Below are 143,754 nucleotides of genomic sequence, written 5' to 3'. Positions count from 1 at the left end.
TTTGAGGTGGCACAGCCAGCGAGACCAGCTGGAGCAGGGATTATTAGCACAATGCCATGTCCTTCAGCCCCGTGCCTTGCTGCTGTAGACCGCTCCAGCCATGTCAGCACCACATCCATCAGAGGCAGGATCCAAATGAGCCCCTATCAAGTGCCTACATTAGTAACAGAACCCTTGGAAGCCCAGAGAGGCCAAATCAAGCAAAGAAAGGAAAGAGCAGAATTCAAACCAGTGTCCATGACCTGCTATGATCATCATGAACCACCAGGGGGCACACGGCCTACTCTAGACCACAGTAGACAGGATTTGCCTGGGCGTGTGCCTTTCGATGTTGGCTCTCAGATTGCAAGGTTTTGTTTGTTTGTTTGTCTGGTTGGTTGGTTGGTTGGATGGTTGGTTTGGGTTGGTTTTCTTGCTTTCTAGTGTTAGCAGGAATATCATCCAACGGGAGCTAAATTCTAGGAGGAGCCATTCTGTCGTATGTCCCCAAATCTATGCAGGACATGCATTACGTCTATAAACGCCTGTTAAAATGTGTGAAGAGCTCCTCATTAGGTTATTTTTTCATTATCTATTATTCATGCCTGTAGGAGTGTCCATTTCTTAGGCCAAGTCAACAAACAGGCAACCAATCAGCTCACCCAACTTTTCTTAGTGGGCCTCCTTTTGCAAAATGGGAAAATCTCATGAGGGAAAAGGTTGCCTCACCCAAGGGTTTGGCTTTGCAGATCATCATCCCGAAACCAGAAACAGTGTCCTCTGCGGGGATCCCAGGGCCTGGAGGCAATTCCTCTGACGCATGCGGAATTAAATCCAACCCACAGAGGTGCTGGCTGAGCTGGGAAGATCTATTGCTACATCAAAGAACAACTTTTCTTCTTTCATGTCGTTTACAAACTTTATCCTCAGCCGCCGCCATCGTCTGGAAATGTGATGCTTTCTGGAACATGGTTGAGAGATTTTTAAACAAAAGCATCTAACCACAATGGCCGACAGAGGGCGGCAAACCTCTCTCTCTCTCTCTCTCTCTCCCTCTCTCTCTCTCTCTCTCTCTCTCTCTCTCTCTCTCTCTCTCTCTCTCTCTCTTCAGCCGAGGCTACTGGAAACTCCAGGTTAGGAGTCGGTTGCGTGGTTATTCCCGATGATTTCAGGCAGCAGATGGGTTCAAGTCCTTCTAAAACTACAAAAACCTACGTGGCAACGGTCAGAGAGAACAGTCTAAAGGCCGGGGACCGGAGCTGGTGCAAGCACGTGACTAGTTCTCCTGTTATTTATGCTTCTGCTGGCAAGAGGGAAGCTGCTGGCCAAAGCTGCAGCTGTCTGCATTCCTGCAGTGTCGCGGTGACACGTGCAGGTGGCCTCCTTCCCTTCCTCCCTCCCTCCCTTTCTTCCTCCCACGCCTCTGCCCTGGGCAGCCACCGTCCACACCCTGCAGGGCAAGTAGGAGCAGGACAGTCACCCACTGTACCAGAGCCTGCCCTGTGTGTCAGGTGCTGAGTGACTCTATCCCAGCCAAGGCTCCGGAGTGGACACTGGCAGGTGCATTGTCTACAGTCTGCCAGAAATGAAAGCTTCACCTCCTGGCTGTTGTGAAGAAGGCTTGGCACTCCAAATTCTTGAAAAGGTGATAAGGCTAGAAGGTTTAGAGAAGAGTTTCACGTTTGGGTCATTCGAAATTGGGTCTAGTGCTGAGAGCAAAGCCCTGGCGGCATACCTTTGTAGAGGGGGTGCTCTTAATATTGCTTTCTCTACAGTGTGACCAAACAGCTAGTTATTTAAGAAATGATGTGGGGGAAGGGCTTCCTAAGCCTGGCCCCTTAAATTGCTCTTTTCTAGTTTAAAAAAAAATGATAAGGGCTGGAGAGATGGCTCAGCGGTTAAGAGCATTGCCTGCTCTTCCAAAGGTCCTGAGTTCAATTCCCAGCAACCACATGGTGGCCCACAACCATCTGTAATGAGGTCTGGTGCCCTCTTCTGGCTAACTGTATACATAATAAATAAATATATAAAAAATGATAAAAAAGAGAAATTTCATTGCTGACTAATTCCACATTTTCCCTCCACTATTCTGAAATTTAAGCTTCAGCAATTAAAAAGAAAGTACGGTAAAAAATAAATAAATAAATAAATACTCTTGCTGGGGTGCTTAATAACTGCAAACATTCTAATTTTTAAAGATTTTATTTTCAAATGTGTGTGCGTGCATGTATGTGTGAGTGTGTATGTTAATGTAGGTGCTCACAGAGGCTAGAAGATGGTATTGGATCCCCTGAAGTTAAAAGTGGGCTGCTCTCCATGGGTGCCGGGAACCCAGCTTGGGTCCTCTGCAAGAGCAGCACATGCTCTTAACTGCTGCGCACCTCTCCAGCCCCACAGAATAATCTGATTAAAACTTTGTTAATCTGACCCATATGACCCATATGGGCATGCTTGTAAAATTACTTTTCTTTCATATGAGAAAGGAATATCATATTATATTTTGTACTGTGTATTGTTGCGTATCATTAAGACTTTTTAAAGATTTATCTATTCATTTTATGTATATGACAGCTCTCTTGACTCTATGCCAGGAGAGGACATCAGATCCCACTATAGATGGCTGTGAGCCACTGTGTGGTTGCTGGGAATTGAACTTGGGACCTCTGGAAGAGCAGTCAGTGCTTTTAACCATTGAGCTATCTCTCCAGCCCTCATTAAGACATTTTGAAAATAAATATCTCTATGTATTTAATCATCTGACACGACATTATGCTATACGTTAGGAGGGCTACTGCAGTGAGCTAAGTCGGCCTATGCATTGTCTCACGTTGTTGCCCATTTTCCTCATGGTAAAATTCTGTCTGATCCCTTAACGAACTGCCATTTTTTGTGTTGTATATTGGATCCTCTCACGTGTTCAAGATGTCTATTAATTTAAGAAATGGCCTCAGAAAACCTGGGAAATAACCAGCAAAAACCAACACAGTAAAATCTAGTCAAGCAGCAAGTTTCTCTTATCAGTAAACATTCTAGCCTACTGTTGAGAGAATTTGGGCCCTGAGGGGAGAGGGACTAGGCAATGTCAAGCCTTCTCTGTAGCCTTCCCCCACACTTCTAAGGTCCCGGTGACAAACCTGACTTTGATTTCTCAAAGTTATCCCTAGGGAAACAATAAGTTTAACAGACTTTGTCACGGAGCACGGGTGACTCCAAGGCAGCCACAATGGAAGTCTACGCCCAGCAAGATGGTGGCTTCTACACAGCTGTACAGATGAAGCCCCTGTGCCCTGCCTCCCTAGCCCATCCCCCTCCCAAAGACCCTGAGGCACGTGCAGTTAGTGAGGAATTGCATAAAACTGGATGGGAGGATTGGTTGCGTAGGCAGGTGAGGGTCCCGTGACTTCCCATCCCCCTCCCACTGTGAGAAAGCCCAGTGCTAAACTCTGATGGTGGCGGTTAGGCTTGAAGGATGGCCCGTGTGGCATTCACTAAGCGCTAGCACACTGGAAAGGGCTGGTCTGATGTGCCCTTTGGTCCAGATCACTGTTGTTAGTTTTTCTCCAGAAGAGGAGAGCGGGCATACAGCATCTGATGTAGCCAAGCAGAAATTCTTTGCAGCTGTTGTGGTCCGTTCAAAGACAGCCACCACCACCACCACGAGCAGCAGCTTCCGTCCTTTTGGGGCAGGCCTCTTTTCTCCTTCCAGATGACAGTCCTTCAGTATCTGCTGTCAGGTCCTAAAGGTTACCTCAGTCCAAGCAGGGTCTCAAACGTGGAGTTTTCCTGTCTTGGCCTTCAGAGTGAGGACCACGACAGCAGGCTTGGTTACACATTTTCCATTGCTCTTTAACTCAGTTGTTGTTAAGGAGCATGTTAGTTTTAGCCATTAGGCTTCTGAGAGTTTTCTTGATTTCTTAACTCCCACGGATCTCCAGCTCCATTCCCTCGTCGTTAGAAAAGATTCCTGGGATGGTTGGATTTGTCGAGGCTTCTTTTGTGAGCCACTGTGCTGGTCTGCCCTGGGCAAAGTGCCACGGACATTTGAGAATCAGGGATGTACTTCAGCGTCGGGTGAAATATTCATTTGCTCGTCTCTTAGGTCCGTTGGCCCACAGGGTTGTTGTGTGTGCTATTTTCCTACTGATTTGCTGTCTAGGTGATGTAGCTGTATGGAGAGTGGCGGGTTAGTTTTCTACGGTGACCGTATAGCCTGTTCCTCCCTTCAGACCTGTCCAGTGTTCTATGATCAGGGGCTCTACTATTAGATGCATATAAGTTACTATTTACTGCATTTTTAATAACGACACTTTAATTACAGGATAGCCTTTGGCTTTTAGTTTCTTCTTCATTATATATACATATACACACAAAAACTTACACAATTCATAGATAAAAACACGTCAACTCAGTAAAACAGATAAATTTTGACATTTTGTCTCATAAAATAATCTGAACTTATTTTACATAACCACAATACCTTGTAATGTGCTTTCTAAAAGTTAAAAATAATTCATGTCTGAGGCTGGAGGGTTGGCTTAGCAATTAAGAGAACTTGTTACTCCTACAGAGGACCCCGGTTCAGTTCCTGGCATCCACGTGGCAGCTCACAACTGTCCATTTCAGGGGATTCAATGCCCTTCTGAATCATCTGTGGGCACCAGGCACACACATGGTGAACACACATGCAGGCAGACCAAATACTCATATACATAAAAATAAACATTTTTATAATAATAATAATAACAATAATAAAAATCTGGGGCCAGAGACAAGACTGGATGGCTAAAAGGACTTACTCATCTTCCAGAGGACATGGCTTCCATTCCCAGCGCACACACTGGGTGGCTCCTATAACTCCAGCCTGCGTGATTAGACACCCTCTTCTGGCCTTTGCAGCTACCTGAACACACACACACACACACACACACACACACACATGCATACCACACGAATTTTAAAAATAAAACAAATATTTTTAAAAAAGAGAGAGAGAAAGAAATCCTTAATAGCAAATATTGTCCTGGCTATATGTTAATATCCATAACTGGCCTCCTAATGCCTCCTATAGTTATTACTATTATTTCTTTAGCCAGGATCCAATAGAGACTGACGTTGTACTTAAAGACCGTGCCTCTCAAGTCCCTCATCATCTGGAACCGTCCTATGCCATGCATTTTCCACTCGCTGTTGTTTGCATTATATTTTCTGAGTCATCAGAGATTTTCCTTTATCTGCCAGCTTTCTCCACAGTCGTGTGTTGTGAACGTTCATGCTCTGACCAGCTTTTCAAAAAATGCTCTATCCCTCCCCTGCCGTGCTCATCTCCCAAGTCACCGATGTGAGGACTAAGTGGAACCAAGCCTAAAGGACATTGCACCCATGGAGGAATTGCTCCTGCAATCCCGCAGTTTCACCCTCTCTGCAGGAACATCTCTCTGCGATGCTGTGGTGGCATGCCAGTTTGCAGTGTCCCTTCTGACTTCTCAGACTCAAATGGAAACAGCGGGTGCCGCCGATTGCGCAGCTAAAGAATACCGCGCCTTTCCACACAAGGTGTCTAATGCCTGCAACATTCACTGAGCACAGCCTGCCTACCACGATTTCAGAGAAAGGTAGAAAGAAGCCAAGAGAGCAGAAGGGGCAAATTTCAGGGGCAGTCTTCTCTGCTTCTGAGCATCTGTCTGTCTACTATAGCTAGGATGCACTGTCCTAGCCCGTGGGCAGCTGGAAATAGCACGAACCCACAATGCACTTGCTCACCTCACCTCGGCATCCTCACTGAGGACCGCAGCAGAGTACTGACAGTTTGCCCTCAGGTCCCAGTGTCTAGGCGGGATGTGTGGCCCATTGATACTGCCTGGCACGTGAGAAAGTGTGGTGGTGCCACATGTCATTGGCCTGGGAGGTGATCGTGATTCAAAAGGCAGTTTCTACTGAATGAGTATCAGTTTCATACCATCATAAAGCTGAAAAATTGAAAGTGGAGCAATTATGGTCGGGGAGTGCCCAGTGCCTGCCCTTCTCCCTGCTTTTCACATCCGCCTGCCCTGACTGTTAACTAAGCAAGCGTGCTCAGCAGATCATCCAATAGCCAAGTCTATTTGATGGTTCTTACAAACCGAATGATCAGTGCAACTGATGAATGGCTTCCACTGAGCTAAACTTAGGGAAATTCTGTCTTCATGGGCTCCAGCTGCAGCCCGTGGACCCAAGGAACAATCAGAAAGAATAAGGCAGCCTTGGGCTGGGGAGATGACTCAACACTTAGAGCATTTGCTGCACAAGCAAGAGGCCCAGAGTTCAGATCTAGGAGCCGTGTAAATGACAGGTGGGCATGGTGAGTCATTTCCAATTCCGGCCTCAGGAGTCAGAGACAGGAGACCGTGGAGGCAAGATGGCTAGCCAGACTAGCTTTAACAGCAAGCTGTGGGTTTGAGGGAGAGACCTTGATCAACGAATAAGGTAGAGAGCAATTGAAGAGATTCCCATCATTAACCTTGGGCCTCCACACGTGTGCATTGCTTACATACGCATGTGCCCCACCCACGTGCAGCAAGTCCACACATAAACACAGATGCACATTGAAGAGTATAAAAAGTGCAGAAGCCTCCATAGTTCTGTCTGAAGGAAGTAACCGGGGTAGGTAGTGACTTCTCTCCTGCAATCTCTTCTTGGGACATCATGTGTTAAGGTAGATCTTTTCATTGATCCAATTACAGGAGGAATGAGTTGGATATGTTGAATGAATGAATATATAAGCTTCCAACATTTTCAAAGAACATTCATTAACTTTGGGAACTATTTATCCAGAATTCTCGGCTCCGCCCTTTTTCCTGTGTCTTCTCCGGCAGAGCATCTGAGATGGGTTCCTTTCCATCAGCAACCACAGCCTGGACGTCCAGTCTGTCTCCACCAACTCTGAGCTTCTTTCTCTCAGTCTTTCCCCGTGAAGGACTCTGTATCTCCACTGCCCGTGTGTGGGCTTTCTATAGAGAGAGCCAGGGGTGTGACTAATCAGACTTGCTGGGGAAAAAATTCCACAAGGCCGTGATGAGTACAGGGATCTGGTCATGAATGCTATTATTTCAATAACTTGCTTTGTTAAAGATATTTTAAGTCTGAAGGCCGAGGTATTTTACAGGCTTTTCTACCCACAGTTCTAGATGTGGTGAAGCATGGTAGAAACCACTGGCATATTTTTTTAATCTCAAAAAAGAAAATGAGTTTTCTGAGTGCTGACGTTTGTATGAGAAAATCTTCATTCATTGTGGAGGGCAAGCGAGCCTGCTCACTGTTAGACCTGACTTTCTAACTCTGCCTTCCTTTAATGACGCACAAAAGCCTTCCTGTGAACATGGACACATTTACCACTCTTGTGGCTTCAACAAACCTGTGTCCAACGTCTCCCATTCTTCTTGTGCTGGCTAAATTTTTATCAGCTCAACACCAACTGGAATCATTTGGGAAGAGGGACTCGTAACTGAGAAAATGCCTTGGCCTATAACTAAGTCAATTGAACATTTTCTTGATTAATGTGGGAAGGCTCAGCCTACCATGGGTGCTGTCAACACTGGTCTTGAGTTAGCTAAGAAAGCTGGATGGGCAAACCATGAGGAGCAAGCCAGCAAGCAGCACTCCTCCATGGCCTCTGCATCAGCTCCTGCCTGACTTCCCTGAATGATGGACAACAATTATAATCTGTAAGCTGAAACAAACCCTTTCCTCCCCAAGTTGCTTTTGGTCATGATGCTTTATCATAACAGTAGAAACCCTAGAAGTAAACACTTCCACTCAGGCCGTAGCAGCAGCTGCATCTTCTTAGCTATCCGGCTCTCAAGTACGCCATGGCCCCCACCTAGTGCCCTTTACTGTGTACTTAGGCATCAACGCCTTTTTACAGTCAGGACTCTCCTCACTCCTTGCCTACTGTCTCCCCAGCTCAACTCCACTGAGTCTAGCCCCAAGGCACCTCCCTCCAGAGGTAACCACCACCATGCTTCCCACTTCGTGCTTGTATCATTTCAACATCCTCTTGCCCATGCAAATCTAACATGCCATTCCTTGATGTTTTGTAAAGACCTACGTGAATGGATCTTGGCTGACCTTCTACCCTCATTAATTCTGACAATGGTTTTATTGTGGTCATTATTGCTGTGTGGTGTGGGACAATAGTTTGTATTCTGTCAATTATATTTTAACTAAATGCTGATTGGCCAGTTGTCAGGCAGGAAGTATAGGTGGGACAACCAGACAGGAAGTAGAGGCAGGTCAATGAGAACAGGAGAATTCTGGGAAGGAGGAAACCCATTCTTCTGCAGTTCTGACCCGACCACAGAAGAAGCAAGGTGTAACTGCCCCACTGAATAAGGTACTGAGCCACATGGCTAACACAGATAAGAACAATGGGCTAATAATGGGCTATATAAGTTATAAGAGTTAATAAGAAGCCTGAGCTAATGGGCCAATCAGTTTATAACTAATGTAGACCTCTGTGTTATTTCTTTGGGACTTAACTATTACAGGAACAAGGCAGGACAGAAAACTCAGACAACAGCTGTGTTTATCTTCCTTTCATATGACTGCCTGTGAGTTCTGGGTCTTTGCTAAGGGTGTACAGCCTACTTAGATGGTCTTCATGCCCTCAATCCATCACCTCTAGCTCAGTCTTCCTTCAGATCTCAGTCTACAAACAACACGGGAAGTCTCCCAATAACACTGCTCTCACTGAAGCTTCCATACTTCTTATGACTATCCTACATCCCTTTTCATCTTCTAGTGCTTCCTGATGTAGCTCTTCACCAACACAACTCTTTAATTTTTAATTAAGAGGTTATGCTTGTGGATTCACTGGTAGAATGTTTGCCTAGGATGCATGGAGCATTGGATTATGAGCCTAGCACCACATAAACAAATTGCAAGATGGTGCAGTATGTAATCTAAGCACCCAGGAGGAAGAGACAGGAGAGTTAGAAGTTCAACCTTGGTTCCACAGTAAGCTGGATGCCAGTCAAAGCTCCTTGACTCTCCTGCTGGGATAAAAAATGGCCAAAGCTCTGGGGACCGTTGGTTAAAAATAAAACTTGTCTCCTGGAGAAAGTCTTACAACCTGTCAAATGACTTTGCAGGGGAGACTTGGAGCTGAGACAGTGAAGGGCAGGGGACCACACCAGGCTGGCCTCTTCAGTTCTGCATAAATTGTCCCTCCTAGTGTGGCACACTGAATAAATCTCCCATCTATTGCTCATTATTTAAAAAAAATGAGAAGATATAACAAATTATGTTCTTTTTCTTTCCCAATTCTTAGAAAGTCAGCCCATTTGTTTTAAAATGGCTTATGAGCAATTTCTTTCATCCTTCCCTTGGCTCTGGTCACCTATTCTTTTGCAGTGGCCGATGGGACTGTTCTCACTTGGCCTTTTTATCCCCATATTCAGCTTCACCCTACTGCTTCTATGGTGGCTTCCAACAGTCACTCAGGAGATTTTCTTTGAACACGTGCACAGCACAGGCTCCTGCCTCTTTGTAGACTTTTTATTTTCTTTTTGCTCCACCCCCCCTTAAAACGAAAGGGTGAGTTTCAATAATAAATACAAAGGCACTCTAAGGTACTTAGCAGCAGGCTGCTTGGCTTTCTGTCTTTCAGAGGAAAATCGAGGACAGTAAATTCTCTGGAGAAGACTAGAGAACACCACTGAGAGCTGTTTTATGTAGTTTTGATAAAAACAATGTGGGGCTCCTTGCCATAAACTATTTTAGCGGGCCACTTTGCACTTGGGTGGGTGGGAGATGTAACTGAAGTCTCTTTTGGATAGCAGAATTATCTGCACTCTTGCAAGTGCATTTGCACAACTATGAACGCTCTATACAATCTATCAGCTTTCTTACAAATGCATTTCTCAAAGCAAAAGAATATTATTTGACTAGACTATGTTCAGACTATGGTATCTTACAAGCACCTACTTCGTGACCAAGTACTCGAAGGCCAGAAGGAAGGTAGAAAATATTGTGAATTTTTTTAATTTTAATTCATATTTTAATAAAACACTTCCCCCTGCATCCTCTAGTTATAAAAAAAAGTGGAAAGGGAGACCCAACGTCATATGTGGGAACTGTGTGAGCTTCCCTTCTCTTACTGAGTCTTCAGAATCTGGCACTTTAACATGTCAGGATATCCCTAGTTTTTGCCTTAATGAACTCAATACTGATTGGCTAATAATTACAGTATACATAAATACAGTTTTTATTTGCATGCTTATGAGGCTGGGAAATAATTGGCTAAATCCAGGCAATGCTTGTCACAGTTGGTTTTCTTCAGCTATCTGGACAATCAATTATCAGGAAGTGAGATCTTAGCTCAGAAACAAGTCTAAGCTGGGGAGAACTGTTCGTGCGTTCCAACTCTTCCTTTTGCGAGATATACGAGGAGACTGGCTTAGTGACTCACCTAGTTGGTGCAACAAAATCCCCCACAAAAGTGACGTCAGGGAGAGACGTGATAAGAAAAGGGCAGCTCCGCTGGCACAAGAAATCCAATTGGGTCTAATCAAACCAAATCAAAATGCCCATTGTTTTATTAAGAATGACATTCTCGGGTGGCTGAGCGTACGGTGGGAAGAAACAAATGCAGGGAGCCCATGCAGACCTGAAAACCAATTGTTTCTCCTGTGGAAGCCCACTTAAATACCCTGGTGGGAGTGTCAGGACCTGGCATGCTGGGATTTGGAGTCCAGAGCAATGCAACTTCCAGGCCAGGTTGGCTGGGATGGAGGCTACACTCCCAACAGGACCCTTATGGTTGGGGAGGGCACAGCAGCAGCAGCTAGAGGCAGCTGGTCTCATAGCACCCACGGTCAGGAAGGCTTCTCATCAGCTTGCTTTCTGCCTTTAATTCTGTCCTGAATCAAAAGGAGCGGTGCCACCCACATCTAGAGTGGGTCTTCCTGTCTCCTTCAGTATGATCTGGAAACTTCCTCAGTGACCTGCGCAGAGGTGTGTCTCCACCGCGATCCTTGACCCTGCCAACTTGATCATCGATTTAAAGTACCACAGAATTTAGGCTTACCCTGCCATTAGATATATGGTGGCATATTCATAAACCTTCTGTGAATGATTATTTTTTTGTCTATTAGCTACTTTTGTGTTTTGCTGGGAAGAAAAACACTAGCAAGTCATGTAAAGGATTTATTTTTGTAACGTAAAGTAACTAGCAAATCCATTGGCGCTAAAAAGCACCGGAAGTGCCTCTTCACAAGGTGACACTTTATGCTTACCTCAGCTTATTCTCCCATGCTTTTCTTCAAGCCAAAAGATCGTGTCCCACAAAATAAACCATTGTCTCGGCAGAAACCGAACAAGGCCTAACCTGGGACTCTCATTAACACTGCACAGTGAGCAGTCATGGAAAGGAACAGGCTTTATGCACATTCTTGTTATCGTTTTCTCTTGGTTTTTGAGACAGGGAGGATCTCCTGCAGCTCAGGCTGGCCTCTAACTCACTCATAACGAAGACAGCCTTGAACTTTTGATTCTCCTGCCTTCACCCGCTGAGTGATAGTGTTGCAGGCTTGTTTCACCATGCCTAGGGTTTTTGGTTTTGGATTTTTGAGACAGGGTTTCTCTGCATAGTCCTGGCTGGCCTCAAACTCGCTCTGTAGAGCAGACTGGTCTCAAACTCTCAGAGATGGCCTGCCTCTGCCTCCCCAGTGCTGGGATTAAAGGCATGTACCACTACCGTCCAATTTCTTTTTCTTTTTTTCTTTTCACCATGCCTGTTTTATGTGATACTGGGTAGGCAACCCAGGGCTTCATGCATGCTAGGCCAGCATTCACCAACCAAGCCACATATAATTGCATGTATTTGTGGAGCATGATGTGACATTTCAAAACACTGTCAAAGCAGCAGCTCCAGATAGCTGGTTATCTATTACACAGACATACACCATTTCTTGGTGTCAGGAACTTTGAGAACCCTCTTTGTTAGCTATATGGTAATACTCTATTAATTTTTCTCAACTACTTAGTCTACTGGATTTTACAAAAACATTTTTAAATGCTTCTATTTCAGATATAAAAGGCTCTCATCGTTTTTCAAGGTATTTTCTATGCTTTTTAGAAGTTTGGCATTTGTGAATCAAAGTCATTTTTCCCTCTACAGATGACTTTCTAGAACGCACTCAAATAAGAATTTAAGTTTTAACCGTTGGTTATGAAGAATTTTTGCCAGGGGGCAGCAAAGATGGCTCAGTAGATAAAGAGGCTTGCAGTCAGCCTGAGGACCTGAGTTCTATCCTGGTGGCCCACATAAAGGTGGAAGAAGAGAACCAACTCCCCAAAGTTGCTTTCTCACATCCACAGTGTGTGCAGTGTGGAACATGAGCTTGTGTGAGCATGCACACACGCACACGCACACACACGCACACACACACACACACACACACACACTGATAATGGTGGCAAATTAAAACATAAATAATACAAAAAACTTCAGCAAAGGCCTTATTCCAGATCTTCGTGTGAACTAGTAGTGTTTCCCAGAAGTGTGGTATAGCACAGGGCCCTGACGGGTGTGTGTGCATACAGCCTCAGTGTTCACCAAATACCTATTTTTAGATGTGTTCTGTGCCGAACTATACTGTTGCCCTTTTTTAAATTAACAGCAATATTTCATCTTAAGATGTTTCTAAAACTGTTTTGGAGACTTGGGGAAAATCCAGCTGTTTTGCGGAAGCCTCTCTTCTTTCAAGGTTAAGGAGGTACAAAGACTTGATTCAATTTGTTACATAGACGACTTGCTGAAGGGAGAAGGGAGCTGCTTCTGCTTACGGAGTAGCCAGCTCTTTGCAGGCTCAGTGACAATTTATCACAATGTGACAAGATGTACTTTTCAAAGTTGAGGCAGAGCAGAAACATGGAATTAGTTTGGGGCAGAGAAGAAAGGCTCCTATGGAAGTAGCCAGGAGGTTGTATTTTGCCCCATACCCACAAAGGTTATAAATAAACACAACTGAAGTATGCCGGTGATCCTGATGGGCACTAGGCTAATCTTAAAGCGTATAGCTATGAAGAGGAGTAGCTCGTGTCGTATTTTCTGCCACCGGATTTCTTTCTCCCTACTAAAATATTTAAAAAATAAAAGTCTTTATGAGTTTCATAGCAATCACACAGTTCACAAATCCAGGCTATGCTATTCTATGAGGTTAGATGGGGCCTCTGTTTGCCTTTGCAGACTGTGGATTGTTTATAGGCAGCTGGCTATCTCTGGTAATCATTTTCAAAGCTTGCTTGCTGCTGCTCTCCCGCTGGGCATTTCCTGGGCTTTCAATGCTTCCATGCTCTCTCCGTCGTGTTTGCAGAATATGGTTTGCTTCTGAAGCTGAGAAGAGCTGTGCTTAGAGAGAAAGGAGCATGTGGCCATGGCATCTGGAGGTAAATGCGTGTCCCTTGGTTGATCTTGCTGTAAATCCTTTGACTGATGATGACATAACCAGGTAATGTCTCACTCACAGAGCCAGCCCAGGTGCCGTCCCTACCTGGTTTGTTTACCTCAGACTATTCTAGAAACGAGTTAAGGGATGACTCACAGCCAGGGCTGTGCTGTTCGCTCAGCTCTTAAAATAATTTAGCAATGTACGTGCTAATTTCACATTTCTTTGGTAAGGAGGCAGGGAGAGCCATTGTATTTTGAAAATGCAGACAACTTTAGGTCTCATCAGATATCAGTCACAATAAGCACTTTCAGGGAATTAAATAATTCCCATTCAGGAAACCCAGATCCTGTATTTGACTTGCTCATGTACCATTATCATGTCCAGTTGTTGCTATGAGAATTATTACATTTTATATTATTGTCAGTCTTCCACGAAATAAATGTGATCTGATAGCCTTTGATATGAAGACTTGCTAGACTTGCAAGGTCAAGGTCATCTTAGTCTTCTATACGGTCAAAAGTCGAGAGAGGGGAAACTGAGTCATAGGAAAATTATCAAAATTGCCAGGCGGTGGTGGCATACACCTTTAATCTGAGTACTCAGGAAGCAGAGACAAGTGGATCTTTGTGAGTTCAAGGCCAGCCTGATCTACAAGAGCTAGTTCTAGGACAGCCAGGGCTGTTACACAGAGAAACCCTGTCTCGAAAAACAAAAAAACAAACAAACAAAAAAGACAGGCAGGGTAAGGGGTTTCAAAAGTTACAAGGACGGATGTAACTAAATGCTGTGTACCTGCCGGATGCCATGCTCTTCACCATGGACAGGGGACCCCGTGGCCTGAGCAGCATTTCAGAACAGCTGGAACTGAAGAGATCAAGAGCCAAAAGATGGAGATGGTGAGCTGTAAAGCAGCAGAGCATGGTTTAGCACGAGAGGCCAGGGAGTGAGGAAGCATGATGCCAGCGCCCTAGTGCAGCAGGCCGTGGAGATAGGAAGATGAAGAGGAAGGAGTGGGGTCTAAGCGATGGTGACAGTGAGGGCTTCTCTGTACCTGCCACCAAATGCACACACTCCTGTCACATGCCATACTACCTGGGGCTTTAGTGCATTGCTTAATTGTCCGTCTTCTCTACCAGGTGGTGTTTACTTTCTGTATGATGAGCTTCCAGGCTAGCAGGCACCCTGGCGCTCTGTAGGCATACACAATCACAAATGAAAGGCATGAGCTCAGATTTCAGAGCATAAGTAAGAATCAGATATACATTTTCAATTTGGTTGTATGCATGTGAATGTGTGCATGTGTGTGCATGAGTGCATGCATGTGTGTGCATGCATGTGTGTGTGTGTAATGACAGCTGAAGTTACTTAATAGACTAGAGCTCTACGGGTCAAGGAGTCCGAGTTTACCGCTGTCCTTGCCAGACTTATGACCTTGAGCAAGGATCTTATCATCCTTGTGCTCAGAGCACAGTTAGAGCTTTGGATGGCTGTGACCACTGAGGCCTTGCTCAGCCCTAACATTTTATGAGAAGAGAACGTGCTGTACAGGACTAGCCAAGAAGAGATAAACAGTAGCCTGTTGCCACTGCTATTGACTATTCCAAGAAAAAACAAAAAGCCCAGAACCTGCATAACCCTGCTGTGAAGCTGCTTTGTGACTGCTTGGGTGTGGGTAGACCCACTCCATCAAAGGGAATCCACGGTATTTGCTGTGCACGGTCTGTGCACCATCGTCCCTGCCCTGCAGTCCTAACAGTTCCACAGAGGGAAGGATAAGAAACAGGCTCTGACATTCATGGTACACTTGGTGTCCCCTGAGTCCACCCCCACCCGACAGCACAGTGGGCACTGCCAATTCCCTCTTGCCACCAAGGCTTGTCCGTCCCTAAGAAGCCCCGCACTGACTCAGCTCTTAAATGTTTCCTCTCTTTGCAAAAAACATCATTATACCCCAGAGGAAAGAATGTGAGCTCAGACTCGCCTTTGTCTCAAAGGATGTTGAAGACAAATTCTTTGCACTCTTGGGACATTCTGCACACAGTAGTCCCTTTTCTCTTGGAGGCCTGAGCTTCAGTCGGAAGTATTTTTCCCATGGTCCCATCTATTGTGACTTCCTAGGGATGTTTCACTCTTAACAACCGAACTAGAGAAGAAAGTATGTGTTGTGGTCTCTAGGCTTAAAAGAAGCTTGAGAAACTCTTGTTTACAGTGTTGGCTTACGACTCTAGCTGCAACTATGGTGGTTGTAACTCCATTACTAATGCGCTTGTGTTCCAGGCAATCAGTGTGGATCCGAGCAGGAAAACCAGTAAGTGTCTAAGAGATGCTGTTGTCAGGACAGGAGGGCAGGTCATGGAGACCATGGCTCACTCTGATGATGCCAACATAAACCAAGTAAACTTATATCCTGGCTGTCCCAGTGACCTGAGACATCTAAGACAATAATACATAAGCAAATAGACACACAGTGCTCATGCCCTGTATCCCCTTAGAAGACCTTGGTTCCCCTTGCTTGGCCTTAGTATGAGGCTGCAACAGTAGTGGCTCCACAGACCCGGACTCAGTCATGGGACATTTCCTTCTGCATACCAGCAGAACTCACTTCACATTTATGGGTGCTTTAGATGGTTCATGTCTTGTCCTTGTGTCATGGCCTCTCTGATGTCCTATAACAAGCAAGACAACTGAAAACATTCTCAGTCCAGGCTCCAGGGAATCTGCTTTGACTTCAAGTATCTTGGACTCCAGGAGAGCATTCGTTTTGCTGCTGGGAGCCTTTGCTATTCACGTGACAAGTCCTGGAAGGCTTATGGCAGGCCTGGTTCTAGGCAATGCCTGTGTCCTCATGGAACAGACACCATCGGAGCAGGACTGCAGACAAGAAGCCAACACCCAAAAACGAAGCAGGGTGAGGGGCCACGGACATGGTGGGGTCATTCTGTGACACGGGGAATTTAGGTAAAGCCTTGCTGACACTGTGACATGCAGCAAGAGACTGAAGAAAGTGTTGCAATGGGCATAGCAAAGGCCCTGAAGCAGGACCGCGTCTGGCTATCTGAACACAACACGGAGGCCACGGTGGAGTAAGTAGGTGAGAGTGTGGGCAGGTGGTTAGAGAACACTGGCCGTACATCTCTCCCAGCTCCCTGGGCTGCCAGGGGCCTTTGATTTTACCCAAGCAGGAGGAGCAGACTAGGAGGAGAGAAATGGTGGTTCATAGCTGCTCTTATCAGACTCATCAGGCCAAGGTGTGAACAGCCCAGAGGGAGGACTGGAGAGTTGGGTCAGTGGCCTCTCTCTGCATGAGGTATCCCTGGAATGATCCGGAATGATCCAGGTAACTGAGCCAAGGCTAGGGCAGTGAGGTAGCTGAGAAGAACTCCCACCACAGCTGTGTTACTAGGTGAAGGTTTCTTCCTGGCACGTGTCTTCTGAAGGGAAGCAGTAAACAGAGAGACCCAGTTTGAGCAGTCACTCAGCAAAGCAAAGTGGATAGACAGTGCGTTCCAAAGGGAGAGACAGGAGCAGACCAACCTGGGTAGCAGCTTACTGGGTCCTATGTTGTGAGTTTTCAAGATGTTTATGGATATTTATGAAGCAGTGGAATTCATGAAATAAGATGACCCTCTTTTCCCCTTCCAAATCGTATCATCTCCAATCATCTCCTTTAGAATATTTCTTCCCATGATTCTCTCAAAAAGCTTACAAAGAAAAGGGATGGGGGGGGGACACAAAATAAATTATTCTAATGAGGCTGGGATCTTTTGAGGATGCAGGCCCTTCAATAGCAAGGATGAGTTGTGGCTCAGAAAGCACCTGGTGCCTTCATTTCTGATGTGGCAACAATTACCCGACTGCAACTCATGAGGGGGCATTGGGACATGAGGAGCCACACCCAGCACGATGCAGCAGCTGCTGCTTTCCTTAGTTCCCTCAGGTCAAACTTCTTGCCTACTCAGTCTTAAACATATCTTGTGGGTAGGGGTGGCAGATTGTGATCAAAGAGGGCTTCAGAGTTTGAGATCCAGATGTTGACAGTCTCTAAGTTTGGGGCTGGAGTAACTGGAAGAAGGCAGTCTCTACTAAAACAAAAGAGGCTGCAGGCAGAGCGCGTTTATTGACTCTCAGGGTGTGGTGTGACATTGGGAGCATAGTCAGTGACATTTATGAGGCATCATAAAGGTACCATCTCAGGCATGTGGGGAGCTTTTTGGTAAGAGCTGGATCTGGGCTGGGAGGACATAGGTGCTCAGAAGGCATCAGTGGGCAAAGACCGTTAAACTCACCAAAGCCAGGGAAACTATCTCAAAAGTAGGGTAAACAGGGAAGCAACCGAGGGCAGAGACCTGCAGCATTCCACTAAGTGTCAGTCATGGAAAGGAGCCAGCGCAGGGGCCTATGGGAAGGGGTGACTGTGACCATGGGACATTCAAGGAGACACGGTGGTCTGGATGAGGTATATGTACCGTACGCGCTCCCAGATATTTGACTATTTGGTCCCCAATTAGTGCTGTTTGGGAGATGTTGTGTGTCACTGTGTTGGCAGGCTGGGAGGTCTCTTTTGTTCATGTTTCCTTCAGTGTGACAGTCACTCAACTTCCTGTTGCCTGCATGATGTAGAAGTCTCAGCTATGCCTCCGGCACCTCAGCCTGTGTGTTACCATGCCCGGCTCCATGGTCATAAAGGACTGAGTCTCTGAAACTGTAAACCATTCCAGTTAAATGCTTTACTTTATAAGAGTTGTCGTGGTCATGCTCTCTCTCCACAGCAAGAAAAATCCTAAGATACTAGGAAAATGGCACCACTGTGATTGAGTGTTTGATGCAGAGAGAGGGAGAAAAAAAGGACTTCATAAAGTCCCGCTCTCTACATCCTCCAATGGTTTTTAAAACAGCAACACAAGTGCCTTCCTTAAACCAAACAACTTTGCTTCCTTACCATCCTCCCCTAGAGAGGCGATGACCACCAGGTGCCCTAGGAGTGTCCACTGGGCCAGTCTTCCTGGGTTCACCTAACAAGAAAGTTAGACTTGTTGGCTCTCAAGAATGGTTATAGAGTAATAACGTCAACTCTTATCTTGCTCCATTTTCTATGCCTTGCTTTCGGGAGAATCTATTCCAAGTGCTGCATAGACGTACTTGTACTTTGTGATCTGCGGTAAGTGCTGTGTTAAAAACCATGTGGGAGGGCTCATGATATGGCTTAGTGGGTAAAGATGCTTCCTGCCAAGCTGGAATGACCTGAGTTCGATTCCTGGGACCCACACGGTGGAAGCAGAAAACTGACTCCTAAAACTGGTCCTCTGAGCTCCTTGTGGACCCTGTGGCATGTGTAGGTCCCCCACAAATAAAATGTTAAAAAAGATCTGTGTGGTAGCCAGTTATGATATGTATATTAAATCCCCTGTCTTCACCATATTGTGCATTTTTTTTTTTTGTTTTTTGTGTTTTAACATGTTGCAGTCCTCAGGTTAGAACTGTGGGTCTCAGTTGGAGAAAACTGTTAAGTACACAGTCAGTTTGGCAACGGCGTAGCTGCTAGCTGGGCCTCCTGCTAGTTGGGCAGCAAATTGCAGGAGGAAGAAGGCAAAAGCTCTGCCTTCAAGGTTCGAACACTGGAAGCTGATGAAACAGAAAGTGGAAACAGCTTCTTCAGCCGTCAAGCCAAAGCTCAGACCTGCCCTTTAACCCGAGCATTTCCAAGCATGTGAGGACCCACCCAGCTCTCCCGACGCTCCATTATCGTGACTGAATACCACTTCTGTTTGCAAAGTCGTCCCAGTGCCACGAAGCCTCCTAATGCCAGTCAAATGAGACTCGGGCTGAGCTGCAGCTCATTAGCCGTCTACCTCAGCTCCTACAAACTGTAGCTCAAAGCCCTACAGTTCCACATGCTGCCCCGGGGCTATTTTCAAACAGTGTTTCCAAAGTGATTTTTTTCACATTCCTAGTAATGTGAGTAGGCCTAGCAATTAACTAATTTCCAGCAAAGGCTGAAATATCAAAGGTTAGTCCCCAGAGATGACAGCCAGCGAAAGAATGGGCGCTCTTATCTGAAAATTCAGCTGTGTTGATTCTGCAACCCAAGGCTGGAAAATGGCCAGCGGACTTATTAACCTTTTCAGTCTTCTCTAAGATTCCTCTCGTGTCTAGGATGCCACTTAGGCCCAAGAATCCCGGCGTCTGCTGCTCCTGTGGGGAGGCTGCCGCTGGGTCTAGAGTGTACTGCCACAGGCAGGGGCTTGGGGTCAATGGAGTCCAAGGCTAAGTTTTTAACCAAAGTCTAGCTGTCCGTCTCACTCGGCATCTTGGTCAAGTTCAGGACCACTTAGGGCATAGCGAAGGCCCACAGCAAAGGAGGATGTCCCAACAAGTCTCTACTGGGGGCTTCATCCTGTCCTGACTGCAGCTTGATTTACAGCCCATTTCTCTCTATCTTGTCTTTGCTTTCTGTAACAGTAACCTCTGACTTTCTGATCTTTCAAGTGTAGTTCTGTTGTTTTGAGTGAGAGTTCCACGTAGCTCGGGCTAGCCTCAGACTGCATGGAGAGACCTTAAACTTCTGACCCTCATGTTTCCACCTCCCAGGTGCCGGGGTCATAGGTGTGCCTAACCATGCTCAGTCACCATGCTCGGTGTGTGTAGCACTGGAGATCAAGCCCGGGGCTTCATGGATGCTGAGAAAGCATTCTACCAACTGACCTCTGCCCAATGTAGCTCTGCTTTTCTGCTTCTCATTTTTATCTTTTTTTTTTTCCTATTCTCAATCCCTAATACATTCCCCGGAGGTCTGCCCCAGCTCTAAGGCTGAGGTCTGCAGAGCTGTGGATCTCAGGTCTAAGATAGCTACTTTCACCAGTGAGGAACACCGCCGAAAATACATACAGAAAATGCAGTGTTTATAGTGTGGTTTAACCAGTTTGAATATACATCAAGAAATGCAGCATGTATTAATTCAAGTACAAAAAACGGAATTTATTCAGCAATAGGTAAGTCAGCAAGCTTTTACAGGCGAATTCTCATCACATGAATATGGCAATAGAGTTTTGCAATGGCAGTGGCTCCCACTCCGTGGTGATAAGCCTGGATCTCAAATCCACGGGAGCCTCAATGAAACACAACATACAAACCTGTAAGTTGGGAAAGAATGGCTTATTACATCCTTTCTGCTAAGGGGGTGGTAGCTGTGTATTCATTTCTCTTTCAGCATTAATTCTGGTAAAGATTGGATTCATGTCATCAGAATTAAAATTTTATGATCTGAGTACCTTCTATAAAAGCCAGCTATCAAATGTTTGAAATATCTGAAATACTGGTATAATCAAAACCCACTTTGGCAATGGCTAAGTGCCTGTGCCCTCCCTTGACATCCAGTATGCAGTCATAAACTACACTTGGATGCAGATTCTAGACACGACAGGAAGTAGGCATGGTGGGGCGCTCCTGTCATCCTAGCCCTTGGGGGGCGTGGACTCATAGAGAATCAGTTCAAGGTTGCCCTTTCCTCTGCTACAGAACTCAAAGCAACCTGGGCTATGTGAGAGCCTGTCTCAGAAACCCCAAAACAGTCATGGAGGACAGCAGCAACCACCACAAAATACTGCAGGAAAAGATCAATTCTGCACTTCCCCAGATTCATGGCTTATTATATAAAGAAATAACTACACACATGGCCTTTTAACAATGATCAGAACACAGTATCAGATTGACAGTTTTAGGTTTTTGTTTTGTTTTGCTTTGTTTTTAAATGAGTGCAAAGCTCTTGTTCTGAAAAGTCCCAAGTAACCTGGGTAGCTATTGCCCACCTCGATGCAATGGTGCACACACCCTCCTTCTTTCCAGAGAGCTCACGTCAGAAGAGGGTTACTTTACAGTGGATCAGCTTGACAAACTGTGAGGGCAGATAGCCAAGGTGAATGCCAGCAAGCTTGCTGCCCTTTATGGGAGAGGACGAGGACACTTCCACTCTTGTTCCTTTCCCTATGATCCTAATAGAAACAGGAGAAAAATATCCGGCAAACTTCAGGTGCTGTTTGACTTTCTACAGAATCCTTGATCACTATTCCTTCAAACTGTAAAAAAAAAAAAAAAAAAAAAAAAAAACAGAAACAGGGAAGGTCTGAGACATAGCATAAATCTGGGATGGGATCCCAGAATAGAAAAAAAAGAATGTTAGGAATCTGGACAAGGGATATGGTTCCGTTACTAATGAGGCATCCATGCTGGCGGAGTGAACAAAGACATTTTCGGGAGAGGGAAGGCTGACTGCGGGGAGGCGGGAGCTCTCTCTGCTAGTTTTACAACAGTTCTGTGAATCCAAACCGATGCTAAGTTTGCATGAAGAGTGGGTCCAATATGGCTTCTTCCACCACCTGCATGTCTGTCAGCATCCAGCAGATTTCTGTTGCTGCTATGCTCTGACTCAGACCCAGTGACCATCTCTAGACCTTTTCAAAGACAAATACTCATCTGGCAGCATCTTCTAAGTGACCCTACACACCTGGAACTAGGGATAAGGTCACAAGAATTGGATGAACGAGATCGCAGCCCCATGGCTGTGATGGAAGACATTTGCCCTTGGCTACTTGCTGAGACCCTGACCTTCCTGTGTTCTGAGTCTCCACGTAGCTTCCTAATACAGGAGTCAAAAATGCAAGACACCAGCCCCAAGACTATCTTCTGCCACACAGTTGTACATACATGGGTCAGAATTAGAATCAGTGGGTGTTGCTGTGCTGAGGATGGAGGCACTGTGTGTGACAGTGAGAGGGGCCTGTGAACCACGGTGACTATTGATGGATAGCAGATGATTCCTCAAAGGACATCCTTGTGGTCGTTGCTCTATTTGGAAGCCCCAGGCTCACTTTTACATGAAAAAAACAACAACAACACAGCACTCGTTTTCAAAAGAATGTTTTTGAGAATTTCATATATAAATGCTATATTTCCAGCATTCCCTCCTCCAACTTCTCCCTACTCCCTCTCTTTGTTATTGTTACACATATCTATATACATATACAACAACCTGCTGGATCTATTTAGTGTTGCTTATATGTATATTTTTTTATACTGTTGGGCATCTAATGAGATTGGGCATGTTCAGGGTGTTATGGTCATACACGCAGGGTCCATTTGATATTGAATAATCCATTATGGGTCTCATCCCTGGGGAAGACTAATTCTCCCATTCTCGTGAGTCATAAGTTGCCTACAGTTTCTCATCTGGGGTTGTGAGATTTCCTCATCCATGTTGACACATTGGCTGTTGTTGTCATTCAGGTCTTATCTAGGCAGCCAGCCATATTGTTGAGATTTCATGGGTGTAGTTTCCCTGCCCACCTGGTACTCTTTATATTAAATGTAACATACATTCATAAGACTGTACAAATTGTAAGAATGTAGCTAGACCAGTCTTCACAAAAGTAACAAGTCCTTATGACATCAAAAAACAAGACCCTCTTCAAGCCCAGAGTCAGTCTTGTTCCACACGGCCCAAAACTAATGTCTGCTCTTGCTTCTCAGAAGCCCTCTCAGAGCTGATTTCTGTTTACATCTTGAGATTTAAACCATGGAAGGATGAGCCAGGGGTCTTGACTGTTAAGGTTCTTTGACTTAGCATTTGTAGGAAGGACCCTCCTTGTGCATGTTGTTCTGCATGCTCCACTCGCCTTGAGATGTAGCCACACACAGATGAGCATCCACCCCAGGAGTCACCTGTCCCTCTATCACGGTCATTTGGTTTGGGTTCAGGTGTGGCTCTTCTGCACAGTGATGCCATCAGCACTCCTGTGCATATCTGGTGCCCCCGCGTTTGCACACACGCACACACACACACACACACACACACACACACACACTCCATTTTAACTAAGTCAGTCAGGTTAGCTTTTGTGATTTTAACCAAGAACTCTGTCTGAGCCGGGCGGTGGTGGCGCACGCCTTTAATCCCAGCACTCGGGAGGCAGAGACAGGCGGATCTCTGAGTTCGAGGCCAGCCTGGTCTACAAGAGCTAGTTCCAGGACAGGCTCTAGAAACTACAGGGAAACCCTGTCTCGAAAAACCAAAAAAAAAAAAAAAAAAAAAAAAAAGAACTCTGTCTGAAACCCAAGTCATTAGCACTGGTAGCACCTCAGTTTGAGACGAAAACAGCTGAAGTCCAAAGGTGCCTTGAAGGGTGAAGGAGGACTCCCAGGAAGACAGGAAGGTATGATGATGGCACTCCTCAGGGTGACAACTGTGTTCTTGGACGTAGCCTCAGAGACTGATATTTATTTTCACGTGGCCTCTGTGTGTGCAGTTTCCTTGTTAATTTTGCAAAGATATTTGGCCATCAGTGATATGTTTTTACTTCAACTTGATAACGTTACTTTTTAATAAGATGAAAAAATGATGGGCAGTTATGTCTCTTCCTATCACAACTCAAGAAGTAGGACTTCCTCCTATTACATTCAGCGAGCACCAGCAGGTGGACACTGGACTTCTTATTACATTTTTTTAACCTGCTCTTCTGGATCTTTTTTCTTTATAATAAAAAAATTATCATTTTTAATTTATATTTGTTAATGCCATATATTCATTGTACATTATTCTGGTTTTCAAAGAAACAATTTCTTCCAAGTATTTAATGTACTTTGACTGTACTCACCCTACACACGCTTTCTCTTTCTCTCCTCTCTAGTCTCCCTATTTCCTCCATCTTCCTCCTTTCTCCCATATCATATGTAAAAATAGTTTATGATCTATCTAAAAATCTAAGACTGGGGGCTGGAGAGATGGCTCAGCGGTTAAGAGCACTGACTGCTCTTCCAGAGGACCAGGTTCGATTCCCAGCACCCACATGGCAGCTCACAACTGTCTGTGACTCCAATTCCATGGATCCAACACCCTCACACAGACATATATGAAGGCAAAAACACCAATGTGTATAAAATAAATAAATTTAAAAAAATCTAAGACTGTAGATGGATACTGTACTTTCATTTCCCAACTGCCCAGACCCAAAAAAATCACACAGAAACTATATAAATTACAACACTATTTGGCCAGTGGCTTAGGCATTATTCCTAGCTAGTTCTTACAACTTAAATTGACCCATTTCTATTGATCTGTGTATTGCCACAAGGCTGTGGTTAATGGTAAGATTCTGGTGTCCTGTCTTATTCAACAGCTACATGGTATCTCCTTGACTCCACCTATTCTCTCTCTTTATCTTTATTCAGATTTCCTGCCTTACTTTACTCTGTGAAGCCATTGGCCAAAACAGCTTTATTCATTAATCAATAAAAGCAGCACATAGACAGAAGCACATCCCACATCCTAAGACTCACAAGTGAGTGAAAATGTGGTATTTCTCTTTTAAGCATAACTTATTTCTCTTGATGTGATGGTCTCTTATACCCATTTCCCACCAAAATGACAGTTCATTCTTCTTATGAAAAAGAAAACGCCACATTACATATATGCCACATTTTCTTCATCCCTTCATCCCTTCATGTATTGCAGGACTTGGAGCTAATCCCACAGCTTGGCTACATCTGAGATCTTTAAAGGTTAAGTCTCAGTGTCCCTTCCTGCAGTGTTCAGTATGGTGTTTTACTAACGTCATCCATTAAATATTATGATGATATAAACTCTGGAAGTACTCTTGAAAGAAAGTGTGATTGGGTCAGCATGTGCATATTTCCTTAAGCTCAAGGTGAAAGACATCAGGGATGAGAGTTACAGTAACAAGCTGGTTCGGTTGGTTGCTGGGCTAACTTGTACTTGTGCTAAAATAATCCATTTCTATGACAAGCTAAGACTTTGAGAGCTTGGTCTTTTTCCAAGGAGCAAGTATGCACATTGTTACAATCCAGTGACTTATGTTAATGATTTTACAACAGTCCCAATGTCACCTCTTGGTTTTTATTCATGCATGTTACTCTGGGCAAAGTCCAGCTATAGTCAGAGGTGTGCAGGAAACTAAATCTATGTTATCATTTCCGAGCACGCAGATTGGAGTGATGCCAATATTTATTCTCCTGATTTTTCATGGTTTACAGTGGAAAAGTGCAGAGAGTGGAGTCAAGTGCAATGAGTTTGCATCTTGACTCCACCATTCATTGGCTCTGTGACCTTGGGCCATACAGGATTGCAGGAAATATCCTAAAACCTTAGTGGCTATAAATAAAACTGGGGCAATGGCACTTGCAGAAATTTGGAACTGGAAGACTTAGACAAAACTGTGCATATTAAGTGCTGACATGGTGGTTAGTGCAGTGTATTTAATACCTGTGAATTTTTTTCCTGCTGGATTTATTTTCTTTTTCAGTTCCAGACATGGCATCTGCTTTCTAGATGTTTTTTGTTGATTTTTCATGCCATGGGGTTTTACTTCTGTCCCTGTGCAGTGCAGCGCAAGCCTTCAGTATCAGGAATTTAAGAATAATTGCCCTCAGCAGAGGAAAGGGTACCTGAACTGGCCTTGTCCTATAGCCACACTGATGATTATCTTGCATATCACCATAGAACCTTCATCTGGTGATGGATGGAGATAGAGACAGAGACCCACAATGGAGCACTGGACTGAGCTCCCAAGGTCCTAATGAGGAGCAGAAGGAGGGAGAACATGAGCAAGGAAATCAGGACCGCGAGGGGTGCGTTCACCCACTGAGATGGTGGGACAGATCTAATGGGAGATCACAAGGCCAGTTGGAATGGGACTGATGGAGCATGTGATCAAACCGGACTCTTTGAATGTGGCTGACGGTGGAGGCTGACTGAGAAGCCAAGGACAATGGCACTGGGCTTTGATTCTACTGCATGGACGGGCTCTGTGGGAGCCTTGTCAGTTTGGATGCTCACCTTCCTGGACCTTGGGGGAGCTGGGAGGACCTTGGACTTCCCATGGTGTAGGGAACCCTGACTGCTCTTTGGTCTGGAGAAGGAGGGAGTGAGGGTGTGGGTGGAAGGGAGGGGAGGGAAGTGGGAGGAGAGGAGGAGATGGAAATTTTTAATGAAAAATAAAATAAAATAAAAAAAGAATAATTGCCCTCTCAGCCTCCCCTTTGGGTAGGAAGACATGTATGGTACATCACTCCCCCTCCACCAGTCCTCAAGCTATCCCCAGTTGATCAGAATTGTGCATCTGCCCCAGAGGAAACAGATCTGAAGTCTGGCAGGGGATATAGGATGTTAAAAGTGCAGCTGGACCCAGTGAGTGGACTCTGTCGGGCATGGGGATTAGCAGCTGAATAGGTGCCACAAGTTAGAGTCAAGGGCATTCAGTTTGACCCACTGCAGGGTAGAGGCTGGAGACCTGCCTTCCAGATTGGGTTGCATTTCTATCTGATTTGGGCCCTACAAGGAGCCCTCTTTTCCTGGGATGTAGGAGCATGCCTTCACCCACTGAAACCAAAGAGCACGGGTAGAAAGACATCACCACCAAGATACAGAAAACACACGCTTCTCCAGGAAAACCAACTCTCCTGTCCAAATCTCTTGGAAATGTACACTTTTCAGATCTTTGGCTTTAGAGGGAGGATGAGGAACACAATTGTATGGCAGATGAGATGTCATTCAAAGGTTAGGCTTCAGGCTGTGGTATTTATAGAGCTGGATCTAATACCGCATGGAGACTCGAGACCTGGTGAACCAACAAGCAGCACTCGACCAAGTTCAGATGGATGGGCCTTTGCTGGTCATTTCCCTATCCTCTTGTTTGTTTCTCCCATGGCCATAGGAAGGTAGCATTACCAGTCTGGGGTTAAAGATGTTGTATGAGTAAAAACATAATGATCATGCAGGCAACATTTTAATTTGCTGTCAAAGTCAGCCACGCTCAGATGCTGGGAAGAAAACCGAAATGTCAGCATCTTTTGCTCGTGCATTTGCTAGGAACACAAGCATGTCCAGTCTGATGGCACACATTTGTAAGCCCCTGGCAGACATTAAAATGGTCACCTTTGAATTCTCTTTCATGAACTAGGACAATTTAGTAAATGGAACTGAGGCCAGTTTGTACTGAGACAGTGAGGTTGTCTTCTCTCAAGGCATTTTGCCATCGGCACAGCGGATGGGAATACAGACAGACATTTTAGAGACGTGCTCCCATTAGAGAGTGAAGCATTCCAGTGGCAGGGAACGTCAGCCAGTTTGCCTGCACGCTCAGAATTTTGATTGTGCTGCTTTAGTTTTCCTAGTTACACTATGAGATACATTTATTTGAAATGATTTGTTTCGCACCTGCAGCACACAGTCTCGTAATTTACAAGTTACATGAGCTATGTTTTTCTGTTTCTTCCCCTGTGAGCTCCCAAAGCTCAGAAGTTTTGTCTTTTCTGCCCGTCTCTTCTCAGCCTTGGAGGCAGTGGCTAGCTCACAAAGAGAGTTAAGAGCACAGTGAGTGAATTTGTAACATTGTAACATGTTAATCTCCAAAGGGGATTTCATCTTTTAAAGCTGATTGAAACACAGTGAGCAGAGTTGAGAGTGGGTTTAGCAGCTGAGTCCACATGTCAGCTCTGGGGTCACTATCTACACTTGATTAAACAACACAACCTCCGAGCCCAGCCCTGACCTGAGCAGTGGGAGTGATATCACTGCATTGCAGGTGTCCTCTGAGGCTGACCAGATGGAGAGGAGGTGAAGCTCCTGAGACAAAGCCGTCCCCAGGGTCTTCAGAAGTCTTAGAAGGCAGGCGTGGCTGGGAGCCAGGGCTGTGGAATCTGACCGGGGCTCTAGCCGTCTAAGTTCTGGTCTTTATGTGAGATACACAGAAATCACACCGCACTGTGCCTGGCACAAAGTAAATGATGGACAGCTCACTATTGCCAGCAGAAGTCAACTACTGCTAGAATTCTCTTTCTAAAAGGGAAAAATGATATTCACATCTACTTAGGAGGGAGAGCAAGAAATTTTGAAGAAACTCAGGATGAGAAATTTTCTGTAATTGAACACCAAATCTAGGCGTGTGTTTCCTGGTAACCAGGGCAATAAAAATAACCACAATGCTTTACATAATTATCAATTTCAGTCATAACTAGTCAGCTACAGCTGTGATGTCCAGTGTGGGAATCAGTGCACATTTGAAATGGGGCAGACCAGAACCAAAGTGTTCTAAAATAAAAATTAAAATAGTCTAGTTTTTAAAGGCAGTTTAAAATCAAAATGTCATTAATAGCTTTCCATATTGATTGCACACTGAATTTGTGTTATTTTTAGTGACCTTGATGAAACAAAAGATATTGACAATTCATTTCACCTATTTTTACTTATTAGTATAGTTCCTAGGGTGAAAAGTTTAATTCTAGAAAAATATTTTTAAATTATTGTGTTATGCTGGGTGTAGTGGTATATAACTTTAATACCAGAACTTTGGAGACAGAGGCAGGCTGATCGCTGTGAGTTCAAGGACAGCCTGGTTTACATAGTGAGTTCCAGGACAGCCAACACTACAAAATTGTTATTTTACTATTTAAAATTTTATTTATTTGTTTTAGTGTGTATATGCCTGTGTGTGTGTGTGTGTGTGTGTGTGTGTGTGAGAGAGAGAGAGAGAGAGAGAGAGAGAGAGAGAGAGAGAGAGAGAGAGAGGGGTGAATGTGGATGGTTGTGTGCCACTGTTCACGCTTGGAGTTCAGAGGACAGCTGGGAGCTGGTTCTGCCCTTCCACCTTGCTGAGTGAAGGTCTCTTATTTCTACCCTGCTGTATAATAAGAGCCAGCTGGTCCATGCACTTCCTGCTGATCCTCCTGTCTCCAGCTCCCATCTTGACAGGCCCAAGAGGCAAGCACCTCCACCCATTGTGCCATTTTACTGGTCTAACAGTTTTTAATTGTCCATGTGGGGGCTAGAGAGACGGCTCCGCAGTTAAAGAGAATGGCTTGCTCTTCTAGAGAACTTGGGATCCGTTCTCAGCACCCATGCGGTGGCTCTTAACCCTCTGTAATTCCAGGAGTTCCAACACCTCTTCTGGCCTCCTGGACATCAGGAACACAGGTGAAATGCTTACATACATACACATAAAATAAATAGGTCTATATTTTCAAAGTCCATGTAGCTCACATGTTTAGGTTACATCATATGTTTATTATCTAACACTGAAAGAAGTTTTTTCTCATTGAATGAATTTGTCATTTAGTTTTTGTATCAAATTATGCATGGCATAATGATAACTATACAATAATATAACAGAAATTACTAAGCTGACATAAATAATAGAACTGTATTGAAGTATAATAAAATGTTAGTGTAAATATCAGATGTTACAGATAAATATATATTATTCTATGTGTTACTTACAAAAATGCATTGGATGACCAACATTTTCACCAAAATATGCAGGGAATTTTGATAAATATCTGGGTGAGAGAGAAGCAGTAATAACAATAGATGCCACTTCTTGGATGCTTGCTATTGTCATCATAATAACCATCGACCGCTGAATGCTGTCTGGCGTACCAGACATAATACTGATTTTTTAAATTTATATCCTGCCTTGTGTGATTGTTCATACATTGAACCAGAAACTCTAACTACCAGATGCTAAGATATAAAAACATCTGTCTTCCCCTCCACCACACTGTTGGTGGTACCTGCAGCTTCTAGTGAGAGTCCAGCCAACAAGACGGAAGACTGAAGAAGTGTTGACCTGGGAATGTGTCTTGTGCCTTCACTCCCTTGTTGCTCAGCTGTCCCGTGCTTCTCTTCTGTCTTGACAGTGCCCAAGCATTTAAAAGACTGCACTTTGTCACCTGCAGGCAGAAGATAATTTGCAGCTTGAGGCAGGACACAGCAGGTGTGCTGGAGAGAGCCGTGTGCAACCATTGTCTCACCTGGCTTTCCTGGGACATGCTGAGCCGAGGAAAGCTGAACTAAAATAACTAAAGATACAGCTTTTGCTGCCGCTAAAAGATGGCTTTGGAATATTTAAGAGCTGTGCAGACACACATTACATCTTGTCTTGGACCTGATTATATTTTTTAAAGGTTATAAAGAATGAAAGTTTTTTATAAGCTATAAATGTGCAAAATGGAGTAAAGAAAACTGAGATCCTCTTACTCCTGGCCCTTTACTCCCAGCTGAGATCAGGAGAAAGAAACCATGGAATTTAGGGAAAGATTTAATCCTTAGCCATGAGTTAAAAAAAATACCATGTGTCTTGTTCTGAATGCAAGTTACCACATGGGTGAAGTGTTCAGGTACAGAGAGCAGAAGAGAGGCTGAATACTACTGAGAGATGGTGTTTGGTTGAATTTGAACTGCTGCCCCAGGCTCATGCTTCCTGGCTGGTGGCACTGTTTTGGTAGGATGTAGAAATCTTTAGGAGGTGAGGTCTGACTACTGGAACTAGGTTACTGGGATCTAGCCTTAGAGAATTAGGACCCTTCCCGGTTCCAGCCGGTCTCCCTCTATTTTTCGGTCTACTGTTCTGTGAGGGGTCTATACCACTCACCTCTTTGGTCACAAACTCTTCCATATCTTTTTGATATGATAGATTGTACTATCTGAGATCCTGAACCAAATTAATCTTGAGCTATTTCTGCTAAGTATTTCTGTTACAGTGATATAAAAGTAATCAATAGAAAACTGGAGGAAGTTAGTAGGGATTTAAATATATGCATGCTACTGCACAGGATACCAGTGCACACTGGGATTCCATCTCCACCAAGACTGGGCAGAATGGATGGTCTTAACACATCCCAGGCTGGAGGACATGCATCTCAGCCGAGATGTCGCACACTGGGGTACACTGGGAAGGCACCATCTCTGCAAGCCATTAGGCTGTGCTTGTAGAAGCCTGGGCTAGTCTGAGGTTGCTCCAGCTAAGGGAAACTGAGTCCCTAGGGATGCTGATTGAACAGCAGTGTGCTAAACGTGGCTCTGTCCCTGGAAATAGTGGTCTGCAGAAGGCATTTAGGTACCAGATTTCTAGGATGCAATACATTCTTTCCACTCAAAACGTACAAAACCAGGCATGGTTGCATACACTTGTAAACCTGACACTCGGGAGGCTGAGGCAGGGGGATTTATGTGAGTTTGAAGTGATCTTTGGTTATATAGTATATAATATAATTACAAGTTTTATTATACATTACATATATATACATATATATATATATCATACTTTAGCTTAGTAAGCTATAGTATGAGACCCTGTCTCAAAATGTTAAACTAAACTAAATTACATGCAAGAGGCAAGGGAATTGGAGCTGTTCTTTCTGTAGGATTTAGTTTGGGAAAATGAGCTAGCAGGCCAGAAACTTGCTCTTGGCTGCACAAACAGGCCCAGGACTATAAAGGAAATGGTTCCGGTCAAGCCAAGTCCTTCCCCAGGCACCGAGGACACCTGCAGGAATAGGAGTTTGGAATGTTGTGCATTTGAATTGCACTGGTTATCTTCTAACTCAGCACAGTTGTCTTGGCTTTCCAAAAGACCTCTCAAAAATATAGTATGTTGTTCATAAACTCCGGAGACCCAGGGGACAGGGGACTCTCCATAATGACAGGTCTCTGATTTTGTTGGTGAGAATCTGAAGCTTGAAAGGCAGTGGTTGGTTCATTTCCACAAACCACAGACATCACAGTAAAAGTCACTGATGCTCAGAACCTGCAGCCTGGGAGAAGTGAAGGGTCTCACCACCCTGGCGTGACTGTTTCTAGCAGCTGCCTAAGTGAAGACTCTGGGGATAATGTACAGATCCATATCCATCAGTCCTTAAAGGATGCTGCTCACACCTACCTACGTGATTGTGACTCACTTTGCTAAGTAAATGTGGATATGGCTCATAGGCTCAGACTGAGATGGGCATTGGTTTTTAAAAGAATACTTACATAGGATTATGGAAAGGATAGTGATAACATCACAGCTGGGTTGCTTGTGTTGGGCCTCCTTCTGGAAAGTTCAGACTTTCCAGAGAGGCCCTGCTTCTGTCTGAACTCCTGGAGGGCTAATCAGGTACTGTGTCTATGGTTCAAAGCAATTGCAAATCTCGTGATCTAAGCCCTGGGCATTATCCGTGGACTGCTGAATCCTGTCCGTGTGCTACTCGTATGAGAGAATGCAAAGGAATGAGGTTGCCCACCTACCCCCCAATGGCCTCAGAAAAAACTCAGCCCAGCTGAAGGAACAAACGTAATACCGACAGGACCATTAAGTCATCAGCGAAGGCTGTGCACAAGGAAGTGGGTTCCTGGAGCGCTGAAAACGTCGTGGAGCAGGGGACTGGACTAGATTGCCATGGGTGGAGAGCGTGGTGGCTCAGAAAGCAGAAGACACTGACTGGCGGAGGCGATCACTGAAGATGTAAGTGTGCCTGCTTATCTCTAGCTAGGTTGCGCACTGCCTGGCGACCTTTCCCTCCGTGACCAGCACACGGTCATGCATACAGCAAGTGAACGACAAACATCTGAACAATGAGGTTGTGAAATGTTCAGAAATAAAGAGAGGAGGTGCACTCATTGCAGTTGCTAATATTAGTGAAAACGGATTTTTAAATTCACTGTTACCACCACCTAAATACCCCCTGTGGCTATACTTACGATGAAGGAAGAGAATCCTAATGGCTCCTTGTCTTATGCTCTTACGTTGACAAGGGGTTTGTTTTGTGGATGCTGTGAATCAACCCAGGACTTTACATACACTAAACACTACTCCTGAGCCACAACCCTGCCCCAGACAGTGTTCTTTTTTCACACCCAGCATGTTTTTTTTGTTTTGTTTTTTTTTAAACAACAACTTTGATCCTATTTTAAAGGACCTAAAAAGCACTTCCAAAAAGGGAGAGGGCTGTTTTGCATGGTGTGTTTTAGAGGAATTCGCTACTAGAGGCTGAGGTCACTGATTTGGAGGTCTGATAGCAATAGGCAGCCGATTCTGTGCCCAGTGAGGAATTTATCCCTGTGAACATATGCCCTGGGACAAAGAATGGATGCTAGGGCTCCCTCTACACTCAAACTAAGGAAGGAAACGAAGGCATTAGAAAGCAGGGTCTCTCTTCACGCAGACGGCGTCATTTCTGTTTTCACGCAGCAATAGCAACTGGTACTCCATGTTAAAAAGCACCATGGTTTCTCGTTTTCCAAGAAACCATGAAAAGGGGGCAAATCCAGAACCCAGGCGGAGGAATCTTCTCGCTCTCTCACACAGCTGCACTCCCGTGGCCCAGGCATCCTGCCAGCTCATAAACATGTAGTGAGGGGCTATGGGCGGTTTCCCACCGCCCTGCTCTCGGCCACTGGCTAGCTTAAAACCCGAAATAACAACACACAAATTGTATTCTTTTAAATACTGCCTGGCCCATTATTTTCTGCCTCTTACTCACATCTTGATTAACCCATATCTAATAATCTGTGTAGCACCACAAAGTGGTGCCTTACCAGGAAGTTTCTAGCATACATCCATCTTGGGCTGGAGCTTCATTGCGTCTGGCCTCTCTCTCAGGAGAGGCACAGTGGTCTGTCTCACTTAGGAGAGGTGTGGGCATCTGACTGAGCCATCTACCTCACTTCCTTCTTCCTGTTGTCTACTCCGCCCACCTAAAGGCTGGCCAATCAAATGGGCCAGGCAGTTTCTTTATTAGCCAATGGGAGCCCTCCATCATTTCCCCTTTTTCTGTTTAAACAAAAAAGAAAGGCTTTAACTTTAACATAGTAAAATTACATATAACAAAACAGTTATCAAGTAAGAATTACAGTTACAATATTTATATCTACTTTATCTTTTATCATAACAAAGGAAAACAACTATAATTATCTATCTATTCTTCTTCAGCTCCATCAAAGACTCCAGAAGGACACAATATTACCTAAGTAAATAAGAAATATGCAATTTCCAAACTCTAGAAATGATAGAGACATCTTGCTGCCTGGACAGTCACCCAAAGTTCTTTTGTATTGTTGGGGCATCTATCTTCGGCCTATAGGTCCACAGTATCCAGCAGACTTTCCCATGAAGCAGGAAATTTCAAAGACAGTTCAGTCACTATCTGCTGTGTCCTGCAGAATGTCTCGCAGACTCTTTCATGAATCAGGCACCCAGAGAGATCATCTCACCTATAGGCAAGTTCAGCAATCCTCTCTCTGAGGGTTCTCTGTGTCCAGTTTATGCAATAGTCCAGGCAAGAGCAATTTCTTGCCCAAATGGCTATCAAACTCCATAAGTAGCCTCTTCGATGCCCATCTTCCTCTTGAAGTAGATTGGTGCTGCCAGGAGCAGATGTGTCTCATTGTCATGAAAAGCCCTAAGTTATTAAAACATATAAAATGCCATATTCTATAGTCTTTGAAAGATATGAAGAATGCATATTTAACTTAAATATATATCTAGAAAATCTAACTAACATGACTACAAGCTTTACTATTATTGATGACTATTCATTAACAACCTATATACATTACATTTTTAAAATGAACTACACAATCACAATACCTTAATCAAGATCAGACATACATATACATATAACAAAATTGACCTTAAAATCCATACCAACGCAAATTATTCATATCTATATCATATCCCCCTTTAAATGTAAAAAAACATTTATAAACAATATTTGGGAACATGGGCGCAGTTATTTCTCTCCAAACTGCTTCCTGCTGAATGGGGGCGCTGTTAATCAGATCTTCATGGTGTAACGTGTGCCAGGTTCATCTCAGTCATCAGTTGGGTGAAGTAATTTTCTGAAGGTGTTCACAGCAACCTTTCAGGAGGGCGTGGTCTATCATACCATATTGGGATAGAAGCAATCCAACGGGTCTCATTTTCTGTAAAAATAAAAGAAGAATCTCTTTTCCAAAGTATCATATCCTTAGATCCAAATTCTAAAGTCAAGGTATTTTCAAGATATCTTTCTTGGATTAGTTCATTAGCATTAGTAAACAAATATCTTTTAGCAGCTGTTGCTCCTTCCTCAGCATTCAAACAATTCAAAAAGAGCATAATAGCATACAGTATCAAGATTCTCTGTGTATTTTCCATCTTTGTGCAGCTTTATTTTAACCTCTATTTCGTTTATTTTTACTTTTATTTTTTGAGACAGGTTCTCTGTATATCTTTGTCCTGGAATAACTCTGTAGACCAGGCTGTCCTTGAACTCTCAGAAATCCGTCTGTCTCTGCCTCCCCAGTGCTGGGATTAAAGGTGTGTGCTACAACACCTTGAACTCACAGAGATCTTTCCGTCTCTGCCTCCCAGGCATTCGGATTAAAGGTGTGTCCTGCCACACCTTGAAGTCACAGAGGTCAATCTACCTCTGCCTCCCAAGTGTTGGGATTAAAGGTGTATACCACCACAACAAACTACTTGCTTTTTCTTTCTTTCTTTCTCTTTTTTTTAACTGTAAGAACTTTAACTTTTAGCCTGCATGTATTTTTAACTCACTGCAAACCATTTAGAGGTTTTCTTTGTCTTTGAATCTCTCTTTACTGTATATCTCTCTTTTTCTGACCACACGAGTCTTTAATTTACCAAGCAATATAGGTAGGATTAAAGCCGTGGCTTTGACAGCTAGATCCAGCCCATTCCTTAGCTTTCCAGCCTCATGGCAGAGGTACCGGCTGTAGACATGTTTATCACCAAAACTCTGTGGCTGTTCAAGGTCCCTGCCAGCAAGCAAGCTGCAACAGTGTTAAACAACACTCAAAAGCTCCATAGTCAGGACCCCCTGCTTGAAAGAGTCAGAGTTTGCCCTGGCAGGACGGCCCAGAAAGCCGGCATTTTAAAACAGCACAACTTTTTTCTTGCTACAGCTAAAAACCGAAAAACATGCATTCAGCTTTTCATCAACACCTTTCAAGTGTTTCGTGGCAGGACCTCTTAAAAGAGCTGCAGGTTTTTGCAGCTAAAGCTGAGTCAGGAAGCCTCTCTTAGATGAGAGCGCTTGCTCTAGCAAGCAAAGCCAAACCCGAGAAATTGCTGCTACCGAGAAAACATGCTTTACTCTATTCTTTCCCAAGCTTTCTCAGGCTTTCTGTGGATTCAGTTATCCACGTTGGGCGCCATTCTGTAGTGAGGGGCTATGGGCGGTTTCCCACCGCCCTGCTCTCGGCCACTGGCTAGCTTAAAACCCGAAATAACAACACACAAATTGTATTCTTTTAAATACTGCCTGGCCCATTATTTTCTGCCTCTTACTCACATCTTGATTAACCCATATCTAATAATCTGTGTAGCACCACAAAGTGGTGCCTTACCAGGAAGTTTCTAGCATACATCCATCTTGGGCTGGAGCTTCATTGCGTCTGGCCTCTCTCTCAGGAGAGGCACAGTGGTCTGTCTCACTTAGGAGAGGTGTGGGCATCTGACTGAGCCATCTACCTCACTTCCTTCTTCCTGTTGTCTACTCCGCCCACCTAAAGGCTGGCCAATCAAATGGGCCAGGCAGTTTCTTTATTAGCCAATGGGAGCCCTCCATCATAAACACCTTGATGACTTACTCTGATAGACTTGCAGGCCTTGCAGGCAACAGGGGACCTGGGGAAGTTTGGTCTGAAATACTGATAATACCACACACCCCTGGGGCTCACGTGACCCTGAGCACCCAGAGAGGATGAGGGATATGCTTGTTGGGATGATGGAATGGGATGAAATTGCTAAGAAAGAGAAAAAAATTCACCTGAGATCTTGGGGCTTTCAGATGTGCAAAGGACTGGGACCTTCTGGGCATCAGCCTTGGTGGCCACTCTCATTCTAGGGAACCCCTGTGACTTTGGAATCATCCAAATCTACCCTCTTGTTATGACAGTTTGCATTATACTGAATGTCTACAGTTAGGACTCTAAACAGAGTATAACTTGAGGGAAGTTGGGGATCAAAGTGCAGACAGGCTCTGAGGAGTCTTCAGTGCCCAATCTTCACCCACATCTGGGTTTCTTTGTATGAGATTGGTATTAGAACTGTTAGAACTGTTTTTTGTTTGTTTGTTTGTTTGTTTGGTTGGTTGCTTGGTTGGTTTGGTTTGTTTTTTGAGACACGGTTTCTCTGTAGCTTTGAAGCCTGTCCTCTGTCCTAGAACTAGCTCTTGTAGAACATACTGGCCTATAACTCACAGAGATCTGCCTGCCTCTGCCTCCTGAGTGCTGGGGATTAAAGGTGTGCACCACCACTGCCCGGCTTAGAACTGGTATGTTTTGAGTAAAGCAAATTGATGTCTTCCATTGTATGTGTGTGTGTGTGGGGGGGGGGGGGGACTTGTGGGGTCATCTTGGGAGTTGAAATTCAGACAGAAGAGGAGATAGATCCCTGCCCCTGAGGACCAGAGGAGTCTCTGGACAGCCTGCCTCCCACCTGAAGCTGCGGCACCAAGTCTTCCCTAATCTCTAGCCTGCCAGGGCACTGTGAAGACTTTAAATTTATCAATCCTGTGTCATCACATAAACCAGTTCCATCATGGAAATCTCTTTCTATATGTCTTCTTATATAGAAATCTCTTTTTATATGGCTTCTTATATGTGATTGATTCTGTTTCTCTGGAGAGCTCTAACTTACTGTCTCCCATAAGAACTGAACTCAGCACCTCACTGCAAACTCCAGGAGACTGCTGTGCAGTGTAGTGCCCGCCCCTCAGGGTGCAGACAAGGCAGGAGTCCACTGGAACAGTCCAAGGATCCCTCAACAACTCAGGTTCCTGGTCTGCAGCTTCTGAGGCTATGTCCTCTCAGGGTTTGTGTGGGCCTTGGAACCTGCACTTATAGGACACTGGGCTATTTTTTAACTATGTGACCCTAATTCATCTCAAACTCTTAAATTGCTCTGGTTTAGAGTACTGTAAAAAAAAATCCCCCAAAATAAATAAAAACCAATCCTCTGGCCTGGGGTGTGTAATTCAAGTGAAAATTCTATTTTGGAGTAACAGAATTATAGTGACCCACTGTCCTGGGTTACATAGTGTCACCCTAAAACACACGTCTTTCCTGGAATCTCAGAATGTGACCATATTTAGAAGTAAGGTTGTTGCAGATGTAATTAGCTTAGATGAGGTCATTCTGGAAGAGGGTGGGCCCTTAATCCAGTCTGACTGGTGTCCTTTGATGAAGAGGGAAAAAGGCACAGGGACAGATACAGAGGGAAGGTGACCGTGTGACGGCAGAGGCAGAGCTTAGAGTTAGGAGGCCGGAATGCCAGGAAGCTACTATAGTCAGAACTCAGGGGACGTGGGTTATGCCTCTCTCATATCTTGATTTTGTACTCTTGCCTTCAGAACTGTGAAAGAAGGAAGTCTGTTGCCTTAAGCCGCCCAATTTGTGCTGCTTTGTCCACATGGCCCCAGTAAACTAGCTTGACTACCTGCTATAAACAGGTCAATGGCTGGATACAATAAACACAGTTGTTTTCAGACATTGGACAATTGGCAATGCAGGCCTATGATCCTTAGAGCAGGCAGATGGATGGGCAGCATCCATGTGAACCTCCATTATTATCAAAGCTAACTATGGAAACTCTGCCCCTAAAAGGCAGGGTTTCCTATTGGGAGGAACTTCCCATATGGGCTGGTACTTAGCAATCTAGACAGCAGACATCCAACCTCAACCCACATGGCACTGCTTACTTCAGGCTCTAAGCACATGATCAAGGAACACTTGTGGACAGTGGCTCCCAGGCTGATCCTGTCTCTGAAGGTTTAGATCTTTAACAAGGATTCTCAACCCTGGCTGGACATCGGATTGCCTGAGGAATGCTTGCACAACCTATGGATGTTTACTGCATTTCAGACCAGCTAACTGCAGATGCAGGGGGACGGGGAGAGGCAAGCATCCACATTTCTTCAAACGTTTGCCTGGGATCTTGAAGATTCCGAAGGAGGTCCTTTGGTTACTTGCTAAATCACTCATCAGCCTCTTTGGATAATTCCTGTGCAAACTTAACATGAACAGATTTTTGTAGTGAGACGTGGATGCCTTCTAAACTACCCCTCCACTGTTGTGTGAGTGCATCTGCACAGACAACCTCCCAGACAAGAAGGCGGTCTGTGTCACGTGACATTGCTGGCCGGATGTCCTCCCCTTTTCTAGGGATGTTTTTCTTAGAGGATCAGTCACAGCTCCCTGCTCCCTGATGTGCACACTCTTATATCCCAGGGCAGCTGGTGCTTTTTCTATCCTCAGAGAGAACCCCAGGGCTTCTGTGAGAAAAAGGCACAGACCAAGTGAGCAGCCGAGGACAGCAGTGCATACTGTCTCAGTTCTGGAACCGAGACTGGAAACGAAGGCACCTGAGAAGCCAGCTGCCTGGGGAGCTTCTGTAGGCCACTCCTTGGTCTCTTTCTTAGCTTCTTGTGTTTGCCACTGAAGCTCGAAATGTGTCACTTCTGCCTATGTCTCATGGTCATATATTGGCTTCCTCCCACGCTTGTGTCTTTCTGCACCTCCAGTCTCTTCTGAGAAGAATGCTGCTTTCCAAATCCAGTACTGAGGAATACACTAATGATGGAGAATTAGAATTAGAAACATCAAAATACACCACACTGTGGCTCTTTCAAAACAACACAATAACTAAAACATCAACAACAAGAAATGGTACTGATTAAGTTGAAAGAAGGGTCCACCCTACTTCATTATGACATTATTTTAGTGACATCTTCAGAGGCCAGGTTTCCAAATGAGGGCCTATTCAGAGGGACTAAGGTTATAGCTTTATAATGACCTGAATGTTTGTGTCCCCTCCAGAATCTGTGTGATGTAATAAGAGGTAAAGTCTCTAAGTGGTAAATTCTGAGGCCAGAGCCTTCAAAAATTACGCCGGTGACCTTATAAAGGGGCTGAGAGAGGAGCCGGGGATGTAGCTCAGTTGCTTGAGAGCTTTGCCTAGTATTCATGAAGTCTTAGGTTCCATCCCTAGCACCATATAAATCCGGCAAGGTGGCAGATGCCTGCCATACTAGCATTTGGGAAGTGAAGGCAGGAGGATCCAAAGTTTAAGGACATCCTACCTACCGGAGAGTCTGTCTTAAAACCACGTCCCTAAGTGCCACCTCCACTTGGTTTTGAGATAGCATTCAGTGTCCCTTTATTACTGAGATATCATCTTGGAAAACAAACACCAGACCCTTTACTATCTATGAACCAACCCTGCCCTTGGACTTCCTGGCCTTCATAACACGAACAGTGGCTTTATATTATTTACAAATCCCCCCATTTCAGAGCAGCACAAACAGACTAAGATGGACTTCAGCATCTCTCTTTGAGGGACACATGCAGCCCAAAATACCACTGTGACCACAGCTCTGATAGTTAATCTTCAGTGCCAACTTGAGTGGATGGGCATGTGTCAGGACATGGGAGTGCCCTGGGCATGTCTTCAGGGGTGTTTCTAGAATAGTTCAACTGGGGAGGGAAGGCCCACCCTGAGTGTGGGCAGCGGCACCTGATGGGCTGGGGACCCAGGCTGGAGAAAAATGGACAAAGGAGGAAGTGATCTGAGCACCAGTACCCATCGTTCTTCTTCCTGACTGGGGATGCAGTATGGCCATCTTCTTCATGCCCATTGTCTTCCCTGCCAGGATGGACTGCATCCTTCCAAATTGACCCAGAACAAGCCCGCCCTTCCTGCATTTGTGAGGCCTTTTGTCACAAAGAGAAGTAACAAACACATCTGTGCTGGTTTCACCTCCTTGTGGGTATGCTTAGATAGCTTGGTTATCTTTGGCTAACACAGCCACCTTTTCTTCTAGCTTTTTAAAGCATAGGCCTGCAGTCTATTCAAGGAGAGTTCCGCACCCTTGCTTTGCAAAGTGTAAGGAGTCCTCCTGCTTCATCTGTGGCACCCAGGTCACCTAGGAGCGCAGCAGACATGCAGACTCTGGTCCCACCCACGCCTACCAGGCTCTCCAGGCAATTCAGGTACATGGCAGATTTTGAAGGGCAGTGGTCCATAGAACAAAGAGGCATTTCCCTTTTGAATACATATAATGCCCTTTGTTTAAATGGGAAATTTTAACCACTGATCAGTCCTTTCTCAAATATTCTCCAAATAGCCCTCTAATTATCAAGATAAATTTAAGACGTTTTGAAGTCTATGCATGGTGGAATAGGCTTGCAATCCCAGAACTCAGGGGACTAAGGCAAGGGGATTGCAAAATCAAAGCTATCTTGGGATACATAGCGAGTCCTGACTCAAGTTAATAACCTCAAATCCTTCATGTTTAACTGGAACATAAAGGTAAACCACATTAAGGAAAAAATCTGACAGAATTATTCCCAGTTGGTAGTAGTTCAAGCTTGGTGGGAGGCTGAGAGGTTGGTGATGGGGTTCCGAGAGTCTTCCCAGTGGGGACCACTCAAATGGTATTTGGGATATTTGGGAGGACAAGCGGCTTTAATCACGGAAGCCCAGGGTGAATGGCCCTGATAAGGAGGGCACGAACCTCCTTGCTGTCTCGTCATCTCGGCTCTCTGTGTGCCTGGTTTCCATACACACAGAGACTCTGGATTGGGAGGGATCTGAAGGCAACTGAGGCAGGGCAAGCTGTAGTTTCTCAGTCTTCTGAACCTCTGACCTGAGCATCAAAGGGGGAATTAAATGAGAGAAGCAGGCAAAGTCTCTTAGTGTTTGTTGGGATGGGCTGGAGACTCTTGGCTCCCCAGGAGTGTTCAGTTTTTATAGCTGTTTTTCCCCTCGGCTGGATGGCAGAGGAAGATGTGAATGAAGACGTCATCCCAGAAGTGGAGAACTGCGGGCTTGCTCTCTTGACTCTTCCAGAAGCAAATGAAGTGGCTTGCCTGACTCCCCACCTGCCCTGCTCTCTCTGGGGCTTGCTCAGTATGGTAGAGGCCACTTCCTTTCTCTTAAAGCTTTACTTCATTGAATAAGACATGCTGTTCTAACTTTTAAAGCAAGATTTGTTCATTTATTTGATAATTTTATGTGTATGTGTGTACGCCTACATGAGATTATGAACACCATATACATGTAGGAGAGCGCCAGAAGAGAGCTGTGCATCATGGGAAACTGTAGTGGCTTTCATTTGTATTTTAATAAATAAGCTTGCCTGAAGATCCGAGAGTAAAACAGCCGCACTGATCAGCCTTACAGACCAGGCAGACCAGACACACACCTTCAATCCCAGTAGCCACCCTAGTTTGCCATAGAAACTGGGAGCCAGTGGTACGTGCCTTTAATCCCAGCCCTAGAGGGGAATATAAAATGGGAGGAGACAGCTCTCACACAGTCTCATTCTGAGATTCCTGGAAGCAGGATGGTGTTTTTTCTGACCTTCAGGTTGAACCCCAGTTTCTGTCTCTGGGTTCAGCCCGTCTCTGGGTTTTTATTAATCATGCTACATGGAACTGGAGATAGGGGTGGTTGTAAACTGCCCTGTGGGGAGCCCAGGTCTATTCTACTGTAAGAGCAGTGCACGTCATTAACCACTGAGCCATTTCTCCAGCTCCCTAACTTTTTTTTTTTAAAGTATGCAACCTTTAATCTCATGGTTAATGAGGATAAAAACTTGGTTCATACTTTGTACAGAGACTAATGTCTGAAACGTGTTCTAGTGGAGAAATAACAAAAATAAACCTCCTTTTAGATGAAAAAAACCACCACCACAACAACCAAAAAGAAACCAAACCAAAACAACAACAACAAAAAAAAAACCAAACCGAAACAAAAAAACCCAAATTAAAGATTTCACCTAACTTTCCAGTATTGGGAAGTATGAAACTTCGTGTTATAAGGGACTATTTAAACAGTCAAGTAAACGTAGTTTAAATGCACCATCTTTGAGTGTTTTAGTAGGAGGCAGAGATATAAATGTCCTTGTATCAGTCAAGAGGGGGGAACACACTCTGCATGTGCAAGGCTCAGCTTCCCTCATCTCCACCACCTGGCAGGAGGCTTGTGTTGCTCCTCGGTCTCTGTCTCTCTCACTCTTGCTCTGTCTCTCTCTCTCTCTGGATCTGCCTTTCCCTGTGAACATTGAAGCGAATGTGAATTGGTCTCCTCCAACCAGGAGCAGGTTAGGAAGTCTGTACCATTCTTGTCTCTGCAGAGCTGGGTAGAAGTGTAAGCCACTGGGAACAGAGATGGCCATGGCTGCTGAGGTCTCTGAAAGGTCACACAGGAAGCTGGTTGGCAGAGCTCACAAATACTACCAGGAAGGGAGAAAGTTATTTTAAGTAAAATGCATCACCACGCTAACAATGATGTTAAAACCTACAGCTTTGAAGTTTGGTCCTTTGAAACAGTCAATTATTATACACTTTGACACAAAATTCTTCTTGGATCATTTCGAAAACGTTTGGCTAGTACACTACTGTAGAAAGGATCCTAAGGTAATACCCCCCTCCCCGTGTGTGTGTGTGTGTGTGTGTGTGTGTATAATATATACAGACACTACAGTTTGAAGTTCATAAGCATGATGACATGCCCATAGTTTGTTAACTGTATATGGAAAGCACAGATGTTTACACATGAATGCAATTGGATTGTGTGTGCATCACAACGGGGCTTGAAATTACTGGCGAATAAAGGTGTGTTATGTACCTTAGCCTAAACTGGATCCATACTAGAATTATTACTTTCCTCTTTAGGTTTATTTTTAAACAGTGTGTATCTGTTCATGGGCTGTTCATGCGCTGGTGAGTGCAGGTGGTGCCTGCCAGACTCTAGATAGGAGTAATTGGAGCTAGAGTCCCAGGTATTTGTGAGCAGTCCAACATGGGTGATGGGAACAAGACTCAGGCCCCCTAAAGAGCAGTAGGCACTCTTACTCTCTGAGACATTATCTCCCAAGTCCTGAATTTTAACTTTTGAAATAATAATAATAAAAGCAACAGACACTATGTGAATTCAAACTTGAGGACACAGAGAGACGATTTCCCATAGATTTTGAGGTCAATATTTTGAAGAACATGATTAAAGACAATGTAATCAGTCATGTACTAAACAGTAATTTTAATCTATAAATGTAAATCTCAATGATAACAGGAGTTATTAATTTAGCAATAGCACCCTGCCCAATGAATGTTGCTTATCTTTTCTGTGAGCTTTTCAGGTGGGTGGAGTAGTCTAATGAATGCAAGAGTTGATTCACAAGAAAAGTTTATGTGATTTTTATTAATTTCCTACGATCTTCACAAAAGAGCAGAACTCAAAATGACCACACCATGATATTTTTATACATTCTAGACAAAGAACATTAAATTTGTGAAGAAATGGCAGAAACAGTTCATATGGAGAGAGTATTGAATTCTAGGGATGTTATTAAGAAAGAGACAGATGGTGGCGGATGTGGGTACCATAGTAAGGTAAGGATTACTTTGGAGTTTGTTTTCTCAGGTTTATAGAATTCTCACTTGCCAGTCTCCAGAGTGTAAGGGCATCTTCTAGCGCTGCTCTGTGAAGTAGGCCTCCCCCCAAATAATCTTGTCCTGCACAGGAAATGGCTCCTTCTGACATGGTTTCAGAATGAAATTAGTCAAGGTGATGATTTGGCCTGTTCTGAGGTGGCTTGTCTTCAACACCTTTATAACATTATCTACTAGGTTCCTACATGTGTCAGCACTGGGCTCTGGACACTTGGTGGTGGGCAGAACACGGGACTGAGAAAGGTGCCTGCTCCAAAAGAGGACACGTTCTAGAATAAAGACACACCTCTGGGAAGCTGAGGGGAGAGTACTGCAGGCTCTCTCCTGGAACCTTGGAGGCCCAGACGATGCTACAGAGGGGAGATAGGAGAAACAGTGAATCTTTTGCCATGCTGGCAAAAGTCCCTGCATACAGACCAAGAATTGGGCACCAAGTGATTTAGGTTTCTATGCACACTGCATGGTATGATGAGTTGAAGGCAAATTTGTTTGGCTTCTCCTAGAATAGACAGTACCCAGCAGAAAACGAAGAAGACATAGTTGGGGCTTTTCCTCAGGAGGAGTTGTTTGTCAAGTGTTTTGTGACTGGGAGGCACAAGTGTGCCCATTCCTTCAACTCCAGACCGTCAGAGGGAGGTTTCATTACCAACTTTCTTCAATATACATTATAAGGAGGGCTCAGGCTCGGTGGTGTGCAGAGGGAAATGAAACAGATAATGAGAATTACAGGGAAGTGGGAAATACTCTGCCGAGCTTTCTTCACACAATGGAGATGAGTCATTTAAAAATTATGTAGTTTTTGTTACGATAGGTCCAGTTTGTTTCCTTTGAACACCCGTATTTGCTTTGTTTTCTTTCTCCCTTTATTAGGCTACTAGTTCCATGCAGGAAAGGGCCGTTTACTTTGCTCTCTCTGCATCCTCAGAGTCTCCAAAGTCTTAATATGTACACTGAATACTTGTTGATGGCATGTTGTTGGATAAAAAAAGGAATGTCAGCTCAGAAATTCAACACTAGCAGGCCATATACATAACGTAGTCTATTGTGACAACGACAAGGGAACGCAGCAACTGTTTAATTACAGAGGCATTTCTGTATCATAGCTAACTTCACGGGGTGTCCTTTATCCTGAGCTTGCTTAGCTCTAAAATCTTACCTTAATTATTTTTTTCTCATTTGGTAAGTTTTTTTAAAAAAACCTTCAGTGTAGTCCAAGTTTTTGGAAACGCGCTCTCTAACCTTGGGATCCTGGGTGAGGACGGTGTCCTCTGCTACCCACTTGGTGTGTCACTCTGATGATCTGAGTCTGCAGAAGGCCCGCGCTTCCATGTCAGAGCTGTGGGCGTCTGGGTGACATCATCCTTATCCCGAAATGCAGGATCCTGCGCCGCATCGACCTCGGGCTCAAGTTTTTGAAGCATCCCTGCTCGCCCAGAGAGCCCTGCCTCTCCTAGTGTCTCCTGCGTCCTTGGCCTCAGGACCTCCGGCGGCCACCCGTGGCCACTCGGTGACACCTGGCGCACCGTGGGCCAGTGTGCTCCTCCCTCCCTCCCTGTCTGTTCGCCCCGCCCCGGCCGACTCAGTCGCCCGCCTAGGCGTGTCCCTCGCTGCCCGCCGTAGCCCGGCGCTCGGCCGGCCGCCGTTCCCAAGATGGCTGCGGCGCGCAAGGCTCCTGCGGCGGGCTAGAGGCGGAGGCGGAGTCGAGTCCCTCCCGCACCCCGCGGCGGCTCCAGGTCTCCCGCACCAGGCTGCAGCTGACGACCTGCGGCGGCCATGCGGGGCTCGGTGCACGGATGAGAGACGCCATCGCCGAACCGGTGCCCCCTCCCGCCCTCGCCGTCACCCCTGCAGCCGCCATGGAGGAGCCGCGACCGCCGCCGCCGCCGCCGGAACCCGAGCCCGAGCCAGAGCGCTGCCCGGCGGCGAGGTGAGTGCATGGCTGCAGCGGCTGCTCGGAGGGAGCTCGACTGCGCGCGAAGGGGGCGTGGGATCCTCTGCTGCGTGCCAGGTGGGTGCGGAGCATCCAGTGCTCCGGCGGCGGGAGGGGCGCGGTGCAGCCCCTGGAGCCTGTGCTTGGCTTCCGCGCGACCCCTGCCCGGGTCACCGAGGCCAAGCTCCAGAGCGACCCCCGGCCTTTGCAGCCCTGCTCCCGGGGCCCCTGCTGCAGACTTCCCCCGCTTGCCTCCAGACGTCGCCGCCGCAGCGCGGGCTGGGCTCTGTGATCTGACTGAAGGAAGGTGGTCCCTCTTTTTCCTTCTTCCAGGAAAGGAGAGGCGTCTTCCCCCTCCGTTCCTTCGCCCCTTCGCACCCCGCCTCCCAGCCTGCTGTCCCTAGGGAGAAGCTGCACCAAAACTGCAGACAGGGTTACTTGCTAAGGTCTTTTTTTACTGTCCTTCAGCAGCAGCCTGATGCTGAGTGTTGTGCACGGATAAACTGAGGGTTAATGTGTGAAACTTTGCTACCGCAGGAAACTCCAGGATGGAACTTTGGTGCCCAAAGTATCTGTTGCATTCTCTTCCATTGAAGCTCTGATAATTACTTATAAAAGTCGTTAATTTTTTCTTGGGGAGATAAACTCACCGTGCTCTGGTTTTGTGTTTAAATGTCCCCTTTGCATCTCAGGATGAGCTTTGGCTGCCCCCTGTCCCCTATAGTGAAAACACTCCCACAGCTCCTCCCTGTTAAGGTCTTGCCCTATAATCCCAGGAAGAAGGCAGTTAAATAGCTTTGCTTTTTCCTGCTTGAAGAAACAGCAAATTTATAGTTTAGTGAGATCTGGACACAGGAGCCATTCACATCCTTACCTGTCACCACTGGGGTGACTGAGAGGAACTTTTTTTTTTCAAAGCAGTGAAAACCACTACTTTATGTTTCTTAATTCCAAGATAGTTCTGTGACATCTTAAGGGACAGATTCTTTAAAGGCTTAGGAAAGAGTGGTCTGAGAATTCTTCCAACATTTTTTAGACGTTTTATCAGAAAGTTCATAATTTTCTTAAATGTGTTGAGTTGTTGAGCAATTTTGACTCCTGTACACATTATTTTTTTTCAAAGATTTATTTATTATGTCCATGTATGCTTGCTAGAAGAGGGCACCAGATCTCATTATAGATGGCTGTGAGCCACCATGTGGTTGCTGGGAATTGAACTCAGGACCTCTGGAAGAGCAGTCAGTGCTCTTAACCTCTGAGCCATCTCTCCAGCCCCCATGTACACGTTATTTTTTTAGAAATAATAAATGTGAGTCCTTAACGCTTCAAGTGTTTTGCCCCTTGCCCATCACTTCTTTTAGTTCATTTAATCTTTACTACAATCTTACGAGTTAATTCTGCTATTCATCACCTTTACACAGGAGGAAACTGAGGCAAAAGGTAAGTAGCGTATATAAAGATTAACTGCTGGTAATAAACAAAGGTCTGGCCGCATAGTTTGTGCCTTAATTATCGCGAGTGAGAGGGATGATTTCATATCCACAGGCCCGACGTTATAATTCTGGGTAACTGTGCTCTGGGGGGAAATGGTCTTGAACATTGTAAGGTAGAGGTGGAAAGGTAGAGGGATAAACAAATCTGCTGTGAAAACGCCACTTTTCTATTGATAAAGCAGCCTTGCTTTCCGGCCAGGGTTCTGTCTCTTTGTTATAATAAAAATAGGTCAGGATAATGGGCTCCATCCAACTTTAAGTGAACAGCAGTGTACGGAACAAGAAGATCTTTGAAATATTTTTCTTAGCAATATTGCAGTTAATTTTACAATAGCAAATCTGTAAAGCAGATTCCTTGCTAAAGCTGTTGCTTTGCCTGCCTTTTTGCTGCAGTAATCGACACTGCCTCCGCTTCAATAGGCAGGGGTGACCTCTGGCACGATTACTGTAGGTCTGTGGTGAGCGATGCTGCAGGGGAGCTGCAGTTGTTTATATGCGGTCCACATTCTTCACTGTTTACAAGAGGCTCACTGTGTGCATTCAGAATATGCTCAGCTCCTCCTCCAAACACAATGGAGACCACTAATACGTTCCTCGGTGTTCCCAGGTTAGCTGGCTTCCTGACAGACCAGAATAAAGCTTCTGGCATTGTTGTTCATCTGCCGTACGTGTGTGTCATTGATCAGGAAGGCTGTATTAGCGCACAGGTCTTTTGTACGAGTCAGGCCTGTACATGTTGGCCTCCAAAGCTGTATGGCAAGCACACCACTGGCAGATGCCAGCGCCCAGGACGTCTGCAGTGGTGCGCTGTGCTCCTGACGCGTGAGTTATGCAATGATGGAAGAACACAAAACAGGTTGCCAGCTGACGGTGCTCTGTCATGGTTTTAGTGCTTCTTGTCCACTGTGGGTACTTCTGATCCTCCTTTTTGGTAAAGAATTCCCGAAGGTGATTCCAGTTGTTCTTAGAGATTAAGCTTTTGAATAAACATTCCTGTTTGTTTTTCAAGCATCTGGGTCAGTTTTAAGAGGATCCTGAAACTGCTTGCGAGAACTATTGGAATTAATTTGAAGCAACTTTTGTGATTTATATTTTATATCTGTGCATTTACAAAGCAGGATAAATTTGATATGAAGTCTGATATAATGTCCCTGCCTGTTGCAACCTTCGGTTTAAAATAGTTATGTTAACTATGGCTTATTGTTTTCATTCACTGGCTCTTTAAGTACATGTCAATAAATATCTTTGTACGTCCTTGTAGCCAGTGGCTTTCTCATTTACTCTGAGTAGTGTGACCTTCTCCTAGGTTTATTGGTGATAATAGGATTCACTTCTTAAAAAGCATTTGAGTGTCCTCCCTGCTCGGTAGTCTGATCTTGGTGTCCATCTTCTTGAAGCCCCACCTTGAGCTCGTTTGTTTCTATCTTGACTCGGGATGTCTCCTGCTACTAACCTTGTGAAGCGCCAGACTGTTTCTGCATCTTGACGTGTCTCAAACCTAAACCACCAGAACAGTAGGTGCCTTTGCAGGGGCAGCTTTAGGCAGCAAGGAGCAGCCAGCTGGCCGCAGAGACCTAGGGCTCCAGCGATGGCAGCAACTGTGTTCTGGCGTAGATATGACTTGGCTGTCCCTGGTTCCTCACTTTGCGAGATTGCTTTATTTCCTTCTTGTATATCATCCTTTTGGTGCCTTGAAAATCTTGTTCTGAACTCTCCTGAAAGATGGGGATACACAGGTCTTGCCGACTTAGTGGACAGAAGGCCTTGACTTCCTGCTAGCTAGTTCCTCATCCCTCACAGGTTGTCTGTCCGTGGCAGTCTCCTGTCTCTGTTCCCAGTAGACCAGGTGCCATGGATTCTACTAAAGGACTGCGTGATGCTGTTGACAAGTCGACAGGCTACTGGAAATACTTTTTTTTTTTTTTTTTTTTTTTTTTTTTTTTGGTTTTTTTGAGACAGGGTTTCTCTGCAGCGTTTTTAGAGCCTGTCCTGGAACTAGCTCTTGTAGACCAGGCTGGCCTCGAACTCACAGAGATCCGCCTGCCTCTGCCTCCCGAGTGCTGGGATTTGGAAATACTTTTATTGGGGAAAATGGAAGCAATGTTAGGCCCGGAGATTGGCTGACGGTTCTAGGTCTTCCTAAGGTAGTGCCATATCGGCAATGAGCAAGTCCATGTGCTTGCGGGGCACAGTGTCTCAAGGTAACTCTGGCCTGTAGAAAACCCCAGAACACACACACTCATATATATAATATATATATGTGTGCACGCAATACATATATATATTTATGTGTGTGTATATGTATGGGCATTTGTGTATATATACATATATATGTATATATTCATACATATATATGGGGTCCTTGATTTCAAAGGACCCCATAATTAATGTCAGCAGGCTTGGGAGGTAGGCTTGCCCATCTTGGGCACAGCCATTGCTTCCAGTCTGAGAGACAAAGGTCTTTCTCTTAGATGTTCCTCTTTGTTGACTTGGCATGGGCTACTTTCTCCACCCCGTGTCTCAGCTTTCCCTCGATTGGGTTACATAGTTTGTTTTTAATCTTTAGTCGGCGCTTGGTCCCTTCCTAGCTGCTTTTCGAGTGTTCCGTTCATAAAGGATCATGATGCTATGTGGTTTTTCTGGATCTACGTCCACATTTAAAAAGTTAATTAGAATTCTGTAGCTATTTTAAAAGCCATGTTGTTAAAGAACATGTAGTGACATGGGATATGCTCACAGAGCAAGTCTTTTTGGTAGGTCCTGACTACCTATTTTTAGAAAGATCCCCAAAGGCCTCTACTGTCTGATGTGCCCTCCTTTGAGCCTGGCGTAGGAAGCAGTCACCACCAGGATCTATAAAGCACAGTTCTGAGTGGTTTGCTGCTCAGCTGCCAGCTATCCAGCTGTCTGCCTCCTGCTCCCACCTGAAAGTGCCTCTCTCTCCACTGCGCTGGGCACCGCCCCCTGCCAGTGGCACCGCCCCCTTTTCCGAGCTCTGCCTGCAGGAAAAGACTCCGTACCCTCAGGCTTACTTTCTAAGGCTTGTCACTTCAGAGCTGGGGAGAGGAAACTCCCTTTTGATAATTGGAATGTTTCATATAAAGTCGAGTGGAGAACTCTCAAAAGCTGTGGCCAGCCTCAGGGAGGGTTGCTCTCAGACTGGGATGAAAGGTGGATACTGGAAAGTCTTTGACAAGTTAGTTTCCTGTATGCCCAGTCAGTCCTCCCTTTGCTCTTCATTTGACCTGGAAACTAGTAAGTTCTCTCCTTCCTTCCGTCTGTCCGTCCATATGGTTTATGTGTTCATGTGTGTATGAATGTGTGAATGCATGCACCTGTGTGTGTATGCATGGCAGCTAGAGGTCAGTGTTGAGTATCTTTGATTGCTTTCTGCTGTAGATTTTCTCAGTTTCTCACAGAACCTGAAATTCTCCATTTCAGCTCCATTGTCTGGCTAATGAGTTCCTTGTAGCTTCCTGCCCTCCACTCCAAGACCTGGGGTTAGAGCTGCCAATCATGCCTGGCCTTTATGTGGGTGCTAGGGATCTGAACTCCGCTCCTTATGCTTGCATAGAAACCCTCTCCTCACTGAAACATCCTCAGCCCCTAATTTCCCTATTTTTAGAAATATACATTTGATTAGGTGTCTAAGAATCTCAATACACAGCAAAATCCAAACTGCTGTCTCTGAAACTCTTCCTCCATTAGAGCGCTCCAGTAACCCACGAAGGCCCACGACAGGGATGGGACTAGTTTCTAGGAGCGCCTTGTCAGTACCGTTTATAAAGCCAAGAATTGCCATGATTTAAGACTAAGATCTGTCTTTCTGGTGACTAACACTTGAGTTCTTTCAACTCCTATTAATACCCATAATCAGTAACCAACCAGGAAAGCCCGTACTTGGGAAGTGTGGCGTGTGTGTTTGGAAAGCTGCCTGGAGAGAAGAGCCATGTCCTTTGCCATAGTTCAGCAGGACTCAGTGGGGTCAAAATCATAATTTTTAATTATGCATTATATTTCTTTCCTCCAGTCCTCACAAGTACAGAAACCATAACTGAAGTTAGCTTTTTTTTAAAAAAATATTCAGTTTGCAGTAGACATTCCTTAAGTATTTGTACTTATTTATGATTATCAATTTTACATAACATTAATATTATATCAAACCTCCTTAAGAAAATGAGTATGGATGTTCACAGTATGTTTGATTTTGTCCACAAGAATGAATCTGATTCAGAATGCTTTTCAGCTGACATATAGAGCACTAAATATTTTAAGGCAAAACCATGGGTCTGAATCTCTTAAGAATTCTCAGTCTCTATGGGATTTAGGGAAGCATTATAAATGCATTAATCCTTATAGTCAATTCTGTGCCTAGGATTTTGCAAGGGAACAGTTCACCGACTAGGAAGAGCACTACATTTAAACTTCAGCATTAGTGCATTGGGTAGGATCTATGCTGCTCGTGCTTGGCATATCATTCTTTTCCATTGGACAGCAGGGCCTTTCCAAATGAATGTGAGGAATCGCTTTCACTCCAAGACTTTCCTTCTTCTCAGTAAACTTTAGGAGATGTTATGGGGAAAGGGAGGGAACAAAAATCCTTGAACTTTTTATTTGGCGTGTGCCATGTTATGACCATGTACCTTTTAAATAAGGGGAGATAGTATCTTTAAATTCAGTGTCTGGCCAAGAGTTTAGCTAATGAAGAGTTAAAGTGCACTGTTGATCTGTAAATACATCCTAATGCCTGGTGGAGAGGGGCCTTAAGAAGGACAGTTGATTGTAGGAAAGCAATTCTGTACATGAGTTAAACATACTTGTTGCATTGTCTCTGCAGATTCTATTTTTGTTTACAATATTAAAATGTATGTTAGCAAATGGGTAGATTTTCAAATAAAATGCAGCTACCATAAAACATGTATTCTGGTTTGAGGTGCATTCTCCTTTTTCCTTTCATTTTTTATTATCAATATTATTTTTTGCTAATAAAATTATATCTAAGTGGTAAAAAAAAAAGAATCCCAATACATAGTCTGATCTCATTTTAAAAGCCACACACAGAAAAACCATTGGGAACATGCTAATTTATTAAAAGCTTTTCATAATGAACAAGTTATGTTTATTTTAAAATAATACATAACATAATTATAGGACTTAAATCTGTGTGTGTGTGTGTATGTATATGTGCACACGTGTGTATAGGTGCATGTGACCATGTGTGTCCTGCAGAGGCTAGAAGAGAATATTAGCTATCATCCTGTAGGTGCATTTGACCATGCGTGTCCTGCAGAGGCTAGAGGATAATATTAGCTATCATCCTGTAGGTGCATGTGACCATGCATGTCTGCAGAGGCTAGAGGAGAATATTAGCTATCATCCTGTAGGTGCATGTGACCATGCATGTCTGCAGAGGCTAGAGGAGAATATTAGCTATCATCCTGTAGGTGCATGTGACCATGCATGTCTGCAGAGGCTAGAGGAGAATATTAGCTATCATCCTGTAGGTGCATGTGACCATGCATGTCTGCAGAGGCTAGAGGAGAATATTAGCTATCATCCTGTAGGTGCATGTGACCATGCATGTCTGCAGAGGCTAGAGGAGAATATTAGCTATCATCCTGTAGGTGCATGTGACCATGCATGTCTGCAGAGGCTAGAGGAGAATATTAGCTATCATCCTGTAGGTGCATGTGACCATGCATGTCTGCAGAGGCTAGAGGAGAATATTAGCTATCATCCTGTAGGTGCATGTGACCATGCATGTCTGCAGAGGCTAGAGGAGAATATTAGCTATCATCCTGTAGGTGCATGTGACCATGCATGTCTGCAGAGGCTAGAGGAGAATATTAGCTATCATCCTGTAGGTGCATGTGACCATGCATGTCTGCAGAGGCTAGAGGAGAATATTAGCTATCATCCTGGATCGCTTTCCACCTTTTTTTTTTTCTTTTGAAACAGAGTCTCTTTGTAACTCTGAAGTTCATCATTTTGGCCAGGGTGGCCATTCAGTAGGCCTCAGGATCTGCCTGTTTTCTGTCCCCCCGACCCCCACCCCCACCCCCATGCTGGGATGACAGACATGCATCTGACTTTTACATGGGTGCTAGGATCTACACTTAGGTCCTCTTGGCTTCACAGCAGACACTCTTAATCGCAGTACTGTCTCTCAAACCCCAAATTATTTTCTTTAAAAAATGATTATTTTTATTCATAATGTGAAGCATGATTAATAAAAACTCAGAGAAATTGGGGTTCAACCTGAAGATCCAATAAGCAAAACTGTCAGCCTCTGGCTTTTACCTCTACCTCAGTCTGAAATGGTGATCCTGCCTCCAGGAATCTCAGAATGAGACTGTGTGAGAGCTGTCTCCCCCTCTCTTACATTCCTCTCTGGGTCTGGGATTAAAGGTGTGCACCACTGGGATTAAGGCATGCACCACCTGATTTCTATGGCAGCTAGTGTGGCTACTGGGATTAAAAGTGCGTGTGTTACCATAGTCTGGTCTGTAAGGCTGACCAGCGGGACTGTTTTACTCTCAGATTTTCAGTCTTTCTTTATTAAAATACAATTGAATTGGCACTACACGTACGTCTGTATGTGTGTGTCTGAGAGCGTCTGCCGCTTGTGTGCAGTTTCCCATGGGGACCAAGAGGTGGCATTGGATCTCGCTGGTGCTGGAGTTACAAGCGGTTTTGAGTCATCCAATACACAGCCCCCAGATTCTTAACTACTACATTTATTGAGTCTCTTGATTTCGAATTTTTACGAAAAATTGAAATTTATGAGTTTCCATATACCATATGAAGAGAATATTGTTACTAAATTTTAAATGAACTTACATTTTATTTTATTAATTTTTGGTGTGTGTGAATTACCCGAGTTGATTAAAGCAAACTGGTTTTCTTTAACCATTTAGTTCATCTCCTATTAAAGGGTTCTTGAGTGGAAACAAAAGAAAGAGCTGGAGTTCTGATGGTCTTTCATATTTATAGAGAGCTAAGCTTCACTACATTCCCAGCACGTGTGCGTTGTTGAAAGCGGCCTCTGTTTGCAGTGGCATATTTGAGGGGGCCTCATTCTCCTGGCGGTGGGTGTGGTCGGCGTGTTCTGGTCTCTGCAGACCTCAGCCTCCTGGAGCAGTTTGCTCTGCGTTGTGTGTCCACTGACAGCCAAGTGAAGGCTGCCCTCTTCCCTTGCCAGCACATCTACTTGTCCTGTGTTGCAGACCACAGAGGTGTGTTCGTCTCCTTGATCTTACAGGCGGCACATGTTGATAAAGCAGAGCCAGTGCTGTCGAGAATATATGAGGCCTCTGTCAAAGTGTTTCATAAATGGATTTCATGACAGCGCTATTTCAGAGACTATACGAGGCCTTCTGTCAAAGTGTTTCATAAATGGATTTCATGACAGCGCTATTTCAGAAGGACGAAGCTGTCTGTAGAGAAATGTGAACCCTGAGCTAGGAAGCCGACGAGTTTCTGATTTTAGGGAGCTCTTTGCTTGTGAGCTGTTTGAAGACGCTGTGCATGGATTTTCAGCAGAGGGCATCTAGCTTAGAGAACTTAGTAGAAATTGTTAATCTTTTTTAGTCTTTTGGTAGGGAAAATTTTCAAAAAAAACCTTTAATACATTTATTTAAAATCTGAAGGTTTTTTATGAATTGTGTTCTCAAAGCTTAGCATGGACATTGAAATATTAATCTTTCTGCCTCTCTTTTGGGGTGTTGGGACTACAGGTGTATGCCACCTTGTCTGATTTATACTGGCTATGGATTGAACCGAGGGCTCTGTGCATGCTAGGCAAGAACTCTACCAACTAACATATACCCCTAGCAACTGAAGTCTAAATTATTAAATTTATTAGCACATACTCATGATACAGAATACTATTTATCACAGTGGGTGTGTGGTCCTCATGCTCTCTGGTGATACTCCTCTCTCCTGTTGCACTCTCTTACTGTCTTATTGATTTCTTCCTCTTCCCATTAGATTATCCTGATAAAAATGTAGAAGAATATAACTTAACTTGATTTTCTCATTTAAAAGTTTGAGATAATTTGTTCACATACATTTAGTTTTTACTTAAATGAAGAATTATGCATTTACTAAGGCAAGTCTTAGGGACTGTAGACTAATGTGCATCTCATCCATCTTCCCAGCCATGAAGAGTTTCGAGTAGTGGGAACTTGGAAAGACACATGCTGTGCCTCTCTCAGTGTAGAGAAGAGAAAAAAATGTCTCCAGAGGCTGCAGTTGCACCAGGTTATAACTTAGGACCAGGCCCATGAAACTGCTTCTCACTTCCTTCATCACCCTGAGCCCAAGATGCTCTTTAGCCACCTGACTCACACAGCTGCGCTTCAGCTGAGCCCACGAAAGCAGTGCCTTGGCCATCATGGCCATCATGAGTTCTAGGTGGATCAGCTAGGCAGCCATTATGGGTTCTAGGATTAAATAGGGGGGAGATTCTTTTCGGGGGCAGGGGAGAGAGAGAGAGAGAGAGAGAGAGAGAGAGAGAGAGAGAGAGAGAGAGAGAGAGAGAGAGAGAGAGAGAGAGAGAGAGAGAGAGAGGGAGAGGGGACAAGAAATCCCTTCTTAACTCATTTTACACAACCTTTTCCCCATGAAAATGTTGGGCCCAGGATATAGATGTGCTAGAGGTCAAAAGATTTTGCATCAGTGGTTGATCGTTTGGAGCAGTAGTCAAGAAAGCTCTTGAATGTTGTGAGCAGAGCTTACTAGGACATTGTGCTTGGAGTCTGGGAGACCAGCATATCGGTGTGCATGCAGACAGTAAGAGTAGGCTCTGGAGGTTTCAGTGGAGGATAGGAACCTGTTGGGGACTGGACCAGTGGCCATTTGTGTTACATCTGGGAAGAATTTGGCTGGTCTGTGCATTGGAGACTCTGGTGTGTTAAAGATGTCAGGAATGTGGGGCTCCTGGAAGCAAATTAGAGTGAGACCGAATTCTAAGCTAATGGGTGAATTTATTGGGTGGACATGAGTTCAGCGCAGCCTGGTGTCAGGTTTGCAGTGAGTTCACAGTGGAGCAGAGAGGCGTGAGAAGTGTGGAAGGAGCTGCTGTGGATGAAGCTGTGGTGACTGCGAATCAGGAAAGAAAGTGCCCTGCATGTGGGGCTACAGAAAGCTGTGCTCCACCGGGAGCTCCCGCTGTGAAGGACTCAGAGGCCCCTGCAGCTGCCATGAGAACTAATCTCAGTGTGCAGGCGGACCCCCGTGCTGCCATCCATGCAGTACTGGTTCTGCATGAGTGGATCAGCGGACGGAAGGGTTATGAGGCTGTGGAGCCTGAGCTAGGCAGTGCGTGGCAGCGTTGACATCCCATGTGGAGCTCCTGAGCAAGGCGCTCTCTAAGACACACTGCAGAGCACAGTGTGTTAAAGGTGGAGGAACATGGGGCTCCTGACGGGCCGGCTTTTCGCTGCTGTCGCCTGTCCCTCTCTCTCGGAACAGGGTTTTCATTTCATGTTGTTTTATATTGGCAGTGGGCATTTTGATTTTACAGCAGAGTCACAAAATCGCCTTAGCTCTCGGAAGATGCTGACTTTTGAGCAGTGTAGGAACTGTGAGATGCTGAGACTTTCTGAAGTATGAACTAGATTTGTTTTGCATCATGGATGACGGTATGTCTGTAGGGTCTATGGCAGACTATTGTCTTCAGTAGGAAGTATCCTCTGCAGGCTCACAACTGGTGTGTGAACAGCTGGTCCCTAGCAGGTAGCACTGTTTGGGGCGATTGTGAAAACTTTGGAGCCTGGGACCTAGCTGGCAGGGGTAGGCTATTGGTGCTGGCCTCCTTGTTGATGGAGCTCCCTGAATCCTGTCCAGAGAGATCTGAGCAAACACCACCTCAAGCCTCTGCTGCTATGAGGGACTGTATTCCCTGAACTGGGAGCCAAACCAAACTCCCTGTGAAGTTGCTTCCTGTCAGGTATTTGGCCACCTTGAGGAGAAAAGTTAGCAGAATGGGGATCAAAAGCAATTTTGAGAAAAATAGGCAAAATCTCATACTTTTGTGTCATGCAGCGATGTTACACAGCCAGGCCTTGTGTAGCCCATGGAACAGGTGGTTCTCATGCCGTTTGTCCCTGAAGCAGGAAGGCTCTGAGCCTGGTTTAGGATTCATTGCAAAGAGTAACATTGGGTTGGAGTATATGAATGCCTTTTCTTTAAAACACTGACTGTGTTTTAAGATTTTTCAAATAGTGCAACTCATTTTACATTGCTGTGTGTGTGTGAGAGAGAGGTGGGGGAAGGAGGAAGGGAGGGGGAGAGAGATTAGGATGCAGGAACATTGCCTTCATCCTTTCTCAGCATTGCCTACTTCAGGGTCACCCTTGACAGCGCTCTGTTGCCCTAGAGTAGGGACCGTCTGTTTGTGTCCTCTCAAGTCCCTAGTTTTCTGTGATGGTCCAGTGTCACCATCTGGACTTGTGTACCCATACATACTCTCACTTGTCCATTGTTGCTTGCTGTAAAGAAACATGAAACTCCTTGAGGGCAGGGACAGGAAGTTCTGTCACTTCCCTGTCTCATTTTTCTGGCTGGGTATAGCCATGCTACCACTGATACCTTCTGTCCCTATTGCTGAGAGTGTAGGTTTTGGTACAAATGGGTTTGAGCCTGACCCTTTGGTTACTCACTGTGATATGGGGAAACTTATTTAACATCTTTATTTCTCTTGAAAAGCAAAGGCAGCAATGACATGTACTTCATGGATTGTTACTAGCCTTCTATATCAAGTGCTCAGTGTTAGTGCCATTTCGTATTGTGTTTTCGGCTTCTTTCTTTGTGGCTTAAGGTAGGAGGAGGAGGGAAAGCCCACTGTAGTAATCTTTAAAGGCCGTCCATCAACACCCCTTGAAACTAGAAATCTTCCCCCATCTGCAGAAGCCGAGAAAATTGATTTTTGAGACCCAGCTTTTCCACATCCCCTCTTTTGCTCCAGTTGTAACTTCTTGTGCATACCCCCTTGCCCTGCTTGGAATTTTGGGAAGTACTTGGCAGGACCTAAGTCATGCTGTTGAATTCTCTGGGGTGACTACTGATGGAGTGTCTTATCACAGTAAGCAGGGACAGCCAGCTTTTGCTGTGGAAGCTCTCAGTTGTGCATTTGACTGGATGTTTTTATGGTTTAGATTAATGTGCTTTTCAGTTTTTAAATGTTACCCACTATATTTAAGAGTAATCATTTTCTTAAAATTGCTGTAGTTCCTTCACAGAGAAGTACATTAAAGTAACTGGTTAAAGTAGTAAACTGCTCACTAATTAAAGTAACCAGTTAGAAAGGTGGCTCCAGTCCATTGTAGAGAAATAAGAGAAGCACGGAGACGTAGCAGCCACTGCTCCAGGCCACCTCAGTACTATCCCTGGTGTTGTGGAAACGTTGAGGAACAGGTGTGTTTGCTACTCTGACGTTGGGTTGATCTTGTAGGTCTGTTTGCTCCATAGCTCTGTGGCATAACAATGACAGGCATGTTCTTCTACTTATATGATAGAACCTTGTGGATTATGGTACTGCATATTTATATTATCAGTGCTTTGTAACTTTTATGACTTGATACAAACATTAATGTACATTTTTAGTATTCTATTTTTTAAGGATAAATTTCTAGCTCCTAAGGTAGAAGTTTAAAGCTCTTGAGACATGTTGCTACTTTTTTTTTTTTTTTTAATAGAGATGTATCTTTACCTTTACTCACTCTGGTGTGAGAGACTCTGCACTGGACGGTCTCTCAGTTTCTGGTTGTGTGGATAGCGTATTTGTCTGTTTTTAGTACTGTAAATGACACACCTGGGGCAGGCCAATTTTATAAAGAAGTTTTCTTGGCCCAAACTTCTGCAAGCCAAAAGTTCAAACATCCCGGCACAGGCTCTGGGCACAGCCCATGCTGGCTTCATCACTTCATGGCAGATAGCAGTGGCTGGGACCTGGAATGTGTGTGAGCAAGAGGCTCCATTGCCAAACAGGAAGGCAGAGTGAACCTGGAGTCCTGAGAGTACTGCCTTAGTCCCTGTTGAGGGCACACCTGCAGCTGACTGGGACTTCCCACTAGGCCTTGCTGCTTCTGGGTCTCAAAATGTTGTAAACTGCCACTCCAGGGACAAGCTTCCAACCCGCAAACCTGTGGGACAGACTATGGCCATGGTGTAGAGTAAGGCTTTGTCCAGCAACCGTGCAAACAACACAGGGTCATCCTTTTTTTTTTTTTTTTTTTTTTTTTTTTTTTTTTTTTTAATTCTCACTCTGCTTGATTCCAGTCAGTAGTCTTATGGACCCATCTGGGAGTTCCAGAAACCCCAACTCAGCCCACTGGTATTTTCTCAGAGTTGTTCAAACATGCCTTCAGAAACCTGTACCCAAAAGTACCTGGCATAGTCCCTAGCTAGCCTGCCCTGTGGAAGACAAGTACTCTGGCCTGTGGCTGGCTGCAGGCGCCAGCAGGAAGCAGCAGAGGAAAACAGAATCGAATCTGTGGCTGCAGAAACTTAGTGGCTCCCAACTTGCTGCTGACAGTTGAAAGTATACAGGACCCAGTAGGGATTGCTTGCCAGAATAAGGTAGTTGTTAGAGATGTTTGGTTGCTCCTACCACATGCAGACAAGATAAAGGTCAACCCAATAAGCTCTGGACACAATGTTTCTGAGTATAATGATGAACTCAGTGTTGAAGGAAGCATGACTGTTGGGTCTCATTTCCCAAAGTAGACACATGGTCTTTATGAAGGAAAATTGTTGCATATATTAGCCTATACTGCATATATTAGACTACACTAAGAATCCGTCAAAAATACCTAGTAAAGACTATGCCCCAACCACTGTGACTATTAATAAAAATCCAGAGATAAATTATATTAAAAAAAAAAAAAAAACAACTGGCCTAGAGGATGCTGCGTTCAAATGAAAGAAATCGAGGCCAAGTGAGCATTTAAAAGCATATCTAAAATTATGACTGATAATATCAAGCAGAGTTGTTCCAGGACACCGAGATACTGATTGATGCGTGCTACAGCCAATGAGTGGATTGACAGTTCAACAACTGGAAACGTCTACAGCAAGTGTCTGAAATATTTACATTTGACCTGTACAGATATAAAGTGGGACAGGGTGTGTGTGTGTGTGTGTGTGTGTGTGTGTGTCTCTTCTAATTGGATAATCTGTGAAAAGTAGCATCAAACTATCCCAATTATTTTAAAATAAGACAGCAGACCAAATCTTTGGTTTTCCAGGGGCCTTCTGGGAAATCTCAAGGACAGTTTTAGGTTATCTATCATTTGATTTGGGGAAGGAGGATTCTGCAGCTGTTCAATCTGAATAGAGTGAGGTGACAAGAACTGTCGTTACCAAAGTACAACAGAATTTTTAAAAAGTTAACATAAGCAAGTGACATGTAAGGAACTGGAAAGTTTTGTTTCTTATGCAGTCAGGGATCAGGTGTGAGCCCCAGGTGACTGTTAGAGGTAACACACAGAACCTTCGCTGTGTAGACAGCTGGTTCAGAGGTGTGGTGACCCTGTCACCCTCCTTTAAGAACAGCTCAGTAATCTAAGAAGCTTTTGACATGGCAACACAACTGGATTTTAATTTTGCATGGATGTAACTTGATTCTCAAACAACAACAAAAATTTAGAAAAATTGTCTTTGACTCTGAGAAGTAAAATCCCTTCTGTAACTTTGTACATCATTAACAGGTTCACGTATGTGTACCCTTTTTGTGGCATATAAAAATAGAGGCTTATAAACTTAAGTTATGTTTAATAATTGATGTTTTCATACTTTAGGCATGGTCTAAGTATATCCAGTGGGCAGCCATAATTTAACTCAGTTTAGTGCCTGTGAAAGATGGCTGTGTTGTTTGGGCTTCCCACACCTGTACAGCAGCTTACAAGCATCCACATCTCCAGTTCCAGGGGCTCCGCCACTTTTTCTGGCCTCTACAGGCACTTCATGCATATGTCACACATACACACACGTGCAAGCAAAACACTCACATTCATAAAATTTAAAGAGTTTTAGGTTATGTAAAGCTGGAGAGATGGCTCAACGGTTAAGAGCACTGCCTGCTCTTCCAAAGGTCCTGAGTTCAGTTCCCAGCAACCACATGGTGGCACACAGCCATCTGTAATGAGATCTGGTGCCCTCTTGAGGAAGAGACCTGGTCAGTCGTCCTCATCAACTGAGAACATGTAACCCAATATGGACAAGTTCAGCAGAACCGCCATACACAGGCTGCACACGCAGGCTTCAGCATCGCCAGGGCATTAACTTCATTTCATTTTCATTTCAGGTTATCTAAAGATCTAGCAGTACAGTGTTATTATAATAGAGTTTGTCAGGGTGCCAATTCACCTTGATTAAGTGTGAATTTATATTCTCTTTTAGTGTGTCCAGAAATTCAGGAAGGATGCATGTTAGCGCAAAAACCTCTGCATAATTGGGAAAGTCGAGAACAAACATTTTCACTAACCAATGATATAAATTTGTTTCATTTCCCAGAGGGTTGTCTGGGTATTATGAACTTGAATTCTTAGTGTTTCTGACTTAGTTTCTGGAGGACACTTCTTTATCCCCCTCATGCTGAACTAAAGATCATTTCCCTTAATTTTGGCAGTTTTAGCAATGTATGGCAGGTTGGAATCTACTGTGGTGTAGCTGTCTAGAGGTGGGAAATGCAGTGAGAGGGGAGGCCTGAGTTTCAGACCTGGCAGTAAAGACTTACATGCCCGGTTATGACATGTTAGCCATGATAAAGATGAGCACAGGAGCACAAAGTCTCCCATTTCAGATCTGTGCCCAGCGGGCATGGATCCTAATTGACTTGAGCTCAGATCACAATGAGTAGTAGGCAAAGCGGAAAACCCTATGCTTTGTTGTCTTTCTACAGAGACGTGATCCCTGTTACCCATTAATCTGTTTATAGAGATTGGTAGATGATCAGACCATGAAACCCACAGAATCTCACAGAGAATTGGCATTCATCCCTTATTGTTAGGTCAGTGGTGAGGGCAAAAACATAGGAGGAGTAGAATTCACCCCTGGTCCCCACTGCAGGCCGCATGCAGAGATCCTGAAGATGAGGTCTTCATTCTGTCTGTCCTGGCTCCAATCCACAGCTGGCAGAGTGAACTGCATGGCCAAGGTGCGTTTATTCAGGCTGGTGCAGGGAGAAAGTATTCGTTAGTGAGCATATGAAGAAGAAGGGTGATATGGGATTCCCCTCTGTATGCTGTGATTACCATTAATAAAGAACTGCTTTGAGCCTATAGCAGAGCAGGGAAGAAAAGAGTTAGGTGGGGAAAACTAAACTGAATGCTGGGAGAAAGGAGGCAGAGTCATGGAGAAGCCATGTAGCCACCACCAGAGACAGAGACAGACACCGGAACTTTAGTCGGTAAGCCATAGCCATGTGGTGATACACAGATTAATAGAAATGGGTTAAATTAGCCAATAAGAAGTTAGAGCTAATGGGCTAAGCAGTGATTTAATTAATACAGTTTCTGTGTGGTTATTTCGGGAGTCTGAGCAGCCAGGAACCAACAAGCAGCCTCCCTACAACAGAAGGGGAAACATGGGAATCCCTGCAGAAGGTTAAAGGTGAGGTTTTCCTCAGGACGTGGCCAGCCTTTGAGACTGAACTTTGGAATACAAAGGCATTTCTGTTATGCTCAGAGTTCAGATGCTGTTCAGCATGTCACAAGGGATATGTGTCCAGTTCACCAGTCTTTGTAATGCTAAGTATCTTCATTTGGATCAAATAGTTGGAAATAGTCGATTTTAAATTTGTGTGTTTGGTTGTTTGGCCTGCATATATGTATGTGCACATGTGCTCAGTGCATGCACCACACGTGTTCAGTATTGGGTCCCTTGGAGGTGGAGTTAGAGATGGTGGTGAGCCGACATGTGGGTGCTGGCACTCAAACCCCAGCCCTTTGCAAGGGCAGTCGTGCTCTTAAGCTCTGAGCTGCCTCTCCAACCCCTGAAGTAGCCCCTTACCCAACTACGTATTTATAACCCTGGAAACTGGACAGAAAGTCTTCACATTTTAAGCCGTTGCTTTGGTTCTGTAAACAGTTAGTAGACACCAATTCTGTCTTTATTCATTTAGTGGTTGGAAATTGAACTTTTGAAGATTATTTCTTCTACAGTCATATCTGTCATCTTTAAAATGCATTGTAATTTTATGTATCATTAAAATTTATGAATCATTAAATTATAACAGTGCTTTTTCAATATTTTGGTTGTAGGATATAGGGAAATACCAGCAATTACAATTTTGAAGAATGTGTTAAAAGTCAGTGAAGTATGTGCATGCAGAGCGAAGCCATTGGCTTCTTTTACTGATCCTGGTAAAGTCAGAGAGAGTAGAAAGTGGGATGTGGTGGTGTTCACTGTGTGATGTTTGGTCCAACCTTGTCTGCCAGGAGAACGTGTGTGGCATCTGAGTAGCATCCTCACCGCTTCCTGCTCTCTCTCTCTCTCAGGAGGCAGTTGTTTTAGTTGACTGGCTGGTTAGTTTGTTTTAGTTGTCTGGCTGGTTAGTTTGAGGCAGAGCTCCTGCCGTGTTGCTTAGGCTGGTCTGGGACTCAGCGTCTTCTTGCCTTTCCCTCCCAGATGCTGAGATTATAGGTACAGTTTGTCTTCATAAGTCCTCTTGGACTCTCTGGCTGTTTCTAGTTCTTTTGCTGTTTTTCAGCTCAATTTTATGTATATTGATTTTTTTTTTGTTTTGTTTTTTTGAGACACGGTTTCTCTGTAGCTTTGGAGCCTGTCCTGGAACTAGCCCTTGTAGACCAGGCTGGCCTCAAACTCACAGAGATCTCTCTGCCTCTGCCTCACGAGTGCTGGAATTAAAGGCGTGCTCCACCACCTCCCAGCGTCAAGCTGTTTCAATAGAGTAAAATCCTGCAAATGTAACTGCTATCTCAGCGTTTGTTTATGATGTCTCAACTATAGGATTTTTCTATTGCATTGTATGTGGCGGGGCCCCACTTAAGATTTTTAATTTATATGTTGCCAAATGCTTAGAATATTTTTGCTAGTTTCTCCTACAACCTCCTATTGTAATGATGATTTTGAGATGTTGTCAGGCTTGGCAGAGGCTGGGTGGGTGAAGGCACATAACCACACAAGCCTGGTAAGCTCCATTTGATTCCCAGAACCCACATGAAGGTAGAGCACTCTACAAAGTTGTTCTGTCCGCCATGTGTGTTATGGCATGTATACCCCCAACTCTACCTACCCCCTTCTCTTTTCTCACATGCATACACACGCACACGCACACGCACACGCACACACACACACACACAACTTATAGAGGATCTGAATTTAGTTCCAGCACCAACCTTGAATGGCCCACAACTGCCTGTAACTCCAGCTCCTGAGAATCTGACGCCCTCTACGGACCTTTATGAGTACTGCATTCACTGCATAAACCCATACCCAGACACATACACATTACTCAAAATAAAAAGAAATATAAAGGTCTGGAGGAATGGCTCAGAGGTTAAGAGCACCGACTGCTCTTTCAGAGATCCGGGGTTCAACTCCCATACCCACATGGTGGCTCACAACTGTCTAACTCCAGCTCCAGGGCCCCAAAACCCATGGCAATGGCAATGCTGCACATAAACAAACAACAAATGAAATATAAAATAAACTAAGTTAACCATCGTTTGTGACACTCTGTTAATCAGAGTTTACATTTCTTCCTGTTACGTTTTGGAATCTTTACCTCTCTTCACTGAACTTGGGTGTTGTGGTAGTTTTTACTCTTTTGGCTTTTTAAGGGGCCCACCACCAGCTCCCTAATGAATCACACAAGAAAGCTTATTCTTAGTTATGCGTGCCCGGCCTTAACTTGGCTTGTTTCTTGCCAGCTTTCCTCAATTAAATTAACCCTTCTACCTTCCCTGTGGGCTTTTATCTTTCTTACTTCTGTATATCTTACTTTCCTTCTTACTCTGTGGGTGGCCCCTGATGTCTTCCTCTCCTTGTTCTCCTCTGTTTCTCCTCCTAGTTTCTCCTTTTATTCTCTCGGCCTGCCAGCCCCGTCTGTCCTCGCTCCTGCCTCGCTATTGGCCGTTCAGCTCTTTATTAGACCATCAGGTGTTTAGACAGGCACAGTGACACAGCTTCAGAGTTAGAGAGATGCAGTGTGAACAAAAGTCACACAGCTGAAAATAATGTCCCCCAGCACTTGGGGGTAGTACCTGCCCGTCAGGTGTTCTCCGAATCCCTGTAGCACCATTGCTGTTGCGGCCACACGAATTCTCAGGGTGTTTGTAAATGGGGGAGTGGGCTTGTGCTTGTGTGTGGGTGTGTTGGATGCCCATGAGGGATTCCTACAGTGTTTCAGATTATTATGACCTGTTTAGAATATTCACAAGAGTGAAGTGGGGGGAAACTACGAAGGGGAAGGAAGCGGTCTGCGGGGGGGGGGGGGGGGGAGAATGAGGATAATAGAGCAAAGAAAGACACAATAACTGATGTTTTCTCTCATGACTGAAATCTCGATTACACACACACATACATACATGTTTATATATGATACAGCAGGAGGCTTCTGTTTGGAGTTGGAGAACGGTATGGGCGCAAGTATAAAAATACAAAGATAGCTTTATGAAAATGTCTTGATGTAATTTTTAAAAATTATAAAAATATTTAGAAAAGAATTGTATAATATGTAGACATAGTACTTGATGAGAAAATATCCCATTTGAGCCTTTGATTCCAGTGTGTGTCAGCTGTGTGGTCTTTCTCACTCTGCGAGGCTGCCACTGGAGTGAAGACTCCCGCCGTGGCCCTTTACCGGTGTGAGACTCTGGATGTGCCTTTAGCGAGAGCACATGTCCTAGGCATGGTCCAGATCAGCCTAGGAAGGGAGAAGGATGAAGGCTGGGACGTGGTGGGGAGTGCTCACCCGCTTGTCCGAAGCCCGTATGTGCTTGCTCGTGTTTGCGCTCCATCACTTAGGTTGTAGCAGCTGTACGCAGTTTCTCTTGGTGGACAGGAAGGTCTGCTTAGTTATCATGCCATGACCTCTTGAATGGCCTTACTGATTGTTGGGAGCAGAGACCCCAGATCCTGAATTTCTTGTAATCCCCTGATCTGAGTGCCTACAGCTGCTCTGAGCACGAGACCTTCAGGAGTTCCTGATGGCAGGAGAGTGGTTTCTGGTGGGTTTGGCGGGGCGTGGCTATCTCTATATTATCTGCCCCTGAACACAATAAAGGGGGCATTCTTGGGGAATTCAAGGATGACCCGTGTCACTGTCTGTCTGTGTGTGTCTGTGTATTTTAACCTCCAGCCCCTTGCCCAAAGCTCGCGAACTGAGGTCTAGCGCACAGAACGCAGACACGGGGGCGCGGTGCACGGCATTTGGAGGTCTTCCCCCGAGATATCAGGAACTAGGGAACGCTGAGAGGTCGCCCTCAGAAGGTGAGGGTGGATTGGGGTATATGTGTTAATCCTGACGTCCTTCGCTCGGTTTGGCAGCAAGTGTAACTCCAACCTAGAAAGAGGGGTAAACGAACAGGGTTGTCCCCGGCCAGAGAGGACATATATATTGGGAAAAGATAGAATGTATATAGCTTTAAAAAAAAGATAAATGCTTACAGATGTATGATATGTTGATTGTGTTGTGTTTTGTGTTCTGGACTGGAGAAAGACATTTGATTCTAGGAACTGCTAAGAAAGGTATCTTGACTTTAAAATATGGGCTTAAGAATTTGATGTTTTGGAAAAGAGGTTCTGTTTTTGTCTCCACAGACGATGAGAACCTGAGGATTTATTCGAGATTCATGTGGTTTGATTCACCGAGACCTCCTGAAATGTTGCAGTAAATACCCCTAAGAATGCAGCGTCCCTGCTCAGCAGGATGTAGCCAGACAGATTAACAACGCCCAAATTCCCTAAAAGATTGTTTAAGTGGGGGCCCTTCAGTGGTTGCAGAGCAGCAAGCCTGCTTCCCTGAGTTCCGCTCCACTTCATGCACCAGTTTGGACCCAGAATGAATGCAGCTGGGGCTAGAAGGCAGATGGAGCAGAGCTTTGCTAGGTGGCTGTGGTGGAAGGCACATTGCCTCAGCCCAGTTGGTGCCCAGCCTGGTGGATGCCACAGCAGTGCCAGGAGTATCAGCAAATGCAACAAGTGCTGGAGCTGAGACTAGCTGGAGCACAGACCCCATTGGGCTGCCCGAAAACACAGCAGCAGGGCAAGGAAAAGGCAGTGGCAGTTCTAGGCTCTGCACACTGAAGAGTCTGTGGCAGAGTGAATTTAAATCAAGAGACTGCCCTATTGTAGGAGCAGGTGGACTTATGGCTAGTACAACAAATGTCTTGTTCATTATTCCATTTGTATGACGTCTGTTAATATTGCTAATGCCTCTTATGTGGTGAAACAACTCAATGGTTACTTGAATAGCCCTTAAAATGTTACAATTAGCACACCGGATTGTACTGCTTAGCCAAAGGGATGGTTGAATACCGTAGCCCAAATGGGAGGCTGGGTCCAGTGGTGACTGGGGACCCTACTGCTGGCAATCTTAACATCTGTTGCCATGGGCATTCATCTTTAAATCCTGTGTAAGATCAGACAACCCATGAGAATGCAGCATATGGTCACTTAGCAGAAGCAGGATCAGCTGGGCTGCTAGGGAAGCCAAAGAGGTGCACGAGCGAGAAGGTGTCTTTCATGTACTCAGCTGACAAGAATGAATGTGCCACGGGGGTTTGGCAGCTGGGGTATGTTATTTAGGGGACTGCTGAAGGAGCAGTGGTTTCTGACTGCTCCTGGAGTCATGGCAAAGCCACTCCTAAAAGTCCCGAGTCTGATATGGTCACACACCTCTGTTCACTTGAGGGGAAGAGGGTGTGTGGGAAATATTATGAGGAACCAACAGTCTCTGGGATACTTGAATCTACCTGTCTTACAGGCTTAAGTTGCTCTCTTGTGTTCCCTAAAAGTCAGTATTCTCCTGAGGAGATGCTGTCACTCTCTCCTGAGTACAGGTTCAATCAAGTGACCAAAAGGCTGCGTGGTCAGGAGGGTCTTCTGTTTTATAAAAAATGTTGAATTATCTTACTTAGGGAATGTTTTGACTTGCATGTGATTTTTGAAGGATAAAGTGTGTGCATGTGTATGTGTGTGTTATGACAGTGACTGTACGGTGAGCATCCAGTTGCGTTCACTTTTCTTCTGGCATCTGGATCATCGTGGTGTCCTCTTGTATTTGTCAAGATGAGACGCATTGAGAAGAAAACCTAATTACATATGTCAGTGCTTCTTAACCTTTTCGGGAGAGGGCACAGACTGTTTAAGAATGTCTTGAACTGTGGGCTAGAGCCAGCATATCAGCATGTGTACTGTAGAAGTGTGTACTGAGGGTCCTCGCAGTCACCATGGACGAGCTAGGAAGTCGTGTTTTTCTTGTGTGATCTTCATCCTGTACGTGCTGAATACACACTGAAAAGTGTTTCAGAAGCCGCCTGTGATTTTTTTGTCTGGAATGCAGTGGGCCTCAAGATCTACATTGCTAGTACATTCCATGTTGGCCTTGGGTGTTCAGTTGCACCTAGGGGTCATGTTCGCCTATGTGGGGAGAACAGTTTAAAATAAGAGCTTGCGTGCTTCTGTCCGGAAGCCATAGACTTCTGTTTAAACTCTCCTCAGTTTGCATAGTTTTTATTTGTAAAAAGTTGTTTCCATGAGTTAAACCTTACATGTGTGTCTCCGTTTCTTTTGTGTTGGGTGTTTTTTTTACTTCTTAGGTGCCAGCTTGCCGTCCTTAAGTGTTTCACAATTCCACAGGGTGTCATTCTCTCAAGTAGACAGTTGTGTTGCCTCTGTTGTCCCAGCAGGTGGACTGGTGTTACTGTTGGAGCAGCATGGACAGAATAGGTACTCGGGCTGGGTTCAGATGCCGCCACTCAGGCATAATTATACTCTGAACCGTCAAGATCCCATTGGAGGATAATGGAGCTGCAGACCGCCTATTGTGTGGTGACGTCATCACTGGCATGTCGCTCTCATGTTTGTGATGCACTTTTGTGTAATACAGTTATGCATAGTAGATAATACTTGAAAATGAGAATAAACATGTTTCTGGCTAGTGTGTTTGCTATGCCTTTACTGGTGTGTGAGTGAGTGTGTGACTGTGAACAGTGTGCTGCTTTTGCACCAGGGTTGAGCTGTAACAGTCATGTATATCCCTCACCTGTGTGCTGAGATGGCTGAGCACCAGGCCATATCTGTCCAGTGCCTCGATAACATTTGCACAGGGACACAGTTATCTAGTGCTGGACCTGCTGGGATGTACTGCCAGTGTGAAGAAATGCATGACTAGAGATGGGAGAAAAACCAAAAGTAGTGCCAGACAGCTGCATGTCTGTATGCCTGTGTGCTGGAGCACAGTGCTAGGCTGCGTGTGTCTGTGTGCTGGAGCACAGTGCTAGGCTGTGTGTGTCTGTGTGCTGGAGCACAGTGCTAGGCTGCGTGTGTCTGTGTGCTGGAGCACAGTGCTGGCTGTGTGTGTCTGTGTGCTGGAGCACAGTGCTAGGCTGCGTGTGTCTGTGTGCTGGAGCACAGTGCTAGGCTGCGTGTGTCTGTGTGCTGGAGCACAGTGCTAGGCTGCGTGTGTCTGTGTGCTGGAGCACAGTGCTAGGCTGCGTGTGTCTGTGTGCTGGAGCACAGTGCTAGGCTGCGTGTGTCTGTGTGCTGGAGCACAGTGCTAGGCTGCGTGTGTCTGTGTGCTGGAGCACAGTGCTAGGCTGCGTGTGTCTGTGTGCTGGAGCACCGTGCTAGCTGCGTGTGTCTGTGTGCTGGAGCACCGTGCTAGCTGTGTGTGTCTGTGTGCTGGAGCACAGTGCTAGGCTGCGTGTGTCTGTGTGCTGGAGCACAGTGCTAGGCTGGATCCCTTGGAGAAGGTTCACAACTTCTCTTTCCTGTGCATGCCCTCCTTTTACATTGGGATGAAACATAATGTCTGCCCTGGGACTTCCCTAAGTGCCCTGGATTTCCCTGCCCATCTTGCTGCAGTGTGCCCTGGCCCCTTTCAGCTTCTAGAGGAGGAGCTGTGCTTTCTTGGGTCTCAGGCCCCTTGGCACATGCTGCTCTTGGTCTCAGCACTCCCCAGACCTCAGCTCCTTCTGCTCAGAGCTTTGTAGTCTCCACTGAAATACTCTTTGGAGAAGCTTTTGTTTTCCTCCCAGTCCTCTGAGCCTTAGTCTCTGGCAGCATCTCTTTGTCCTGGCAGTCTGTTCTCTATGCCTTGGTTTCATAAGTCCCAACTATATTCTAAACTCTTGGGTGTGTAGTTTACATGCAGTGGGTGGATTTGTTGTTGTGTTTTTGTTTTGGAGACAGGGTCTCACTATGTAACCTTTTCCTGGCCTAGAACTCTATGTAGACCAGGCTGGTCTCACACTGACAGATCCCCCTGCCTCTTCCTCCCAAGTTGCTAAGACTAAAGGCGTGCACGTGCTTCTCTAGTTTGTCTTGAAGTCCTAGGAAGAACAGCTCTTCTGTTTGGAACTGTATTTTTCCAACTCAAGTTCTGTCCCGTTAGGTCAGTGCTGAACCCAATGAGTCCAGTATTGCCCCAAAGAGCTGACCCGTAATTGGACACAATCACATACTGCGCGTGTGCAGCAGTCAATGTGTGCTGTCACCTGCAGACAAGTGACAAAACAGATGAGTGACAGAAATAACGTCTTAAGAATTGTAGCCGGCTGTGGTGGCGCACGCCGGTAGGATTTGCTGAAGGAGGCAGAGGCAGGAGGATCATGAGTTCGAGGCCAGCCTGGGCTACACGTTTAAAAAAAAGAATTTTAACACCTCGCTTATCTCAAACACCCTAACTTCAGCTGAAAATGGGGTAATGTTAATTCAGGTTTTTGGAAAGCTTGTTTTCCCTTCTCAGGGCTAGACTTTCCCTTGAGGTCTAAACACACAAGCTGGAGTGCGCTGAGTGAGGCCACTGCTTCCTAAGGCGCTGTGCATTTGTGCAGAGTTCTTGGGAAGGCGCGCTATCTGAGGGAGAGAGGCTAGTCCGTCTCAGACCTTTGATCAGTAGGCCAGGCAAAATCTGTTTTCCTCTCACGGTCTAGTCAGTGTGGGTCTCCTCTACCTGGCCTTAGTCTACTGCCTTCCCTGTTGGTGCAGGAGTCAGTGTGGGCAGACCCTTTGCCAGAGCATGGGCCCTCACACTGGCCAGGCCATTAGCCCTGTGAGCTTTGGGCGAGATCTCCGTCCTTCTCCCCACTTCCTGTGGTGTTTCTCTAGCCAGTGGCCCTCAATCCACAGCCTGTGGTAGAAGTGACCTTGCATATCTGCCCCTGGGAGAACAGAAGCACCTAGTGACTCTGGTGCAGGGGGCCATGGCGAGAGCTTGGCATTTGGATTAGTCCATGACAGCAGTTCTGCCGAGACACAAGGTAGTGCCAGGCTGTGTCAGCAGCCCATGCTGATGCCCTCAGATTTCTTCTAAAGCTGACAGGGTCCTTGGGACTACCCAGGAGGTGGAGCTTCAGCTAGGGGCTTGGATGCTGGTCTGGAAAAGAGTCTTTCCTTAAAGTGGCCCTGAAGGGTCTGGTAAAGATTAAACTCAGTTATGGGTGGCATTTGGAAGACTGCCTAGGAGAGGGTCAGTGCTCACTGTTTAATGACAGCAATTACACTGGCCTAATAAAAATCAATCTTTTTGTGTAACCAATTAAAAACACAGATACGAAGTCTGTTTATTGCTTTTAACCATTGGCTTAATTTTGGGTCTTCCTAGGTCTGCCTCTTCCACTAGGGTGAATGATAGATACCATGTTTCTCAGTCTCCATCCTGTTAGTACAGTTTTTGCTGTATCCTTATTTGCTATTGTTTACCCTTCAAAAATAATTTTCCTGCAGGAATTAAATTTGTTTATAACGGGAATTGAGCGTTATGGTGATGGAAAATAGAGAGCTGTAATAGGAAGTAGCCCAGACACTTTGCCGTCCTTCGCATCAGGAAGAGCTGTGCACTGGTCTCCAAGACTGCCTCAGAGCTGTGGAGGAATCTGAGTTGCCTCTGCACTCAGCTCCTGGAGGAGGAGTGGTAACCCTGGGAGGATGGAAGAGTAGAGCCTGGCATTAGATAGGAATTCAACACACAGGAGTGACTCAGTAGTAGAGAGCCTGGCATTAGATAGGAGGAATTCAACACACAGGAATGACTAAATAGTAGGGGTTGTGAGTGGGACCAGGTATAACAGCATCACAGCCCAAACCTCCTGGTTGTAATTCTATGGGGGCACACCAAACTCTGTCAGTTAGCAGTAAAGGTGGGATTCTGATGCATTGCTTTTCTCCTCTGGCAGCATGCAAAGTAACTTCCAGCACCATGCAGACTATTTAATTGGGGGGGGGGGGGACCTCTAGTTGGGCAACAGCTCGATTTATCCATGTTTGATGACTGAGTAAGTGGTGTTTTCAACAATAGGGCCTTACCATCAAGTTGTGGAAAGTAACCAGTGACCTCTGCAATAGCCTGTGATTTTTGGGGGGTGGAGTGGGGTATTGTCTGTGGAATCCCTTAGGCCAGTCACTCAGCAAACTGTGACTCATTGCTAGCACTGTAGGTTTTACTTGTCAGCCTACGTTATTTAGTTGGGGCATTGTCTTCCCTAACATGGTGATTCCAGTTTAATTCCTTTCCTATATGTATGTAATTCAGAGAATTTCTACAGTAATAGGTTTTAGATGTTTTGTTTTTGGTGTTTCAAGACAAAGCGTTTCTCTGTGTAGTCCTGGCTGTTCTGGAACTTACTCTGTAGACCAGGATGGCCTTGAACTCAGAGATCCTGCCTCTGCCTGTGGGATTAAAGGCAATTAAAGGCCTGCACCATCATAGCCCTGCCATACTGTAATATTTCAAATGCCTTTAGTGTTAATCATCCTTTCCTATATTCCTCCTTTATCTTGCCCTTCCATCTCCCTTTCCCAATCTGGCATTTGCAAATGGATGAAAAATTCCTTAAGAAAAAAAGAAAGAGCAAAGAAAAACAAATGACCACACTGTCCCGTTTCCCCCAGTAACAGGACTCTGTTTTGCTACTAAGCCATACAAAAATAGGCAAATGGGAGGGAGAGGAGAGAGCTTCACCCAGGTAAGCTACCGTGGGCTAGTGAATCAGAGGCCACTTAATTCCAAAGGACGCACAGCAGAGCTTTGAGTGAAGATATGAATCTATAGGCTTTTGCAGAACCCCAGGTGCTCCTGAGCTCACCTCACACAGCTGTATGTCACCCAGATGTTCCTGAGCTCACCTCACACAGCTGTATGTCACCCAGATGCTCCTAAACTCACACAGCTGTATGTCACCCAGGCACCATTGCAGTTTGCATTGTGTGTCGCAGCAGAACTATTTAATCCCAAGGTCTTTGAAGTAGTGCCTTGTTTTCTTTCTCTGCATTTTTCATCAAGAGACTACAAATCCCTTGGACTGAGTTCCAAATGTACTTTTCGGAACTGGATCCTAGTGTAAAGTGAATGGCATTGGACAGGGTTTTATGCTAGAGAGAAGCGTTGATTTATGTGCCGTCAGAAGTTAGTCCTGGAAGGACATCTCACATTTGTAGGATTTTAGGCACAAATAAGGCAAACATTTCAGGATGAGTCCTGTGGGCCTTGCGCTGCTCTCTGATTCCAAACGCCTGGTATCCATGTAAGTAAACACTGCAGCGGTCGACCGCCACATTAGCTCATCTCACGTGTGCTGCTGAGAGTGGGGCTGGGATGCTTGCGGTTGCTTAACCGGAGTGATGCAAGCTCTTCTGAACACAGCGCCAGTGTTTATTTCCCTAGCTGTCTGTGTCCACCTATTTAAAGAAAACAGTAAGCTTGCTTGATACCTTTCCTCTGTTAAATATCACTTCTAAGCCACAGCTCCTAAAATGAGTTGTGTCTCTTTGGCTGCCTTAAATCCAGTACTGACTTCCAACAAATTGCTTATGAAATGTATATGAAATTATTCCTAATAAAACTGTTTTCTTCACAGTAGTCCGTAAGCATAGTTCTTGAAGTTTATTGACTCTGTTTGAAAAACTTCAGCTCTCATTCCTTTCCTGTGCCAGCTTCTGGCTTTGGACCTGCAGCACAGGAGTTAGACTTCTCGAAGTGGTCCTGAACCCGTCCTGTTCCCTCCGCTCTCATCCAGCTCGGGTTGCTTCTGTTGCTGCATCTTCCGTCTGCCCTTCCAGTCTGCTGTTATCTCCAAAGTTTTCATCCTCAGGGTTAGTGTTTGTCTTTGCACGCCCCGCCACTCACTCACAGTCTGCCCCCCCCTTGACTTTTCTTTTTGTGACATTTTCCATGTTATGAACTTTGATAGGAAATCATGAGTTTTGGTTTTTGGGTGTTAGACTTTTTTACTCCTTTAAACAATGTTCTGTTTTGTTATGACATGTTAAGTTGCTGAGTAACTTGGATGTAGTATAAACTAAAACATTTCTGATCGGGTGAAACTGCCTCAGCCAGTTTAAATGCATGTTAAGCACAGCGGTGCAGCTTTACTGTCGGAGAACAGCTTCTGGCTTCATGTGGCTCGCTGGCTCCTGGGCTGGCTGGCGCTCCTAGTGTCTTTCTGGGCTGTATAGGAGGAAGGGTGGTTCGTCGGCTAGGATGCGCTGTTTATGACAGTGCTCACCTACACTTCAGTGCGGCTCTTTAATGTCTGTTTGTAGAGTGATTATCTATCACTAGTCCTTTTCAAAGCTCTCAACTTCCATGTCACACCCCAGAAATCTTCCACCTGCTCAGTGCTGCTGTGGAGAAAAGGGAGCTGCTCATATTCTACCGAGCCCCCCATTACCTCATCATCCGACACATTGGCTTTAATCCTCGTAAGGACAGAGTCTGAGGATTCTCTTTATTTTGTGAAGGTACAGGAGAGAGGTGTTGAGTCTCAGATCCACACTGTATGCAGCAGCACAGCCAGCGTTTGAATGTCAGTCCATGCATAGGTCCACAGATCCCACACTGACAGTGATTCTAGAGCCATTTAAAAATATTTTTATCACTTCTTTGAGAGAACATTTTCATCTTCTCCTATATCCACCTCCAATCTCATACTCCCTCAACTCTTTGTCCTCATTTCTTAAACACCCACCAAGTCCTGTTCATGCTGTTTGTATGTTTTTAGGTGAGAGTGTTAGACCTACTAGAGTCACACCCTTGGTGAAACCGGATTCTTCCTCCCCCAGCAGACTTCCGTTACCAATAGCTCCTCAGCTAGGGGTAGGACTTCATGTCCACTTCGGCTCTCCGTGCTGGGATTTTGTCTGGCTGAAGCCAGTACAGGTCTTTGCGCCATGAGTTCATATGTGTGACTGCCCTGATGTGTTTAGAACGGTTCCCATCCCCCACCTCTGGCTCTTACTTTTCTGCTCCCTCTTTCACCAAGGAAGGGCGTGCTCTAGATGTCTCCTTTTGGGCTGAGCACCCCCAGTCACTTAACATCTTGGCTAGTTGTGGGTCTCAGTGTTAACCACTCTACTGCAGAGAAGATCTTCTCTGTGCAGGTTGACAGATGTGTCCAGGGAGACATCACTAGGAGTTAATTCTGTGTTAATACTGTGTCCTTTTAGCAGAGTAACCATCCTAGAGTCTTTCCTAAGGCTTATGACCTCTCTAACCACAGGTTCTCTAACTCATGCCAGGTATGGGTTCCATCTTATGGGTCAGTCCTTTAATTCAGTCAGAAAGTAGTTGGTTCCTCCCGTGCCATTTTGTTTTGTGCCGCTGTTGTCCCAGCAGGCATATCTTGGCACACTGGTCATTATTGTAGGTCACAGAGTTCACAGCAGCAGAAGATTGATGACTGCTTTTCTCCAGTAGCAAATATCGCACCATTCAGTACTGTGAACACTAGCCAGTAAGGAGAGCTTCTAGGCCAGGTGCAGCTCAATAGCTCCATGTTCTGTAGCTCAAGTGTTTGACTTCAGCAATAGGGTAGTCGCAGTAGTCAGTCTGTGGGGCCTCACTGTCCAACAGCTTCAGTAGAGGGAGCCCGTTCTTGACATTGGCCTCTTTATCTGCTAGTCTGTGATGTGCTGTCTAGGGGGGCGTTGTTGCTCCATTCAGAGTGACTGCACTGGAGTTCTTTTTAGGTGGTAAATGTTTATATTCTAGGAAGCTTCTACAGTAGTATGAAGCATGATTAGTAAACATCAGAGAAATTGGGGTTCAACCTGAAGACCTGAAAAGCAAAGCACCCAACCACTGACTCTTACCTCGACTTCAGTCCAAACTGGTGATCCTGCCTCAGGGAATCTCAGAATGAGACTGTGCATTAAGAGCTATTTCTTCCCATTTTATAATCCTCTCTAGGATTGGGATTAAAGATGTGCACCACCGTGATTAAAGGCATGCGCCGCCTGGTTTCTATGGCAACAAGTGTGGCTACTGGGATTAGAGGTGTGTGTCACCACTGCCAGGCTGTAAGGCTGACCAGTGGGGCTGTTTTACTCTCTGATCTTCAGGCAGCTTTATTAGCACAGTTGAGACGTCACTGCAGCAGTTTTCAGAAGGTTGTAAGCCACCGTGTGGGTGCTGGGAACTGAACCGGGTCCTGTGCCAGACAAGGCTCTTAACTGCCAAGCCATCTCCAGCCCAACATCCCTTTAGCTTGAGAGGAGTTTTTGAAACCCAGGCTGGCCTGGAACTTAGATCTGTGTGTGCCTCTACCTCCCAGAGCTGGGACTCTGGTGTTAAACCACCACACCTGGCAAACTGTGTAGTTCAGTAAAACTTTTGTGGTGTGCGTGTGTGTATCTGCTAGCACATGAGTGTGCTGATCGAGATAAATTGACATGATATCTCCCTTGGCTGCTTTTTACTTTATTTTTTTAGACATAGCCTCTTGCTGAGCCTGGAGCTCACCCTTTCTGCTAGACCGCCTGCCCCGTGATTTCCTGCGGTTCAGCTGCTCCCGTTCTGGGCCTACAGGCACATGCCTCCACGCCACACTTTCCACATGGGTGCTGGGGCTCTGGACTCGAGTCCTCTCGCTCATGCAGCAAGTACTTTACCTGCTCAGCCAGCCACTCAACCCCAAATTTCTATTTTTCAGAAGATAGCCTTTGTTTTGATTTTGCTAGTTTATTAATAATGATGTCACACATCTTGAGTGTTTTTGTTTTTTCTCATCCTTGTGATTTTTGGATTAACATTGATTTTATGTTGTGATATTAGTTACCAGAAAGAAGACTGTATTGGACACAGTTTTGGGGTTGTGTTTTAGGTACATATGAAGCTTATTTCATAGACAGTATTCAGAATGAGATGGGCAGTTGTGATGTACATATGGGAAACGTTAGTTGCTGGTATGCCCGTTTTGAGGCTTTTAGAATTAGATTTGCTCTCACTTGGTGTAACTGGATTTTACTGTGTGAGTTTCATAGAAAAGGAAATTTATCAAAATAGCAATGCTGTCTGAGAATTGGCTGGCTGGAAGCCGGCAGGCACTGTTTTCAGAAAACAAGTCGCAGAAGCACCGCCTCTATCCGAGAAGAGCAGGGAAGCTCTCCTGTCTGGGGCTGCCTCCTCCACTGCACCTGCCTGAGGTTTGTGCTTTTACCCCGCCCCTCAATTTTATTTCTTTTTGTTCGAGACTTAAAGACTTTTTAAAACTATATATTTATTCTTTGGGAATGTCATACAACATTTTTGACAAATTAAAACATGGATAGCAAGAGTTCCTGTCGTAACTCTTTTTAGGTGGCTCAGTGGTGGTAGTGGGGGTTTTCTGGACACTGCACTGTACCTCCCATGTGGGCCACGGAAATGCTCCTGCTCCTGTTCAATCTGTGCCCTTCAGGAAGAGCCGGGTGAGGCTCTGGAATCCAGGGCGGGACTGTGCTTGCCCCTCAGCATGCGCTTGCCAGCGCTGGGACACAGGCCTATTTTTAGCTCTTTCTGATTTGTAACTTCCAGTCTTTCACTGTTTTCTCTTTAATTTGTAGTTTTTGGTTTGAAACTCAGTTAGAAAGGGTTGGGGAACAGCATGCTGAGTTTGCCCACATTGCACCTGACAGTTCACGCTAAGTGTGGCCCCAGGCACTGTCATTGCTCCCTTGCAGTGGAAGGAGGGTTTCCACTGTGGAAACTGAAGGACTATGAAGCTACGGAGATGCAGGTGGAGTTTTTCAGTGTTCTCAAAGCTGCGAATGCAGCCCCTGTGCTAACATGCGCTCTTTATTGCTTCTCCTAGGCCGGAGTGCATGTTGGGAGAGTCAGCTTGCAAGAGTCTGGAATCTGACCCAGAGGACTTTTCTGATGAGGCGAACACAGAAAACCTCTACAGCACCTCACCCCCGAGCACGCCGCGGCAGATGAAACGCCTGTCAACCAAACACCAGAGGAACAGCCTGGGGAGGCCCGCCAGCCGCTCAAATTTGAAAGGTGAGCCTGTGACTTAAAGATGCCCTTGCAAGGGCGTGTCAGGTGCAGTGCCTCACCTTTATGTGACTGTATCGATTGACAAGTCTTTTTGACAGTGTTAATGACTCAGTGTTGGCGGTAGGGTTTGTAATTTGAATTATTGGCACTAGCCGTGTTGCTAGCAGAGGGACAGTGATTATCCAGTGGAGGAAGCTTTGTCCCGGGCTGTGGTTGACGTCAGTGACAATGAAGGAGGCTGGTTGTTTGCCAACCTGCAAACCCAAGGTGGCCAGATACTGCGGCAATGGCCTGCAGTTACTCTTTGTCTCTTGCCTGGGCTTTCCGAATTCTTCTCTCCAGCAGTTGTGTATGGGGGATCTGGGAGGTAGCAGCCAGGCTGGAACTAACCAAAGCCTCTGTCTTCTGCCAGTGACAAAGTGTGTAGGGCTCTTGCTTGCTGTCTTAGTTAGGGTATCTATTGCTGTGAAAAGGCACCTTGGCTAACTCTTATAAAGGAAAACATCTAACTGGGGCTGGCTTACAGTTCAGAGGTTCGGTCCATTATCATCATGGTGGGGCATGGCGACATGCAGGCAGACATGGTGCCGGAGAAAGAGCTGAGAGTTCTACATCTTGATCCGCAGGCAACAGGAAGTGAACTGTGACACTGGGTGTGGCTGAAGGATATATGAGACCTCAAAGTCCACCCCCACAATGACACACTTCCTCTAATAAGGCCACACCTGCTCCAACAATGCCATACCTTCTAATAGTGCCGCTCCCTATGGGAACCATTTTCTTTCAAACCACCATACTTGCTAAGCAACTGCTAGATGGGACCCCAAATCCAGAAGCCACAGAGGGAACCTAGGTGGTATCCAAGGTCCAGGTGCCATGGAGGCAACCTAGCTGGTACCCCAGATCCGGGACCACAGAGGAAACTGAATGGTACCTCATATCTGGGACTGTGGAGGAAACATAGATGATACCCCAGACTTGGGATCCACTGAGGGAATATAGATGGTACCCCAGACTTGGGATCCACTGAGGGAATATAGATGGTACCCCAGATCTGGGATCCACTAAGAGAACATAGGTGGTACCCCAGATCTGGGACCTACAGAGGAAAGTAGATGGCATCCCATGGAAGGAACCTGTTCTTTCCCTTCCTGTTTGTGTAGGCTCTCAGAGCCCAGCTATGTCCTGTCCTAGAAGCTGACAGCATCGCTCTGTCTTCTTAACTTCCTCTGACTCATCCTAACTGTCCTTCCCCAAGGTGGGTGAGTGGACCTTTGCCAAGATGCCCCTCAGTGTGCTCTGCTTATGGCCTACCAGCCCAGTCACTGAAACCTCGGGGTTTTACAGTTTTCGATCCAGCAAACCGCTTTTCTCAACTTGGATCCCATGGCTTCTTGAAACCTCTCGTGTTGCCCGAGATTTGGATCCACTTTCACCTCGGCTGAGGGTTCCCCCCTCTGACCTCTGGGCTATTTCGTCTCTCCCTGTCCTTAGCTTTTTCTTTTCCTTGTTCAGTTCCCATCTCTGCCTTCCAAGTGCTGGGATTAAATATGTGCCAACCCCGCGCAATGATTTTCTTATAAATAGTTAATTTTAAACTTTCTTTTAGAATATTTATTTACAGTAGAATTTTAGTGTAGCTGTAGTTTAGAAACTAATAACTGTATTAAAGCATGTGACCTTGAGTATCTGTCTCTGTCCATTCTCCCAGAGGAATCTCTGAGGTTTCCGGTCTAAAACATAAGAGTCAGAGACAGGACACCTGCTGAGTCTGCCATTCAGCCAGCGTTTGCTGGGTGGTGGGACAGCTGTCATGGTATGTCCTCTCCTCTTTGCTTGTTGGGCCATGCTCTTCAGCACAGGAGTTGAGAACGTTGGCTCCCCGTCTTATAGTCTAGGAAACCGAGACTTGGGGGGGGGGGAATCAGTTTGGACCTTATCTCCAGACATGTGGCAGGTTGGGCTTATGTCACTGCTCCCTGCTCCTGTCCTTCTGCTGTATAGAGAACGGATGGAAAAGGACAACCGTCACTTTCCCTCCTCACTCGCTTTGATTATGTTTCATAAAAGCATACTGCTTAAGAGGTGGAGGGGGTCTTAGTCACCCACATGTCCTCTGGAGGTGCTTGAAGCAGCTAACTCTTGGGTTGTCACAGTTGTCTAGTCCGAGTCCAGGAACATGGGGACCTTCGTGATTTCTTTTTCTTACTCTAGAGGATTGCATATTGGTTGTGAAGCTTAGACACACAAACAGAGAAATCACTGACACTGTAGGAAAAAATGAGCCCTTTGAGCGCATCGGCCTGCTGTCCACTTGTGTCTTTACACTGCGTTTACTGTTGACAGCGGGCTTTTGTGCTGTTTTCTGAGCGGCCTGTGCCTCCTAGTGACCTGTGCTCCTGGCTCCTGGGTCTGCAGTGTTCTCGTGGGTGTGGTAGAGAGGAGCTTCACACGCGCTATCCTGTGAATTTTTTGTTGTCAGAGTTTGCTCATAAGTGCCAAGAACGGATGGGTGAGGCAGCCAGCTAGGGCAAGAGAGCCGCCCTTAATAACCGTGGCGCCTGTGCTGTGACAGTCACAGTAGCCCCGTGGAGCTCATTCGCCCTCAGAACTTAGATGTGTCATGTGCTGCACACACATCCAAACACGGTAGCTGTGTTGTGTGCTGCACCGTGTCCAAACACAGGTGTCATGTGCTGCACACGCGTCCAAACATAGCTGTGTTGTGTGGTGCACACACGTCCAAACACAGTAGCTGTGTCATGTGCTGCACATGCGTCCAAACATGGTAGCTGTGTCATGTGCTGCACACACGTCCAAACACAGTAGGTGTGTCTTGTGGTGCACACGCATCCAAACACAGGTGCCGAGATGCCTGGACTCCCTTCTGGCTCGGGGACATTCTGGGTGTGCAGCCACTGGGTGTCATTCCCTTCCCTGTGAACTTGTTTTTCACAGTGTGCTGGGGTTATGTGGTAACTAAACTAAAATTTTCCCTCAACACTTTCTTTTCTCTTTGCCTTAAATCTTTAAGATTATATTCTTACATTTTTTATATCTTATAATTAGCAGCCACATGAAGACTTCGATTGGCTGCTTGTGGTCACATGGCTATTTTGCCTGCATCCTTCTTCCTAGACATGTCCCCCTTTTCACTGTGGCTACTATAGCTGCTGTTGTTATTTAGCCTTTCCCTTCTTCCCCTTTCATTTTTCTTCCTTCTCTTCTATCTTCCATGTTTCTCCTTCATTCTTTCCATTGACTCCACATACACATCCTCTCGTAGATGATGGCTAAGACATGGTCCCGTGTCTTGCAGGGAACCTACAGCTCAGAGACAGCCTAGAATGGGCATTGAGAAGACCTGGTAGTCCCAGCTCCTGCAGGGAGCCCACAACTCAGAGGCGGCAGCCTAGTGTGGTCAGGTGCATGAGGTCACCAAGGGTGCACAGGAGGGACTTTGAGAAGACCTCCCTGGACAACTTCCGGAACCAGTGATTCTTGTGCTATGACCAGGCTGAGTCAGGGGAGCACAGTTTCAGACCAGCACCTGAGTCATCACCATCTGTTGGTCCCTCAGTGATTGAGAGCTCCTTAGAACTAATCAGCTTGATCAGATTTCTTTCTAGAGCTTTCTGAGGTCTGTGGACTGGAACGCTAGTCCTGCTTCCCAGTGGCTCTGAGTCACACTGTTAATTTCAGGGCCGCAGTCCAAGTCGGACTCACTTTTCGGACAGGAAGTCCTGATGGGATTTCTGTTATTCTGGTTATCTATCGCTCTTTATAAACCACCTTGAAACTCTGGCCGACAGTGTATCTATTCACTGCTCATAATTCTGTCATGCAGGTGTTTAGGCAAAGTAGATGGTCATCTGCCCGTGGTGTCTGGAGCCTTGGCTGGAGTGGTTCTATTGGCTGGAAATATGGCTTGGACTGGCTTGGCTAGGGCCCTGACTGAGCCCTTAGCCCTTCTCTGTGTGGTGCCCGCTGTGTCTCAGATGTCCCAGATAGCTGAGATGGCACTACCAGGTGAGGGCTGGCAGATACTGTTTTCTTCCTGTGGTAGTTTACAAGGCTAGCATGGATGTGAGCAGGGTGTCCTAGTCCCTGAGGTGTTGAACCTGTCACATGCATGTGGCTTCTCTCAGCAAGGCTTTGAGTGTCTAGTGTAGAGGTTCTGAGGCTTCTTGAGATTTGACCTTGCAAGTCTTGACACACTTCCTTGTGTGCAGTGCCAGCCACGGGCTTTGGGAGGGGCTTCACAGGGCCCCGGGACCCAGAGGTTGGTTCATTGGCTGTCTTAGACCAGCCCTGCAGGCCTGCCCCGAAAGCTCTGGGGAATTGGCATGCTGTCCTGTTGTCTTTTATTTATTACTCTGGCACTTCTTCCTCAAAATGTCAGAAAAGTGGGCATGTAGGTACCAGAGAGTCACTGAGAGCAGAGTTCAGATGGGGTGTGTCACTACCAGGGCCATCTCTAACTTTTGCAGTGGAAGTCATTGTTATAGATGTGATTTTAAGGTATTTCAGGCTCAGTGAAACAACTTATGCTGTAGGTTTGTTTTTTTAGGAATTCTAAGTTCAGATTCTGAAGATCTATAGCACTCTGGTACATACGTGGGATTAGAAGGTTGGCTCTTACTGAAATTATTTAGTGGAATCACAATAGTGCTGATTTCCTATGGATTTCTATTAGTAATGTGTTGGAATGATAAACTCAAGCAGGTGACATCACAGGTGAGACACTGGCACTGCATCCTAGCGGGCCGAGCCCCGCATCCCAGCATCCTAGCGGGCCGAGCCCCACATCCCAGCATCCTAGCGGGCCGAGCCCCGCATCCCAGCATCCTAGCGGGCCGAGCCCCGCATCCCAGCATCCTAGCGGGCCGAGCCCCGCATCCCAGCATCCTAGCGGGCCGAGCCCCGCATCCCAGCATCCTAGCCGGCCGAGCCCTGCATCCTCGCAGGTGCTCTGCTTTGTAAAGCTGCACTGTCACTGGGCTTTTAGAACTTAGTTGTTAGAGCATGCCTTTTGTGGGTGAAGCCTGCCATTCTTGTCGGCACATTTAAACTCATGCTTTCTTTGGAACCATTTTCCTCATGGACTTTCTCCCATATTTTCATACAAGCACTCCTGTTGGAGAAACATCTCGTCTGTGTCTTTGTCTATGTGTGGAGTTATTAGTGGTAGACCTGCTGTATTGGGAAGTGTGTGTTTAAAGCTGGTAGGTAGTGCCCAAGTCACTTCTCAGCAGGACTCTTTTCTTGTTTTACTCTTAGACAGTGTATGCAAGCCTTGTTTGTTTATATTTTCTGTATTATTAATGTTTTGGGTTTCTGCTAGCCTGCTTTAGCTGTTTAAGTTTGCTTGTTTCTAAAAGTATGTGTTCCTAAGGGGAAATGATGATTGCAGTTAAGTATATAAAGGTAGTGTGAAATTTATTAGAAAAGGAGGTCAAGTATAAATACCATGTGTAGACATAGTGTGTATCTAAGCACATGAAAGTGTGCTCACCAGCAGTGTGAAGTAGGGTGCTTGAGGAAACGTAGCGTTGAGCAAAATCCAAGGAGCAAAGGCCAAGTCACCTACATTGTGGTCTCTGTGTCACTGTGATGGTGACTCTGGAGCCCTAGAGAATGAATGGGCCTCTTATTGGTAATTGTGAACTTTTTTGGACAGTTTGTAAGTTTCCTTCAGATTCTCCAATGCAGCTTGTCATTCAGAAGAGGTTAAGAAGCACTGGCCTGGACTGTAGAGATGGCTCAGTGGTTCAGAGTGCTTGTGGTTCTTCTGAAAGATGGGAGTTGAGTTCCCAGCACCCACATTAAACAAGCTGTCTTTAACCCCAGTTCTGGAGATGTGATATACTCTCTTCTGGACTCTTCAAGCACCTGCACACATGCGGCATACACATATATAACATAAATAGAAGAATAATAAATCTTTTTAAAAATGAAGTACCAGCCTAGAGTTTGTTACACACCTGAGAAATTTCTCTTCTCAGAATGGCTCATCCCACGTATAAAGGTGTTGGGTAGGCAGCTAACTTGTACCCATTGCTGTAGCTACAGTCTCTCTTGATGTTGACCTGGGACAGACCACTCCCAACTCCAGCCATGTTTGGGAGTTTTTCAAAAAGAAAGCTCACAGCGAGGGTGTTAGTATGATTCCAACTGTGGGGGACATGCTGCCTGTGACATCGTGGTTGCTGCCTCATCTGTAAATTCCTATTTAATTTACTTAAACTATTAAATGAATCTTCTTTCTTCTGTTGGTTGTAAAGGAAACAAATTTAAGGATAAAGTGGTTTGACTGTCTTTTTCTTAAGAAGTAACATACACTTGGCTGATCATTGTTCATATAATTTTGATCATTGTTCAAACCTTATCAAAATCTTAACTGCTAAAGTACAGTCAAGATTGCCACTATCCAAAGTACGATTACTTTATGTACTTATAGGAGGTCGAGTCTCACCAGTTCAGCCCTGGCTGAATTGAAACTCACTAAACAGACCAAGCTGGCCTTGAACTCACAGAACTCTGCCTGCCTTTGTCTCCTGAGTGCTGAAATTAAAGATGTGCATCAATTCATAGCGCTTAAATATTTCTTTTCAGAGGCTCTGTTTGTGTTGGAGTTTTTGTTGATTTCAGAAGATTTAGTATCAACAGAAAACTGAGCAAACAACCCTGTGTGTTAGCAGTGAGCCCTGGGTGGTTCTAAAGGCTCCCTGGGTTGTTAATGGGGATACAAACATGCAGCTTCGAGGGTGGCTTCTATGTCTCAAGCCTGGGTGTTCCCAGAGCTCCCTGAGTTGCTGGGTTCCCTGTGATGTGGGGGGCCTGACCATCGGAGTTTAGAGAGTATGTCTGTTTACACCATCAACAATAAATACATCATTTGAAGAGCAGAGCTGTGTGGACTGAGGAGCTAACCCCTGTCTTGGCTAAGTTTGTTTTCTGTTTGAATTTCACTGTAATATGTGAGTTTCTACTATATATATATTTTATATATATATATATATATATATTATATATATATATATATTTAAAACCAACTTGTCTTTTCTTTTGGGGAAGAACCAATTGTCTGCCCCATCTTGCCCCTTTACCTATTTGTTTTCTGTTACGTCACACACTGTAGATCCGAGTGTTAAGCCACGCTCTCTGTAAATGCATATTCCACACAGTTGTGTAAAAACACATACTGCATACTGAGTACTGAGCTCAGCTAGATTGTGTATATACAGTATGACCTACAAACACTAGCTTTTCAGTCTGCTAAAATGAGATTATGTCTGCACTGAGGAGTGGGATCATGTCATCCCTAGCCCTGCCATAGGCCTAATTGCTGAAGTAAGTAGCCACATAAAGTAGGTTCGTCTCCTGTTCTCATGGTTTGCCTTTGGGTAGATGCATCAGAGATCAGGACATAATGTTTGCATTGTGGAACATGGGCAATTAAAAGTACATCTTTTTTTTTTTACTGTTATATTACCTTTCAAATTATAAATGACACATCCTGTGACTATTACCAATAATGCATGCCACATTAGTTTTATAAAGTGAAGACCCTGGAGTAAACAACCAGGAGGCAAGATGGTTTAGATAGACACCGGTCTTGTGTTTGAATAAGGGTTGGGAAGTATGACCGGGTGGGACAGAAGCCTCTGTCAACAACTGATGGCTGCAGAGAGGAAGGTTGAGAAATTTATTTGGGTGGGTTGCATAACAAATTGTAATGCAGGTAGAGTAAATAACATTATAAATAACATTTCCATCAGTCTTAAGATGGCTCTAATTTAAAAAGTAGTGGGGACTGGAGAGACAGCTCAGCACTTGGGAGCACTGGCTGCTCTTTCAGAGGACTCAGATTCCATTCCCAGCCAAGATGTGGTGGCCCATAGTCATCTGTGTTCCATTTCTGGGGAATGCAAAGCTTTCTGGCCTCCGTGGGCACAGGGCACACATGTGGTGAACAGGTAGACTACAGGCCAACACCCATGCACGTAACAAATAAATAAATAGAATAGTTTTATGCTGAAACATAGTAGACCTCTGTAGACAGACTGTTAGCAAGGCCTCAACCTTATCACCCTTAAAGACAGGCCTGAGGGAATCTCTCTGGGTGTTCGTCTCATCTGTAAAGTGAAAGTAGTTAACAGTAGGTGCTCCATGGTTGTGGCACAGGTTCACAATGTAAGGCATTTAGAGCAGTGTCTGGTATAGACCTGAGCTGCATGGGACCCACATGGTGGAGCGAGAGAACCTGCTCCCGTGGTTTCCCTCTGATGTCACTATGCACACTGCGGCACATGTGTGTTCTCCAGCACATACTCATGTGCTGTCACACACAGAACAAATAAATGATATAAAAATTCACTTTTGATGGATTATAGCATCAGTATTAGGTAAATAAGCTATAAATATACTGGAAATTTGTTTAGTCCTTATTTTAAAATAATTTAGAAAGCAAATTGATCTCGTTCAAATTTTCCTTGTTGCATTGATTTTTATATACATTGCTCTGTAACTCATGTAAATATATCCGTTCCATCACACCTAAAGACATAATTGTGAGCATATGCTTGCCCTTAACAGTGTGCTCTTCTGACAGACTTCTTACCTATTTGGAGAGCTCTTATACTTTGCATACTTATAGATTGTGAAGAAAAACATGATTTCTTACTCTTAGGTATGTAAAGAAACCTATAAATGGAGTATATTGTTGACTGTGCCTGAACCTTCCATGGCATCATTGGGTGCCATTCTGATCCCGGAGATGCTCAGGAAGGTAGTCTGTATCCTAGATAAAAACAGGTGTGGGGTCCAGATGGTGGTGCAGCCTAGGAAGAAGCTGCTGGGGTCGGACAAGCCAGGACAGACCAGGAGAGTCAGTTTCAAGAGCAGAGCTTTGGAAACATCAGCATTCATCTAGTTAGGTGAGAGCTTTCAGAGGAGTGGGCCCTGAAGGCTGCTGTGTTCAGGACGCTCTGGGAAGAGGGGCTGAGGCATGGCTGGCTAGTGGTGGTAAAATAAGCAAAAGGCAGATGTGTGTGTTTACTCTGAAGTTTGATATCAAGTCAGTAGAGCCTTTGCACTGGTTTGAAGGAATTATGTGAGGCTTCCTTTCTTTTTCACTGATTTTGAATGACTTCCTATGCTAATATGGCAGACTAAGTGAATTATGATCGATTGGTCTGTGTGTCTTCAGTTCTGTTTATTCAGGTCATTCGTTGTGACAGAGAAGGAAGCCAGAGATGAAGTCAGCACTCAAGTTTTGTTTATTGGTTGTCTTTCTTCTCTTTATGAAACCAATCTTGAGGTGCTCTAAGCATTCCTGGTTTCTTTGCATATGTCTGGGTGTGCATGTATGCTTGCCCGTGTGTGAGCACATTTATGTGTTCAGGTGTGTGTCAGTGCGTGTAGAGGGCAGAGGGCAGCACTGGGCTTTCCCTTGATTGCTCTCTAGTTTCTTTACCGTGGCAGGGTCTCGTGCCGAACCGTCCCATGCTCAGCGGCATTAACTAACTGGCCAGCAGGATTCAGGTCCTCCTGCCACCACCAGGCATCACTGGGCTCACAGTTGACCATTGTGCCCATTTGACTGTGGGCATTAGGTAGCCAGTCTGCTTGAGTGGCAAGGACCTTACCCACAGAGCATCTTCTCAGCCCAGTGCCTCATGTCTGATGTCATGTCACCTCGTTCTGCCAGGAAGAAGAGAGACCAGGAGATTTTTAACAGTTTGCTTCTAAATGAGTAAATTTTGTTAAGACAAAGGCAGGGATTGGCTGTTCTCTGGATCTCAGTCTATGACACTTCCCATGCCATTTCCCCTTCTTAAAGTTGGAGGTGTTTACATCAAATTGAGGGGTTCGGTACATTTTGTAATGTCGAATTTGACAGTTTGTTTGGTGGTTGTGAGTAAAAGAACACAAGTATATAGTAAGGAAAATGAGTATAATCATTAAAAAATGACCACGTGTTGTGTTCTCATGACTTTGGAGTTTCAGCTTCTGAGCCTGTTTTGCTCACAGGGATAGCCTGAGTGGAAATGCAGGTGAGGATCAGTCTGGTTTAAAACAGCGACTAGCTTCATATTTTAGAGCTTCATACTGTTGACTTTTTTCTTCTCTTTAGAGAAAATGAACACACCAGCCCAGTCTCCTCATAGAGACGCAGGGAAAGGAGCGGAGGCTGTGGAGGAGCACAGCTACAAGCAGGAGAAGAAGGTCCGAGCGACTCTGAGGACCACGGAGCGAGACCATAAGAAGAGTGCACAGTGCTCCTTCATGTTGGACTCAGTAGCTGGGTCTTTGCCAAAAAAATCGATTCCAGATGTGGATCTCAATAAGCCTTACCTCAGCCTCGGCTGCAGCAACGCCAAGCTGCCGGTCTCTGTGCCCATGCCTATAGCCAGAACTGCACGGCAGACTTCCCGGAGTGACTGCCCGGCGGACCGCCTGAAGTTCTTTGAAACACTGCGCCTTTTGCTAAAGCTTACCTCAGTCTCGAAAAAGAAGGACAGGGAGCAGAGGGGACAGGAAAACACGGCTGCTTTCTGGTTCAACCGGTCAAATGAACTGATATGGTTGGAGCTCCAGGCCTGGCACGCAGGTCGCAGCATCAATGACCAGGACCTCTTCTTATACACGGCTCGCCAAGCCATCCCAGATATTATCAATGAAATCCTCACGTTCAAAGTGAACTATGGGAGCATTGCCTTCTCTAGAAATGGAGCTGGTTTCAGTGGCACGTCACTAGAAGGGCAGTGCAGAGCCCCTCACACGGCAGACAGTCTGGGCTGTTCTACGTACCACGAGCACCTCCAGCGCCAAAGGGTCTCATTTGAGCAGGTGAAGCGGATAATGGAGCTGCTAGAATACATCGAAGCACTTTATCCGTCCTTGCAGGCTCTGCAGAAGGACTACGAACGCTACGCTGCGAAAGACTTCGAGGACAGGGTGCAGGCGCTCTGTCTGTGGCTGAACATCACAAAAGACTTAAACCAGAAGCTGAGGATTATGGGGACTGTTCTGGGAATCAAGAACTTATCAGACATTGGCTGGCCAGTGTTTGAAATCCCTTCCCCTCGGCCATCCAAAGGCCATGAGCTGGACGATGAGGGTGAGGACACAGAGGGAGAGCTGAAGGAGCTGGAGAGTGGGACAGAGGAGAGCGACGAAGACCGGGCTCCCAACCCGCGGGCTCCAGAGCTCAGGCCATCCACAGACAATTTTCTGGACGCCCACTCACAGGACTGCACCTCCCGGAGGCTTGAGAGACTGGAGTCGGAGGAGGATTCTGTCGGCTGGGGAGCAGCGGACTGTGGTTCTGAGGCCAGCGTCAGCAGACATTCTTTGACTTCTATTTATAGACCGTTTGTGGACAAAGCGCTGAAGCAGATGGGCCTAAGAAAGTTGATTTTACGACTTCACAAGCTCATGCATGGCTCACTACAAAGGGCTCGAGTAGCTCTGCTAAGGAGTGAGCATCCAGTGGAGGTAGGTTTCAGTGGGTGCGATGCCGAGATGCCGCAGCCTTAACCTCACTTCCTGTGCAGTGTTGATCATGTGGACTTTCACAGTCTTAGCATGGCAAGGCGTAAATGGCAAGTATAAGTTGCATATATAATTATTACCATAAAGTACTATGGTAAGTGGATCTGTTAAAAGCTCACCCAAGTTTAGTGAACAGAGCGAAGGTGCTTATGCGGATGGAAGACACAACCATCTGGAGAGCGAGGAGCAAGGTGTAAAATGAGGTGGTGGTCCTGGGCCACCACAAGCTGCAGCTGAGTCAGTAATAAAGCCGGCGTCATGTACAGGCATTTCAAAATGGCACGGCCTCCAGAGCCACTGATTGGCCCTTCGTTCTCTCGCTCATACACTCGTTCTGCTCCTGCGGGGCCTTGTACACGGTAGGCAGGCGCTCCACCACCCAGCTGAATCTCTAGCTCTTTGGATTCTTTGAAAAAGCTTGTTCCGGGTTGGGATATAGCTGAGTGCTAAGCCCTAGGTTTAGTCTTGGTCTCTAGCATGGCAAAACAACAAAAACAAAACACCAGAGGACTCCAGACTAGAAATGGAAATAGCTTACCACCCTCCTGCATAGCAAAGCCCAGTTTTGGTTACTGGATTTTTAAATGGTGCAAGGTTAGAAAGCAATGTAAGATTCTCCAGAAGGGGAGAGTCTCGACTGTCTGTCAGGACTCGGCGCGCCCAGTGCAGGCAGAGGGATTGGCACTAAGTGCGTATTTCATCATGTCTGCCAGAGGAATAGATTATAATTTGAGTTTGAAAGCGTGGCATTTTAGAAATTCCTTATTGTTCAGGGTGGTAAAATTAGGAAAGGGTGTATTGTGGGGCACTGATACAGAGAGTCCAAGATTCGATTTATTGAATAATCTGGCTTGATTTAGAGTCAGAAATGATAGAAGGCATTTCCATAAGGCAGAAGACACCTGAAGAGAACCCAGGGTCTGCAAGCTCCGTGCCTGCATTCTCAGGGTCTGGTCAGGTATTCACATAGACAGCAAATGGAGGTTTCTCCCTTTGCACACGTGAGACATTATAACAAGATTTCATCGTGCAGATTTCACAAAGCAAAGCTATAACTGTAAAATCAGGATATTTTTTCCAATTTCACATGGTGAGTTCTGTACTTTAGGAATTTATCAAGACGCATGTGACAAGGCAGGTTTTTTTTTTTTTTTTATTACAAAGTGTTAGTTTTGAGGATATGATTGGCAAAGACTGTAGTGAGAACTGCTTTCAGACAGCTGAAGTAGGAAGCTCCCGCTGTGGCCGCTGGGGTCGTATGGTGTCAGGTGGGCAGAGTCACAGGTCCAGCTGGAGTCCTGCAGCAGAGGCCAACCACACTGATGTCACCATTAACTTAATGTGAAAGTAAGAATTTGTATTCATCCCCACTTCAGGAACACAGTGCCTGTAAGTGGAGGTGTGCGTGCATGTGTGTGCCATGTGCATGGATGAAGTGTGTGCTGTGCATACATGTGCTTATATGTGTGTACACATTCTCATCCTGAGTTTATTTTGTCTTAGTCATGTTGCTAAGACATGAGCCCCGGTTGTTTTCAAGGCTTGAGGACAATTTCATTAAAGTTTCAAAGAAAAACCCCAGGGTAGTCCAGCTGTAAGTCGTAGCAGCTGCCTGGGGGAGAAGCAGAGGAAAGAGGGTACCCCCTGGAGTCAAGACAGCTGCCTGGAGGAGGATGTAGCAGAGGGAAGGGGAGCACATATCCCCCGAGCCTAGATGGCATGGAGGGAGAGGAGCTTCAGAGAAAGAGGGAAGCAGGCTGAGAGAGCAAGAGGAGCGCTCTGCTGAGCAACCAGAATTGGGCAACCTGCGGGCTGCCTGCCGCAGCTGTGTGAGCAGCTGCCCAGAGGCGAGCTTTAAGGCCCAGGAGCCAGGCCGTCTCCAGACTGCCTCTTCTCACCACCGGCTCAGAAGTTTGATCCTCAGACTTCTGTCTGGGAAATGCACGTAACCATGTCTTCCTGTCTACCCACAGAGTAGTCAAGGCCTCAGAGGATGTTTGTGCTTGTGGTAAAATCTATATACGTCAAATACAAACTCCTTTATTTTTTAGGATTTTTGTTGCATTTTTTTTTCCCTATCAAAGCTAAGTACAAATCAGTGTGGATGTCTCTTTATTTTTAAAATGTTATTTTCCCTTTAATCTCTTCCAAATAATGGTACATTGGAGGCATTCGAGGCTTAGGGTGAAATGCTCTTGTGGTAGTGAGGGCTGAGCCCTAGTACTTGCAATGGAATGCGAGCCTGTGTGTCCCGCTTCAGTGTTGGCAGCCTCTGGATTGGCTCATGCTGCAGACAGGGCAGAGCATGCCTGTAATTGCATTCTGTCTTTGTGGTTCCTGGGTGATATCATTGAAGGACTTTATAGAATAGAAATAACATTTATTTGTGATATTTGGTTTTTCTTATGTATGTCTTTATATCTTTATTCTCTATGATTAAATTACTCGTAACCAGTGTTTGTAAATAACATTTAATAACCCCTTTGAAGCATACTTTACAAAATGCTTTTCCTCTAAGGCTTTATTGTATTTATTGTTTAAAAGAATTGCAAACTGGAAATGTTCCGAGTCTGCTTGCATTTATTCTAGTAAATTGGGCAGCATCCGTGTTAATGACCTGTGTGAACTCTGTGATGGTTGCTTGCTGCGGCTGCAGACTGACCTCCCAGCACACACCCTGACCTCACAGGCGCGCTCCAGTTAGTGGATGGGGTATCTGCCAGAGTGCACATGTAAGGCACTTGTTCGCAATCTGAAAGGGTGTTCCGTGAGAGACTCTCGGGTCCTCACATGAAATGCACTTAAACCCAAATGATACTCATACTGCCCCAGAGTCTCCCCAGCGCCCTCCAGGACGGTGTGATGTGAGAGGGAGGAAGTGGGGGAGGCTCTAGTCTCCCCTGCCGTGCACCCGGAGCTGCCTGAGGTCTTTGTTGCTTCCTCATTTATCTTCTGGTTCTCTTGCTCCTTTGCCGCGGAGCCTGCTTGGCTCTCAGGGCCTCTGCTTAATCTCTCCTCACTGGGATCTACTTTGCAAACAGCAGACCAGGCTCCCTGAGCTGAGTGTGTGCACAGTGCTCCAGTGTCCAGAGCCTGCCTTTCTAGAGACACTGTCTTTGAGGACAGTGACTGCGGCCTGGCTGCTGTGCTGTCTCTGCTGTCTCTGCTGTCTGGGCAATGTCTTCGTGTGCACACGGGTCTGTAGTTACTTGTCCATCTACCTGTAGCAGGGCGATGCCCTTGCTGTGGTGCTAGTGCGTGTCCAGCTCTTTGCCCCATATTTAGACTTTTGTTTTTTCCTGGTGAGAACCTGTCTGGTGTACCTGTGCTGCTTTACCCCGTGAGGACTAAACGCAGAGTGCAAGTGTTTCCCTTTGCCATTGTCCATTCACAGTGAGGACACTTTCCTAACGCTCCTCAGCGAGGTATACGCATCTTAGTGCAGTGTGTGAGCGAGTAACACTGCACAGTGTGGTTCTGTGTATCTTAGTGCAGTGTGTGAGCTATTAACACTGCACCGTGCGGTTCTGTGTATCTTAGTGCAGTGTGTGAGATATTAACACTGCACGGTGCAGTTCGGTGTATCTTAGTGCAGTGTGTGAGATATTAACACTGCACGGTGTGCTTCGGTGTATCTTAGTGCAGTGTGTGAGCTATTAACACTGCACAGTGAGGTTACATGTGTCTTAGTGCAGTGTGTGAGATATTAACACTACTTGGCTGCATTTGCTATATTACCACAAACACTGAGAAAGTGCTTAGTTACTGTCTTAATTACTTTCTTAGATTAGAAATTATCATGTAATTATATGTTTAATGGCCAATAAAATACTGTTTGTCTTTGACGGTTAAACACTATGCCAGTCCTTCCTGTAACACAGGAAACCTGAAGAGCCTGCCTTTCTTTATGTTTAGAATGGGTATAGCAGTAGTGACAAGGCTGCTACTCAGTCTTACCAGGTGACAGGTGGTGTCATTTCTCTAGTTTACCTCTGAGGACACTGGATTAGAGAGGAGGTAATCATGAAATTCGGAGGTAATATGCAAATCAGTGTTGAGGCTTGTTAGGGGAGCCTGAGCTATCTGACTTTGAAACGTGCCTGGTTCCCAAGCCTGGCTACACATCAACTTTACCCAAAGGCTTTAACAATACACACAGCACCGCTTGTCCTGGATAGCAAATTAGCATCTTCTGGTGTGGAATGCAGACTGACATCATGAACAAATCTGTGGTCTCTACAAGTAGCCAGGCTAGCCCAGTGCAGTTCTGAGTCAGACACTCCAAGTGCCAAGGAGGCTGTGGTAATCCTCTTGCTGCCATTTAGTGCCATGTACCTTCTGTGAAGCTGCCACAGATAGCTTATTTGCTACAGTTATTGCCTGTCTGATTTCATAAGTAGAGTTACGAGACCCTTGATTGAGTGACAGCTGGAAGCACACACTCACTCATTTGCCTAGAGGTTTTCTGTTTTAAAACAGATTTACATGGGGGAGGCTGTGCCACATGGTCTGACAGCTGTGAGCCAGCAGAATCGGACCTGACAGTGAGATAGGTCCCATGGTAACAGCACAGCAACAGGGAGAAGAGAGCCAGTAGCAGCCTGCGCCTGGGAGAAGGACGGTCAGTAACTTGTTCAAGGGTGCACACGCTATATGCAGCAGCACCAGGATATGAACCCAGAAGTCTGGCTAATCTATGCCTGCTCTTGGGCAATACTGTACTGCCTCCTAGAGTTAACGCGTCGTCTCACATGTTTGTAAAGATAATATACCTATCATATACACATATAATGCTATCTTTTAACATGGTGGCTAATGTTTAAGTGGGAGGAGTTCATCTGAAACTTTGGGTTGGAGTTTTCCTTTGGAATACCAGGGTTGTTGATTCTGGGCCTTATTCCCACCCGGGAACTGCTGGCTGGAGCTGACCAGCAGCATAAGAGTGAGTTCACCTCAGCCCCTCCTACAAACACCCCAGTGTGCCTTTGTCTGCTGCCTACTTGGCTCCATCACTTTGTGATGGCATCCTTACGTAGCATAGTAACAAATTTGAGGGCCCGGTTCTTACTGACAATAGAGGTCTAGGGTCAGATGTTTCATGGTGCTGTTGGAGGAGCTGGAGAAGAAACAAGGTGGGTTCTTGTGGGAGTCTTCACCATTAATTTATTGGTCACAACTCGGCATCCCTGCAATTAACTTGAGATAAACAGTCTTTTCCTCTGGACCGCTACTCTACCAGGGAACTCAGGCAAATAACTGTAGTGCTGGATATGGCTAAGTAACTAAGCATGCATTTAAAGACATGCAGATTGTGAGAAATGTGCTCCCTGAGGCAGCCACAGACAACTGCCAGAGGTGGGTATCTGGGCCTCCTCTTGAGGAGGAGACTGGGTCCTTATTGTCAGGGACTGACCTATGCAGTATCACAGAGCCTGCTCGCTGCAGTCAACACGGTGTAGGACGTTACACCAACCTTCAGGTCGGTAGAGTCAGTCTGTGTGGATATCAGACTTTCGGACTAAGTGAAGGCATGGCCTTCGCAGCTACTAGTGTGCACTGAGTTTCAATTAGAAGGGCAAGCCAACCCTGAGAACAGAGCCATCTGGGGCTAACTCAGGTCAGTGTGTTAAGATGCCAGGATCTGGAGAAGCTGGCCCAAGGTGGCTGAGAGCCATGCTGTGTACTGGAAACGGGCAATCCAGGGACAGGGAGCCATCTTGAAGAGGGTAATTGACATGAATCATCTCATCAGCAGCCAGGGTTTATTGTTAAGTCATCTGTTGAGCCCTGGAAAGTTGTAGCTGGGAATGTACAGCATAGATGTGACTCAAGATGCCTTTGCCTGCATTTGCTCCAAACCAGCGGGTTGGAAGGCATAGCAAATGGTTCTTCTAAGTTCCCTTCCTGCAGTTTGCTCTATTTAATCTAAGATGGACAGTGAGTGAGAAGGGGGGAGCGGGGAGGGGGAGTATGTGTGTTAAGGCTAGGCAAACACTTTCTACTAAGCTGTAGTTCCCAGCCCAGTCTGATTTTAAAGGAAAGAACTCCTCGATGATTCCAGAACCATAGAACTTATTGAATGACCCAAAGCCAGGCATTCTGGCTTTTGAACCTTGATTTTTTTTCCACCCTCATTGAATTGAGATTTCTATGATGGCAGTCAAAATGATCTCAAGGGATAGGGTGGTTGGCGTGCTTAGAAAAGTATCATTGGTGTGAATCTTGGGAATTGGGGTGAGATAGGAAAATTTCTAGAGGAGCCAGCAGCCCGGGCCAAGGTCAACATGATGGACATGTGTGTGAGGGCCAAAGAAATCTTGCATGGGAGCAGTGAGGAGAGATGGGGCCATCTAGGAGGGTGGGAGCTAGGCCAGGGCTTAGGCTGGTAGATGGAAGGAGGCCTGGAAAGGGTCAGGGAGTCCCTGTAGCAAACCCCGAGTCCCGAAGACTCTGGCTAAGGCTTCAGTTCAGGTGCCAGTGGGCAGGTCCTGTGAGAGGAACAAATGAAAGATCAGAATGTGAGTGGAGAACAGCCCAGAGTTCCCTGAGTGACAAGGAGGGCAGACGCCAGTGGTACCACAGGTGCAGAAGGAGCTGCAGTTGGAGATGCTGCAAGTTGAGTCTTTCAAACTTTGACCTAACTAAATAAAAGAGGTCAAAGCTTTTTAATACTGGTAATAGATGGTGGAGGTGGAGGAAGAGATAGTGGTGGTGGTGGTGGTAGAGGAGGAGGTGATGTCAGAAGCTTAAGAATGGTGGGAGAAAGTTCCAGGTCCTCCACTTTCTGGGGAAAAGCCTAAGTATTTGGTTGGGGACAACTGAAGGAGTGGATGAGGACACCCAGGACATGGCAGGACCTCCAGGCAGCGTGAGGGGACAGGCGATTGAGGGCTGCTGTGGGCAGAAACCGTCTTCTGCAGCATCAGGAAGTGTGACTCCAAATGAATACAAGGTTGGCTGAACTCTGGCTTTTATTTTCATGAAAATGGCGGCTGAAGAGTTTTGTAATCTTGTTTTCTTGTAAGTTTAGCAAGTCCTTGATTTCTCAGTCTAGACATAATTGTAGATAGCACTGTGTGTAATGTGTCCCGATGGTTTTGTTTTTAAACGAAGCTTCATTGTTCTGCCCTTGACGAAAGTGTAGGTTGGCTTTCTAACACACTGGGACTTGGGGCTCTGTGTAAGTGTTGGACTGTTGGAGATCCTTCTTATTTTAGAGCGAGAACCTTGTAGATACGTCAGCAGGTTGTAGCAAAGTCTATGACCACAGCTTCAGGCAGTGTCCTGCGCACGGTTTTAATCTGTCTTGAACTTTTGCTGCAGTTCTCTGACTTTCCAGGTCCCATGTGGGGCTCGGATTACGTGCAGTTGTCGGGGACACCTCCTTCCTCAGAGCAGAAGTGCAGCCCTGTGTCCTGGGAAGAGCTGAAGGCCATGGACCTGCCCTCCTTTGAGCCCGCCTTCCTGGTGCTCTGCCGAGTCCTGCTGAACGTGATCCATGAGTGTCTGAAGCTGCGGCTGGAGCAGAGGCCTGCTGGGGAGCCTTCTCTCCTGAGCATCAAACAGGTGTGTTTCCCACTGCTGCTGCCCTTTGGTTCGAGGATTTCCTCCCCTAGTTACTACAGACAGTGGAAAGAACATGCCTTAGTGTTTGTTTTTACTTCTCTTTGGGGGCTATCTAGAATGTTCTTTACCTTTAGTCCCCAAAGATAAGAGTCTGTCTCAGCCTCTTTACCTCTCACTTCTTTCTGAAAAGTGTAGAAATCGGTGTGCTGTGACTGTCGTCAGTCTTTCTGTCAGTCTTTCTGTCAGTCTTGATAACTGGCAACAACATTCTTTTTAAAAAACTTACTTTTTGTTTTTGGTGATACTTGAGATGAGACCCAGGGCCTTACATGCCAGGTGACATTTGCTGAACTGTATCTCCAGACTTTAAAGTTTATCCCCAGAAGACAATTTAGGTCCATTTGGGCTCCTTCTTTACTGTGTTGGAGGTGTCTGAAGATAGACATTTGTCCCTAGAAGACAGTGTAGATCCATTTGGGCTCCTTCTTTACTGTGTGGGAGGGGTAAGGAGACAGGAAAATGTTGGGATAATGTGGACTTCGTGCATGCTTACGTAGCCACGGAGACTGAGCGGTAGAGTCCGCTTTTTCCTTCTCAGCTGTGAGTTTCAGGGGGTCTTTGTTTGTGGGGCTCTTTTCAGGAACAGCAGCGGAATGACTAGAAATAGTCTTACCAGATAGAGTGAGGGCCGAGCAGAGGGTTGCTAGGCTTTGGCTTTTAGCATGTTATCATGGCACACAGAGTAAAGCCTTTCCGGTCATCACAGCCGCCTGCTAGAGGCTGAAGGTACATGGCTTTGTGAATCACAAGACGATGCAGCTGAAGGGAGACAGGTGAATCAGCTCACACAGCAGGTTCACAGAGGATGTGTGTCTGTCTGTCTGGTCAGGTGTAGACGAGGGGGACCAATGAGGTTATTTGGGAGTAGGCCCCGTGTCACTTGCCACTCCAGTTGCCACTTTGCGCCAGCCAGAGCTATTTGCACAGTAGCCCCACTTCCTTTACACTGTCCTCCTGGTCTACCTGGCCATAGTTTTATCTTGTTCTATGTACTGCAGTAGGCAGCTGAGCCCTGCTAGTCAAATACCTGTTTCCGTTCCTCGTCAGACACTTCAGATACAACCAACCCTGTAACCCAGGGTGAAGTCTACTTTGCCAGTAATAAGGCTCTTGTGGTGTTAAATAGCCGTGTATGTGAAAGCACTTCAAACAGTGACCAGCAGGGCTAGGACTGTCATATTTCAGAGAAAAAAGAAAAGAAATTTTCTGTTATAAGTATTCAAGGATCAGTAGTAAAAACCTACATGGCATTTAATACAGAAAAGTAGACACAGACACTTTTAGGAGATGTGACTTGTAGCTATAGTTATTGCACCACGAACAACTTAAACATTTAAGGGCTTCTGTCTTTAAAAGCAATTTAGTTCTTATTTTAGACAAATTGAAAATGCATAGAAAATAACACAAATTAAAAATAGTCTCTGTTCTCCTGGCACCCAAGAGATGACCACAGAGCATGTGTGTTTCCATTCAGCTGTCTTCCCTGCACATACACTTCCTACACATACCAATGAGAGAGTGGATTGGTATGTATGTATTGTACACGTGTGTGCCACACATGTAAGTATTCCCACTTTCCTCCAGACACTCTATCAAATGAAGACTTTAAAGGCTGCAGTGCTCCCCAGGTAGACACCCACACTTGTGGGTAAGTCTTCTTTGCATCCCTGATTATTGCTTGTAGTAGGAAATAGTGAACTGTCCATCTTAGAGTCCAGGAAGCTGCAGCCTTTGCTTCCTAGCTACTGCCCTGAACTCCTTCTGTGGCTGTTGCCTCTGGACATCAGTGTGACTGTGTCGGTGGTCGGTCCTCAGCCCCTGGGACTGTGGTTCCCAGCCTGATCATGGAAGAGGCTCTCTAGGTCTCACCTCTCTTCTTCCTCTACCCTTCACCTGCTGCAGCAGCACATCGCAGCTTTTGCCGTCCTTTTCTGTTTTCCTTGAGATCTGATCTCATCAGTGTAGCTTGGTTTGCCACTTTAGTAGTAGATGAAGCCACACCCTGCAGAAGGTAAGCTCTGCTATATTACTCAGAAGCCACTGTTTTCTGTGGTTTGTTATTTCTATCTTGGTTTTGGTTAAAATTCCTGTCCCATGAGCTTTCCTTCCTCCTCTACGTCTTGTCTTACAGTATACATTGGTAAGAGTGGCTTATGACGGGAGGTTTGTTCTCACTATCAGCTCACCTGCAGGCTGTGTTCTAGCTGAGCAGGGGCTGCTGTGTGATTCTTCACTGTGTGCTCAAGGGTTACAGATGGCTGAACTTGTCGCACACAGCAAGCTTCTCTGCAGTCAGACTATTTCAGACTCCTCAGAGCAAGGTCCCTCTGGGGCTTTAGTGGGGCGATCTGTGAGGACTGGCAGTCTATGTGGCCAGGGTGTGCTGGTGACAGCTGTGTCTTTTGTGTGTGCTCTCTTGCAGCTCGTGCGAGAGTGTAAGGAGGTCCTGAAGGGGGGGCTGCTGATGAAGCAGTACTACCAGTTCATGCTGCAGGAGGTTCTTGACGGCCTGGAGAAGACCGACTGCAACATGGATGCCTTTGAGGAGGACCTGCAGAAGATGCTCATGGTAGGAGAGGGGTTCTCAGGCTGTGTGCACGCAGCATGGCAGTCTGACCTGCTTCTGTCTGTATGGCAGTGGATGACATTTTTTCCCCTCTAAAACCTTATTTTAAAAAGTTCTCAATGATTTTGACATTTTTAGACTAGCCTTAGCTCAGTCTATTGTTTAATTGTAGGATAGTTCATCTTATATTAGAAAAAGTATTAAAACTGGCTCTTATTCCATCTAATCCCCAAACAGTAGCCCACTTTACAATTCCTGAGACAGGTGCTGGGGGTCTTGCATGACTCAGGAAATATTGGAGGAAAGGAGAACACGGCTAGTGGGGACTGGCCAAGAGCGACTTCTGTTCCTGCATGTCTGGGACCCCTCAACACAGACGTGTCCACAGAGCACTTCATCTCAGAGATGGGGCAAGGCCATAGGAGCCGCCCACTCAAGGACTTAGCAGTGACTCGATTGGTCGGAGCAGGCTGTGCTTTGTTTCTTCATAGAGCCCATCTTGTACTTGCTGTCTTAGTTAAGACTCCATGACCACAGCGACTCTTGTAAGGAAAGCATTAATGGGGGTGGCTTACAGTTTCGGAGGTTCAGTCCATCATCCTGACTGGGAGCATGGTGGCGTGTAGGCAGATGTGGTGCTGGAGCTGATACTGCTACATCTTGCAGGCAACAGGAAGTTAACTGACAGTCACTCTGAGGGAAGCTTGAGCAAAAGAGACCTCAAAGCCCTCCCCACAGTGACACACTTCTCCAACAATGCCACACCTCCTATCGTGCCATTCCCTTTGGGGACTATTTTTTTTTTTTTTCAAACCACAACACTCGTTCTGTGTTTCTAGTCTCAGGGCTGTTCGTACTATTCTTTTCTGCCAGAATTGATCTCCTCCTCTGCCTACTTAGACTTACTTCAGGTTCTGTATTTCTACATTTTCTATATTCTTTGAGCCTACACTTATCCTTACCATCTTTGAACTCTCTCAACAGTTGCAGTTAGATGTGACTATAGCGTAACATTTAAACAGACTGGTAAGCCAAAGCATCATGAATTGGGACTGTAACTTGTAATTCCTTTGTGTCCCATGTTGTGTGGTAGAGTTCGTGTATAGGAAGAGCATGTTAGAGCCGTAGGGATCCTTAGATTGCATTTGACAGCTTCAGGTGAAGGTGCTTGCTGTGTCCTGCCTCACAGACTACAGCACCCGCAGGGAGTATCCTGCTTTCTGGGCTGCCAGAGGGGGAAACACCTTGCCATCCAAGTGTAAGCCTGCATGAGAGCCAAAGGAGCCATCTGGGAGGCTGCGCTCAGTCCATTTTGCCCATGCCATATTGACTGGACTGTTGTATAGCTTTGGAGTCATCTGCACAGGGTGGGGATTCATACACTTAAGTGGCCACTCAGCCTCAGGAGAACAGGAAGGAGGTGGGCAGAGGGGCTTACAGTAGCTAGCGTCCTAGGAGAAATTGTTTGGAGAGGGCACAGAAAAAGGCCAGAGTGTAAAATGCCCTGGATCTCTCCTGTTAGGAAGGTGTAGCTGCGGAGACGCTGTGGTGGGAAGCAGTGTACAAGGTAGTTCTCCTCTCCGAGTTGTTAACTTAATGAGTTTGGAAAGACACAGTGTTCTTTGCTTTTCAAAAGCTCTTTGATGGCTTCCAGAGGTACATTTAGTGCCTTTTGCCCTGTAATGGTGGGGACATAGGGTTGTAAGCCACACTCCCCTTTCCTGCCCTCGGGGTGTCTGTGCCCAAGCTGAGATGAGAACCTTGCAACACTTGTAGGGAAGAACAGTGTTTCATTTGGCTTCTTGTGAGTCTTCTGTGAGTCAGACTGTAGCATCTTGTAGATACCAATGTCCTATTGTGTGCTGGAAGGATGGGCAAGGGGCTGCCTTGAGGACTGAGGGGGCCCAGCATCAGCGTGTGTGGAGATGAGCAGGTGGATTGGCCCTCGGCAGTACTCAGATCATGTTTCCCACACGCCCTCCTCTTGAAACTCAGCGCAGAGGAAAGAAACAAAATTCCATGAAAAGGAGGAAACGGCCATAGAGTTTGTTCTCCACCTCTGTGACAAAACAGCTGCTAATTTGTCGTCTTGTTCAGGCTGAGCTGTAGACACAGCTGTGATGCTGCCTACCGTGGGTGGATGGCGTGCGTGTGTGTGTGCGTGTGTGCGTGTGTGTGTGTGTGCGTGTGTGTGTGCGTGTGTGTGTGCGTGTGCGTGCGTGCGTGTGTGTGTGTGTGTGTGTGTGTGTGTGTGCTGAGATGTCTAGCGGGGCCGCACTGCAGATCCTCACAGGCCAAAGCCTTTTCTGCAGACTACTTCTTAACCAGCCTGCCCCCTGCAGCCTGGCTGCCCTGGAGGATCGGGAACTGACTGGTCACCGTGTAGAAAGTCAGGCTCAGGGCAACACTGGCCATTGTAGCATCCACTTAATAAGAAACAGGCAAGCGCCCACCTCCAGCTCCAGTGCTGTGTCTTGGTGAGGGCTGGAGGCAGCACCTGTACTGATGCTGTTGAGGTCAGAGGACAACTTGCCAGTTAGTTCCGCTGCGGCCAGTGCTGAGCTACCTCACTGCCCCACCTCTCCCTTTTCAGTCTCTCTAAGAAATTGACATGACTACTAGGATTATGGGCATTTGAGACCATGTCCAGTTTTGTGTGGTTTTAGGGTCTGAACTCAGGAGTCTGAGCATGGTGGGGGTGGCATCATAGCATCTTCAATTTTGCTAATTCTCATCCTTCAACTCCCTCCCCTGTTCCTGCTGCTGCTGTGTGCGGGGAGGGTTCTTACACTGACCTCACCCCCCAACACACACACTGTTCCTGCTGCTGCTGTGTGCGGGGAGGGATTTTGCACTATCCCAAAGACACTCTAAGTCTGAATTAAGTAGGTGACAGTATAAAGGGCCTCATGGTGGAGGTGGTGACACAGATCTTAGAGGCAGAATGAAGCCCCCCACTGTGTGGTCATGGCTTTAGCTTTGCTTTTATGACCAAGGATATGGAAGCGTGGTTGTTTTAAAGAACAGTGGAGACAAGAGGACACAATTCTTTGTTGACCCTGAGCACACAGCAGACAGTTGCTCCCTGAGCCTGCTGAGAGGATGCAGTCAGCTTGCCAGGATGGCTCCGGAAGTGAGGGGCATCGCAGCTGGGGGAGATAGTGTGGGACAATGAGTGCCGGGTTCTTGTGCACAGCTCCAATCAGAGTGAACCTGGGCCCACAGGGTCCAGGCCATAGGCTAGAGAGTGCAGGACCCAGAGCATTCAAAGATAGAACAAAAATTGCCTGGAAACAGTCTTGCAGTCTGCTGACTGAGGGATCTTTCTGAATCTCAGGGAAAAATTACAGTGAGCTCTTAAGATGTAGCCTGGTTTCAAAACAAACAACAACAAAAAACCCAACCGAACAAGCAAACAGCATCCCCAATGGGACTCAAGGGTAAAGAATCCTATAAATTTCAGAATGTCATTCAGGTGTGGTGTGCACCCTCATGACCTCAGCTAGAGGCTAAGGCAGGAGGAACATGAGAAATCTAGCCTGGGCTACATAGCAAAGCTGTCTCAAGAAAAGGCAGAAATGGAGAAAACGGAGAGAGGAGAAGGGAAGAGAGAAGGTCACTTGGGAGTGATGTGTGGGGAGCCTTGGCAGGCAGGCAGCAAGGCTGGCTTCATTTCTTTATGGGAATAATCACGTTGAGTGTGGGTAGGTGGGGTTGTGTATCACAGTTCTGATCAGGGAACATATGGCTCAGATATCTTCTCCTTGGTCCGTTCATCTGTTAGATCAGAAAATGCCCCGTTCAGAAAATGCCCCGGTGGTGTGTTTCTTAGCAGCCTTCCTTCCAGGGCCTGTTCAGAGGAAACTGCTCGTTAGTGGAACACTGCCTTAGCTGCTTTTCTTGCTGGGGAAGAAAATTCTATTGCAAAAGCAACTTAAGAGAGAAAGGGCTCTTTGTGGCTCACAGGCCAAAGGTACAGTCCTCATGGCTGGGATGCCAAGGTGTGACAGGGTCTTGAAACAACTTGATTACATCAGATTCACAGTGAGGCAGCAGAGAGCAATGAATGCACACAGCCACTCAGCTCTCTCCATTACACAGTCAGGACCCCAGCTAGGGAATGGTACCTCCCGTAGTGTCCTGGTCATCCTACCTCTGTTAACACAATCAAGGTCATCCTCCACTTCAGGTAACAGGCATGCCGGAGGCCCATCTCTCTGATGTTTCTATAGATCCTGTCACGGTGACGGTTAATACTGACCACCACACACCAATAGAGAAATCAGGGTGGGAATTCAGGACTAATAGAGCGGTTGCGGCACTTGTGGGTATAGTCTCAGCCTCAGACACCTGACATTTTGACTGTGTATCGTAATTGAATGTTATAACCCTTGGAAAATTCATGTCACACATTTGGGCGTCAAGAAGTTTTGGTGGGACCTGTGCTAGTAACTCCCCAACTGAGTTAAGTAACCAAACACACATTAATCTCTCAAAGGAACCATGTCCATGATAAAAGTTTTTAAGTGCATTTCCCATGTCACTGTGCACCCTGCGTGCTGTGCTGTTTAAGTCACCTTGCAGGAGTCTGAAAGGTGGTGGTGACTGTGTTGTTACTGAAGACTCAAGTAGTTGAAGAAGAGTCCTCATTTGGACACCAGATGGCTGTGGTGCATGCAGTCTTGTTCCCAGAATGCCATGCTTTCTATGGTCCCTCCTCTGTCTTACTGTTCCGATTGATATTGTGTATTAATAGGCCAAGTTATAAGGTCCTGGATTCTCTGAAACATGTCGTTTTATATTTTGTTTTAAGGTGTATTTTGATTACATGAGAAGCTGGATCCAAATGCTGCAGCAGTTACCCCAGGCTTCCCATAGCTTAAAAAATCTGTTAGAAGAGGAATGGAATTTCACCAAAGAAATCACTCATTACATCCGAGGAGGAGAAGCGCAGGCCGGAAAGCTTTTCTGGTAGGAACCTTGTGCTGGGAGCGCCTTCCCTTCTTCCTCCTCCTGTGCTTACGTGAAGGTGCACGGCCTGTTTGTGGGCACAGGTCCTCAGCTGGGTGGCCTTGTCCTCTGGGCATTCATGGTGTTTGGAGACAGTTTTGTCATCTGGTGGGGAGGGCACTGCTAGCACCTGGGCTGCCGAGGGCAGAGTGCGTGGATCCACAGCAGGCACAGGGCAGCAACACAATGATCTTCCCACAGTGTGGGTCTTGAGTCTGAGATGCCTTCAGTTGGTCTCTTGCTCTTGTTAACAAAAGGATGGAGACCTTGAATCCTGGATGGGGAGAACACACCAGTGTGTTTGAACTTGGTAGGGGCGCCCAGAACCCAAGTATTTAGTTTTCATTGAGAGTGGTTTGGAAATGTAATCGAATACTGTCTCTATAAACTCCTTTCATATGGTGAAGGAATAGGAGTGGGACTCGGGACGCTTGTCTGCTTATTCTGGAAATGAGCATCTCGTGCTCAGGCCCTCTGTATCTGGTGGATTCCCTGCGCTCTGACACCCTGGTGCAGGATGAGGCCATGTCCTGCCGCCCCATGCCTCCGCTTCCTCCTTTACTTCTCTTGCCCCTTCCTGTGAGGCGCGTGCGCTGGCTCAGGTGTGCGTCCCTCTCTATGAGGCACATCCGCTGGCTCAGGTGTGCATCCCTCCCTGTGAGGTGCATGCACTGGCTCAGGTGTGCGTCCCTCTCTATGAGGCGTATGCGTTGGCTCAGGTGGCATCACTAATGGTTGTGCTCCAGGACATCAGCCATCTCTGTTCTCTCTTGGTGTCAGAATCTTGTGTCTTTTTTTGATGTCTCAGAAGCATGTGCCACTTTCCTGCATGGACCTCAGTTCTTACACTGTCTTCATCTTGAGTGAGCAGTGAGCATCCCAGTCCTTCGGGGATGTCCCTTGTTTTTCTGTCTCCGGGTTTAGAGGGCGCTGTTAGTGTCGTCTGTCCTGCTCAGTTTCTCTCTGCTCTCACTCCCTTCAGTAACACTCTTGTCTTTGTCTCTACTTGTCCTTCACATTCCCCAAAGCCGTCTCTGGACTTTGCCGTGTTGCTCCTTGTTCTGAGAACAGCTTCCAGGATTCTGGCTGTTCTCCCTACGCTGTCACCTCTGGTCTAGCCCAGTGTTCTTCCCATCCCCTGCCTTGGAGCAGCCTTTCCTTTCCAGGTCCAGGCAGGGTCGAACCAAATACGTCCCCCTCAACTTTGCTTTCGGATGCCCCCAAGGATATGGCATGGACTAGATTTCCTTTCCCCACTGCACCGCTGTGCATCTGTCATTCCTCACGTGCACAGCTCAGTCTCCGTGGTCCTGCGCAGATCCCCCACTCACTCGCAGCACCAGCTATAGACTGCTCGTGTCAAGCCGTCTGCCAGTCAGGCTGTCTTGGGGAACACTCAGCAGCTCCCTGTCAGGGAGAACGCCTAATGGTGGGCGTCAGGGCTGCATGCAGTCAGCCTTCTCGTCCAGCGTCCAGCATGTGTCCTCAGCTCCCGGACTCCTTACTGTGCAGCCAGAGCCGTCCCTCCCGCGCTCACAGGCTGGGCAGATGGAGCTTGCTGCCCAGGGACCACTTGTCCCAGTTACTTTCATGACTGACTCAATTCCCCCCTTACTGCAAATGTTACCTTCCTATCATATTTAGAAGATTTTACCCACAAGTACTTAGGATTTCACTTTTTGTTATTTTTTTTCCGTCCAGTAGAGGGCTTCTGTCTCACATGTTCACTGCTGCTTCTGTATAGCAGGAGCCCAGTAGCTGTTAAATGAATGCAGCCCGATGCTGTGATATTCTTAATCCTTTTCTGACCAAGTCTCCTTCCCACTCAGGTATTTTAAAACCCACTTGTGTAGACAGAGCTTCTGTCCCACCTGGTCCTTGGCCCACAGCTCCTCCCCGTCTGTGGAGAGCAACCCTGTAATCATCATGGTGTGGCTACCATAGCTGACCTGCACTCTCCCCATCTTGAACATTTAAGCTTTGATGGCCATGTGATTAAACCAGTTTGCATGATAGCCAGGCTCTCCAGAGCGTGGCCTGACCTCATTTGCTTCTGCATCTCCTGCCAGGCTTTGCTTTTTTAGGCATGCCTCATGCTTGACACAGCTTCACACCGTGATCCAGTTCAAGTTCATTGTCTTTCGACTCCTGTCCTCCTCAGTCTGCTCCCTGAAGATCCATCCATTCCCCTTCAGATGACCCTGCTGACATTCAGCCTTTGCCTAGATCAGGGCTTTCTGCCAGGAGAGGGTTTACTGCCAGCTAGCCTTGGCCTTCTCGTCTGATACCCAGTGTTCCCCATCATTTGATGGTTGCATACTTTGCTCTCTTCTTTCCCTGATCATCACTGCCTCTCCTTCATAGTGAAGGCTTACCACAGTGATTGACCTTGTTCTGTGGGCTTGGCTGTTCATTAATTCTAGTGTTTAAATTGTCTGTTCATTGGGAAAGTTCAGGTGTGGAGTATTTGTGTTCATCAGCTGTAGGAGCTGACTTTGAGGGAAGTAAAACCAGCTGTGTTTCAGTAGTTTGCTTTTCTAGGCCGTCATTTGGGTGTTTTTGTTTTGAGGCATTTTATACTATCTTGAACGTTTAAACAATAACAATGTGTAATCACATGACTAGTACAGTGTACCACTATGGTTTGTACTCATGCTCCATGTAATAGCACAGAGCTGGCCCGTGCTGTCATCTAGGTTTCTGCGTCTCTCATAGTCGTGCGCCAAGAGAAACCTCCTGTTGATTTGTGGCTGTTGCAGTGACAGCTGCTTCTCCTTCTGCTTTGCTGTTTGCCCCCAGTGACATCGCAGGGATGCTGCTGAAGTCCACAGGCAGCTTTCTGGAATCCGGCCTGCAGGAGAGCTGTGCAGAGCTGTGGACCAGCGCCGACGACAACGGTGCAGCCGACGAGTTGAGGTTGGCGTCTCACTGGCTTTCTCTCTGTTTCTTGCTGTGGGGTGGGGCACAACACAGGGAGGGAGGGTTGTCAGTGGTCTTCTGGTTGTGGCTTTACACGAAAACTTCTTTATAGAGACAAACTTCAACATGATAAAAATATAGTGGATATTAACTGAAATGGCTATAGCAACACTCTGCACCCATGTTTTCCCACTGTCTTTAGCTGTTACATTTTTGTCCTTTAAACCCCTGTAGCAGTCCATGCTGCCTTTTAATGCCGTTTGGCACATTTCTATTATTTATGCTTGTCTTATCCCTTCTGTTGAACATTAGGGTAAATTCCTCTGTTGGATTCCCTCCAGTGTCATGCAGATGCCACTGAACTGTTGAAATTGCACCCACTGTGTGTGTGTCTGTATGTGTGTGTGCCATATGTCTCTGTGTGTGCCTGTATGTTTTCATGTATTTATGTGTATCTGTGTGTGTGTGTGTGTGCGTGTGTGTATGTCTTATGAGATGCTGCACATAGAGCCATTGTGTGGCCATCTGTCTGTCAGGTGCATCTTCAGAGCTGAGGCGTTTTACTCACTGACCCAAATCTGGGGAAGAGCAGTTAACATCTGGGTATAGACATTCCGTTCCCACTGAGGCTCTGAGCTGGTAAAACACTGATGGCTGAGACAGAGTGAGCCTTTGTGTGGCCCCGTAGTTTTAAGTTAGTAAAGTTGACATGAGACTTAAAGTATCGAGGCAGTGAGCTAGGCAAGAGCTTCGACGGCTCCCTCATCTGCCAGGGCCTCCGTGTGCCACCATGCCTGCTCCATGGTGTCCTGCCCGTGTGGTCAGCTGTGGTCAGCACTCTGATCTGCCAGGTGGTCCTGGGGGCAGCTGTGTTGGCTGTGCTGAGTGTGTGTTTCTTTTCTGTCATATCATGAGCTCTTAAGAACTTGTCATAGCAATGTCTAGGAAATTAAAGATACTGCTACTTGAGAGATATTTTATGTCCCCTGTGTACATGAAATGCTCAAGTACTTTCTGCAAAACTTGGAGGATCAAGCTTCCCAGGATTTTGGCCACAGCCTCGGTAACTGCTTGTTCCCATTGAGGAAATCTGTGGGAGCAGTTTGTTGCTATGATTTGAAATGTACTGCCTATTTGTTACTAGCTGTGCTTGTACTCGGGTGCCCCCAGTGTGAACTGACTGACTTCCCCTGGCAGGAGGTCTGTCATAGAGATCAGCCGCGCTCTCAAGGAGCTCTTCCACGAAGCCCGGGAGAGGGCCTCCAAGGCGCTGGGCTTTGCTAAGATGCTGCGGAAGGTGAGTCCTCCAGCCTGGCTGCTGCTGCCCTTTCCTTGTTTTGGTCTTAAGGCCGATCCTAAAGAGGCTTCTCTTCTGTCATCCTAGGACCTGGAAATAGCAGCAGAGTTTGTACTGTCTGCCTCAGTCCAAGAACTCCTGGATGTTCTGAAAGCGAAGCAGTATGTCAAGGTGAATCCCACAGTGATCTTGGGACCATTGGTCTCCACTGCATTCTAAAGAGGCTGCTTGTTCATTACATCCAGAGTTATATTCTTGGCAGTCTGCACACGTCCTGGACATGTTCCTACTATAACACACTGCCTCACACTTAGCTTTCTTATGAATACAGACAATGAATCAACCACAGTGTATACTGATTAACTTAATTATACATGTTTAAAGTAGTGACTACAATAGAAGATGTAAACGATATTACTGACTTCCGTATTATTGATTTTAGTGTTTGCCCGCAGATCTCTAATCCAGTAGTCTTGGTGTGATTCTTTGGTGATGCATCCTACTCGTCATCGTAGTTATTTCTTGGACCCATCTTTACCCCTCTTTAAGTTTGAGGTTCATCACTTTGGGACCTGCATATGGAATGACATTGGCAACTGTATACCAAGCCCGGGTGTCTTAGTTAAGGTTTCTGTTACTGTGGTAGAACATATGACCACAGCAGCTTGGGCAGGGAAGGGTTTACTTGACCTACCCTTCCCCATCACTGTGCAGCACTGAAGGAGGTCAGGGCAGGAACTCCTGCATCTGGAGAAACAACAGTGCTACCCCACGTCCCCTCCTAGCCCCTTTCCCTTCTCCTTCAGCCGTACTCAGCAGAGCCACTTGCATTTCAGCTTGCTGTTGGCACTAATGCCTCTCTCCCACTGTCCACTCCTGCCCCAAGCCCCTGGATTGGGGCTGAATTCACTACATAGCCCAGGTTGGGCTCTGAGTGCTAGGAATGCAGACATGCACCTCTCCATGCCTGGCTGATGTTAATCTCATGCTTCTTAGTTTAAGGCTGGGCTATTTGCTTTCCAGGTACAGATTCCCGGCTTAGAGAACTTGCACGTGTTTGTCCCCGACAGCCTTGCTGAGGAGAAAAGAATTATTTTGCAGCTACTCAATGCTGCCACTGGAAAGGACTGTTCCAAAGATCCGGATGACATCTTCATTGATGCCTTCCTGCTTCTGACCAAGCACGGGGACCGAGCCCATGACTCAGAAGATGGCTGGGGCACCTGGGAATCACGGGCTGTCAAAATTGTGCCTCAGGTGGAGACTGTTGATACCCTGAGAAGCATGCAGGTTGGTGGCTTCACTTGCCATTCAGCTGTGGGGTCAGAATGTTTTTTATGAAACAGCATGTCAGCTTTCTTTTTTTTTTTTTTTTTTTTTTTGGTTTTTCGAGACAGGGTTTCTCTGCATCTTTTTTAGAGCCTGTCCTGGAACTAGCTCTTGTAGACCAGGCTGGCCTCGAACTCACAGAGATCCGCCTGCCTCTGCCTCCCGAGTGCTGGGATTAAAGGCGTGCGCCACCACCGCCCGGCTGCATGTCAGCTTTCAAACATCACCCCTAATGATCTGAATGCTCCCCTGAAATGGACCTGTATGGTTCATTACATGAATAGTTAGTGTGATTGTACTAGAAGTACCCCGGCTAGTTTAAGTGTGTCGGATTATACTGGAATGTTTGAAGTAACCTGTCTGCTTGATTTGTGCCGTTTAGTGTTCAGTCAGTTAGATTTAAAAGGCGCCATTTCATTGATGAGTCATAATTCCAGACAGCGCAGTCCCAGAGTGACCCTGAGGACAGACAGTGCCGGCCTTGTCACGTAGTTCTCACTTGTACAGTGGAGGGCACCTCGTGGGCCCTGGGCAGGTTCTGAGACTCCCTGATGACGGCTGTGCGCCTGGAGCTCTGTAGGACCAGCCGCTGTCTCCTCCACCCCGCCCGCCTGTTCTCTCTCGCACTCTCAAGCAAGCCTGCCCACTCACTTGTTTAAATCAGGAGTGCGGCAGCGAGTGTAAACGTGTCCTCCCACTTCTGCTAGTCACCAGCCTGGCAGCCAGTCGTGTGTTCAGCAAATGATCTGTCTGGAGTTCCCAGGGCCACTGCCACAGCTCAGGCATCGTCGCCTGTCCTGAACAATTGTCTTTCCTGTTTGTAGTTTTCCTGCTTCAAGCCCCTTTCCCTCCCCCAGTTCTCCAGTTGGTTTGTGGTTTGTTGGAGAGCGAGCATGGGGCTAATGCTGGGGCTCTCATCCCTGTCTTTTCCATTTCCCCGGGCTGCTCCAACACACACAATCCATGCATGCCCATGCCTTTTCCTAGTGGAGAGTCGGGGATTTTTTCCTTTGCTGAAGAGCCACGTCACCTGTGCTTGCTGCCCTGGCCTGCAGGAGCTGAGCCTGCAGGTGACCTTGGTCAGGTGGCTAGCTGGTGCAGGAGCTGCGCCTGCAGGGGACCTTGGTCAGGTGACTAGCTGGTGCAGGAGCTGCGCCTGCAGGGGACCTTGGTCAGGTGGCTAGCTGGAGCTGGTAGCCTTGAGGGTGGCTATCTGAGGGTAGGGTTACAGCAGAGTGGGAAAGCAGTCACCGGTCTCGTCTGGTTTTCTCCCAGGTGGACAATCTTCTCCTGGTTGTCATGGAGTCTGCTCATCTTATAATTCAGAGAAAAGCCTTCCAGCAGTCCATTGAGGGACTGATGACTCTTCGCCACGAGCAGACATCTAGTCAGCCGGTCATTGCCAAAGCTTTGCAACAGCTCAAGGTACTGACCACACCATGCTTGCCTCTGGGTGAAATGCTGTGGAGATGTCATGTGGCATGAGGTGATGTCATGTGATGGATGTGAGTGGCCGCCATTCTTCCTAGTGTCCACTTATGTGCATGTGTATATGAAACACTTTTTAGGTGCTTCCCCGGACTGTAGAACTGGGAAGGATGGGAATACTGGCTCTGAGGTTATGAACTGTCACACTGAGAGGTCAGAGGTCAGCACCTCCTTGTAGCATCTGGGAATTACTGTGGTACTTCATACAGAAGCACTGAGAGTTTTAAAAATAAGACTGGGTTTCTCAGCCTTTACCTTGACATTAGGGCCAGTGATTCTATGTTGTATGGAGTGGTTGAAGGGAGTGGGGTATCTTCTGTTGTGTGGGGTGGTGGGTGTTTCCTATTGTGTGTGGTGGTGGGGTGTCTCCTGCTATATGGGGTATCTCCTATTGGGTAGTGGGTGTCTCCTGCTGTACGGGGTATGGGGTGTCTCCTGCTGTACGGGGTATGGGGTGTCTCCTGCTGTACGAGGTATGGGGTGTCTCCTGCTGTACGGGGTATGGGGTGTCTCCTGCTGTATGGGCGGTGGGCTGTCTTCTGTCATTTAGGATGGTACAGGTGTCTTATGTGCTGTTGGGATATCTGGCAGCATCCTCGGTCTCTGTCCACCAGACGACGTAGGCCTTACCTCCTCCAGTTTTGATGCTGTGGAAATGCACAGAAATGCAGTGACCCCAGTGCCTGCTCACAGACCAGAGTGCACTTGGGCCCAACCACTGTATATGGGTTGTTTGTACTTGGTGTTCTGTAAGGTGCTAAGGACTGTCTCAGACAAATAATGGTGGAAATAGGATTTCTCTCTTATATTTGGATGAAGTACCTCAGTGGTCTCTGCCTGTGGTGAAGGTGGCATCTTCTGTGGTTAATGATGATTTGCTTTTCTTTGGACTAATTGTGGTTTGGGACTCCTCAGAATGATGCGCTTGAGCTGTGTACCAGGGTGAGTGACGCCATTGACCGAGTGGACCACATGTTCACGCTGGAGTTTGATGCCGAGGTCGATGAGTCGGAGTCCGCCACGCTGCAGCAGTACTACCGAGAGGCGATGATTCAGGGCTACAACTTTGGGTTCGAGGTACGTACCAAAGGCGAGGGAACACCACACAGTCCAGAAAGTGCTGTGAGGGTTACAAGAGGCATTGAGGACTCTCTACGACAAGTCTTCCCTTCATTATAATCATTGCGTTGTCAGGACTGTCCCTATACTACTGTAAAGTGTCCAAGATGTTATTTCCAGCTGCCAGGTATTGCCCAGGTTTTATTTTCTACTCATAACTGTCCACTATATTTTAAAATGTTCTCTAAGAGATATTTAATATCATAAAAGTACATTCTTAATTTAAATATGAATAAAGTATTTACCAAACTATATTTTGTGACTGTATTCTGTAATTCTATGGGTTATTCAGAGTATACATGCTAATTAGACTTTGCTGTTCATTTTTAGAAAAAGACATTTTGGGGCAAATATGGTATTATTGTGTGTAGGTATTGCTAGAATGTTTTTGTTAATTTTGGTATGCATGGAATCTTCTAACAGTATCATAAAGAAGTTGTTCGTTTGATGTCTGGAGAGTTCAGACAGAAGATAGGAGACAAATATATAAGCTTTGCCCGGAAATGGATGAATTACGTCCTGACCAAATGTGAGAGTGGCAGAGGAACAAGACCCAGGTAACAGCCAAGCAGCACACTTGATTCTTGCACGAGGCACATGGGGCTGGTAGTATTTTGTTTCTGTGTGCCATGTGAAATTCATAAGCAGATTATACAAGAACATTTATTCTAACGCAGCACTTTTTAAATAGCAGTGTGTGTTATGAAGCTTGTAGCTAATCGTAGCAGAAAGAAAATCTTTGTGTCCTAAACAGCCTGCCTCCTCAGAGGGATGTGCAGGGTGTGCATCGCTGTCCCTGCCTGTAATGCGCTGCGCTGCGCTGCACTCCACTAGCACAGAGTGGTCACTAAGTTTGTGAGTCACACCTGGCCAGGCATCCTGTAATCCATATGAACAGACGGAACACTTGTAAGCCCCTGCCAAGTCAGCACAGTGCAGACGGTCTGCCTGTGAAATGCAGTGTGAGAACCTATGGGGCAGGCTCACAGACGACTGACTCGGTGTGCCTGCTGTCCTAAGTGCCTTCATGGTTCTTTTTGGCGTTAGAATCGTCTTTAATAAGCTGTCCTGTCTGTCACTGTAAGCTCGCTCTGCTCAGGTGTTTATACATTGATCACCCCCTTCCCCAAAAAAGAGAAAGCATTTTGTCCTAGACAGTACATTTCCAATTACTTTTACACTAATTTTAGTATTGTGTAGTCTGCAGTATTTCCCCAGCTATTATTGTTGAATATTTTCCTGTGGCAGGTGGGCCACTCAAGGATTCGATTTCCTACAAGCCATTGAACCTGCCTTTATTTCAGCTTTACCAGAAGACGACTTCCTGGTAGGACATACTCTAAATACCTTTTCTGTTAAACTGGGTGGTGCATTGTCTGTGGTGCACTCCTGTCTCTGCTGTGAGGACACTGAGCCACGAAAGTGCCCTTTAAAATGTGGCGAGGTTTCCAGGGTCCTTCTGTTACTACAGCACTGCGCAGCTGACTCTGGATTCTCTACCCTCACACTTGTGGAATAGATGCAGTCTGTATGTTTTATAAACTGCTAGCTCTTGAACTGCCTTTTAGAAGTTACTGAGAACAGGATTGACTGTTGCCCCTGAGTGTCCATTATCAGAGCACAGCATCAGTGCCCTGGCCTGTCAGTGTTCTGAACAGCCTCTGGTCGTGGAGACACTTGATCTTTGCTTATGGATGGCATTGTTTCCCGGGGAATAGTCCACTGAGTTGCTTTTATTTATGAGAATGGAATGTATAATGTATTATTTAAATGGTACTTAGCTTATATCCACTTTATCCTTGTATCTTCTGTCTTTTAAACTAACTGAAAATACTTAAGGTCAAATAGACTGACTGTAGTATGCTGCTTATGGAATTAAGACTTTCTTTTCTCTTCTTCCAATTTGTCTTTGGTTTCTAGAGTTTGCAAGCCTTGATGAATGAGTGCATTGGCCATGTCATTGGAAAGCCACACAGCCCCGTCACAGGTTTGTACCTTGTGAGAACAGGATGCACTGGTTGTGATGAGCACACTGTCTTATTAGGATTGGTGTATTTATAATAATAAAAGAGGTATTTTAAAAATATCCAGAAGGTGACAGAGAAGTTTGTCCAGGAACTCCACAGTCATCCTTCTAAACCCTACAGGAAGATTACTGCAGCCTTACCTGTGAACTGGTTTTTGTTTGTCTTGTGTTATTGCTGCACCCTTGCTCTCCTTGTTAAAATCTTTATGTATGGGACAGCAGGGAGGAGTTCCTCTGGTCCTCCCTTCTCTCATGAAGGAGGACTATTTTGTTTTTCCCTGCTTTTCCAACTTCGCCACTCGAGTAAATTTTTATTTGCTTTTGACTTTTTTTTCTTTTAATTTTTTCAAAACGGGGTTTCTCTGTGTAGTGCTGGCTTACCCGGAACTCACTTTATAGACCAAACTGGCCTTGAACTCAGAGATCCACCTGCCTTTGCCTCCAGAGTACTGGGATTGAAGGTGTGTGCCACCACAGCCCTGCTGGTTTTGTTTTCGTTGTTGTTGTTTGTTGGTTTGTTTTTTAAAATGGCATTCTTAGCTGGGTGGTGCTGGCACAAACCTTTAATCCCAGCACTTGGGGCAGAGTTCAAGGCCAGCCTGGTCTACCAAGTCAGTTCCAGGACAGCTAGGGCTGCACAGAGAAAAACCCTGTTTAAAAAAAAAAGGAAGAATAAAATGTTAAGAAAGACTGTGTCATTCTTGATATAGTCTGTGAGTAAAACCAAGTCATGAGCACTCCAAAATAGAAAGTTTAAATTGTATAGAATAGTTAAGAAGTGGTAAATTTGCCAAACATTGGTTATTCTGGTCAAAAGATACTTGTTGGCCACAGAAAAAGTTACTATATGAGCTGGCCTTAATCACTGCTTTTGTTTTAGACTATAAAATTGATTAGGTTTACACAGCATCCTTCTTCCCAAAGTGTTCGTTTGTAGAGACGAGCATGTCTCTGCAGAGCACCGTAACCTCCTTATGTTCTTGCCTGGTTCAGTAGCATCAATAGAACTTGATCTTCTGATTTCTCAAAACATTTTTTTTTTTTTTTTTGGTTTTTCGAGACAGGGTTTCCCTGTAGTTTCTAGAGCCTGTCCTGGAGCTAGCTCTTGTAGACCAGGCTGGCCTCGAACTCAGAGATCCGCCTGCCTCTGCCTCCCGAGTGCTGGGATTAAAGGCGTGCGCCACCACCGCCCGGCTCTCAAAACATTTTTATACATAATCAGTAACCTGGTCAAATCAACTTCTTTAAAATATTTTATTACCCAAGACATACATTTTTTTCTTTTTACATTATTACATATTTATTTATTTATTTATTGTGTATGTGTGTACTCAGGCATGTGCATGTATGTCAGGGTGCATGTATGGTGGTCAGAGGGCACGTCTGGAGGAGTTCTCCTATGTGTGTGTCTTAGAAATCTAACTTGAGTTGTCAAGCTTTGCAGCAAGTACCTAACCTACTCAGCCATCTTGGTGGCTCAGGTAGAAATTTTCTTATAGAAAAGTTATAAAGTAAGGTGAACATTTTTAGTATAGAAAGTTACAGAATATGAAAGCTGTCTTGCTGCCATCATATGCAGTGGTAATCACCAGGACATCTGAAGCAGGGCTTCCTACTTGCCTGTTCCTCCAAACTACAGTTAGGTTAGTTCTATGCTGTTTTTTACGTTGTACTTCATCTCCTCAGCCACTGGGGGGCAGGGTGGGAAGCTGAGCTCATGAGCGGAGGACTGCTCCTTTAGACCATCCAGCTGCTCCTGTGTTACCTGAGCGGCTGCCACCTAGACTTGACCAGGGATGAATAAATAGCGTTTTATAAATTCTAGGGTCCCACACAATGGAGCTTTTTTTTCCTTTTGGTTTTGTGTTCTTTTGTTACAATTACAGAATTTAATGTAGGTATCAACAGATGAGCTGCATTCTTTGGTCATAATTCTGTATTTCCTCCTCCACCATAAGCATGTGACTGACCAGTGATAGCAACCTGGCATATAACCTTCTATATGTGCTTGACAGAGGTCCTCTGTGCTCCGAAACCATGAGCACAGAAAGGCTTGTTTGTCCCTGCTGTTTACTGTGTGTGGTGGGTCCCATTGGATATGACATAACTCCTCCATGTCAGTAGCACACATCCAGCTCTAGACCATACTCTGGCCCCCTGGTGACGGACGGACCATGCTTCTTTCTGCCACTTTTTATGGGGCTTTGTTTAGCCATGAAGCCTCCCATAGTAAATGTTTACCCCAGAGCAATGTGGAGGTCTGTGTTTATTGGCCATTTGGATTTGCTTTCCAAGGAGACATCAGTTTTACGGCATTATACATATTTATATATATGGAGACAGGAATGAGAAGAGAGAATACATGAAGAATACTAAACATGTTTTTGCATAGTTTTTTTTTTTTTGAATGGTGCTTTTCACACCTTTGTGTGAATTCCTGCAGTAATTTTTGACTGAGCGGTTTCCAGTGTCTGCTGGCTTATGACATCAGCTCCATCAATTGTTTTTGGGTCTTCCCTATGTTCTTACTACATTTCTTCCATTTGGCATTGTGAGACATGAAATGACGAAACAGACACGGCCAGTCCCGCCCCTCTTGCAGAGCCCTGTTTCTATTTGCACGGGAGCTGCAGAGTCCACTCTGGTGTCTCACTGTGTATGCCACAGTAAGAAAAGACATTAGAGCAGACAGTGGTGTAAGAGATGACGTTAGAACAGACAGAATGGTAGCCTGTCAGTCACTGCCTCTGCCAGGTTCCTGGGGAGGTGAAACTGTGTCCATTTTTGTAGTAGGAAAATCACTGGATTCACGTTTCCTTTAGGGTTTCATCTAATTTTAAGACTGGCATGTAGAGTACATTTCTAGCATGTGCTGGGTCTGGCTTGAGTTCCCAGAACATGAAGTTTGTTAATAATGACATCTTGTTCTAAGTGTCATATATGACACTTAGTTTTATCTTAAATTGTATCTGCATTAGCTTCGTATTAACCCATTTAAAAGGAGAAGAGAGGAAGTCTACTCTAGGAGAAACCAGGGGAATTATGCCTGTCCTTAGCCTGGTTTGGTGTTAAATAGCCTCGCATGGTTGTTGTCGAGGCCCGTGTGGGCTCCAACACAGAAAATTATCTCCGTACTAGACTGGTACGGAGACGCGAGGAATAATCAGACACAACTTATACGATCATCATTGAAGGGCATCTCAGGGTCTTTTTTCCTGATGATCTCCCGCATTTATTCTCCACACAACTTATATATCATCCCATCAATTGAGCAGGAAAAATATATTAGGCTGTCTCCTAGGTAACCAGGTGAATGGCTTTTTGCCATGTTCGCATCTACCTGTTTGCGAGTATGCTAGCTGTCACACAGGCCTGAATTAGCATCTCTATAAGACATCCTCCAAATTACAGAAGGAAGGAGCACCAAACATCCTGATCAGCTTCAGCCAACACCTTTCTTCAGGTGATCTACATTAATAACAAAAGTGGAAGGAGCAGCACATCTTGGCTATTGTTAGGCAGAGACAGCTTGCCTATGGCTTTTGTGCCATACAGTAATATAGGCCTACAGGTTGTATGTGTTAAGGTGCAGAGATCTGCACCTAGAACCTTCACAGACATCTGTGTGCGGAATCTTCATGTGTGCGTGGCAGAAAGAGTTCCTTTTTTACTGGTGAGCTGCCACATGAGTGGTTCAGTGGGTCCAGATGGCTGCCAGTCATTTGTTCAGCAGATGTTATGTAATGCTCACCCCTGGGTTTGCAGAAGCATTGTTTTGGTGGAAAAATGTTTGAATATGTAATATAATTTTGCTAACTTCTACAAAGATAACATATTTGGTAATATTTGCTTATTTTTTCTCCCAGTGAGTGAATTTGTCTGGGTCACTGGCAAAGCCAGTTGACTTTCCATTTACACTAAGTGGCCTGGCTTGGCAGCTTTCTGTCACTCACTTTAACAAGTTTCCTTTGTTGACATTTTCGGCAGCTATCCATCGGAACAGCCCCCGTCCTGTGAAGGTGCCCCGATGCCACAGTGACCCTCCCAACCCACACCTCATCATCCCAACCCCGGAGGGATTCAGGTTTGTGGCACTCCTACATCACGGTCTTATCTCTGCCATGCTTGCTTGTGCTCTGGAGTCAGCTGGGTGCTCGCTGAGTGCAGGGTTTTCCTTTCTGATTGGCCAGACGCTTCCTAGAGCTTTCTCCTGCTGTCTTGAGGACACACCGCAGTGTCTTAGTTGCAGAAGAAAGACAGCCTGAGTCTTTCAAGATGATTTAGCTCCCAGCTTCCTTATAACCCCAGCTACTGGGTGCTTTCTGGCTTTGAAGTAGTTCTTCCTTTTTCTTTCATGGAAAAGTTACCTTAGGAAAACAAATTTAAGTGTGCAAAGCTTAGTGAACATGCGAGGACAGTTCTCAGTGGAGAAAGGTGGGGTTGCCATTCCACTAGTGACATTCGTGAGTGTGGATAGTTGTGAAGTAGACAGTCCAGAAGCACCCCCACGTTCACAGTGATGGTCTCATTGACCTTCCATGCCCGTGGCAGTGGGGGCCTCCTTCTCTCACTGCAGTCCCTCTGACCAGGATTTCATGAGGTAGGATTTCTAGGTGAGGGCCTTTGACGCTAGTTCCTTTTTTTTCTTCCCATGGACCAGAACTCTAAGTAGCAATGTGCATTTTATACTTTTAAAGATTTTTTCACTTTCTATCCATGTATTATGTGCCATTCCACCCCCTTTCCTACCTGTGTGCCTGAAGCTTCTCTTCTCGCCTTAGCACTCGGAGCGTGCCCTCTGACGCTCGGAACCATGGCAACTCTGTTGCTGCTGCTGCTGCTGTTGCTGCCGCCGCCACCACCACTGTCCTTGGCCGCCCTGGCCCAGGTGGTGGCGACTCTGCGCCGGCCAAACCTGTCAACACTGCCCCTGAAACCAGGTAGTCACACTACACCAGCAGTGTGTCGCCCACCCCATCGCCCCTCATACCCTTCCACTGGGTTGGTAGCATTGTGTCACAGAGTGACAGTGTGGAGTCCCCTGTGGGTTGTCACAGCCTCCAGACCCTGGAGCAGGCAGCAGAAGTAGACCACGTATTGATGGTAATGCTTCTCCTATGCAGCCAGCACTAGCTGAAAGGACCCTGGCTCTGCGAGTCTTCACCCCAGTGCACCACAGGACTCCAAGCTGGGCCTCGCAGTCTTTCCCCGGTCAGAGCAAAGCAGTTCTGACTTAATTTCACCCAGTGTCTGAGCAGAAGGGACACTGAGAGTTCTTCCAGCTAGGAAGGGGTGTCCCAGAGTAGGGGAACTGGGGAGGTCTAATCAAAAGTGGAACCATCTACCATGTGAAGCGCCTACGGTGAGGCAGTGTGGAAGCGGGCGGACGAGGCTTTGCAGCTCAGAAGGCTAAAGCCATGTGAGCCAAACTTCAACACCAGTCTAAAAGGCCTACAAACTTTCTATTATCGCTACTAATTAAAATCATTAATATTCCTAAGTTTTAGTAATAAATGTCTATAACCTTAAAAGTTAAATGTTTTACAGCTTAATCCATTCATAATAAAATAAAATATTAAAGGCAACTCCCATTTACTGTTTTTAGTTTTGGAGCATTTCATGGCATTTGTCTTCACATTTGCTTCTGTCTCGCTGTGGGGAGCTCCCTAGACTGTTGTTACAGTGGTGTGTGCAGAATCCAGGAGAGCAGGGAGAACGGTAACTGCCAGGGGTCAGCTCCCAGCTGCTGCGTCTGCATCCAGAGCTGTTCCACAGCTGAGGAGCTGCTGTCAGACACTGTACTGTGCCACGGCAGCTTCTCCTACATCCACCTTATGCTATCTCAGCATAAGGAGAGCATCTTTATGCGGCGCTGTGTAGGTCAGGATCCTAATTCAGATATGCTTGACCTCTAGTGCCTTTAGTAGCAGGGTAGTTTTGAAGTTTTTTTTATCTTTATTAAATTTTTTTAATGCAGAGTAAGAGGGTTTGCTTTGAGATAATATGTCTGTGAATATGGCTAGAGTAAGCAGAGTCCTCTGAAGGCTTACGGGAGTCCAGGCCTGCACTGCTCCCTTCCACGGCAGTCTAGGAGTGTCACAGGGCCTGCCAGGTGGTGCACCCCGCTCGCTGTAGAGCCGAGAGCACAAGTCCTAGTACAGCATGGCCTGCAAAGGGAGCTCGGAGACACCTAGGTCAGCCCACAGTGTTCAGGGCGTTTAATTTTATTTTGTTGACCTTGAAAATATCTATGCTAGGCTTAAATTCTATCATCAGTATTTATTTGAAAACAAAACATTTTTCAGGCTGGCCTTGCCTGACCAGCTTCCACTGATGCTCAAGAACTGCCTGTTCCTTTTCAGCAGTGTTCCAAGCTGCTTGTCACTCCACAGAAATTGACAAACTTTTCACCCACTCCCCTACCTCCCATCCACAAATACACCACTTCTCCAAGGACACTTCTTGCCATTTACCCTCACAAAAATCTCTGAAAGTCATGAAATTGACTTATTTCACCTTCAGGAAAGCAAGAAGGTAGAGATACCATGTGACCCCCGTGGCCTTCCAGATAAGACCCTGTTTAGGAGCGGACAGGAATTCAGGAGTCTTCCCTTTTGTCTGTGGCCTGGCCCTCATGTGGCACCAGAGCTAGTCCAAGGAACCACGGCAGCAGATGTCCACAGAGCAGCCCACGCTGAGGCCGTGGCTGGTCACCATGCCACCCCAGCCCCTGCTCAGGTGCACCCACTCCTGGATGCCTGAGCATCCGCTACAGCCACTTGCTGAGCAGCAGATCCCATTTCCATGTGGTCTTGGGTTACGTGGCTCCAGTCACTCTTCCTAATTTAATCACAGCCTTTCCCTGTGAGCTCATTCTTGTGTGAACGCTTCACTTTGCTATAGGAAAGCAGCCGACTAACCTCTCTGACATACTGGCCTCTTACTCTCCAGTTGCTTGCCGCTGCTTGAGAAATTGTTAGGCGCTCCTTTCTAACTGCTAGACATTGGCGATCTTTTGACCATGTAACGATTCTAGTACTCTTGTTATAGTTATTTTAAATTTAATTTGTTGGCAACCTTAAATATCACCTAGTTTGGTTAATGCCCCTCTATCCACCGTAGGCTTAAACTGTGGGCCTTTCCATGCGCTCCGTTTAAATAGAAGCACTTATTCGTGTTTCAGTTGTCAATGTGAGATAAGCTCATTCTGAGGCCGAGTGCCCTACAGTCAGACCTGGGGAGGGGTCAATGGCTACTCTATTATTCATTTCAGTTGTTAATGTGAAATAAGCTAGTTCTAAGGCCAAGTGCCCTACAGTCAGACCCTGGGGAGGGGTCGATGGCTACTCTATTATTCATTTGGGTGAAAGATTTTGTGGGCCTTGCCCATGTGTTGTCCTCTGCTCCCTAGATGCCAGTTACACCCTCCCAATCAGCAGTCACAAGTGCCCACAGACACTGCCATGGCCCCAGGCAGCACTGTCCTGTTGAGAATCGGGCTCTAGAAGAGTCTCATAGACCTTTGCATTTTTGATGCACCATTGACTTGATAACTCAGTTGTTGTTGTTTTAATGTTAAAACAGGGGTTCCAGTGTCCCTGAAAACGATCGCTTGGCGTCCATAGCCGCAGAGCTGCAGTTCAGGTCTCTAAGTCGGCACTCGAGCCCCACGGAAGAGCGAGACGGTGAGTGTCGCAGTGTCGGCGTTTCCCACCAGCACACCTGATTATCCTGATCACCAGCTGTGATGCCCTTGAACAGGACTTGTGGGGGCCACCAAGCTTTAGGAGCCGGCCTGGCCCTGTCCATGTGGCCTTTCAGTGCAGCTTTGCACATTCTAAGTCGTCTTCACTGTGTTTTACAAACAGTGCCCCTCCTGATATTTTAATTCTTCAGTGTCCTCTTTCTGTGGAAATACTCAGGTACTACTGTGTTTGTTGTAATCTGGCAACAGCCCCCTAAAGTGCCATTTTTAGAAGTGAATAAAGACATCAGTCACTAGGAAGGAGCAGGTTGGCCGTGATTGGTGCCATTCAGCACCTCAGCATAGGGTAGTTTTTAGGTGGATCTTAATTTGTATGAAAACCTCTGCAGAGCCAGCGTATCCCCGAAGCGACTCAAGTGGATCCACACGGAGAAGCTGGGAACTTCGCACACTCATTAGCCAGACCAAAGGTAGGAGAAAAGCGCTGCACTTGATCGTGTTGGGGCTCCGAGTCATGAGGTCTACGCCGTTAACATCTGTGGCCTCACTGGTACCTCTGATGTCATAGTCACTGCCATGACCTTTCTGGACATTTTCTGTGCCTTTGGGCATGCTCATCCTCTAAGTAGCACAGTCCCTCAATGTTGTGAGCGTTTGTGAGTGTAAGCATTCATCTTCAGGCTGAGAAACTGGGGGAAGGAATTGTGGCTGGTGGGATGGTGGGACTAGTAAGTTACTATGAGAAATTTGTCCTGTCAGCTGGATTAGCAGAGAAATAGGGGCTTGGTTAGAGTTCCATTACAATGATTCAGGCGTGAGAAAGTATTAGGTTAGCATGAGTTTCCAGAGCAGGTGGCAGCAAGAAACAGCTTTGGGGCAACAGTTGTCAGGCCCTGTCAGGCCCTGTGCAGATTCTTGTGTATTGAGGGGGACATTTCAGAACTGGTTCCCTATGCCAGCCCACCCGTAACGGTGGTTCCCCTGAACACAGTGGTGTCCATGACTCTGCCCTGCTTTTGAAAACAAGTTTAGAACACATAAGACCCACTTTCAGTCACATTAGGACTTAAGGACGGCAAAGGAAAAGTAGTTTGGGCATTTTGAGACTCATTATAATCATCAAGACAAACTAATGTAAATATTATAAGAATTATTACCCTTCCACTCCCCACCCAGGCTAAGAGTGGGGGAGCTGGCCCTGCCCCTTGCTAGCTTTGGCACACTGTTGATCTGGCCCTGCCCCTCTACAAGGCAGTGTTGGAAAACTGGCCCTTGTGGCATGGGTATGGAAGAGCTGGCCCTGATAGCATGAGTGTGAGCTTGGGAGAGCTGGTCCCTCCACTTGCCAGCCAGCTGCTGCAGCCAGGAGAGCTAGTCTTGCCCTTCTCCTGGGACCATCAGGAGAGCTGGCCCTCATGGTACAGGTGCAGGAGAGTAGGCAGGCTAACCTGCTCAGCTACCACCCAGGTCCAGATCCAAGACTTTTGAGTTGGCACACTCCAGCATCCACCCCATCTAAGAGCTGCTGGAGCATGTGAAGGGGCTGGTCCTGCAGAAGCAAAGCTGCTGGATCTCCATGACACAGGGCAACAACAGGACATCCCGGAGGAGTCCTGGAGAGCATCTGGATCCAGCATTGATAGTGTAGCAGAAGCCAGAGACCTTCCATCAGACCAATGTCTAATTGCAATGAACATTCACTGTTAAAGCTGTTTGGGCAAAAGGGTATACTGTGTGACACACTGCAGTTAACAATGGTGAGGTTTTTTATTATTTTTAATTATTTGTTTTCTTTTGCTTGGGAGGTTGCAAGGACAGAGAGCAGATATGGAGAGATAGGGAGATGTGTGGGATTGGGGTGCATGAAGTAAAATCCACAAGGAATCAAAAGTAAAAAAAGAAAACAACTACTTGGTTGTCAGGTAAAATTGGAAACCACCAGGACTGTGTCCATTTCTGAAAAGCTGCAATTTTCAGTGACTAATATATTAAAGTCCAATTCTTCTGGAGAGAGGCTCATTGGTGTATATTTAAGAAATCTTTTCACAGATATTCATAGTTGTGAAGAACTTGTCTAGGCAAACCTGGTATATCATATATTTGGGTAAAAGAAACAAATTAGATTTCCAGGTTTTAAAAAAAATGATTGTGGTAGAAAGGAAGAAAACAAACTAATTAAAACATAAATTTTTGGGAATGCTACTTCCCAAATTAGCCTTACAGTCATCCAGATCTCAAATGGTCCTGTGTCCACTGGACAAAGGTGAAGCTCTTGGGCACTAGTAAATCATGGTTGTAGCATATCAAGAGCTGGAAAGTCTGAGTATGATCAGCTCACATGTGCATGTTCACGCAAACACAACATGAAATACCATGCATTGGCTAAGAAGGAGATTATGTCGTGTGAGGAAAATGGATGGGGTTAGAGACCATATGTTACTGTTTTCTTTGTGTCCTCTTGGAAACCGCCTGTCCTACGTTCTGGTTCATCTCTCCGCAGACTCTGTCTCTAGGCAGGGACCCATAGAAGCTATCCAGAAATCAGTCCGGCTGTTTGAAGAGAGGAGGTATCGAGAAATGAGGAGGAAGAATATCATCGGTCAAGTTTGCGACACCCCTAAGTCCTACGACAACATCATGCACGTTGGACTGAGGAAGGTGACATTTAAGTGGCAGAGAGGAAACAAGATCGGTGAGGAAGCCCAGGCTTGCCCTGCCGGGAGCCACTCTCTCCCTAGTGCTTTGAAGACGACTCTTTTTGATGTTCTGTTTCCAAACCGTTTAGAGAACACTATAAAATGAAAATTGAGAAAAGACTTTTAGGTAGTTCTGTAAATTGACTAGATTTGCTCAGTAATTCTAGAAGTTTCCATTTGAGAATTACTGAAATTTTGTCCATCTGTGTTCTTTTAGTCCCACAAGAATATTTGAAAAAAGACTAGATATAAATCAGGACAGGTCAGGTTTTTGGTTTTTTGTGTTTTTTTTAACCCCCTAAAATATTGCCTTGTCAATTGATTTCTAGGTGGAATTAACTCTTAACAAAATAATCAGTAGTAGAATGTGCTGCCCCAGACTCTTTACCCACTTAAATACATTGATCTGTCAAACATTAGGTCTGAGAGGCAAACACAGTTTTTTTTTTATTAAAAATTTCCGCCTCCTCCCCGCCTCCCAATTACCCCCCTTGCTCCTCCCCTCCCCCTCCCTCTCCTGTCCAGAGAGCAGTAAGGGTTCCCTGCTCTGTGGGAAGTCGAAGGCAAACACAGTTTTAAGAATTTTGTGGAACCTAGGAAACTAGAGGTGCACTATCCAAAACCAAGCAGTCAAATAATTTATAAAATGTCTTAGTTGTGCCCTTGATCTCCTTCAGTAATATGTCCCTGGTTTAGCATCCCAGAAGTAGTGTCAGAAGTTCGCCATCAGGCCCTGTGGCAGTGTGGCCAGGGTCCAGACATGCTACTGGCCCCTCCCTTCTGCCCTAGTCCCAGCCCAGGCCTCTTGAGGGGGAGCAAGGGCTCAGAAAGATTTTGGAACAGTGTGCCCCTTACTTCCCTTTATAGCTGTCCTGGGGTTTCCTACAGCTCATCTCCGTCACATGACGTAATTGCCCAGAACTCTGGGTATCAGGAAACCCTAAGACTGCTTTGGTCCTAAGTAGCAAACTAGAGTGAGTGTAATGGTAGCTGTATAAACACATGTCCGAAGCTAGAGGTTATTGTAAGCTGCATTGACAGCGGTCTGTAGTGACTGGAAGAGTGGCCTGTTCGTGTTGTTGGCAGGAGAAGGACAGTATGGGAAAGTGTATACCTGCATCAGCGTCGACACAGGGGAGCTGATGGCCATGAAGGAGGTGAGTTGTGGCTCTCTGGGCCTTTGTGTCAGATAAATCTGGGTGATTTAGGTTCAGGAAAGCCACTGTGTTTGTGGCCCTTGTGCCAACAGCTGACACCAGGACTCTGAGTGGTGAGTTGCTTGGCCTGCATCTTGTGTTTTAGCATTTGACGTTTGGGACCAGCGGGCAGCTGAGATCTCTTAGTGGAAGATTGATGACTCTAGAAAGGACCTGAGAGCAGGGTCTCAGTAATTGCAGTGCAAAGCAGGTGGGCATGGCCTATGGCGGCAGCTTGGGAATCCTGCAGAAAAGCTTAGGGAATGGAGCCACCACTAGCACCCTGCGAACACTTGTGAGGAAAAGACAGTAAGCTTCAGAAGTGAGGATGGGCAAGAGAAGGGGAAACAGGAGTGGCCACCAGAGGGCTACAAACTATGGGTAAGAGGGGTGAGGGGAAGTGTTGGTGACTGGCTCAGCTGCAGTCACCTCTGAACTTTGGTGAGTTGCTCCTCACCCTTGCCTGCCTTGCTCCAAATTGACCAAATACATCATCATCCCCTTCTGTTTTAATGTTTACAAATTTTAACTGACAAAATACAAAATTTTCATAACACAACTATATAATTCATGGTTTATGAAATATGACTATATATTCATGGTTTATAAACTGTGTTGACTATGGAGAATGTGAAGTGACCGGATCACGCGTGTTTATTGCTTCATTGTTTGCTAACTTGAGATTCCTCCTGAGGCACTTTCACATGAGTGCCGTATTATTACCTGTGATCACCCTTTTGACAATCTGGATTAATTTGGAGGCGTTAGGCTAAGTGCAGTGGGAGGCACAGTGCCGCATGGTCTTGCCCTTGTGTGGAGTCAAGACGGAGTCTAGTCAGGTCCCTGTATGTAGTCAGGGCTCCAAGGCTAACTAAGTAGGCAGGACTAAAGACCAAGAGAAAACACACACAGGTCAAGTCACAGACACGCAGGCCCTGGTCCTGTAGGACAGGAACTGACATGTCAAGAGTAGCTGTCCACCCTCACTGTTGACGACAGTGTCCATAGTAACCCCAGTTTTCCTTTCCAGATTCGATTTCAGCCCAATGACCATAAAACTATCAAGGAAACCGCAGACGAATTGAAAATCTTTGAAGGCATCAAGCACCCCAACCTAGTTCGATATTTTGGCGTGGAGCTTCACAGAGTAAGCCGGCTTTAGTCACACTGTGTGGGGAGTCAGTGGGCCTCAGCGCAGTCCGGTCTGGGTCACAGGTCTTCTCATTGTAGAGACAGTAACTGCCTGGATGTCAGGAAACCTCCATGCCTACATCACTTCTGCCTTCTCTCTGAAGCCAGAGGCACTCGTCCTGAAATTAAGTCACAGACTGTCATTATCAGCCCGATGGCAAGAGCCCTGACAGTCATCCTGGCAGGTGGACATTCTTCTCGAGTGCCCTTCCTGTCGCTGTGCCAATTGTCACAACTATTAGACACTCAAGCTTCTCTTTGTTTAATAAGCCTGCATGGGATAGGAAAAGCCAGAGACCTGAGAGTACCTGTGTTGAGTGGTGAGGCAGAGAGGGAACCAGGACAGCTTGCAGCGTTGATGGGCCTATGTTTTCACTAATGGATTTGTGATTGACAGTACTTGATAATACCTGTAGGCATGGCTGTCACTCCCTGTCTAAGGTTGCATGGCGGATAGTCTCAGGATGAACAGTCCCAGACAAGAGGCAGGCAGCCCCCTGCAGGAGAGTCAGGCACAGCCATACAACTCCATCAGTTCTCAGGGTAGAGTCCACCCCCACCAGAAGGAGCGTGCATTCATTAAGTCTGGTCCTGTTCCCGCCCCAGGAAGAGATGTACATCTTCATGGAGTACTGTGACGAGGGCACGCTGGAGGAGGTGTCGCGGCTGGGGCTGCAGGAGCATGTCATCAGGCTGTACTCGAAGCAGATCACGGTTGCCATCAACGTCCTCCATGAGCATGGCATTGTGCACCGAGACATCAAAGGTACACCCCACTTGGCTTCCACGGGCAGTCTCCTGGTGTCTGCTCCGGTGCCCACCTGGTACTTCTTTAGGTGGCTCCACCTTTGCTTTAAGCCAAGAAATGGCAGCGAGCCCAGGTGTCCATGCATGAGTAGGAAGTCCTGCTGTCACCTGCGCAGCCTGCTTCAGAGATGCTGTTTTCCTGGAGATGAAGTGTGCTGCTGCTTCAGGCTGCGTGGTGTGGTTTGGTCTGTGCTGGCTACACACTTGGGACAAAGCTCCCTTGCCTAACCCATGTCAAGGTCTTTGTGCATTTATGTCTGAATGTGTGTTGTAAATACGTGGAGTGTGAAGCATTCATGTTCCACTGTGTGTTGTAAGTACATGGAGCGTGTGATGCATTCATGTCTGAATGCGTGTTGTAAGTACGTGGAGTGTGAAGCATTCGTGTCTGAATGTGGAGCATGCAGCTGTGGCTTTGGAGGCGAAAGGAAGTTGTGTGCGCCACGCTTTCCTGTCGCGGGAGTGTTGCTGTACTTCCACTTGAGACCTGCCACACGCTCAGTGCCTAGCCACCCCCTGACGCTGACTTTTTTGAGGAGATAAAGATAGTTAAAGCAGAGGAGTACTTTCCATCCTGTCCTGCACTCTGAGGTTAGCCCAAACACAGGGATTCAAGAGCGACTGCCTTCTGAACCAGGACTAGACCCTGTTTCTGTGCATTCCTTGGTTATACTGGAAACTGTTTTGGCCTGGGTCTGAGAATTAATTGTTCATGTCCTGCTGGGTACCTTGCCCTGGATGCCCCAGCCTGTGCCAGCTTGATGGCTGCCTTGCCTGGCTGCATGTAGCTTTGCTGGGTCAGTCTGGGCTTTGCTGAGCCATCGTTGCCCATCTCCAGTAGTCCCGCCTCCCACACCACACTCAGTTTCTGTACATCGCTAGGGCAGGCTCTCTGAGCCCTAAAAGCAGGTTAGCTCATTAGCATCCTCATCAAACGCTTTGTCACTGAGCATGACTAAGAACAGAAACCAATTTCAAAATGGCCACTGTGCAGTCCATTGTTGAGACCACCTCTGGGCTGCTTTACCTGTTACAGCTAGACTGTCAGAAGTTCGCTGCATACTGCGTGTCCAGCATGTACTGTGGTACTTGGTAAAGTGTGTTGTCTGACTTAATTACAGCAGGACTGTCTTACCTGTAATAATCTAGGCTACCCTGAGAGATGGGCAGTAATCCCAGGTTCCGGCAGGGGTGGATACATGTGTGTGTTGCTTGTAGGAAGGTTGGGATGGAAAAGTATACAGCACCGTTTTCATTACTGTGAAAATGAGCTCAGAGGTGGCCTTAGTGTGTGTCTCTTAAAGCCCCCAGTGTGTGCAGGTTTTCTTCTGTGCATCCTTCCTGTTAGAGAAACTGCCAGTGGCAAACAGTCCCAATGTTCATTGGCTGCCACACACATCTAGATTTTATATTAAATTTCTCTGTAAGTATGTCTGAATTTTTAATGAATTAACATATCTCTCAATTTAGAATGTGTCTCCTTTGATATTTGTGTTGATTTGCAGTAGTTTGTAATTATGGTCCATCAATCTTCCTGTGGTTGAACATGGTAAATGAAACTTTACAACTTCATTTTATTTAGCTTATGAATGAAGTTTTAAGGATTCGGATTCCCATGAAAACATCACGAGGGATCCACATTGCGTTTCCGAGCCTGCTCAGTAGCTGCTTGCTTATTTCCGTTTAGGTGCCAATATCTTCCTTACGTCGTCTGGACTAATCAAACTGGGAGATTTTGGTTGCTCAGTAAAGCTTAAAAACAACACCCAGACCATGCCTGGAGAGGTGAACAGCACCTTGGGGACAGCAGGTAAGGACTAGCCCAGCTGGCCTCTGTGCTCCGACGCGAGGGAAACCTCCTTGCCTCTCAGACACCTGGTGGTTTACATTGGCGGGTTGGACTGTGCTGGTTTAAGCAACCATAGTTACATGGCAATTACTTGTCGTTACTGATTGGGTCGGGTTACGTTTCCTGTTTTCAGTGAGAATACAATGTATTGGAAATTTTGACATTCTGAGTTGCTTTTTAAAAGATAATTTTGTCCCAAAAATGTCAGTCAAGTTGACTTAAATGCCAGTTCTCAACATTGGCTGCCTGTAACTGAGGGAAGGGTATGGCAGAGGCCTGATGTCCTGCTTGCTGCTGTTACTGTGTACTTACTGCTGTGCTGTTAACCCTTGCTGTCACCGTGTTTGACTTAAAGCTTACATGGCACCTGAAGTTATTACCCGCGCAAAAGGAGAAGGCCATGGACGTGCGGCAGATATCTGGAGTCTGGGGTGTGTCGTCATAGAGATGGTGACTGGCAAGGTAAGCCTGCTGTGCACCTGGAGGAAGACTCCTCGCAGGTTGAACACAGAACTGTGTAGTAAGGAGAAGCCCACTTATTCCTTCTGTCTGCCCAGAACTGAAATAATCACACAGAAACTATATTATTCAAGTCACTGCTTGGCCCATTAGCTCTAGCTTCTTTGGCTAATTCTTATATCTTACTTTAACCTATTTCCAGTAGTTTATATTTTACCACGAGGCTCGTGGCCGACCAGCAAGACTGCAACATGTCTGTCTCTGGTGGTGGCTCCATGGCTTCCCCCGACTCCACCTCCTCTCTTCCAGCTTAGTTTTCCCCATCTAGCTCTCTTCCCCTATAGCTCTGCTATCGGCCCAAAGCAGTTCCTTTATTTACCAATGGTAATCACAGCATACAGAGGGAAATCCCACATCAGAACTGGGCTGGGATACATTATAAGAGTGAATAAGAAGCCTGAGCTAGTGGACCAATCAGTTTATATCTAATATAGATCTCTGTGTATTTTCTTTGGGGGCTTACCGGCAGGACAGAAACCCCAACAAAGCAGGCCCTTATGTTACACTGAGGTTTTATTGTAAGTGCTGTGGACACCTTTCTACTTGAGCTCATTGAGATTAATGCAGCCAATCAAAAGGTATAGTAAGGTTCAGAGAAATGACAAACACCTGTCTGTAAGGCACGCACCATAGAGAGCCCGTTGTGAATTCAGAAGTTTCAGCTTTGAAGTAAAGCATAAACCCATGCAGCCATAGCCACCTGGTCTTTGACAAAGATGCCAACAAATGGAGAAGAGGCAGTTTGTTTGACTGGTGACCGTGTGTTGGAGAATGACACCAGGTCCTTATCTCTCACTCTAGATAACACCAAATGGATCAGGTTACTTTACATAAGACCTGAAATTCTGAAAGTGTGAAGATTTGACAGAGTTGGGGCACTGTTCAGGATCTGGGCATGGGCAAGGGCTGTCTGTGTAGGACTCAAGTGTTCAGGAAACAACAGATAGGGCCTCATGAGATCCAAGTGTTTCTGTGCAGCTTCTGGGGGACGGTGCCGTCAGAAAGACGCCTTTCATGCAAGCATCGGATCCCTACATGCGTGTAAGAGAGGCTATGAAAGCACATGTCTGTGACCCCAACACTGCACAGGCAGAGAGAGACAGGAGGATGTCTGTGACCCCAACACTGCACAGGCAGAGACGGGAGGATGTCTGTGACCCCAACACTGCACATCCATAGACAGGAGGATGTCTGTGACCCCAACACTACACAGGCAGAGACAGGAGGATGTCTGTGACCCCAACACTGCACAGGCAGAGACGGGAGGATGTCTGTGACCCCAACACTGCACATCCATAGACAGGAGGATGTCTGTGACCCCAACACTGCACAGGCAGAGACGGGAGGATGTCTGTGACCCCAACACTGCACATCCATAGACGGGAGGATGTCTGTGACCCCAACACTGCACAGGCATAGACGGGAGGATGTCTGTGACCCCAACACTGCACATCCATAGACAGGAGGATGTCTGTGACCCCAACACTGCACATCCATAGACAGGAGGATGTCTGTGACCCCAACACTGCACAGGCAGAGACAGGAGGATGTCTGTGACCCCAACACTGCACAGGCAGAGACAGGAAGATCTTTGGACGTCATTGGCCAGCAGCATAATCGACTGATGTGCCCCTGGTTCAGTGAGCCTGGCCCAGAAAATGAACTGGAAAGCGATACAGGACAACACGATGTCAGCCTCAGACCTCCACGCACATTTAGCTTGTGCATGTGAACTCACAAACATACATGCACACACCCATGTGAACATGTGTGTACACACAAAAACTTCTGAACTGCAAAGAGAATAAGTAACTGACTTAGGAGGTAGCATGTAGAACTGGACAGCTGTCTGCACATCTGACAGGATAAATATGAAAACCTACAAGGACCTCAAAACAAAATAACAAGCAAGCAGACCAAAAGAGGCGAAGAGCTGAACAGAGTCCTCAAATGAGAAATAAATGCCATGAAGGACATGCAGGCTAAAGCTCCTCCAAGGCCCACATCAGAAAGGCTGCGAAGACGACAAAAAACAGAGCCGGCAAGGCTGTGAGGACAGAGGAGCCAGTGTAACCACGGTGGCGTCCGCATAGACGCCTCTCGGAGAGCTAGACTCCCACATGGTCCAGCTATGCCTTCACACTGCCAACAAATGGAGTAGGCGACCACTGAAAATGTACAGTCGTATTCAGACATAGAAAAATGAAATTATGCATTTGTAGGAAAATGGACGGAACCAGAAAATACTTACTGAGGCAACATGAGCTCAGAATGATGAATATCGCTTGTTCTTTCTTATATGCAAGTCCTAGCTTCTAATTTTAATCTATACATACTTACTTGGGAATGGCTGGTTATGGGTGCCAGGAAACTAGAAAGGGTGCCACGGGAGGAGGCAAAGGAGACTTTAAGGATGAGCAGAAGGGAAGGCAGGAAAATCGTGTGATAGGCGAGTTGGGCTGGGGGAGATAGGGTGATGGGGGAGTATGTAGGCACAGAAGAACACATGAAGTCCCCAGCTTATGTCTACATGAAACCTGCACACGGATGCTCACGGCAGCTTTACTCGAGAATGCCCAAACTGAGAGCTAAGGTGCCTTCATTGGATACCTGGCTCAGCAAACTGCACTTCCCCGACCGTCTGCCGGCTAGGTTAAATGGGTTAACAAACATGTCATGTTCATGTAGGTGACTATTACAAAAGAAGCAGGTTTTGGAAGGCTCTGAAAGACAGGGAGGGAAAAGTGACGGAAGGTGCCATTTGACAGAGCTGCCTGTTGTGAGGGGCAGACCTATAGGACAGTAAAAAGCACCCGTGAGTCCAGGCTTGGTGTGCACACCTCTGTTGTCACAGTGCTTGGTGTGCACACCTCTGTTGTCACAGTGCTTGGAAGGCTGAGGTAGGTGGGTCACTAGTGAGGCCAGCCTGGGCTACATGGCCAGACCCTATTCCAAAACTGACCAAGTTCATGGCTGCCAGCATAGAAAGCAAAGGGTAGTAAAGAGAGGAAGGAGTCTTGGGATGACGAAACTCCTCCTTAGCACATCGGTGACTGTCTCACTGGCGACAAACGGTGACAAAACCTTCAAAATACTACTCTAGGAAGAAGGGCTTATTTTGGTGCATAAAGTCCATCCTGACTTCAAGGCATGGCTCCCCTGTGGCCTACTTCCTCCATGAATGCTCCACCTACTAAAGATAACACAAACCCAAAAGATCGCCACCTGTTGGGGGCCAAGTGTTCAAACACAGTAGCATGTGGGGGCAGTCCACATTCAAACTACTGCAGGTAATGGATTCTCATCATAACTGTAGCTACACTCACAGAATGAGCAAGACAGGAAGCAAACCCTGATGGTAGATGCTCACTGGCAGCAGGGTAGGCGTTGACTCACAGGTTGTAAAATGAAGATTAGTAGGAGAAAATGGGGAGACTGAGGCGATTGGGGGTGTGGGGTCCAACCACTTTCTGGTCAAGTATTCTATCACCTTAAAATACACTAAGAAGCAAGCCTGGACTGTTAAACACTTGATCATCTTCATTATCATCAGAATAGTACATTTAAAAGTGAAATTAATTTTCCTTAGCACATGAATAACATAAGATTTATGGTTATCACTCTAAGAGAGAGGTGTGAGAAAACAGCCGTATGCTTCAGACAAAAATTTCAAAGGGAAGAATACTCTAGAGAACTGTTTTCATTCTGACGAAACTTAAATGTACTTCACCCTGAAACCAAAGGAATTTGCTTCTGATGAAGCCCCTGCCGATGAGTAGCCACACAAACGTGTGGTACATTTGAGAGTAACTACACATGTGCATGCAGCATGCGACTGCAGTCTGGCGTTGTTCACGCTGCACCAGACTGGAAGCTGGGTCGCAGGAGACAGTGGGCTCCTTCTCGCCCCGCTTGCCGCGGCTGAGAGTGCGCAGTGAGAGCTTGCTGAGGATGGGTACTGCCACTTCCCTCAGCGCCAGAGTGGGAGATGGTGTGACACCTGCTTTATTTTAGTCAAGCATGAGAAACAGGTGGGCCGAAGAGTACATGTTAGCAATCACACTAATGTGTGAGCTAGGGTGTGGATAGACCTAGTTCCTGCCCTCTGACTCTCCTTTTTCCTGTAGCCAAATAAAATAAGGTTTGTGGTGATTTTCATAGCTCAACAAAGTGGCCAAGAACTACTGCGTTTTACCACCTCTCAGCTGTGTGTGGCAGCCTCTGGATCCCATTAAACTAATGGTACTGTCCAGTGCAGCAAGCAAACTGTAGCTGGCTGCCTGTGTTTAGATGCAACATAAGCATTCCTCTGTGTGTGTGTGTGTGTGTGTGTGTGTGTGTGTGTTGACTAGCTCTCAGCTGTAGCTGGCTGCCTGTGTTTAGATGGAGCACAAGCGTGTGTGTGTGTGTGTGTGTGTGTATGTGTGTTGACTAGCTCTCAGCTGTAGCTGGCTGCTCGTGTTTAGATGGACAGTCTCACTGCAGCAGGGCCACGCTTGTTAATGTGTGTTGACTGAATCTCTGGCATACATCACGTGACCTCTAAGCTCTCCAGCGTGTGTTTGCTGGCCCATACCTCGAGAGGGCCTGGGCATTCGTCGCCCTGACCATGTGTGCTGAAGCCTGGCTCTTTCCTGTCTTTGCAGCGGCCGTGGCACGAGTACGAACACAACTTTCAGATTATGTACAAAGTGGGAATGGGACACAAGCCACCGATCCCTGAAAGGTTAAGCCCTGAAGGAAAGGACTTCCTCTCGCACTGCCTGGAAAGTGACCCAAAGATGAGATGGACAGCCAGCCAGCTCCTCGACCACGCCTTTGTCAAGGTTTGGCCAATTGCTGACATTGCCCTCGTCAGGGCTAAACACTTAAGCTCGGGTTTGCACCTGGCACAAGAAATTTGAGAAGTTAAATATAAAATGCTTATATAAGCATCTAAAACAGACAAGAACTAAATGCCTTACAATGTACAGAAACTAAATCTCTTTATATATCAGATTTGTTTTCCGCTAGTAAACGTTCACTGAGTCCCTTCTACACGGTAGAACAATGAAGTGCACTTGAGCAGACACTTGAGTCGGATTTTAGAGACAGCCATCATTCTTGCCTTTAAGAATGTGTGGTCAGCTTGAACGTGTCACTGTGTTAAGGGCCATGATGAAGGTATATTGACTTGGAGGGTGATGGAGGACTTAGAACTTCACATCTGGAGTCTCTGAGAGGGTGTGGCTAGGCAGGAAGGGCAGGCGACAAGGTGTCAGGTGTGGAGAGGCTAACGGGGGTGGAGCCATTGAGGAGCTTTGTGTGAGTGAGGTGTGGGGAGCACAAGATGTTGGGGGTGGTCAAAAATAAGGCTGGATAAGGCTGGAAAAGAGGCAGGAGCCGCACAGGGGTCACAGGGGTCTCAGAGCACTTCGAGGAAGAGGAAGCTGCACGGCAGGCCTAGAATGGCTCGCACAGTGTGACTCTCAGCTACACGGAGGAGATGGAATGGCTCTGGCGGAGGAACAGGTTAGAGGTGAAAGTGAATTATCTAGGTGGCCCCATCTCCCACAGCAGGTAGAGGGGCAGTCTCGGCATTGACGGTCTCTTTGGTAAGGTCAATTCAAATGTTTGAAACACTTCTCGGGATTTTAGGTGTGTGTTTGATTGCTTGAGGCTGGCAGTCCAGAGAGCGCCACGGTGCAGTGGACTGCAATAGAGAATGGGCACGTGTGTTGCTGGGAAAGTGTCCGGCGTGTGGTGACGGTGGTGAGAACATACTGCTAAGCAGCATAGCCGGACCCTGCCCAGGAGGCCCTGTGGAAGGCCAGAGACAGAGCAGGGCTCCTGCACGGGGACTGGCTGTGATGGAGGAACTAGTGTTTCCTAGATGTCCAGCAGATTAGTACAGTGCCCTGGGTCGTACATGAAGCTGTTCTGAGAGCAGGCACACCACGTCTGTCCTTGAGGCTTCCCGCATGTCAGGGGCTGGTGCCAACGGGACTGCTAGGTCTTGCAGTGGGTGAGAGGCCTCCAGTAGGCACACGGAGCTCCCGAGAACATTCTTGCACCAGCAGGGGCTCAGCTTTCTCTCTTCCTCACAGGTCTGCACAGATGAAGAGTGACGCCCAGCAGTCCGTGGCCAGAATCTCGATCACTACTGTATGTAATATTTACATGAGACTGCCGAGCCGAGTGCACTGCAGCCTTTTTAACCTGCGAGACCGAAGACCGCACAGGTGACAAGCGCACTGCTGCTGCCCCGTGGTCTGCCGTAGCACAGGGCCCTCCTGAGCGGCAGTGTCCACGAGGTTAAGGAAGCCGCATGCTAAGTGCCATTACTACTGTACACGGACCATCGCCTCTGTCTCCTCCCTTCCTTGCGTGACTGAGAACCGTGATATCAGTGTCGTGTTTTTGAGCTTCTGGGGTTCAAAAGAAAATGTAGTGTTGTCAGGTGTCCAGGACCTTGTTTTACTCTCCCGTTTGTTGATTGCTCTGACTGTGAAACCTCTCTGTTGACGAGCTGCAAGTTTGTTATGCAGAGGCTCCTTAGTGAGACTGCATAAAAGGTTCTTTTTCAATAAATGGTTTATTTTAGGAAAGCTAAGTCAGCGTCTGTTACTGACTCACAGTTTCAGAGCGAGCAGGACAGGGGATGGGGGTCTGTCACCTGCCTTTACCTGCTGTCCCTCAGTAGAAAGAGCACAGGGAGCAAGCTTGCCCAGTGGGACACTGAGCCAGGTATGTCCCAACTGTAGCCCATGAGCCGCGTGCGTCTCAGGATCGCTCTGAGAGGGCTCAGTACATAGGCAGATGGAAGCATATCACGGTAAGATTGGGCATGCCTAATCTAGTCTGCTTGCTCACAGGCGAAGGGTGTGACTCAGATGAAGGATGCCAATGGTGAAGATGGCTCCTTAGAACAGTCAGCCATCGGCTTGGGCCGTGTCCCATATGTGTAGAACCTGGGGCAGGGGGACAGTGTGCATGATCTCTTCATAGGCAAATGTCTTTTCAGAGCCTAACCTGAAATACCCAGGTTTTGTCATTTGTTGATGGCATTTTTCTTCACTGTTGGACGTTCTCTTCATTGCTTGATCTTAAAGCTTCCCCAAGTCTCCTTAGAACACTGATCTCCTCCTTACACATGGCAGCCAAGCCCAGCTGGGTTATCAAGTATTCTTGGTCTCTTCCACCAAGAGATGAATGCCCAGAGAATGTCGATTAGGATATATAGACGTGAGGATTTTAGGTAAGGTGTTCTCGTCTCGTGTTTGAAGTTCTAGTTTGCATGATAGAAAGGGCTCACACCAGTAGTTTTTATCATAGTTATACAGCTGTTTTACGATATAATTCTAGAACCTTCCCATTTCCCACAGAAAACCAGATCACATCCAATTTGTCACTCCTGTCTCTGTGTAGCTATTAGTGCACACCGTGGGCATTCTGTCTGATCAGGATCTTAGAGTGTGGCAGTCTCTATCCCCTCACTTGGTGTTTTCCTAAGATTGTCACGATGCAGCACGTGCCAGCACATCTTTGTTTTCGTTGCAGTCTGTTTCCCCTGCACACACGTGCACCCGCTTTCTCTGTTAGTGCACTTGGTGACGGGCAGTAGACTGCTCCCCTGTGGGGTGTTTGCTTTGAACAAGCAGGTACTTGTGTGGACATTTGCTGTGTCTCAGGAGCTAGGGCTGCTGGGCTGTGTGCTCAGTCTGTGTTCACGTTTTCAGACTCCTGTGAGCTTTTCCCGAAGGGACTGTGGCATCTCATTTCCTCCAGCAGCCGGGAGGTGTCTGGTCTTGTTCCTTCCCTGCCGTCATGCTCTTTGTTGGTGGCCTTGCTAGTAGTTTTGGTTGTTTCTTTAGTGATGGATTTTGATCACGGTGCCTGTTGCCTGTTCATGTATCATTTGTCTCTCTCTCTCTGTCTCTCTGTCTGTCTGTCTGTCTGTCTCTCTCTCTCTCTCTCTCTCTCTCTCTCTCTGTCTTTTTCTCTGTCTCTCTCTCTCTCCATTATACTTTGTGTGTGCACGTGCTTGCGTCTGTGCATTTGCAGCACATATGTGGACAACAGAGGACGAGTAGCTGGAGTTGGTTCTCTCCTTCCGCCATTTGGGTCCTGGGGAGTTGTACTGGGGTCCTAAGGTCCTGGGGAGTTATATTTGGGTCCTAAGGTCCTGGGGAGTTATATGTGTGTCCTAAGGCTTGGCGTCAGGCTCCTCTACCTGCTGAGCCCTCTTGCTGGCCCCATTTCTATCTCCCATTTGGGGAAATGCTTGTTTAGATATATTGCCGATTTTAGAATTAGGTTATTTGTCAACTCTTACAGAGCTTTAAGTGTTTAGTTAACATGCTCTTGAGTAAACCTTCTATACCTAATCTGCGGTGTGAAGATGTCTTTTCCCGTCTGTGGTTTATCTTGTCTTCTACTTTCTTCATAGTGTCTGTGAGAATCAACAGTTTGTTCTAGAAACCCGTTCACTGTCTTGCTCTTTATTCCCTGTGCCCACCGCCTGACTTACCTCTGATTTTAGCTTTCAGATTAGACCTGAAGTAGGCCCCCCTCTTGCAGTTGTTTTTGGGGGTCCATGTTTGTGTCTGCTACAGAGACTTCTTTCCTGTGGATTTCCTCACAGTGCTGTGAATGGAAATGCATTTCAGTTCATAGTCAGCGGCTCATCGCACATGGACACAGATATGGTGGACTTTGTGTTTTGATCTTTTGTCATGCAGCCTTGCTGACTTCATCTCAGAGTTGTAGACTCCATCCGTATACAGAGACATGTGGCTCAGGAGCAAGGGCAGTTCCTCTTCCTGGGGTGAAATCTGCTTTGCAGCTGAACGTGTCCCTTTTGTAGCCCCCTGCATTCATTTACGGTAATTTTGAGAGGACTTTTCCCTCTATATTCCCAGACGGCTGTGCTCTGTAGCTCTTGTTTCTGGGGATCCCTTGACTCCCTATCGGGGGTGTGGCCTTCCTAGAGTGAATCAGACATCGCCTTTTCTCCATTTACTCCGAGGTGGTGTGGGTTGTGTTTTCTTCATCTTTTGTTGTGTCTTAGTAAGGACTTGCTCACAAAGCTGGCAGGGCTGGCCTGTCTGTGGAGGGCTGTTTTCAGTTTCTCTGAGCTGACGTTAGAACCTCTGTCTCACCGAGTTGTTGGATTTTCTTGGCAGACAGCCGGTCAGTCACTTAGTGCCATCATTGGTGTCTGCTTGGCTGCTGTCCCTCGGACTCCTGTGTACACATCTGTCTGCTGTCCCCTGTACTCCTGTGTACCAATCTGTCTGCTGTCCTCGGGCTCCTGTGTACCCATCTGTCTGCTGTCCTCGGACTCCTGTGTACCCATCTGTCTGCTGTCCCCTGTACTCCTGTGTACACATCTGTCTGTTGTCCTCGGACTCCTGTGTACACATCTGTCTGTTGTCCTCGGACTCCTGTGTACCCATCTGTCTGCTGTCCTCGGACTCCTGTGTACCCATCTGTCTGCTGTCCTCGGACTCCTGTGTACACATCTGTCTGCTGTCGCCTGTACTCCTATGTACCCATCTGTCTGCTGTCCTCGGACTCCTGTGTACCCATCTGTCTGCTGTCCCCTGTACTCCTGTGTACCCATCTGTCTGCTGTCCTTGGACTCTGTGTACCCATCTGTGCTCTTTGTCTTGATAAAAGTCTGTCCATCCTTTCAGTCTCTTCTGGCTTCACTGGTGGTTTCTCTTATTTCTCTGAATCCCGTTTTTTCTGTAGTGATCTTGATCTTCATTGTTTCTTTCCTTCTGTGTGCTTTAGGCTTAATTTGCTTACTTTTCAAAATACTGGTTAAAGCGCTCTGCTAGGCTGCTTTGGTCAGCAGCTCACACCAGGTCTGTGCCTACAGGTGACTTCCAAGTAAGAAGAGTCAGCCGCTCACACGGGCACCAAGGCTGTTAAAGTGGCAGCTTCCATCTGCTGGCACTGATGGGTGGCAGGAGCTGCAGAGATCCAGAGGGCCTGGTCCTGGTTCATGGGTTACATGGGCTTGGTGGTGGCTACAGCTCTACAGTGTGGCATGGGGCAGCTGTAAAGTAGCAGATAGTGTGAACAGTGAGTGTGTGCACACAATGCGAATGATGACTATGTAGACAGGCAGGGTGGGTACGTGCACACGTGAAAGTGCGAACGATGACTGTATGCACATGCAGGGTGTCTGCACACATGGTAGTGCAAACGGTGACTGCACATGCAGGGTGTGTGCACATGTGATAGTGCGAATGGTGACTATGCACATGTAGGGTGTCTGCACACGTGATAGTGCCAGTGGTGACTGTGTGCACATGCAGCATGCATGCACACATGATGTGTGAATGGAGACTGATGCCATGCGTTATGTTGATGCTCTCAGGCCTAGAGCCTCCTCTGCTGTATGTCTGGAACACAGTAGATCAAAGCCCCAAAGCATGGTTTTGCTTCTGTTTAAATTTTAAATCAGGAACTGCCAGACCACCCCCCTCCCCGTGTGTCTGTGCACGCATGGTGCTGAGGATATGACTTAATTAGGGCTGGCAGGTCACTAGGTGCGTGTGAGGAGTTGGTGGTGCCAGGCAGACCTGAGGGTCTGCTGATGGGACCCTTACCCACCCGATTGGTCTGATTATGGAGGGCAGAGGGATTGTTTGTACAGAGCCGGTGGAACCCTTCAGCCCAGCATGCATTCTAAGGCTCGCTTTGGAACCTAATTCATCGAGTGAAGAAGGAAACTCCCCGGTGAAGTCTGGGAAAGCATTTTTAGAAAAGTGCCTTGTGATTGCTGATATCCTCACAGACATGCAGTGTTTATGTTTGAGGGAGAATCCAGACAAAAAGTGCAAGCAGATGGTCTTAGGTTCTCAAATGAGCACTTAGAAGAGGAAAAAAATCCCCTGCCCTGGCAGAGGGGCCCCAGGTTATCACTGCTGAAATCCCTGCCCTCTCCGCGGTGTCCACGATAGCAAGCCATTTGCCCATTTGCCCACAACGCAGGGGCACCAGCCCTACAGGAGCACCGGGCTCCCGTCAGCAGGAACCTTTGGGACCTTGTTGTTTTCAGACTGCTCACTGAAACCCAAGCCTGGCCTGTCTCTAGGTCCCAAGTCGTGACTGGCCACACCTTCAGCACAGCTTGGCCTCTTCTGTGCTGTGCACTGAGCCATGACTAGACCTGAGGTGTCGGAAAGGGACCCAGTACCAGCAACCTCCACATGTTCACATCTGCCTTGTTTCGCTCTCCAGAAGCCACACTTCAAACTGCTTGAGATGACCGTGGGGCGTGCTTTCCGCAGTGCTCCAGA

General features: G+C 46.3%; 1 protein-coding gene across 2 annotated transcripts; it reads left to right on the top strand.

Moving 5' to 3' along the window:
- The first annotated feature begins 46,329 nt into the window (after nucleotides 1-46,329).
- Nucleotides 46,330-139,052, top strand: Map3k4 (mitogen-activated protein kinase kinase kinase 4). 2 transcript variants are annotated; one of them, XM_038339452.1, is made up of 27 exons: nucleotides 46,330-46,615; nucleotides 79,371-79,561; nucleotides 89,697-91,060; nucleotides 98,441-98,683; nucleotides 101,166-101,312; nucleotides 106,123-106,280; nucleotides 109,119-109,235; nucleotides 110,436-110,535; nucleotides 110,623-110,706; nucleotides 111,559-111,825; nucleotides 113,140-113,289; nucleotides 114,268-114,429; nucleotides 114,895-115,028; nucleotides 115,720-115,798; nucleotides 116,392-116,458; nucleotides 120,485-120,581; nucleotides 121,279-121,437; nucleotides 124,082-124,182; nucleotides 124,592-124,672; nucleotides 126,703-126,894; nucleotides 127,985-128,055; nucleotides 129,125-129,241; nucleotides 129,892-130,051; nucleotides 131,780-131,902; nucleotides 132,297-132,403; nucleotides 137,107-137,286; nucleotides 138,547-139,052. In XM_038339452.1, the coding sequence occupies exons 1-27, from the start codon at nucleotides 46,482-46,484 to the stop codon at nucleotides 138,565-138,567; spliced, it is 4,806 nt and encodes a 1,601-aa protein (XP_038195380.1). In that variant the 5' UTR covers nucleotides 46,330-46,481; the 3' UTR covers nucleotides 138,568-139,052. The 2 variants fall into 2 exon arrangements, with proteins under 2 accessions (XP_038195380.1, XP_038195381.1); XM_038339453.2 differs by lacking the exon at nucleotides 121,279-121,437.
- Nucleotides 139,053-143,754: the final 4,702 nt, after the last annotated feature.

Source organism: Arvicola amphibius, chromosome 8, assembly GCF_903992535.2.
Source record: "Arvicola amphibius chromosome 8, mArvAmp1.2, whole genome shotgun sequence".
Taxonomy (NCBI): Eukaryota; Metazoa; Chordata; class Mammalia; order Rodentia; family Cricetidae; genus Arvicola; species Arvicola amphibius.
The sequence above is the reverse complement of the archived record's forward strand: the minus strand, read 5'-3'. Positions and strand labels throughout refer to the sequence as shown.

What these genes read in the sequence shown, in the direction of transcription:
- Map3k4 (XM_038339452.1), top strand. Translation starts at nt 46,482, where the DNA reads ATGAGAGACGCCATCGCCGAACCGGTGCCCCCTCCCGCCCTCGCCGTC. An exon ending in GCCACACAGCCCCGTCACAG is followed by an intron (nt 116,459 to 120,484) that starts GTTTGTACCTTG and finishes CATTTTCGGCAG; the next exon opens with CTATCCATCGGAACAGCCCC. An exon ending in GCAGAGAGGAAACAAGATCG is followed by an intron (nt 126,895 to 127,984) that starts GTGAGGAAGCCC and finishes TGTTGTTGGCAG; the next exon opens with GAGAAGGACAGTATGGGAAA.